Raw genomic sequence first — 144,179 nt, 5'->3', positions numbered from 1 at the left:
TGTTAAGTTTTTAGACAACAAGCTTCAGATTTCAAATTTTTGATATTACTGAATTTAAGTTCTGATGATGAAATGACTAAAGTCTAGGGTAAAGTTTCTATATTGAGGACTGTTGGAATTGTGAACTAACAATATTTCCCCTAAACCTAATATACAATTGAGGAAAGTACAAAACACAGGAAACAAGGTATTAATTTGCTGTAACTTTATTTTATTGAAAAAGATGCAGGGGATGGAAGATGTGGGGAAGTCCAGTAGATCATGAAAAATTGTTTTGTAAAGTAAGATCTCTTTTTTGCTTATAACCTTTTTCCTTTTCTTTCTGTAAAACTGCCTTTGTTGAATAACTGACGATGTATCTGACCTTGGAAAAAAGCAAATAAAAACATTATTATAAAAAAAAAAAAAAAACAAATCCCCACTCGGCCATGAGTGACTTTGGACTAGCTACTGCCTCTCAGCCTAATCTATTCAATGAAGATGGGGAAGAAGAAGAGTTTGGATTTGATATCCTGCTTTATCACTACCCTAAGGAGTGGGTTAACAATCTCCTTTCCCTTCCTCCCCCCACAACAAACACTCTGTGAGGTGAGTGGGGCTGAGAGACTTCAGAGAAGTGTGACTGGCCCAAGGTCACCCAGCACCTGCATGTGGAGGAGCGGAGACGCGAACCCGGTTCACCAGATTACGAGTCTACTGCTCTTAACCACTACACCACACTGGGTGGGAGGACCATATAGGGCTCTTTGGAGTATAAAATGCAACAACAACAACAATATAGTGCTCAGGGGAAAGCACCAATGGACGGGTGTTGAATAAGCAAGAGAAGGGGGGCGGGTACTGTGTCTTATCACACATTTTGCACTGAATAACGGAAAGGAGTCTGTTTATTGTGGTTTTCCTCTGCATATTTTGAAAACCCCTGAATTTAAAAATATTGATAAGGGGGTGTCATTTTTTTTAATTAAGAAAGGTGGAAAATAAGATTTTGTTAGTGTTTTGTAAAGTTATTTTTGGGCGACTGAAATAATCGGGGTCTAAATGGAAAGCTGTTACCTGGACAGTTGCTTTTAAGTAGTGTGCGCCGCCTTGAGTTCCTTTGAGAAAGGCAGGGTGTGAATTTAATAATGGCCTAATGGAAGAAAGGAACCCGCGGGATGAGAGAGTGATTCGCGCATATATACGGGATATTTTAACAAGTGATAAAATATGATTGCATGAAAGGAGTGAATTGCGAGCATATTCGAAGGCTCCGCTGACGGAATGCTTGGCTCACTCCAAGGCTGTGCTGCGCGGGGACAGGACAGGGATCTGTTGCTGCTGGCCAGCTGGATCGCGACTCCCTTGACGCAGGAGCAAGTCCCGCAGATCTCAACCCCGCTGACTTGCGAGTAAGTGGCCTGGGTCGAGAGGAAGGCCAGCGAGAAAGCATTGCAGGCTGCTCCTGATGGGCGCGTCGGGGGCCGAGAGAGAGAGGGAGAGAGACCCACCCGGGACAAGCCCTGGACTGGAGCCGGGCCGGGCCGGATCGCGGCTTGATTGGCAGGCGGGCCGGGCTGCAGGTCCTGGCGGGCCTTCCTGCGAGCTTCTCCCATGCCGTGTAGATTATAGGCTAATGGGGTGCAGGCGATGGCAAGCTCTGTTTATATAATCCATTTCTTCACACAAGTTCCCCGTGCCTTTGCTGTCTGTGGTGGTTCTCTGATCCCGCTGACCCCGGCCATGTGGTTTCACTTTTTCTTCTGATCTCAATTCCAGGACCAGCGGGGAATAAAACACAAATTGAATAGTAACCATTCACAGACCATTCTTTGCAAACGCCTCTTAAGCCTTCTTTGTCTTGTCGAGCAATTGAGAGATAAATGCCTCGCATTTGGCCCCGTTTCTCGATTTTGCTTTCTTTACCCTCCTCCTCCTCCGCCTCCTTTCGATGTGTGTGTGGTGTTCTCCCTTAAAAAAAAGAAACCTTTCCCCCAATAGACTCACACCCAGCCACACAGGCGCACTTTCCCCTACAGCACAACGGCGGGCGGCGGGCGGGGCGGGTTAGTGGATCCGGTACAAATCCCCAAAGCAAAAGATCTTCAACACTTGGATCAGTGAATTTCCTCTGTACACGGGTATTGCCGGCTTTCGGGCTGCGTTCACACGGCTCCCTCGCTCTCTTTCCCTTGAAAGCGAACCCTGGAGCGCTGGTGGGAACCGAAAACATAGCTGGCAGAAGAAACTCCCCATCCCCACTTGATCCTCCGGGTCAGCCTTGTCTTCTTTTGCTCCGCAGTCCTATTTTCTGCCGTGTCAGGTGAGGGCAGGAGCTGTTTATTCAGCTTTTCGAGAGAACGAAAAGCAGCCGAGAGACGCTGAAACCATCTGTCTTGTTTGTTATGGGGACAGGAGCGGGATCCGCGTGTTTGTCTTAGGCTAGTGCCCCAGGCTCTCCCGGCTGCAGCTTCGCTACCACATTGCTGAGCGGAGGAAAAGCCGCTCCGAGCGCTCAAGGGAGCCACGAAACCCATGTCCGATCCACAGTCTCTTCAGACGACCACAAAACACGACACTGCGGGAAAGACGGGATTTTTAAATAGCGGGTGGCGAATGGTGATGACGAGGCCGATCCTTCTTAAATTTTAGCTAGACTGATGTCATAACCACTTCTATTATTATTTTAAAAACCATTTGCCATCTGTTGTTCGCTGCCATCAGATAGTAAGAATTCATGATTACACGCGTGTTTCGTGGCTGTGCTAAACTGGGACGGGGATGCGGGGCAGGGGGACACACCACTTTGTACCCATCCAAGATAGCATTACTTGGTGAGTAAGTCCCACTGGGTTTAGGGGAATTGAGGGTCACAATCCGTTACTCTTCTTCCTCCTCGAATGGATCTACTGTACTTCGAAGTGACCCCAGTTTAACTTCCTCGGGGTGAGAACAACTGTCCATAATCCCAAATCAGGGCAAACTGGTGGTCTTTCCTGGCCCTGTAAATATCACTTCGGTTCGACGGATCAATTATTTCGCCGCTTCCCAGTTTGCATTCGCAACAAATTCGCGGTGCGGGCCGACTATTGGTCACTCGAGTCCGTGACAAAAAAAAACACCCTTGACGCGAGAGCCTCTGGACCGCAGCACTCTCCGGCAGCTGTAAGTTGCCCTGTCCCTCCCAACTCCCACCCACCCCCAAAAAAGGAGAAATTAAATAGGGATCGGGAAAGAAACTGGAGAACAAAGCCAAACAAAGATCGGTTCGTGCAGTTAAAGTCATTAACCGCAGAGTTGAAAAGGCATTTAATTGGCCGTGTTTGAAAAGGTTCCCCCTGAAAAGGAGCCAGCCCTGCCAGCTCATCAAAATATGTGTGTGCGGTTGTTGTTTTTTGTAATAACCCTCCTGCTTTCCTTATGGCTGTCCAACCAATAAGTTAAGCATCTGCCTAGCAACGGAACCAAATCCTGAGCGTGCAAGAAATACCGGTAGCTCTGCGCTTTTCTCCTGCGTTGAGATGAGCTCATGCGTCTCCCCGAAGCGTCGATGACACCAGTCTATGAAGTGGGGAAAAGAAAGGCCAAAGATTTGGCTCGGGGGTGGGGGGCTTGCACCCGAAAAGTGTTAGATCAGTGCAAGGTAAAAAAGAAAAGTCCGGGGGGGGGTTTAAAGGAGTCTGAGGATTGAACGAAGTTATAAAAGGACCCAGCGCCTGGGATTCCCAGGGCTTTTCGGGGATTTGTAGCGCAAACCACTGTTCATAGGTTTACTCCGAATTCAAATAGCCCCCAAAGTTCAGATCTTATCGTTCCCTAGGAAGCATGCGCAAAGGTGTGCAACCTCACGGTGGAACTTATTCGGCGCAACCTCATTGTCTTCAACACGTGTATTCAGCCTCGTGAAGAGTTTAAGATCGGGGCAAGGAGATAAAACTGAGTTGGGAAAACCGAGGGCCTGAGGCTGTTTAATGAGATCTGGAAGGTGCAAATCCGTAGGGGTGAACCGAACACAACCCGAATCAGACCAGTCTAGTCTACACACGGACTTGCAGCGGCTCTTCAAGGTGTTAAGTACGGCGTCCAGGAGTGCCAGCGACCGTGGATGCCCGGGGCCGTGGGTGCCATGCAGTGCGCATGGCCCTGGCACCGAAATTTGTGAATGCCCGGCCCCTTCATGGGGAATATGGTGGGTGCTCGGGCACCCAGGGCTCCAGGAAGTTGGCACCTATGATGGCGTCTTTCCAGACTGACTTACCTGAAGATGGCGGAGATCGAACCTGAGACTATCTCTCTGAGCAGACGCTCTGCCGCTGAGCTGCGGCCCGTCCCGGCTTGGAACAGGGGCAGCGTCCTAGGACGCCTTTTGGTCAGGCGTCACTGTGCAACCTGATGTGTGCTTTGCACAGAAGCACGTTTCTGCGTGCTTAGTGGGTCTTCCTGCCTAGGAAGCAGGCTTAGGATCGCCCCCCTGAAGCACAATGTTGAACCTATTACCACGTAAGTGAGATCCACTGGATTTCCCACGAGTAAAATGTGTTTAGAGTTGCTAATCCTATGCTTATTCAATTGTTGTTGTTGTTTTATTAAAAAATATATATCCTTTTGTGGCTGTTTCGATTCATGCTGCGAAGCGCCTTGGGTCCTGCGCTGGGAGAAAGGCGTAGTATTAAACAAAAAAACAAAATGCTCACTTAGCTGGGAGGGAACCCGCTGAAATCAATGGAACGTACCATTGTCGATTAGAATCTCTTCCCTGCGCTTTGAACGCCAGAACAGGAGAGCTACATCGCTTGCAAAGGGATTCTCCGGATTTAGGAAGGAGAAAGTGTGGACAGCAACAGCGGACTAGGAGGATTAAAGGAGGCACGAGGAATTCATAATCCACATTAAGCAGAGGTATGCACGGGCCCATAATATAGGATTGCGCTCTTAATCCGGATTGACAACAATGTGGGAAACGCATTGAAGATACTTTGCTCCACTCCCACAACTGAACGCATTCCTTTGGAAGTCCGACGCCAGAGGAGGATTCAAAAGGGAAAGAAACGAAGCAACGCTTTCAGATGCGAGTTAGGCAGCCTGAATGATCAATACAAGGCGGAGGAAGGAAGAGGGAGAATCAATAGCCTCTTGCTCACTGTTTATCCTGTTTCTGCCGACCGACTCCCATTCATCCAAGCCATTCCAAGCCACTAAAACTAAAAAATAAAATCCTGAGGGGGGGAAACGCCACGAATTTCAACAGAACGCTCTGGATGCGAATCTGTCGGAAGGGATGCGAATTCTATTTAAAGGCCGTTTACAGCAAGATATTTATTTTGCATGCAGAAAAAGGGGCTTAATTCGGAACAGACGGTGGGGGAAGCAGAGGTGGAAATTTTAACACAACCGCTGATCAGCCTCGCTTTTGGATCGGCTGGTGGCGGCGAAAACGCGGGTTCACGAAGAGGGAGCCCTTTGAAAAACGGGTTATTTTGAGGGATCCTTATCAGCTGGTCCAAACCGTATTAGTGAGCAACGAAGAGGACCGCCCCCAGAGTGTGTTGGCTACTCCGGATTAGCCGCTCCGGATTAAAGCGGCGGGGTGGTGCCCGAGGAGCGGAGCGGGGCCGCGCTTCTCCCCCCTCCCACCTGCTTCCCATTAACCTCGCCTGCGCGCTCCGGCCTCCTCCCGGCGGCTTCCTATAAACTTCCCGTCGTTTATTTAGCCTGGTTTTCATTGCGGCAGTCGTGCATGGGTTGCCGCTTTGTTTAGTTTATTAACCCACAGGGTTACTTTAACTAAATATTTGGGCGGAATACTTTCGGGTTGGATTTCAACGTTTTCTAACAAAATTACCCAGTTTTGCGAAGCCAAACAGAGAGCCCTCTGTTGACTTTATTAGTCGATTAGGCAGACTTATAAAGGAAAATAAAAATAAAGGGGGACCTTGCGGGGTGTCCCCCACGGAGAGCTGTTTCTAATCCCGCCACCTTCCCCCAAGGTATCTTCTCTGGCCCTCATATACAGTTCCTCCAAGCGCGCATCGACTCCGATGTCCAATTCGGCCAGGGCAGCAACGTAGAGGCTTTCAAGGCGCGCGATCCTATGCGCAAGTACCTTGGAGTACGTCCCATTACTTCTGAGTGGGCATGTGGAGCATTGCGCTGTAAACCATTCCCAGCTGGAATAAAAATGGCTTCTCTTTGATTGGATCCTGCTCAGGAATTGGAACAGGAAAACGCCCCAGTTTCTGATGTAAGGAAACTAGATTAGATTCTGCACCCACTTATCTTGCAGCATAAACCCGTCCTTGTCCAATGGAGCTTACTACTCACGGGTTTATAGGGTGATCAGAGCGAAGGGAGGCTCTTGGGAACACAGAGAAGGGATTAAATCGGTTAGCCTGCTCTAATTCAAAGACGTTGCCGCGGACCAAACGCGAGAGACGATTGTATGTGTCTGCACTATGAAAGCGAGATCAGCTAGGTCCATTAAACAGCTTTGCAGAAATCAAGTGGGGTTTCCTCGCACACTTAACATTATTTCTAGAATCTAGATAACGTGTTAGTATTAAGTACGATTGAAATCACGGGGACTTTAACCTTAATTAAACTTATTCCGGTGTAATTCAAAGCCGATTGTCTAAATGGTGCATTAATTTTTAACTTGGTTTTATTGTCTTCATTCGTGATATCTTACTTCGTATCCTTGTTGCGGTGTCATTGATGGCTTATGCTGTGTTGATCAGGCTCTTGCGTCATTTTGAGTTTTGTAAATCGGGTAATAAACTAGTTTTAGGATAGCGCGGGTACATAGTCGGCCCGAAAAGGCGCGTGAACGCGCCCGGAAATCAAACAGCAAACACACACCCGAGTCAGCAATTCTGAAATAACTTGTAAATAAATTTGATTCTTGCCAGTTGTTTAAATAAAAGTCGAAACGGCTTTGCAGCTCGCAAACGAGCTGAAACGGTAATGGGACAGAAAATCTATTTGGATTTTTCGCGAGATGGTTTGAATCCGGTGCAATTTAAAACTGGTGATTGCTACGGGTCCGAAACAGGCGATACTGCATAACCCAGTTAAGGCTGCAATCGTGCATCAATTTGTCCGTAAGTCCCATTGAAATAAATGGATCTTGATTCCTGTGTCTAGGATTTCACTGTGAGGTCCTGCATCTAAAGGGGTTTAATCCAAGCCCTCCTTCTCTAACGGGTCTGTCGGCTCTGGGTGTTTTGCGCAAGGGGCGCCTGGCGACGGTCTTGCGCAGAGGTAGGGGCTTACCAGATGACGTCACTGAACTTCAACTCCCATCATCCTTGACCATTGGTCATGCTGGTTGGGGCTGATGGGAGCAGAGAGCCCAGCAACGTTGCAAAGCGCTTCACTTCAATGATCCCCTGTTTTGTATGCACACATTGCTGTACACCACCCTGATATTTCACGAGATGACAGCATCTAAATACTTTTATAAACAAACAAACAAACATCTGGAGAGCCACAGGTCGTCCCCCCTCCACACCCTTTGACTGGTACAAACCAGTTCAGTCTCGCTCGATTTCTCTATCTTATTGGCTTCTATGAAATCAAATTGATCTCCAACCCCCGGGAGATGCAACACGGGCGCTCTGGACTGCTGGTTAATTCAATGGGCAGTTAAGTACCCCCAGGCTCCACCTTGCTAGATGCATCTTTGGAAGGGACCCACCCCCCTCCCACCTGGAAGGTACCTCTCAGATTCCTCCCCACACCCACTTTTCAGACTCTGTCCCTCTGCCCCATCCTCCCTCGCCCTCCGAAACTTGGGTGGTCGTCTCCTCCAGGGCTGCCTCCCTTCCGAAGGGAGTAAGAGCCCGCCCTCTGCGCCCTGCCCTGGGGAAGCACAAAAGCTCCAGGCAGCAGAAAGGGGGGCGGGGGTGTCAAGCAGGACAGGCTTGGTGGTTAAAAGAGGAACCTGAGATTTTGGGAGGAGGCTTGGCCATCACTGAGAGCCCTTGGTCATGGGGGGGGGGCGGGAGGAGACGGGGTCATGGAAATGGAGAGGCTAACCCAGAGTCTCCCAGCAAGCCAGGCAAGCTTACATCCCTCCATTCCTTTTTGGAAAGGATCGCTGGCTGGTCTGTGGGGGCGAATTGCAGGCTGCGTCAGCCAGCCCCACCTGCCTGCCTTGCAGGGGGCTGGACTAGGCCAGGGGTCAGCAAACGTTTTCAGCCGGGGGCCGGTCCACTGTTCCTCAGACCTTGTGGGGGGCCGGATTATATTTTGGAAAAAAATATATGAACGAATTCCTGTGCCCCACAAATAACCCAGAGATGCATTTTAAATAAAAATACACATGCTGGTTCCCGGACCGTCCGCGGGCCGGATTGAGAAGGCGATTGGGCCGCATCCGGCCCCCGAGCCTACCCATGGACTAGACAAAACTTGGGATGCCTTCCAACTCTACAATTCTATAATTCCTTAACCACCAGCCCAGGGGGCAGCGGCACTGGCTGTCACTGTCCTTTTCCCCTTATAGAACTCGGCAGGGAAGTAGAATGAGGGAGCCCTGCCTACTGTCATTGGCTCTGGCGCCACCTACTGTTGGGCTCTCGGCCTTCTGCCCTACGAGTCCCAATGAGACCAGTCACTCCTGTTCCGTGGTGTACAGAGCAGTGAAGAGCAATGAAGCTGGCTTCATCCCGCTTTCCCCCGACTTCCTCAGTGGGCACTCTTGTCCCTCCCCACCTTAGAAGTTGCCCTATGCCTGACTATTCTCTGGAGTTGGCCATCAGAGAAGTAAAGGTCAGGACGGGGGAGTAGAGAATGAAAAAGGGCAGATAGACACAGTGGCGTAGTGTGGGTTGTCAGCACCCGGGGCAAGGCAAATAATTTGCGCCCTCTAACCTGTGGATTTGCGCCCCTTAACCCTAACCCCCAGATGTTGCGCCCGGTGCGGCTGAAGGTGCCAGGCAAACCTCTCTGGGTGTAAAAATGCTAAAAATTTTGGTTACAAATACCAGACCTTTTTCCAGGTAGGGCTAATGGATACACAACTGGAAAAGGACTAGGGAAGAACATTTCCATATATAATCACAGCCATGAGATTGTTATATGCACAAAGACGGAAAGACGCAGCCCTACTTACTATGGATGACTGATAAAAATTATTGGACTTAGATGAGATTGCAAAGTTAACATGTTTAAGAAGACTTTTATTAAGGATTGGAAATGTCTTATGGACTTTTTGAGTGAGGGAGCAAATGAGCTTATAATATCTGGATTTGAAGACTGAAAAATATTGGCTTATAGAAAATAGAATAGTTAGATGTTATTGAGTGAATACTATACTTAGCTGCGGGACAGAGGTCTTTTTACATTTCCTTTTCTTTCTCTTCTCTCTCTCTCTCTCTCCTTCCTTCCTTCCTTCCTTCCTCCCTCTCTATTTCTCTTTTTTCCTTGTCCCTTCTTTTCCCTTCTGTTCCTTTTTAGATTGAATTTTGAAAGCATTCCTTTTATTCTAATGTATTGTAAAAAGATTCTAGCTACTAGTTTCTTAGCAGCCTAGGTTTTTTAAAGGTTTTTTTTTTTAAGCAGACTGGTTTAGGAGGAATGGTGCTGGTTTGCAGAGAAAGGAACTTTCAGCATTCCTTTCTAGTACTGCGAGGCTTAGCACCAGGGAAAGTAATGTATATGATTGCAAGCGTACCATGGTTGTGTACACACTTCTGCTTGCTCTGCATCCCATGTACTCCCACTGCTGGTGTGGAAAGCAGTGTGCACATGATGTTAGCCATAGTACATATCTATTCTCTCTCTCTATTGTCATTTCTTATAAAATACTATGTTTTAATGCACTTCCCACTAAACCAGCTTTAATCTGAATCGAGAAAAAGAACAACTGAGCTGTTATGGAAGTCTACAGTGTCTGGAGAAACTGGAAGCTCTGCTAAAAAGCCATGGTGGAAAATTCCATATGATAAAAGTCACAGTTAGTTATAAACGAAGATATTTTAAAGATGCAGGTACAATTGGATGTGCTGAGCTTTCCAGTCAAGGTGTGGAGCAGAGAGAGAGAGAGACCACACTTTTCAGCTAAACATACATGGAAGGACAGACAAGGAATAACAGAAGAGCCCATGATGGATTTGTACTTGCATTCCATGAAAAGAAAAGGCTCACCTTTCAGCTGTGCACTTCTTGATACTTCCTTAAGCATACAAGGATAAAGCACTGTACTCCCACTTCAGTCATTAATCAGTCCATCAACAGTTTAGCAGCAAAAACATATGTAATTCCATCCAACAGGAATGCACAAGCTAAACTTGGTTGTGTGATGTTGGGCAAAATGCATAAGATGTCAGCCGTCATGCCTAAGCAGTGTGAAGTTGATGAATAGTCAAGTTAAAGTGGGAAATTATATTTATAAGCTTGGAATAGGTTTTATCCTAGAACCACACGTTATTGATTTTTCATACACACACTTATAGACTGTTCTGTGAAATTGTGAAATACACAGGCTGGGAAGAGCTGAAAAACTGCACATCTTGTTCTGCATGACCAGCAGGATTTCCCCTCCCATGTGTTTCTAAAACTATTTCTAAAGCAGAGAAGATTTGCAAAAAGCACATATGCTATTATAACCATATTATAAATCATATACAGAGAAATTGGAGGGGGGTGGAAACAGGTTCCTCACAAGTGATGCAGAAAGAAGAGTCAAAATTACATTATCTTGGACCTTATCGTTTGAATACGTAGTAAATAAATGCCAAGTTTATAAATTTCCTTTTTTAAATTAGTGAAATCATGAAATTGCAAATATGCAGGTTTAGTAACTCCTTAGTGTACAAAGCCTCCCAAATTACTTACAGGCGGGTAGGTTCTGGGACTTTTGTGCTGGATACCAAGTTTGTTATTTTTTAATAGAAACCACTATAACATATAGATTGGGGTAGAAGTGGATGAAATTTGCAGGCAAAATAATTCCTTCTGTGTGCATGAATCTTGGGAAATTTCAGAAGCATCACTTCAGTGTTTTCCTGCAATGGCAGCTGTTATAGTTTGGGGGAGGGGATTTAAAAAAAGGAATCAACTAATCTCCCCCAGTGCTCTGCAGGCAATTGGTATGATCATGGTGGACATTAGAGAGGTGCTTCTGGGCAAGAAACCTGGCATATTGCAGATAAATAAGTCCAGGGGCTTTTGTGCAAGGCAGCTTTAAATTTGATTTGTCTGGAAATGCTAGAAGTAATTTGTTTCTTGGATAAAATTATTTTCTCAGAGTTTAATACCATTTACTATATTTTTTTAAATATACTGCTTTGCAACTAGAGGAGTAGCAACCTTGAGAGCATCAACCATCAGTCCCTATTTAATTATAAGGGTTTCACATTTTTGGCCCAGCTTTGTGCACATCTATTAGTAATTGCTCCAAATAACTTTTCTCAGGCAAACTTGCATCTGACATGTGTTGTAATTTCAACCAGTACAGAAGCAAGGCAGTGTGAATGCTGGACAGTATGGGGGAGGGAACCCAACCCCACATTTCATCGTGACAATGGGAGCGCCGTATGTGACATTCAAGGCTGACCTCACATATAAATTTTGGTTTGTTTCCAGTTTGACAGCATTTCCACAAGCCCACACCTCTGCACCATACACCGCTTCTGAGATCACCATTCCCTTAAAAACCTTAAGTATAGAGGGTACTAACTTACCAGCTTAGGGGCAAGTAAGGGTTAAGAAGGCCTTGGTTATTTATAGGGTTGAGAGCTTTGTGGATGCCAAATGCCCTGCCCCAAGTATTGTTCTGGTTGAGCTGGTTATTATTAAATAAATAAGTCAGCCAGCCAGCCAGTTTACTCACAAAAGTGACTCAAAGCAGCGTACAACACTGTATAAACACCAGTGCCAGTTACCAGTTACTGTAATCCTAGGCCCACCTACCTCGAGCTTACTTCTGAGTAGACAAAAGGAGGCTAATCATAGAAAATGCAAGCACATTTTATAACACTATTTTTTTTCATCCTCCAGAGATCCTGTTCACCTTAATTCTTCCCCTTTTTCAGCTGCCCATTAGCCAGAGCATTGTACTTAACCAATTGTGAAATCCTATACAAGCCTATTCAGAAATAAGCCCCATTCCCTGGACTTACTCCCAGGGAACTGTATAGGATTGCAGCCTAAGGAGCCCAGGGCGGCTCCCATGACCTTTCCTTTCGCTTAGAAGATCCCCGTGTGCAAAGTCCACAGCTACCACTTGGCGTTTTGAAGCACATTTCTTTACTTTTAAAATTTAGTTACTGTCCATTTCCCAAGCCAGACATATGCTAGTGATCAAAGAAGGATGGTGACATTAAAGTTTAAGCAGTTACATAAGGCAGCGTGCTGAATTAGACTCGAAGGGGAACATGTTTGGCTATAAAATAAAAGAATGTGCCATTATTAAACTCTTGTTTGTGGTCAGTCTTCATTTTCAAGGAAATTGGCTCCCAGAACCTTCTTTGTTGTGTGAAAATTACATATCCAAAGTAACAAAACTCAGGCTTCCTGTTATGAGTTATGGAACACAACATTGCTAGGACCAAGCATTTGTCGGCACCCTGCTTCTGAGCTCAGCCAGTCTGAATGCGGAAGAATCGGGGCAGAAATGGGTATGAAATGCTTCCTTGTGCTCCTGTGATCTTGCTGGCTGAGGGCATCCCACTGCTTCTCTCCTTGATCAACAGAGATGCCCTACAAAGGAATGGACATGACTTTACCCCAGGGATATCCTTTCTCAGGCGCTCAGGAATAGCAAAGCATGTGCAGTGGTATCATTAGGTCATTTTAGATTTTGGACTTAGTAGCCTCCAGCTGATAGATGAGAATATGCCTTACTTAAGTTACTGTGGCAAGCTCTTCTGTTTGGGAGACCTCATGTTTATCGTGCTGAGTGGGACCCTGTATGTCTGCCTCCAAGTCCTATTTGGATGGCGCCACTGGTTGCATGGTGCATGTTAAAAGGTAATGGGACCCTCGTGACCAACTCTGGGGTTGCAGCGCTCATCTCGCTTTATTGGTCAAGAGAGCTGGCATACAGCTTCCAGGTCATGTGGCCAGCATGACTAAGCCGCTTCTGGTGAACCAGAGCAGCGAACGGAAACGCCGTTTACCACCCCGCCGGAGCGGTACCTATTTATCTACTTGCACTTTGACATGCTTTCAAACTGCTAGGTTGGCAGAAGCAGGGACTGAGTGACGGGAGCTCACCCCATCACAGGGATTCGAACCGCCGACCTTCTGATCGGCAAGTCCTAGGCTCTGTGGTTTAACCCACAGCGCCACCCACGTCTCCATGGTGCACGTAGTTTGGTGCTATTAATCACGGTCATAGCTAGATGGAACTTCCATGGGTCATGTGGCTGTGAATTGACTTGCTCATCTGCTGGTGGTGGCTGGTATCTCCTTGTTGGACGCAATGGAGAAATCCCTCTTGCTCCCCCTTCAAAGAGTTTTATCCAGCTTGTGAGACATCTGGGGTGCCTTCTTGATGGTGCTCCAAGACATATTGAACCTGCCTGCTTGTGTATTGCCCTTTACCAGTGGTGAGATAGAGAGTATCAGCCAGTCCCTTGCCCAAGATGCTTCTGTGTGCGATGGGGCTTCTCTGCAGAAGGGAACCCAAAGAGGTGGATATTGCCTATGAGCCCATGGATCCTCCCTCCCTTCTACTTTCGTGTCATTGGCTCAGTTAATTAAAATTGCAGTAATAAGGGCGGCTGAACAGTTTAGCTGATTGGTAATAGGATATATAGCCTTTCACCTCCAGGTCACTGGTTTGATTGCAGCCCAAGTAGGTAGTGACTAAAAAATTATTACCATCCAATTGCTTTTCAGTGACCTCTGCGAAACCAGTTGGAGGCTTTCAGTTCCGTTGCTAAGTGGGTAGGTGTCCGCGTTGTCAAGGCCTCTAATGCAATTGGCACTAATTGGCACCTTGGTTGGCAGGCTTAGCAGAGGATGAGGATGGACTGGGCATGAGGAATGAACTGCACCTTCCACTTTCTGCTCTGCCATTGGAGATGGAGTGATTCACCAGTTTAGAACCTGGTTCTACAGGGAAAACAACTGTAAATAAACATATTGCTTGTGTACTGTGTATCACGGAACTTAATAAGAATGTATCGCTGGACAAGTTATTGCAGTTATGTGGTGTTCTTGGACTTACACAAGAAGCAGTAAAAATAATTGGGGAAATAATATTTTCAATTCTGGGGTATGTGTGTGGTGGGGGTAAGAGATGCATTTGTTTATGTGTCCAGGGGAAAGATCAAAATTAATCTGCTGGGTAACTTGGCTTTTGCACACAGATAGCTTCATTTGAGCAAATGATTAAAATGCTTATTCTTTCAGAATGGAATTCTTGGAAGTCAGTGCCACTTGAGTGAGTGGAACTTAATAGTAAATGAGCTTCCAATCAAAGGGTTAAATGTTCCTCTTCAATGTGCCCGTAAAAAAACCAGCATGGTATTTTCCTTCCATCTTCCCTCTACAGAATCAGTTTAAGTCCTTGACTCCTTTGATTCTCCACACTCCACCTGCTCGATCCTAAGGGCCAGCTGAAACTGCATCAGAAGAACTGGTGATTTGTGACACTGTGTGGCATAATCCTGTGTTGGTAAACCCCCCGGAAACTCCCATTTCCCTTGCTTCACTTAATGATAACTCCTAGGATGAAATGCAAGTTGAGTCCTGACCTGAAGTCTTGCATGGGCAGAGACTGAAGAAAGCTCCTTCAGTCTGGACAATGAGGTCCCAGTACAATGAGGTCCCATCAGGTAATGAGTTGTGGCTTGCAATGTGTGGTCCTTTCACCGATTCCTATAGGCTGCAGAAACATCTTGCAACACAAGTGACTGGAAATGACTCATATGAACTATGCCCATGTCATCAGATAATGCACCCTGCTTCATGTCTGCTACAGATTTGCTGTGATCTCTTCTCTTGACATCCCAAGAGACAAATCCCCGTCTCAGTTTTGATTATTTCATCTTGCCAAGCTCCAGTGGTTGGTTAATCTTAAATCCACTTTCATTAAAGTGTTTATTTTGGTGGCCAGAATTTAAGTGCTGCTTCCATTTCAGATTTGGTCTTTTATTCAGTTATTACTAATTTATATCTCTATAGCTATGTGTGCGCACGTTTCAGATGTTGTTTTAATAGGTATTGTTCTAAGACAGTGGTGTCGCTGCCCTCCTGTTTCTTTCAGAAAAAGCCCATAGCTTGTTTATAAAGCAGAAGGTCCCAGGTTCAAGTTCTGGCATCCCCTGGTAGGGCTGGGGAAGAAACAGCAGCAGGGGTGGGATGTGACTGTGGTGGCAGCAAGAGGGGCAAGTGGCAGGCTCCTCAGGCCCAGATCTGCTGCCTGAGGTGACCACTTCACCTCAGATCAGCTCACCTCATGGGTTGGCCAACTCCAGGTGGAGACAATGCTAAACTCATAGACCAATGGTCTATTATTGGTAAAAAGATCAGCCTCCTTTTGTTAAATGACACCTTAACCTCTGTTGAGTGGCAGCAAGATTCTAGAGGGTTCCAGGCACTCACCCAGGGTTGTGTTTCCACTGGAAAATCAAGGCACAGTGGAGTCTGCAGTGGCTTAGAAATATGGATTATTCACACACATTTCCACCTCAGTTCATGGCAAAAGGGGATTGTCCTTAGTGTATGTGTGGGGTTTTGTGTCAGCGTCACTTGTGTGGGTTTGCTTTAGCATTCACTTGTATTCCTTTGGTGGTGAGAGACGTTGGGGTTGGTCTAGGGCAGGGGTCTGCAACCTTTAAGACAAAAAGAGCCACTTGGACCCGTTTCCGAAGGGAAAAAAACTGGGAGCCGCAAAACCATTGCAACATTTAAAACAAATATATCTCCGGAGCCGCGATCTGACAGCGGGCGGGAAGGTGACATCGGGACGGTGCGTGACTAACACACGCACCGCCCCCATGCGACGTCACAGCCAGTACAGCACCCGCCACAGTGGGGAGTGTCGGGGCGCACAATGCGCCTCCTCCCCTCGCTAGTATCCACCCCGAAGCCGCAGCAAAGGTGTAAAAGAGCCACATGCGGCTCCAGAGCCGTGGGTTGCTGACCCCTGGTCTAGGGCGTGGTTCATTGTCTTCGATTGGCTGTATTGAAATTTGTTTTCATGTGTGTGGGGTGTGTGTGTGTGTGTGTGTGTTTAGATCAGGTTAGCCAGATTGATTCGAGTGCTGTTGGCGGGTTCTTGTTGTTGTCTTGTTGGGCTGTGTATGTGATAAAGGGTAACCATATCAGGGTGAAGGCATCTTCCTCTATCCAGAGGTCTTCTAAGTGCCATCCCCATGTCTCTCTGCTGCTCTTCAGTCCCCACGGGGAATTCTGCCCACTTCCTGCTCCGTTTTCCCAGAAACCCCTGCTCCCAAAACCTCAGCTGTAAAAGGACACTCTCTTTTCCTGCAGTGACATCACACTCCCTGTTACCCTGGCAGAGCCTTCTGCCTGGTTGATGACTTCCATTGCAAGGCTAATGGCTGGCCATCAGCACCACAGTTTCTTCAATGACCCACTATCACCACCATGAGGAAGTTAGCTGGTGTTTGCTCATGACCCTTCTCTGACTTTGAGCCTTCACTGAATGTAGAGATTATGGGGAGACTTCCCACACACAGACACCCAAATTCATAACACCATGTTCCTGTTTCTAAAGCTCTTCCTTACCCATTTGAGGACTCCTTCATGGTTTAATTTACCGGTACACACTATTTTGATTCCGCACATGAACATTTTGGCAGAGGGCTTATCAATGCCAGTTCTTTTCTTGGTTGGAACAAAAGGCTGTCACATCACTGACACTCTTTTCTGGCATGTCTTCAGCTTTCCCTTTCCTTTTGCTGTGATTCTCTCTCTCATTGCTTAATTTGGTGCATTAAGCTCAGAGTCTTGTGGCTTTCTGGAGAGACTGCTTGGATTCTACCCCTCCTTTCCCCCTCTTTTTTTGGCTGTTGTAGCTGTTGTGTTATTCTTTTTGCGTCCCGCTGACTTTTCTTAAGAAAATTGTTTTCCTTGAGTGTCACTTCTTTGTGCCTCAGTCACCATCAAGACACTTTTAGCTGAACTTCGCCCAAGATTTTGGACTCTCCAAACTGTTTGCTTGCTTAAGGGCATCGTTCACACCATCCAAATATCCATGGCTGCTGTTTTAATTAAGTCAGCGCCAAATTTGCTGCTATTGTTGCTGTTCTTGCCTCCATCAACCACATGTAGAAAAATGCACCTTTAATAAATAATATTCTGGCACCAGTGTGAACGATGCCTGGTGGTCCCTCTCCCAAGGTTCTCAGAAGACTTGCTGGCAACTTCCCAAGGCGCTGTTGATTAATGCTTTCCACTCTTCCTTTAAGGAGCTCCAGTCTGCGCACTGGGCTACAATCCATTGTCCATGTTGGGTTGTAGTTAATGCTAGTCCTAGTCACGAGTATAGCTATTGGAATGAATGGGCTTAAGTTAACAATGTACATTGATTTCAGTGGGTCTGCTCCAAGTAGGACTAGCACTGGCTAAAGTAAAGGTAAAGGGACCCCTGACCAGTAGGTCCAGTCGTGGATGTCTCTGCGGTTGTGGCACTCATCTCTATTTACTGGCTGAGGGAGCCAGCGTTTGTCCGCAGACAGCTTCCGGGTCATGTGACCAGCATGCCAAAGCCGCTTCTGGCAAACCAGAGCAGCACACGGAAACACCATGTACCTTCCTGCCGGAGTGGTACCTATTTATCTACTTGCATTTGATGTGCACTTTAATTTCCCCTGTGTGGAACCTACTGTAATAACGGTTAGTTTTCATCGAAGGAATGAGTCCTCATTGAGACAATAAGTCAAACCAGGTGAGGAATGTAGATGGGCTTCAGGTACAACTACCTTCTCTGCTGTTATTCTGAAGAAAAGCTCTCTTCTGACGCTGGTATTTGTAGTGGGGAAACGCTCCTCTGAAGCGAATTCCCACTTCAAGAAAGTGATTTTCCACAGGACCACAGCAGGAGAGGAAAGGGTTATATTCTCCCACCATGCTTTTTAATGACTACTAATGATTAGTTGTCCACCCTGCTGGTGCTATTTGGTCCTTGCACAATATATGAAAAGATGCATTTAACTTACACCAACCTTGGTCCTGAGGTATCACAAGGCCACCTGGTCACCTTCACAAATAAGGACTAAAACACATTACAATGCAAATATAAATAATTTCCCATCTCCTTTCTTTTGTAGATGGAAAAAACAGCCACAGGAGATTGTAGTTTTGAGTGGACAATTAATGTTAGGAAGTGTGACAGGAGGAGTTGTAGATGGAAGGACCACTTAACCCTTTCCAAGCCCATTATCTTAAACTCAGTACCATCATCTAGTCAGTGCTGTGTGCCACACGGGGCAGGGTGAGGGGGTGGGGGTGGCCAAATAGATTTGAACCTGAGGCCTCCTGATTCCCAGCTTGGCCTCTGTCTGAGCCACTATACCAGCTCTTTAAAAGTTCCTCTTTTATGTGGTGCAATTTAATAAAGTGTCAAGAATACGTCATTCAAGATAGCTGCAGATAGATTTCCCATTTGTGGCTCCCAGCTTTTAAAATATCACCTCTTTTGCCTGGTAACTTTCCAACAGTCTCCCCCACACAAATGCAAGATGGTTCATATCTCCCCCCACCCCTTACACCTATATATCCTGGCAAAATGGGGAGTAAGTCAAGCATTATTAGCCTGGCTGCCTGTAAGTCATGTCTTACATTCATGAAGCGGTTGATTTACAGTGTCTGGGTGGTTCTGTAAAGCACAAATGATCTAGGCAATAAAATAAAATCCTTTTATTAAGTTTGTACACTTGGTAGCTCAGTCGGCAGAGCATGTGACCCTTCATCTCAGGACTGTGGGTTTGAGTCCCATGCAGGGGGTTCGACTAGATGACCCTTGTGCTCCCTTCCAATTTTGCAATTCCATTATTCTATTTGTACAGTGAGAACTGGGAGCCAAACGCCCTTGAGAGCCTGGGCAAAGTATTCCGGAAGGTTGCCCTTGGCCTGGGGAAACTGTAGAGATTCAGATGTTATTAGACTACAACTAATAATTTCAACAACATCCTGGGTATCTGCTCTTTTCCATATATAAGTGTGGTGTGGTGGTTAGAGTGTCATACTAGGCCCTGGGAGACCAGGTTCAAATCCCCACTCATCCATGAAGCTCACTGGGCCACCTTGGGCCAGTCACTCACTTTCAGCCTAACCTACCTCAGAGGGGTTGTTATGAGGCTATAATGCAGCTCAGTTGGTTAGAGTGTGCCACGCTTGCAGGTTCAATCCTCATACGGGGCAGCTGCATAGTCCTGCATTGCAGAGGGTTGGACTAGATCAGGAGTCGGCAAGGTTTACCGGCCATGGGCCGGATCACTCCCACAGAGATCGTCCGTGGGCTGGACTGGTGCAGCGCAATGCTGGAAATTGTGTCTGCGCATGTCCGCGGTGCCGAAAATCGCTTCTGCGCATGCCCAGATGCCGGTTTAGCACAGCGTGCGGGGGACTCGCTGAGTGGGTGGCTTGGTTTGGGGGCGGCTCGTGGGCCAGTAAAACAGTCTTCGTGGGCCGCATCTGGCCCATGGGCCGCACGTTGCCGACCCCTGGACTAGATGATCCTCAGGGTCCCTTTCAGCTCTGTTATTCTATGATACAGTGGTACCTCAGGTTAAGTACTTAATTCATTCCGGAGGTCCATTCTTAACCTGAAACTGTTCTTAGCCTGAAGCACCACTTTAGCTAATGGGGCCTCCTGCTGCTGCCGCGCCGCCGGAGCCCAATTTCTGTTCTTATCCTGAAGCAAAGTTCTTAACCTGAAGCACTATTTCTGGGTTAGTGGAGTGTGTAACCTGAAGTGTATGTAACCTGAGGTACCACTGTACTACAATACTATGATACCTTGGTGGAGAGAAGGGATACAAATGCAAGGAATGTAAGAAAGAAAGAATGATGCTGTGTGCTTTGTGAAATTAGCATGCCATCGAGTAATTCAATATGTGTGGGATAAACTGCAGCACTTGTGACCATAAGACAGAGGATATCAACCTTTTTGAGTCTGCAGCTCCCTTGACCAACTACATTCTTTCTGTGGCATCCCTGTGGGGCTCAGGAACCCAGTTATGTCACCCCTTGCCTGCAGAGCGGGCAGCTCTCACCCTTTTTTGAACCCTCTCCCTTGGGCAGTGTTCCCTCAGCCTCCTCTCCCCTCCCCTCTCCTTGGGCGTCCTCTGAGCCGCTGCAGCTGCCATCCCTGGTCTCTGAGCTGAACCTACTGCCCCAAAGAGAGGTGCCTCCTCACACTGCCCCACAGGGGCCTGGGCAGAGGATGCACCCTGCCTTAGTGGCCCAACAGAAACTTCAGTAGCTCTTTTTCCCCTTCAGAAATGTGTGCTACAAGGCAGGCTGCATTTCAAATACAAGTGAGCTTTGGATACGGCTGGGTTGGGGGGGTGCTTTTAAAAAATAGGTCAATAATTCCACTTGGCTAGCATGAGCTCCCTGAATGAATTAAGCAGCTCTTTGGATCTAGGCTTCAATCCTGAGCAAGCTAACAAGGGCACACCTTTTCTTTCAGTCAAGTTTTTGAGCACCTGAGAATAAAGACCAAAATCAAATTAAATTAATGTTGTCCAATAGCACAAACCATGGCCGAATTAAGACCTTTAGAGGCCCTCACTGAAAACATTTTGGTGCCCCCATATATAGTCAATTCAAAATATGAACAATAATAAACCGTAAAATAAAATCTTCAAAATGAAACAAAACCTAAAGTAAGATGGAAAATAATCTTTATTTTTGTATACTTCCATTTTATTTATATTTGGATTTTTTTCTCCTGCTTTTTCTTTTATCAGATCCTCAAACCAATGTAACACGTCTGCTTCTGCACTTAGTAGAGATAAAGCGTCCAGCCTGCCTTGTTGCATAGTTGTTCTGTTGGGATTTTTAATATACTTCAGCTGAGAAAATGAAGGCTCCGCTGAGCAATTTGTGACCATTAATGGTAAAAATCCGGCAATGGAAAATGTCTGTGGTGCTTCCCTTCCCTTGATGCCCTAAGCATGTGCTTATTCTGCTTAATGGTTAATCCAGCCCTGGCACAAACTTTTTGAGATAGAGTACTTTGAGAAATATGTATAATTGTGGGCCAAAAAGTAGTATAATTCCTAGAATTAACACCTTAAAATAGATCTGATGGGGGAAATACTGCAGTATTGCAAAAGGACTTGTAGTTCTTATATTAGCAGCTGTGTGTTTAGCAGACACTGAAGAACAAGTAAAGAAATAACACTTGAACTGTGACACAAAGAATTGTGGTAGATAGTTGTGGCTGAATAATGCACTTCACAGTTGCAACATTTAAGAAATCAAAACAAATGCTTTTTTTTTTTTAGCAAGATGGCAAGCTTTATTCAGTATATAAAGACAAATGAAAGGAGAAAGTGTCCACTACAAACCTTTCTAAAACTTTCTAAACACACAGAGAACAAAATACAGATGTATGACAGTGTGACACTTTGAGAAGAATGTTGTGGCAATATCTCATGCTCTGTCTGCAAACTTGCAAAAAAAGAGAAATGTTTCATTTAGTAGAAGGATGCAGAAACTGTCCCCCCACCCCACCCCAATATTGCTGGACTCCAGTTCCCACCAACCATTGGTTATGCGGGTCTGATGGGAGCTGTGTAATAGTTCAACAACACCTGGAGGACCACAGCTTTCCCATCCCAGGTTTAGGAGACTGCGTGTTTATTAAATGTTTAATGAAAAGAAAAGTTGTCCTTAGTGTGGCATGACATAAGGGAGAAGTCAGGGGGAGGTACGTTCCTCTGATCTCCCAAAGTATTTATATGAGCTCCATGGCTCATCTGGGACAGTGATAATTAAGTGGGGTTTAGGGAGGTGCAAGATAAACACCACCCTCAGCCCATAAATCAATTTTCCTTGCAGCAGAAGGGGCAGAGATTTTGATAAAGGGCACCTGGAAGCCCTTCCAGCATCGACATGACTCTGGTTTGTGCCGTCTTGAGTTGATTTCTTTTCTACACTTGTTAAAAGTTGACACGGGAATGAAAAATGCTGCCAGATTCGGAGAGATCCACCTCCCACTGTCAGAACTGGTTCAGCTTGAAAGTCTTAAAATAATGATCTTTTGCCATGTGTTGGTTATAACTTGAGGTTATACAAAATGTGTCTTTGATTAAGTGTACAATATATTCCATGACAAACTGCCTGGGAGTTGCTCCTCTGGAGAGAAGAAGCTTCCCCCCTCCTTGCTGTTGTTATAGCTAGTGGGATTTCCCCCCTTTGGGCCTGCTCAGCAGACAACGGATGAGGAGTTGGCCCTTTCCATATGGCCGCTCTTCAGAATGGAAGGTGCAGAAAGATGAGACTGTGTAAGGCAGTGGTGTCCAAACTTTTTTCAAAGAGGGCCAGATTTGATGAAGTGAAGGGCTGTGAGGGCCAACCAAAGGGCCAACCAAAGTTGTTGAGCTTTTATTATGATTTTACCCCAAAGTTGTTGAGCTTTTTTAAGGGTTGGAGTTGTGAACGGCCACAGGGGCTACAATAAACCAACTGGCAGGCAGGATTAGGCCCCGAAAACGGACTTTGGACATGACTGGTGTATGGACATAAGAACAGGCCCTTCAACTGTTTTTCTAGTGACAGTCCTGGATTTTCAGGATCCATCCCGGAATTTGATCCCGGAATGTCCCGCTTTTCCTTAGGATGTCCCTATTTTCATTGGAAGATATGTCAGAAGGGCTCTGCTGGATCAGGCCAAAGGCCCATCTTGTCCAGTATTCTGTTCTCATAGTGGTCAATCTCAGATGTCCCTGGGAATCCTGCAAACAGAACCTAATCCTCACAACATTCTCCCCACTTGTGATTCCCAGCAACTGTGAAATGCAGAAGGACAGACTTCCACTAACAGGGGAGGCAGGGCACAGCCAGAAACCCATCAACAGCCTTTATCCGACATGAATTTCTCTAATCCTCCTTTAAAGCCATTCAAGTTGATAGCCATCCACCTCTTCTGAAAGTGACATCCAGTCAACGAATATTATTTTTAATCATTTGTTTTGGATAGAAAAAAAGACAACAGTGAAGCAGGAAGATGCAAACTAAATAAATATATGCATTCTATTGAATTCCAGCATATACAGTGGTACCTCAGGTTAAGTACTTAATTTGTTCCGGAGGTCCGTACTTAAGCTGAAACTGTTCTTAACCTGAAGCACCACTTTAGCTAATGGGGCCTCCTGCTGCCGCCGCACCCCCGGAGCCCGATTTCTGTTCTCATCCTGAAGCAAAGTTCTTAACCTGAAGCACTATTTCTGGGTTAATGGAGTCTGTAACCTGAAGTGTATGTAACCTGAAGCGTATGTAACCTGAGGTACCACTGTATATATCTCTACCCCTTTGGCCAGCTGAGATATTATTGCTTGTCATTCAGACTGGCTGTGCTCTGCAATCCACAGGCAGGTGGAGCAGGGCAAATCAAATGTAGCTTCTACATTCCTCTGAGGAAAGGCTCTGATGTAAAGGATGCTATTTTGCCCTACTTTATTCCCCTAACAGAACAAGTGTGATTTCTCAATATTCTCTAAGATTTTCAGGATCTGGAGCAATGCGGTTTATACCCCAGCAACCAGCAGCTGAAGTAATGGAGTGTGCTAGAACTCAGAGGCAGCTCTGGAGCAGTGGGTCTATGGAATTATTTGTTGGATGCATTAGTATATTGCGTGTAATGACCCAGGCGACATCAGGGGTCATTTGGAGAGCATGGAAAGAGGCTCATGGAACACTGAGCATTTCAGTCTTTATTTTCAGGGCAGCTCTGGAAACACAAAGCCCTTCCTCAGTGTGCAGAATATATGCAGCTATAGCTTGTTAACTAGTGAAAGGAAAGGGTCACGGTCAAATCCACACACACACATACGAATGTTTGTATTGTAGAGTTGTTCTCAGCATAAGTGATGAGCTGGATTTCATTTTTTTAAAATAATGTTTTATCATATCATACATAGAGAAAGACTATGAAACACTGGAAATATGACAGCATCTATTTGATGGTATTAATATAATGGGATTGCATTGAACCACGGTAAGTTCTATTCAGAATAGACACATGGGCATTAATACACCTCTGAGTAGGGCTAACATTGGATACAACTTGTGACATGAGTTCTTCTAATCTTTTGAATCAGTTCACATACTATGAAATCACAATACTGCAAAACAATTAATTTTATAACATGTCTAGTTCTCTAAAATGAATTAAAAGATGATTTTATAACTTCATTGTTTATCATTGCATATACTGGTAAATGAGAAGTACTCGAAATGTCTGCATATATTTTGCAGCCTAGACTGTTGTCATATTTAAGAATAAAAAATCATTGTAAATGGAGTCCCAAGAACAAGGGGGAAAGAAAAAATCTAGACGAAAAGCTAATAGCCACATCTGCCTATTTAAAATTTGCACAGGAAGTGTAAAAAATCTGTTTCATTTTTGTATGTATGTATGTTTTTCCCCAGTTAGGGAATTATAACGCATTTGAGATGATAAAATTATGTGTGGTTGCATTTATAAAAGCCTCCTGGTGTTTTCAGGCTATCTGAGGACATCAAACATCTCATCATGTGACAGTAAATAGGCTGACATGCAAGATGCCCTCATCACACCACAAAAAAGGCTTAAGGGCAAACCAGCTATTTTGAGTGGGAGAAAAAAGATGAGCTCCTCCAATGAGGCAGAATGAAACAGACCCTCTTTGCACGTCAAAACAACACCAATAAAAACAGAAAAATGAATGTAGAGCAAGGATTTTTTCCAGCAATGAAACAAAGCAGCAAAATGTTTTTAGACAGTATCAACATCTGGTACATGGAAGATTAGGAAGGATTTTTGCAAATTACAGCTAAAGCCTGCAAACGAAAAGCAAAACAGAACACAGAAACTCACAAGCAAAACTGAACTAGCACAGATGTGAGCTACTGCTTCGTCAACTAAAAATAAGAAGCTTTCGTGGTCGTGTCTTCTTGTTTTAAATGAAGCAATTGGCTGTGATGAGCTGGCACTACCCTGGACATGGTGAGCTGGTAACCTCAGGTAACGCCATGAAGATCTGGATACCAGTAACTATGTGGCAGGATGGGCACATAGGGCAGGTATGAGCCACTAGGCTGAATCCAGATCTTGCACAAGTCCCACTCATTTGGAAAGGATGCAGGTTGGGGCTTCCACTGGGCCATATGCCACTACTCAGAGTAGACCAGGCACGTCCAAAGTCCATTTCGGGATCCTAATCCGGCCTGCTGGTCTGGTAAAATCCTAAAAAAACCTCAACAACTTCAATCCTAAAACAACTTTGTTGGCCCTCATGGCCCTTCCCTTCATCAAATTGGGCCCTCTTTGGAAAACGTTTGGACACCACTGGAGTAGACCCATTTAAATAATTAACATAGTTAAGCTACATGCATTAATTTAAACAAGTCTACTCTGAATAAAAGGGACACTGGTGGTACTGTGGGTTAAACCACAGAGCCTAGGGCTTGCCGATCAGAAGGTTGGCGGGTTGAATCCCCGCAACAGGGTGAGCTCCTGTTGCTCGGTACCTGCTCCTGCCAACCTAGCAGTTCGAAAGCAGAAAGTGCAAGTAGATAAATAGGTACCACTCCGGTGGGAAGGTAAACTGTGTTTCCGTGTGCTGCTCTAGTTTGCCAGAAGCGGCTTAGTCATGCTGGCCACATGACCCGGAAGCTGTATGCCGACTCCCTCAGCCAATAAAGCGATATGAGCACCACAACCCCAGAGTCGGTCACAACTGGACCTAATGGTCAGGGGTCCCTTTACCTTTACTCTGAATAAATCTTAGCTGAATAGCATCCACTGGCTTTATTGTACTGTGCTGTTTATTCAGTTTGATAGTTGTCTTACACAGGGCAGCCTCGTGTTTAAAATCATCCATAATTGTGAAAAGCAACTGCCATCAGAAACATAATCAAAAGCTGATAATAGAACACATTTACACTTTTAACCCAACCCAGTACAGTTAACAGCTTATTCCTAACAAGCAAGTTCCAGCCCATCAGGATCTTTTCAGCTCTTCTTCATTCTCCTCGGTGCACAGTCTCTAGAGACAGTTATGTATCCCAAAGCAGCTTACCCAGTCCCACACATTTGACAGCCCCAAGATTGTGAGTTTGGGCACCCAAGGGGCAAAATCATGGTGGTGGTGGTAGTTTATCTCACCCAGTTCAGCAGTAGCCCACTGCTTCTCAGGGGCCTGCATACATGCCTCAAACATTTCCTGCACATCCTCTTGCACTGAGGAAAACACGGCCATTTCCTGAGCCACTGGCTACTCTTCTGGTGAGCTCACACACTTCTCCTCTTGACACCTCTGCAGGCACCATTTCCTCTTGCTCATGAACACACATCTCACAATCTCCCCCTGCGCTGCTGGCACACATGGAGTGAAGAGATCTATAAGCAGCAGAGCAGCTCTTCGCCACCGTTCTGCAGTTTGCCCTCCGCTGAGGCACTTTCCTCCTGCACCCCCCTTTTCCAAATCAGGCTCCCAGGGAGTAGAGAAATCAGTCATCATCAGCTGCTCAGCTCCAGCCAGCTTGCCTTTCTCTGAAGTGTTGTCTTCCCCTTGGCCTTCAGCTGTTGACTGGATCTCTTTGCAGTCCAAGCCCCTCAGCTGCCCATTCACAGACTGGACACCCCTTCCTCTTGGGTGCCTTGCAGCTGGGCTCCTGGGCCACTCTCAACCCCCTGTAGTAGCATCTCAAGCAGGATTCCCACTGGACATGGAATCACACTTTCCTCCCCATGGAGGCTTCTCAGCCACTCCGCCAGCAGCTGCTCCATTTTATCCAACTGCAAGCTTTGTGGCTGATCCTCTCTCTTCAGCCACTCAAGGAGTGTTGCTATTCTCTGTTTTGACTCAGGTATTCCTCTCTCTTGGTGCTGGAGGAGACACTCGAGAGTCCCACTGCAAGAAGATCAAACCTACCCATTCTTAAGGAAATCAGCCCTGAGTGCTCACTGGAAGGACAGATCCTGAAGCTGAGGCGCCAATACTTTGTCCACCTAATGAGAAGAGAAGACTCCCTGGAAAAGACCCTGATGTTGGGAAAGATGGAGGGCACAAGGAGAAGGGGACGACAGAGGATGAGATGGTTGGACAGTGTTCTCGAAGCTACAAACATGAGTTTGAATAAACTGCGGGAGGCAGTGGAAGGCAGAAGTGCCTCCATGGGGTCATGAAGAGTCGGACACAACTAAATGACTAAACAACAACAACAACATCCCTCTCTCACAGGCCCTCCTCCAGGAAACATGGATCCCAACTTCTGACACCAGTGTCGCACACCAGCCCAATCTCCAAGTGGTGTGAGATTCCATGGGTTGCAGGTGCTTAACCAGGATTTTTGTTTCCCTTCAGAAATAAGGCATAGTGGAGACTGTGGTATATTTATGAGATAGGATTTATTTACACATATATACAATCAACACCCCCCCCCGAAAGTGTTTTGCTTTGCTGATAGCTGCAGCCTAGGATTCAAACAAAAATCAAACATTGCTCTCTGACCCTCTGCTTGCTCTTTTGCTTCCAGGTCACATCCCAGCTCTAAACCTCACGTTTTGTCTTTCTAGCTACCTAAGAGTTGTCGGAGGCACCCCACTCATTTTCCATCTAACACAGAGCCCGCTGTCTTTTGTTCTCTTAATGACCCATCACCCAGGCTATCATCCCATGAGGAAGCTAGCCTGGTTTATATTTTAACACTTGCTGGATCCAAGGATTAAAGGGATCTGGAACCCACAAACTCATAACAATATCCTCCAGATGGAATAGAGGGTTTCTTTTGAAGCTACTTTCTAATTGAATCCACAATTACAAAATGGCAGCTACAGTCCCACACTTTCCCCTCCCTCAATCCAGATTTTCTCATGCTATCTCCTCCTCAGAGTATCTGTGGTATGAGAAAATCCAGAGGGAGGGAAGGGGAAAGGGTAGGAAGGTAGCGATTCAAAGAAGAACAGCTTATGGGCAACAGAGAATTAATGGAGGTGCTATCTATATTAAACAACAGTATGGATGAGTCCTGAATCTTTATGAGGGAAGAGCCTTTGCTAGGATGGAGTGACTGGCTGGCTTGAGACGTGTGTGTGTGTGTGTGTGTGTGTGTGTGTGTGTGGTGAAGGCATAGGAGGGGCTAAGGAAGAAAGATTGTTTCTGCTTTTGAATGACCTTTTAGGTGGAATTGGCCATGCTCAGCTCAGCAGGGACCAGGAAAGACTTGTCTTCCCCCTTCCATGTTGTTTGAAATAATAAGGATTTTTTTTTAAAATGGTTTAAAGTCAACACATGATGCAGAGCCATTTGGGACTATGTGAGGTGAGAGTGTAATAAATAAAATGTTATGCAGAATTGCCTTCGATGGTGCAGAAAATGATGATGACATAGATTTGTTACATCTGCATAGGGCACAGATATAGCCAATTATGGGCTCCTCCACACTTTCGCTCGACCCCTATTTTGATTGTGTTGTGTACTGATTAATTCCCCTGGGTTCCATGGCTGTGCCTTGTGAAAATCAGATCTCACCCGCTGAACTGGATCTCATCAAAGACATGGGAAATCCAAATAGAGATTTTGCTTAGTGAGTGTCTGATTCAGTGGGTAAGATTGGCATTTCCCCAAGGCACAGCCACCAAACAACAAGAAACCATTAATCAGTATACAATCCAATCAGAATTCAAGGCAAGCAAAAGTATGGATGAGCCCTATGACTCAGCGATGCAGTCTGCTGGGCGCAGCTGCCAATTGGGACTGAAGTGTCAACAGTCTTCAGTTTCACGGTTTGGCTCTGTGTCGTAACGGAGGGTGCTTTCTATATACTTTCTCAGCAAATGAAGTGTTCTTTCATTTATTTATTTGCAGATGTATAGACCACCTCACAACCTGTAGGAATGATTGCTGGGTGCGGAGCACACTCCTCGCCCACAGGCAGCCTCAGCTGTCTGCATGTGTGACCTTGGGGTGTGGGGCACACTCCCTCTCACAGATAAGGCCACAGCTGTCTGAACATCTTACCCTCTGTCTAACCTTTTGCGATCTCAGTAGTCTGCTGTGTCCTGTCTGTGACCTTTGTCTCTGAGACCTTTGTCTCCTTCATCATACACTGTGCAAGGGGAAAATGACGCGGTGGAAACAGGTGCCAAAAGAGCTTTGTCCCACCCCACGATCTTGGGATTGGAAGATGTGTAAAGGTCACAGCCCAAAATGTATCTGCCTGGGTTTGCATATTGTGTCAATAAAAGCAGCCTCCACAGAGCTGGCCGGCAGCTTGCTTGCAGCTCACCTGTGCGCAGCTGACCTGCATTATCAACTCCTGCCTCATGTCCTTCACTTCACAACCGAAAGCAGTGTGTACACTAATTTAAAATACTAAAGATCGCAGACTCAGGGCTAGTCCACATCAGTGCTTACTGTGTGTTTACAGCTGTTTGTGTGACCCCATTTAATTTGCAAGGTCCACATGCAGCAACCCTCTAACACCAGTCCTGATGTTCCCCCCCTGTAAATTCAGGTTTACCCAATAGGAGGATAATCCGATAAACCTGGGGTGGGGAACAAAGTTGCTCCTCATGTATAAATTCAAATATGTACGGGTGTGGATTACTGCAATTTGAATGGGAGGGAAATGGATTAACAGCTAAATAATGCTGAAATGTGAACATGCCCACAATAAACTGAAAGCAATAAAGTATTTCTACAACTGTACGATTAATATTACATAAAATGACTGGGTCACAGTTCAGGAAAAGCTATCTTAAACAAAAATGTATTCAGTAGCTACCCAAATAGCAAGATACTAGGCCCTTGTCTAATTCCATTGGGCCATCTAGCCCAGTATTGTTTACACTGATTGGCAGCACCCCTGCAGGGTGTCAGGCAGGGGAGGAAGAATTCCTACCTGGAGACAGGCCACTACCATGGGGGCCTGGGATGCTTCTGGCTTTTGAGGCCCTTAGCTATAATAAATGCAGCCACACGAAAAAATGCTGACACACGAAAACAAAATAAGGTACCCCCCTAAAAAATTTTTTAATAAAGGGGAATTTATACATTCTTTTTTATTTAACAAATGCTTTTGAACTTGAGACCCTGAAGCTAATGGCCTTCCTGCCCCCTCCTCCTGACTGGCAATGCTTGGAGATGCCACGATTCAAACCTGGCCAACTTCTGTGTGCAAGGCATTGCAGTCCTTGCCACCTTTCTGCAGGCTGCCAAATTCACTGGAATCCATGTGAAAGCACATAGCACGAAACAGGTATTTGCATTCATTTCCCCAGAGAAAACCAACCCAGATGGTTGCAGCAAGTCAACCATTAATTCTGCTTTCCACCTGACCAACACACCTTCGCAGGAAATGCATATCTTTCCGATTGCAAGTACTGCCCCTTTGCAGATATTCTTCATGGTGTTCCTGTTAAAGAAGAGAGAACCAGCAGCAAACACAGAGAGATTGTGTAACAGTGATCTCTTCTGCACACCACCACAACCAGGGCCGGCCCAAGACGTTTTGGCACCTGAGGTGAACCACAAATGGTCCTCCCCCTACTCTGCCGGTTGAGTTGTGAGGGGGGAGTGTAAATCTGCACCGGGATGAGTGAAGATCAGCCTCAGAATTAAAGTGGGGGTGAAGATCAGCCTCTGCATGGGAGGAGGAAGCGGTAGTGGAGGAGGAGGAGGAGGCAAAAGTAGAAGCAGCAGCAGGCAGATCTGCTGTCCCTCTTCTCGATCTGCCGCCTGAGGCAACTGCCTCACCCTGCTTCATGGGCCTGACCACAACCTCTACAAATGCATAAACACATTCTTTACTTGAGGCCACCCAAATGCACTCTGGCAGTCACTGAAGCAGGAAGCCCACCTACCCCTCTGACTTGATGGCAACCTCAAATGTGAAACACATTTGCACAAACGCTGTCACCAAATATCGAGATTCATGTCACGCCTCTGACATCTTCAGGCAATCTCGTCTGGCTGAGTCGGCTGCACGGTGCCAAAGCAGTACAGTCCCAGGCAGCTGAGTTCTCCAAAGTGGTTTACTCCAAAGTCTCTGGACTTGGAAGAAAACAACTGAGCTGCAGCTCTTGCATGTGGCATCTGCTCTCTTTGCCGTCGTTCAGAAAAGAGTGTTTCGGTTCTGTAATGCCATCATAACCTTCTCATTGTTAGGAGAGATCTATTCTCTTCTCTGAGTTACAGTAACCAGAGTGGTTTACCATTCAGTCCCTCTTCTCAGGGAACTCTAGGAACTCTGTAGCTCTGTAAGGAAAATAGGGTTCTCCTAACAGCTCCCAGCACCCTTAACAAACTACAGTCCCCATAATTCTTTGCAGGAAGCCATGACTGTTGAAAGTGGTATCATAGTGCTTTATTTCCCCCCGCAAAAAAATTATTGTTTTTCTCTTATAGAACATAAACACAAAAGAAAAATATTTTGTTGTGTTAAGGGTATCATAGTGCTTTAAATGTGGCTGTAGTCTGATCTAGCAGAGCTGTTCTAATGTTCTTATGACAACTGGCAATGCTGTGAAAGTACAAACATGGCATTTGTTTCCAAGTGCATCCACACAATATTGTTTGGGGGTACAGAAACTCTTCACATGGGGATGGGAAACCTGTGAGCTTCCAAAGATTGTTGAACTCCAACTGCTACCAGTCCTAGACAGCATGATCAATGTTCAAGAATGATGCAAAGTGTAATCCAAAAGTGTCCCCATTCCTGTCTTCTGTTCCTGACTTAGCACATCTACACTCCAACCCGTAGCATATGCAGACATCCTCATTAAAAAACCCAACCCAAACCAAATCCTATGACCAATTTACACACACAAACACACATTATTTTAACTAAATATTTAATCTATTATTTTAGGAGTCAAATACTGCTTCAATGTGTTTTACCTAAGTTTTATATTTAAAGAAAACAAAACTTTAAACTCTCTTTAAGAGAAGAATGGTGGGGTATATGGAATATGATCTAAGAAACTGACATAAAGACTAAGTTAAGTAGCAGTTCAGGAACAATATAGAATAAAGCCTACAGAAGGAAGAAAATACAACATTTTGTGTAATTTAGTATAGATTACTGATGTGTAGTCTGATCCGTTTTTTGAAAAAAAACCAAAAATCTGGGAAATAATTTCTATACCCAGAGCTAATATTCTGTTCACAGAGAAGCATATTTGAACTGGAATTCTTTTTCTTCAGTGTGGATCATGAACTCATTGGCAGAGACAACTGAGAAGCAGAGGAAGTAATTTAAGAGAGATAATTGGAACATCAGTAACTCATCAACTGCAGACCACATACCAGCAGACATAGCACCAGTGAGAGAAACCAGAGAAGTTCTGAGTATATGCACAAAATTATAGGTTCCAGGGACTCAACTTGGCTCTTACCTTTGGATTAGCTTTAAATTCATAGGTAGAAAATAAGCTTTGTCCAACCTGGTGCCCTCCAGGTGCTTTTGACTATGGCTATTACAGAAATGTAAAACCTGGAAAAAAATAAATAAATATGTATTTGCCTTCTGCCTAAACGACAACAGAAGGGGTGTCAGATGAGCTTCCCTGGAGATAGAATTCCATCACTGGGGAAAGCACTACTAGGAAGGCCCTTTCCTCAGTCACCACTCACATGAGATGCTAGAAATAGAGGAGGAACTCTGATGTGGATCATAGGACATATGCAGGTCAGCGTGGAGGAAGGCATTTCTTTAGGGATTCTGTGGCCTTCCAAATATTGCTGAACTCACTGGCTCTGCTCTGGTTGGGGCTGATGGGAATTGGGTGTCCAACGTCATCTAGAGGGCTACAGGTTCCTCACTCTGCTCTAGCCATTCCATCAGTTTCTACCACCCAAGTTACAAAGAGTGAGCTTTTGAAAATTCACTTGATTATGATTTATTTATTACTGCATTTATACCCCATGTTTCCTCCAGGGAGCTCAGGGTGGAGTACATGGTTCTCTCTCATCCGTATTCTCCTCACAAGATCCCCGTGAAATAGCTTAGGCTGAGTTCTGGTGAGAGCCCACAATCACTCAGTGAGCTTCCTAGCAGAGTGGGGATTTGAACGTTGGTCTCTCGGATCCTTGCCCAACACTCTCACCACTTTATCACACTGGCTCTTTAAACGAATTAATGAATGATATCTCCTTTATTGAAGTCAGCAGAGAGGAAGAAAGGCCGAAGAGTGACTCAAGAGGGATTGTTAAACATTGGGTTTCTATAAATGCAGGCAGTATGAAGCCTTTGGTTGAGAAAATCATTCCTAGTCAACAGAAGAGATCACACAGTCAATATTCTGAATCTCACAGCTCAAAGCCTGCCTCTCTAAGAATTGACAGTTAAACCACTGTGGGAATTGTAGCTCCTTGTGGGGAATAAGGGTCTACTCACTTTTAGCTTCCTTAAGTTCCTAGGATTCTTTAGGAGAAGCCATGCCTGTTTAAAGTGGGATGATGCTATGTTTATTGCAGGTGAGGCCTGAAGATTTGTCGCCAATCAGCATAGGTAATACTGAGCTAAAGCAAGTTCCTATCTTCTTATATGCCAACCAGTACAAGTGCGTCCTAAATGTTCAAATGTGAATCTATGTACAAATCTTTGTATATAGAATGCAACCTTTTCTGAAACAGCAAGATACTGCCAGAGACAAAATTACCTTGCCCCACTTTTTAACATTTCAGCGTACAAATAAGGATATTAAATAAAAAGATGGAAGGCTGACGATGGATGGTGTCATGAGGACACCAAGCTGGTTTTAAGGCTTGCTTGTGGATGCAAGTGCATGTTTGATTGAAACAATGGGCATTGCTATTTCTGGCTATTATTTCCCAAGTTTGTTCATAGTACTAAGTAGGGATGGTATCTGGGAACGGAAAGGGGTTGTGAAGGAGGAGCTGCCTCTCTGCCACCCCACCAGTAATTATACCCACCACTGAACTAGAGAAAAAGAGAAGGTCAGAGCAAAGGGACCTGCCCCAATTCAATAGCGCTTTGATTTAACAGCTCTGAGGCCTTTGAAAACATTTTGCCAAGAAAGGTTTGCCATCAACCCATATAATCTCTTATCAGAGGCCATTGAAAGTCCTGGCTCTGAGGTTAATTCCCCCATCGCAAAGCGTTTGAATCAGCCCTAAACTCACATTGAGATGAAAGCCCCCAAGTCCCCTGCTCCCCCCGCCCTCCGGCCGACTTGTCCTGCAAAACCCACTGAGATCAACCGACTGGGGAGGATTAGGGCATGTTCATCTGCTGGCTCTCCAGCAGGACGGGCAAGCTCAAAAGAAAAACAATAATTAGGGATAATTGCTTGTGTCCAAACACAGGCATTAAAGTCCCTTTCCCCTTTGGGACTTTGTGAGCTGGAATGAAAGAGACACCCCCTGTTTTGACAGCTGGGCAGGCGAACAGAATGGGTGACAGATGAAGTGAGACGTCTTCAGACATTAGGAGGAGGAGAGAAACAAGGGAGGTAGCCAGGCAGCAACAGGGCCCGCCTTCTTCAGGCTTGATACTGAAGGAGGATCTCACCCTCCCACACACACCGCCCCATCCAACAGCATCCTGCCCTGGACATTCCCAGCCACCCAGAAGGAAGCTTTGTTTTGTAAAAGCAGCCATTTCACTGAGGCAAGCCCACCCCCTGATGGCTGGGGCAGGGCACACGGGGGAACTATTTAGTTTTTTTTAAAAAAAGAGTGCTAGGATTTTGCCAATTTCTTGTGTGTGAAGTTTTTGGCCAATCGATTTTATTATTTCCATTTATAGATCACTTACTATCTGGAAATCTCCGAGCTGTTGACAGTAGTCTTTATGGCACACGTACAAAAGTACAATTAAACGATTAACATAAAAAGATGTACAATAAACCTGCAAGTTACATGGGGTTACAGTGTGGGGATGGTGCCTAAAGCCCAAATGGCATATAGTCATAAACCCATTGAGTTCAATAGTGGGTATGATGCAGGGGAAGGCATGTTACAACCTGGGGGGGAGCACAGAAAAGGCTGGGGAGTGCCTCAGGGTACCATCTTGGTCCTGAATGCTGGTTAATATCCACACTCTAGCTGACTGAGCTACCCAGCCCTTATTAAGCCATTGGGAGTACAGTGGTACCTCAGGTTAAGTACTTAATTCGTTCCGGAGGTCTGTACTTAACCTGAAACTGTTCTTAACCTGAAGCACCACTTTAGCTAATGGGGCCTCCTGCTGCTGCTGTGCCGCCGGAGCACAATTTCTGTTCTCATCCTGAAGCAAAGTTCTTAACCTGAAGCACTATTTATGGCTTAGCGGAGTCTGTAACCTGAAGTGTATGTAACCTGAGGTACCACTGTAAACATCACTGATGACACTTAGGGCTGGTCCACACTTCCGCCTGTGCCGTGAATGACTCCAAGCGGTTTCCCCCTAGATGACCCACATGGTCCCTTCCAACACTACAATTCTATGATTCTAACATTCCCTTCCAAGGGAAAACCTGCTCTTTAGTGACAGATCAGAACAAATGGCAATCTGGGGGGAAAGCTGAATTACTGCTTGCTCCGATTGAGCACTAAAGAGTGGCCTCCTCTGGTGAGGCAGTGGAAAGTGGCAGGTTAGGAGGTAGTTTGGATAAGCTCTCAGCTCTATTTCTCTAAAACATCTAGAAAAGAGAGTCCTTGTAAGCCCTGGTCTGGTGACTGTACCAGATAACTGGCCAATTGCTTGCTTTAAATGGAATTATACTCCCCCTGGAGGAGCAGGTTCATGGTCAGGAGGTGCTCCAGGATCCATCTCTGTTGTCTAGCACCTCAGTGACTAAAGTGCTTCTGACTGCTTCAGCTGGTAAGACAGCTTCAATCATTTCTAGATCGGGATCACGTGATCACTGTCTTCCATGCGCTGGAAACCTCCAGATTGTATTATGTGGGACTGCCCTTGAAGCTGACCCGGAGACTGCAGCTAATGCAAAATGTGGTGGCTTGACTTCTCATTGGGGTAGAATATTCTCTGCTGAAAGAATTGCATTCGCTGCCAATTAACTATCTGGCTGGTGCTGGTACTAGTAGTGTACAAAGACTTATACAGCTTCATAGCCAACTGACAAGCTATGGAGCTGACTTACTGAAGGTCAAACTACAATCTCGAAAGCACACTGTTCAGTTGTCCTTAAAGTAAGCAGTAAATAGCAAAATTTCCTCCATCCCCCTGCCCTACAGCAGAAGCTGAAAAGAGCAGGGGGACCTGCCCCTGCCATTAGGCGCCCCCCCAACCACCAACTCCAGGCGCCTCCTCCTGGGAGGGGAGGCGCCTTCAAGGGAGGATTGGGTCCACCGTTCTCCCACAGATGGGCGCCTGGTATCTTCATCAGACAGCTTTCAGTGACGGCTCACCCACATTTCTGCTTGGCCTGCAATTTCTTTTACATGCATTTGGGTTTTCTGCAGATTGATGCTTTGTTCCAATTCAGCAGCAAACAGCATGTTTTCCAAGGGAAAGTGAGTAAAAAATGGAGAGCCTCATGGACCTGTGACTAGAAATCAAGGGACAAATGGAAGTGCGGATTTATTGAAGTCAGCAGAGAGGAAGAAAGGCCGAAGAATGACTCAAGAGGGGATTGTTAAACATCGAGTTTCTATAAATGCTGGCAGTATGAAGCCTTTGGTTGAGAAAATCATTCCTAGTCAACAGAAGAGATCACACAGTCGATATTCTGAATCTCACAGCTCAAAACTGGCCTCTCTATGAACAACTGAAGGTTAAACCACTGTGGGAATTGTAGCTCCTTATTTTTCTGATTGTATTTTAATTGTTGTATCCCTCCCTGTGACCTTGGGGCAAGTTAATAATAATAATAATAATAATAATAATAATAATAATAATAATAATAATAATAATATCCCCAAGGGCCGCCTCTCTCGTCCACTCTAGGCGGCTTTTGCACAGCGGCCACGAAGGCGAGCTGCAGCAGGTGGCGAGGGCAACTCCAGCCCGCAAAGGCCTCGCCCTTCTTTCCTAGGCCGGACGTTTGCAAGCCAAGACCGGTGGGGCCGAGGGGGTCACCTCGCCGCTCAGGACAAGGAGGGGGACCAGGCCATTCTCCCCCAGCCCCGCTCCCACCCAGAAGCGCGCCCCACCCAGCCGCTGCCAAGATGCGTGCGCGCGCGCGCAAAGGGGACGCGTCAGCTCCCATCAGCGCGGCGGCCTCTGACGCCAGGATCGGGGGCAGCCCGTGGGAAAGCGAGCAGCCGGAGGCACGCAAGCGGGGAAGGGCTCGCGGACGCGAGGGAGGACCTTACTGGGAGGGGGGGGGAGAGACGTGTCCGGCCGGCCTCGGGAGGGAGGCGGGAGCCCTGCCTGCTCCTCATCCTTGATCCCGCGGGGACGGGGGGCTGGAGCGGGGAGGTCCGTGCGAAAAGCTGTCCCTTTTCCTCCGGCGGCCGCCCATCCTCGCGGCTGAGAAGATCGACTAGAAAGAGCTTTTCGACCAAAATTAATCCAGGGCTACGATTTCCGTGTAGACAAATGCAGATCAGATGGGGACCGTGAAATTCATCAAAACAACTGACTAAAATTACACTCTGGAGCTGTAATGTATACAAGGGCATGCGAGCTTCATTAGAGAAGCCACATCCGGGGGTGGGGAGAGAGATGAAGGCAGCTGGGACCCAGATTAATACATGCACAGTATCACAGCCCTCTCCCCCCCCCCCCATCCTATATTATTACGGCCCGGCAAATAGGATAATCTAAATGTGTTTACCAGAGCAATCCATCCGCAAATTGCATTTGTCCGTGGATAATTTAATAGAGGTGATATGTCTAAGGAGCTGGACATAGGATCTCTCCAGACTGAAGGTGGTGGTGGTGGGTTTGCTCAGGGCTGGTTGTTGTTCCATAACAGTTACGTAAATCAATGCCTTTCTTTTAAAACATGCTGGAGATGGAGAACAAAGTACAAGGAAAGTGATTGTTTCCCAAAGGATGACATGCCCATGATCTCTTTTGCAAACACGGTCTTTAATAGCGTGATCGTTAATGCAAAACCGATTCCCTTGTCGGTACAGTTTAGGATGCAGTTAAGAGAAAGGAGCTGTTTGGCCCAGGATGTGGTCTTAGGGAAGACTAAAAGCTGAGATGAAATTACACAGCAGATAGGAATATGAAACCTTAATGTCACCCACAGTAAAGATAAGTTCTCTGGCTTGTTTCCTAAGGTCACAGTCCTTTGCATAGTAAAGGTAAAGGTAAAGGTACCCCTGCCCGTACGGGCCAGTCTTGACAGACTCTGGGGTTGTGCGCCCATCTCGCTTAAGAGGCCAGGGGCCAGCGCTGTCCGGAGACACTTCCGGGTCACGTGGCCAGCATGACATCGCTGCTCTGGCAAGCCAGATCCGCACACGGAAACGCCGTTTACCTTCCCGCTGGTAAGCGGTCCCTATTTATCTACTTGCACCCGGAGGTGCTTTCGAACTGCTAGGTTGGCAGGCGCTGGGACCGAGCAGCGGGAGTGCACCCCGCCGCAGGGATTCGAACCGCCGACCTTTCGATCGGCAAGTCCTAGGCACTGAGGCTTTAACCCACAGCGCCACCTGCGTCCCTCCTTTGCATAGTACTTACATGGAAATAAGTCCCATTGAATTTAATGGGGCTTATTTCTGAGTAAACATGTTTGTAGGATGTGTGCTGCACATGCCTTTAAAAGGATGGAGAAGGAAGAGCCGGGGGGGAGGGGGGAGAGGAAATGTCTGACATGGATTCTACTCTGCACACTAGAGGCAACTCTGTCCATGGATATCAACCTATCACAGGTGTTTTATTATAAATGTATATCACAAAACAGGTACGATAAAACAATTTTCATTAGTATTGTAAGCTCAGTGCATCACAATTTCCTTTCTGCTTTGAACACACACACTGTTACAGCTACCTCCTTTGGACTTGGGCAGGTGTCAATCACTTGATGTCATTATGATGTCAGGTGATTGACAGTCGAGTGGTTCCTCACAATTGTCAAAATTATCCAATGGTAGGTGGGGGAATGAGGAGTTCCACACCTCTGATTTAATGCAATTTGCTTCTGTTCACACAAATGCAGCAGTGCAAGTACGGTATCTGTGCTCTGTGTACTGGGGTAATGTTTGCACTGGCATGATTTCATAGATCTTTATTTAAGGCTACAAAAGTTATAGAAGCTGAGGTGGTGCTTCCTGGTGGAGAACTGTACACACCTTCCAAATAATGGAGCAATAGAATAATGGAGCAGTAGAGTTAGAGGGATCCAAAGGATAATTTAATCTAGAAGAATCACAGCTACCCTCTGAATTCTCCTACTCCAGGGTCCCTATGTGTCTGAAGTATTCACATGTGCATTACACCTTTTGGGGAATCTTTCACTGGAGAAACAGTTCCTGCACAGAGGTGGGTGGTGGGAACAGGGGGAGGGCTGTGTTTCTCATTCTGTGGATCCAGCATGACTACAAACAGCAAAACTCTGCAGAACCAAAAACGTTTTGTTGTAATCTCCCCGCTACACAAGTACAACCCATATGTGACCAATCATGCTGATGATCTATTACTTGTCTAATCATTAACTTAAAATGCCATATAAGAATTTGTAATCCATAGTAAATCATTTCAGAGGAATGATTAAATGTACTACTGACTAATGTAAAACAGTCCAGTTTCCATAGCAGTGGGCTGCTGCCAAATATTGTTTAAAAGGATGGAACGCGATGAGCGGGGGCCAGGGGGAGGGAAGGAGAAAAGGAAAAAAAGGATTTGTGATCTACTATGACATAAATTATGGTAGCTGTAAATCTCTAATGCATCAGTCGCCGTTTGCAGATTATTGGGCTTAAAGTAGAGGAAGATGAAATTAACTATTTTAAGGACTGCCAGGAATCATGTGTGTTTTTCATGAGGCTGCTTTGCAGAGAGCGTCTTTGACTATTCTTTATATGCTCTGCCCTAAAAAATTCTGAGTGGCAGCAATTGTTGAGAATGTAGCATGACCTTGAAATACCACTGAATACAGAAGCCCCCGGAGAGGGGATTTCCCTAATCGGACTCCAGTGTGTTTCCTTGCAAACATGGGAAACTACTGTTAAAAATAATACCAAGCTGGTTTTATTTTTAAATTTGACTAAAAGTAAATTTGATTGAGTCAATTGTACGCCACGCTTCAGGGCAAATGGAAACAAAAGTCATTAGGACAAAAAGAAATCTCTGGTGACAATGTTGGCGGGAACGGGAGGCTGTGGGTTTCTTTTGTCCTTAAGGAGCTGTGGTAAAATTGGGGTGAGGAGGCAGCATGAGAGGCTCCACTTCACAGTTCCTCCATAGCAGAGGTTTTCAATCTTTTTGAGTCTATGGCTCCCTTGACCAACAACATTCTTTCTGCGGTTCCCCTGTGGGGAAAAGCGCTCTGAGCCTCAGAAGCCCAGTTGTGTCACCCTTTGTGTGACACAATCCTTTTTGAACACTCTCCCTTGTGGAGTGTTCCCTCGGACTCCTCTCCTCTCCCCTCTCCTTGGGGGTTCTCCGGACACCCTCGTCACCAGGGCTGCTGCAACAAACAGCCACACAAGCCCTTGGGAGGCAGAGACACAAGAGGGCATCAGAGGAGGGAGGGAAAGAAAGCGGGACAGAGGCCTGTGTTGCCCACGGCACCCCTGACCATCATTCGAGGCACCCGAGGGTGCCACGACACACTGGTTGAAAATCACTGCTCCATACAGTGCTTTGTTTCCTAAGCTGGCCTGGGTTTGAATGCCACCTTCTGATTTTCAAGCCTCTCCACCACTGCAATTCCTGGTGTGTGCTAAGGGTTTTGTTTTTTTTTAATGTTCAACCAGACTCAGAATAGTGTAGTCCCAGAAAATAACATCTTGTCCAAGAGAACGAGGGAAACCATTCCAAACTCCCAAGTCCTGAACCTGGTTGCGCATTAAAAGAAAAGAAAGTCCTGACACTCGTATTATGGAGTGATGAGGTCATTGTAGTCACTCTTCAGCTGTTCAAGGGCACTTTGTTCTGGTTTGATATGTTCTAAATCTGAGTCCTAGTAGTGAAACGAGATGTAGGGACCCTGGTACAGATTGAGTCCTGACTCCCATGTGGATTTGTATTTTACAGCAACTACAGATATGTGGTGGAGGGTCATGCTATGCAGGATTTGGGCTTGGAGAGCAGCTGAATTGTGTGTGCGGAGACCGCAGTGGCAAATTGTGACAAGAGAGTCAACTTTATGTACTGTCCCATTCTAAAATTTGAAGAGAAAGCTGTTTAGGGCAAGCAGAAACAGAGGTCACCTCCCTATTGGCTCAGCAGTTGTTAAGTGAAGAAGATAAGCAACTTATCTCAGTTATTGCCTACAAACTCCCAGCAACAGCCAGGGTTTGGTTCCTGCAGTTGCACCTCTCTCCTGCTCCCTGGTGTTCATTGGCAGTAATGCCAAAGAAGTCTGAGACCTAGAGCAGTTCCTCAATAGTTTCAAAGAATTCTCAAAACCCAAAGAATTCTCAGACACAAAAGGAAATTAAAGCTCTTCAGATTCAATATTCACAGATTTTAAATCAAGAAATAGAATGGAAATTAAGAAGGATGAGACAAAGGAACTTTGAATCTGCAAATGAATGTGGGAAACTTCTAGCCTGGCAATTAAAAAAAGGCAGAAGCAAAGTACCATCACAAATATTGCATTGTTCTTATGAGATAAGGAACAGTATGAATAGCCTGCTTGAGCTCATATTCCAAAACACACCTAAATGCATATTGCAACCAGCTCAGTCGTTCTTAGATAGCTCTCTTACAATCCTTGGGAAATGTGGCCCAACTCTGATACTCCTTAAGATTTCTCAGGGCAGAGAAGAAAGGGAAAGAGATGGGCAGCTAAGCACTTTTAACAGACCAACTCTCCTAGGTTCCCAATGTTATTATTTTTTAATCTAACAGACTTGTGTATGTGAAATCAAACTGCAGTCCCTTAGGGAAAACTGCAAGTAGAGAGCCACTTACTGTGGCTTTCCTTAACAGAATCATGTGTGTCCTATTCTAACCTCTGAAAGATCCTGCAATTGTGCCAACATCTCAGGGCTTGGATGTGACTCTAAGCCATAGTTTAGTGCTTTGGGAATCATCCTAAGGTTGCTGTGGGGCTGCATACTGTTCTATTCTGCTGGTTTCATGTAGAGATCATGGGGAACAGAAGCACAGGTAAGGAAAGCATGGTGGCATAGTGACATAGTCCAAATATATTCATTGGTGTGAATGAAATTTAGCATAACAGGCAGGTGTGTCAGTCAAAAAGCCGCAGTTTCATAACACAACAGGTACTGCAATATGACAGGAATATGAGAATATTATAACCAGGAAAACTAACAGAACATTTCCCATGTCTGAATGCACCTCAAGTCACTGCAGAAGGGCAATTACCCTCCCTCTCCTCCATGATTACCCTCCCTCTCCTCCATGTGTTTCCCCTTCATTCCCCCAAATTTGCTTTGGAAGGTTGAGGGAGTCCTAAGAGCAGATTTGGGGGGAGGCTGGAGGGGAGGGGATGGAGGAGAGGAAAAGTTCTATTGTGCAAGGAGAAGTTATCCTGCTCATGCAATTACTTCATCAGACACAACCCTAGGAATTTGAATTTGCCTTGCTTACTTCCTATGCTCTGTTGATTAGCACATAGACATTGAAAGCCTTGGCTTTTCTGTCCTCATGCCTCTCTCATGCTATTTTTATGTTCGGTAGGCACCTCCTCCACTCCTCCCATTTCTCCTATAGAAATTCATATAGCCTGACCTTTTCCAAAAGGTCTCAGGGCAGGTTTCATAAAATATTACAATTTAAAACAGTAGATCGACCGTTAAAAGGATTAAACGAAAACCATAGCACTAAATAAAATCACAGGAGCAGCAAAACAGGAGTGCAACGAGGCACACTTTGATAAAGCTGTCCTGGTGTAGAGGGCCTTCTTCACCAAGTGGTGGCAGCTGTCAACACCAAGCAAAACTGCTGGTGGACTTCTGACCTGGCCAGGAAAACAGGGAAGAGCCAATTATAGGACCTATTTGTCTGGTTATGACAGCTGGCCAAAGCCTGGCATCTGTATGTCACTGCGGGCAGACTGAAGCACTAGTTCATATTATTTGTTCCTCTGCACAAGCCCATCAGTGGCCTTGTGTACTCTCAGCTGCAAAGTGACAGCAATACTTTTGAACCACAGTTTTTAGGAATCCTAGGCAACTTTAATGTGCTTAATGTAAGTTAGGCTCTACATGTGACCTAGAATAAAATTCAGTACCCAAGAGTAACCACTCACGTACTCTTTGACTCCTGAGAATAAAGAAAATCAACAGCCCAGGAAAAACTAGGTGAGCAGGCCGACCAGCCAGGTGGTTTTAAAATATGGAGCCAAATGCAAAATGTTTCACATTTAGAAGGAACGCTCACTTGCCTTTGTCTCAGGTGCTCAGTAAATGAGCAACACCTGTTCTCAGCAAGACCTTATCACCAAGCCAAAACCTCAGTAGACAATCCTCAGTCTCTGTGGTTCCTATTTGTTCAAGTATATGTGGATGTTTTCAAGAAGCAGTCTCTGTTCCTTACATAGAAGTGTCAGGGATGCCCTTTTATTATATTTACGACCACTGTGGAAACAGTTTCTCATATGGTGGGGGAGATGTGTCACTGTAAAGGTCTTCATTCAGCATCTCTTTCTGTTCTTGGGAGACTTGTCACTTGACCTGGAAATGTGGTGAAGGGGAAGGAATAATTTTATAAACTGAAAAGCAAAAATTTAGGTGCCTAACAAAAGCAGGTATCTTATTTTTTAAAAAAACCCAAACTCCCCCCCCCCTTTAATGCAGGTTGCACAGCCTGCGTCTGCAGAGAATGATAGTCACAAAACACCAATGCATTCTTTGGGGACAGGTAAGTCCCAGTGTGAGAACAGCTGTGGAACTTATAAGGGCATGCAGTGCAGATCTGCTCTTCTAAACTAATTTCCAAGACCATAGGAAGGGGAGGGGATATACTTGCCCAGTGCTGAGGAAAGCATATTCTGAGTATGCTCAGAAACACCTTTCCCCCATACCATTACAGGTTTCTAGCATGAAAAATAGATTCTGGGGTAGAAATCTAGAGTCTATTAATCCACTCCTAATGCTACTTTGACTAAATGAAAATAATTCTGTATTGGAGGTTAACAGATACATTTAAAAAAGGGGGGGATTGTACTTAGTAGAGAAAAATAAAAACACATAGATTAAAATGCTCCATGAATGCCGCATGATTAATTAATTGGAACGGCAATATCTGTGAACCAGTTATGGCTGCTGCTTCAGGCAATGCTCTTATTTCAAGTCAGTAATTGAAATTCTGTCTGAGCAAAGACTACGCCAATGCTTCATTAACGCCACTAACCAGTGCATGTAAAAGACCTTGCAACTGAAATGCAGTGTGCACATAGTAACTTACCTTCCGATTCTCGTGTCTGCAGGAAGATAAGCAGAGTAATTCTCATCTGCAGAAAAAGCAGAGTTATCCAGGAGGTTGACATTATAGTAACAAGGAGGGCTCAAAGTGGGAATTAGTGGCCCGAAGAATGGAGGAACTCCAGGATGACTCAATACTTGATGAAAATTCATGCCAATACCTTCTTGGGCTGAATAAGGAGGGATGTACTGCACCACTGTAGCACCGTGGAAGTTTATAGCCTGGCTAATCCTAGTGAAAACAACAGATTGTCCAATAGGAGTCTGGCCTGTGTCAGATGCTCTTCCTTCATTTGGGCTGCATGATTTGCAAGCAGTCATTTTAAACATGCATACAGCAATCAGCAAAAAAATCACGCCTACTGAAAGCACAATAGGCCCGAGCAACAGAGTCCATTCGAAGCGAGTGACCCTTTCATATTTTGCCCATCCCAATATAATTCCTACTAGCCCCCAAAAAGAAAAAGGAGTGTGGCACCAGCTTTGTGGTTATCAGACACCATGAGCTCAGAACTGCTCGGCTGACAAGGAGTGAAGGAAAACACACAGGGGAAGGCATCTTGAACAGTGCTCAATTCCATTGCTGTGCAAACCTGTCCTGGAATGCCTAGGAAGGAGGATGTCCTTGGTAGGACGTACCAAGTAGAAAGTTTGCACTAGTTATACAAGAACTCTGTTCACAATAGTGCAAGTTGGGTAACATTAGACTCTGAACTTAATCATCTCACGGGGGATAGTAATGGAAGCTGTTTACTTATTTATAAATATATGTATACATACACACCACTATTTATAAATTATAGCAGAGCAGTTCACAATTGCACAACAAAACCTTACAACAAAAAACACATTTAAGAAGTCAAGATCAGAAACCGCTAGCTCTTGTGGAAAGATGTGCTCTTATTTCCCCTGCATAAGCCTGACAGAGTTGAAAGGTTTTCAGAAACAGCACATGCTGAATCTGTGTTGGCAGAGTATTCCACAATACTGACCCAATGACACTAAAGGCTCAGTTTCTTGTCAAAGGAGCTTTGCCAATTTGGGGAATGAACAACATTGTTCCTGCAGATGATCTCAGTGATTGAGCTGGGATATAAGGGTTCGGGCAGTCCCTGGAGTATCCTGGGCCTTAAGTTGTTCAGGGCTTTGTAAATGACGACAAGGACCTTGAACCTGGCTGGGTAGTAGATGGGCAGCCAGTGGAGATGGTTTCACATATTGTCAGCCAGATGCCCCCCTATCAGCAATCCGGTTACCACATTCTGCACCAGCTGACGTTTCCATTAGGGAAAAAGGGGCAGTGCCCCACCAACCGCAGTTTGCCCTGAGTCAGCCTGCACCTGCCTGCCTTTATACTTACACTCAGTCTAGGAGATGGTCCTGCCTATTAGCTTCGCCCTTCTCTTCAGCTACCCTTGTGTAACTTAGCAGGGAAGAAGAGGACAGAAGTAGAATTAGTTGGCTCTGCCTGCCATTGGCTCTGGCGCCACCTACTGTTGGGCTCTCTGCCTTCTGCCCTACCAGTGACAATGGGCAAGAACCACCACTGTGATAACTGGTATGTATTGCTCCCCAGATACCCACCAGCTTCCCAGATAAGCACAAGTGTAACCTGTTCAGAAGAAAGTCAAACTGTGCTCAACAGAGTTTAACCCAAGGTAAGCATAGATTACAACTAAGAAATCCGAAGCTTCCCAGAGAAAAAGATATGGAAGATCAGAAACCACAAGGAAAACAAACAAAGCCAGGAATGCAGACGCGCACCTCACTTCCTGCTCTGCCAACACCTGCACTTTACATTTTAAAACAAAAAGCTTGACATGGCAATCCAGATTTGGGCTTTAAAAAAAAGTAAAGAAATACGCAGATGACCTAGTTTTGACATTGCAGGAGCCAGAATCTAGTACGAAAAGAGTATTACAACTGATACATGATTTTGGTCAGGTTGCAGGATTTAAGTTAAATAAACAAAAAACGAAGGTGTTAGGGAAAAACATGACAGACACAGAGTCAGAACGGTTTCAGAGAGAAACAGAATTAACACTGGTGAAAAAGGTAAAATACCTAGGGGTTAATATAACAGCCAAAAATCTGAGTCTATTTAAAGATAATTATGAAAAATGTTGGTCTGAAATCAAGAGAGACTTGGAAAGCTGGGCAAAGTTGAAGCTTTCTTTGTTAGGCCGAATTGCTGCAATTAAGATGAATGTGCTGCCAAAGATGTTGTTCTTGTTTCAAACATTGCAAATTGTGGACAAAACAGAGTGTTTCCGGAGGTGGCAGAGAGATATTTCGAAATTTGTCTGGCAGGGCAAAAAGCCCAGAATCAAGTTTAAGATATTAACAGATGTAAAGGAAAGAGGGGGCTTTGCCCTGCCAGACTTAAGGTTGTATTATGAAGCCGCAGCTTTCTGCTGGCTAAAAGATTGGCTACTTCTTGAGGACACCGATGTGCTAGATCTGGAAGGTTATAACAATGCTTTTGGTTGGCATGCATATTTGTGGTATGATAAAGTTAAGATTAATAAGGCCTTTAAGAACCATATTGTCAGAAAAGCAGTGTTTAATGTCTGGACAAAATATAAAGACTTACTGGAAAACAAAACACCAAGGTGGCTTTCACCTTTGGAAGCTAAGGCCCGAAAAGGAACCAATATGGAAGCCTACTGGCCAAAATATTGGGAACTGTTAGAAAAAGATGGAGATAATTGGAAATTGCAGAGTATGGAGAAAATGAAGGATAAAGTGCGAGACTGGTTACACTACGCTCAGATTAAGGAAATCTTTAAAAGTGACAAAAAGTTAGGATTCCAGGTGGAGAAATCGAAGTTGGAAACAGAACTGTTAGAACCTAAGACTAAGGTACTTTCAAGAATGTATAACTTGCTGTTGAAATGGAATACACAAGACGAAATGGTTAAGTCGGCTATGATAAAATGGGCACAGGACATTGGGCATAACATCATGTTTGAGGACTGGGAAAGGTTGTGGACCACTGGGCTGAATTTTACTGCATGTAATGCTTTGAAAGAAAATGTAATGAAAATGATATACAGATGGTACATGACCCCAGTTAAACTTGCCAAAATACACCATTCGTCAGATAACAAATGCTGGAAATGTAAGGAAAATGAAGGAACATTCTACCACCTCTGGTGGACTTGCCCTAAGGTGAAGGCCTTCTGGGAAATGATATATAATGAGTTGAAAAAGGTATTTAAGTATACCTTCACCAAGAAACCAGAGGCCTTCCTCCTGGGCATTGTCGACCAGAAGGTGTTAAAGAAAGATAGAACATTTTTCATGTATGCGACAACAGCAGCAAGGATATTACTTGCTAAGAATTGGAAAACTCAAGATCTACCCACACTGGAAGAATGGCAGATGCAACTGATGGACTATATGCAATTGGCGGAGATGACTGGCAGAATCCGAGACCTGGGAGAAGAAAGGATGGAAGAAGATTGGAAGAAATTTAAGATTTACTTACAAAAATATTGTGATTTAATGGAATGTTAAGAAGGATGCTTGGTTATAAATAATTGGCCATCACTAAAATAGATCAGGAATTGATGATAAGAGAGATTAAGAGAAACAAATTTGTAGGAGAACCATTTTATTGTAATTAATTAAGCGGTCACAAAATTTGGAAATAAGATGATAATTTGCTTGACAAAAATTTATTAACGATGTAAATGGGAGTGGGAGGCGTGAGGAAGCTCAAGGACGATATGAAACTTTGTTAAAACGAAGCAATACTGTTTATTATTATTGTAATTTTCTTCTTTAAAAAACCTAATAAATATTTATATATATAAAAAAAGTAAAGAAATAGATTATCTGAACCTATGCCAAGTTTCACATTTTAAACCTACTCAACTTATAGTACCACCCTGACTACAGGATTTAAGTGGTTTTAAGTGCCCTAATGTTGAAAACATTTAGAGGCTGCAAAGTGCAGCATAGATAATTTCCCTGCCCTTTTCCTTGCATCAGCCAAGGCCACTGAATCTTTGCAAGACCTAGGTCTAGCATGGAATCCAAGGGCTAGACACTGGTCTTGGCAAACTAGGGTGGAGAGACGAAGACAACACAATTGGCAACACTACAGCACCCACTCAGAGCCTTTTATTCAGGGTTGGCTTCAGGCTTGAAGGGGCCGTCTGCAGACTTCCCTGGCAGTAGCAGGTGAAAAGCTATATCTGCCCTAACCGGATTCCTATCAGATTTCCACATCTTTCTGAATGGCTATTTCTTCTCTTGCAGCATGCAAAGGTGACCTTGCAAGAGTCTTCTCAGACCGCGTGGCCGAGCCCTTTATGAAGCGTGCCAAAAGGTGTTTATTCATTGCTGCATTTTACAATTACTGCTAAGAGGTACATTTGTTTCTCATAGGGATTATTTCCTCTTTTGGGTCAGAACTGTAATAGGAAGTTCAGTTCTATGATTTCATTTTATAGTTGCTGTTCCCTGGCTGGCACTGCAAGGTTAAGATTAGCACACCTTCTAAGTAGCTGCTCTTTATAGTGTCTCTCCTTGTAAAATCTCTAGGCAGAATGCTGCCATCAGCGTTTCTATGTTCAACATGCCTAACTACATTAGTACAGGCTTCAGAGAGTAACACCAGCTTCCTAACCCTTGTAGTATCTTTCAAAATACTCCCTTGCCTGCCTCTCAAATGCCCTGTGGGGAACATTCTCAGTCATTGGCTAGAGACAAAGGAAGACCTTTTTTTTGCCTGCTCATCTTATTTCCCTCTCCGTTTTGGAGTAGTTACTGTAATTATTTAACTTTATTTAAACTCCTAACTCATGACAGAATTGGGAGAATGTCTTTCTGCATAACTACTTGAATTGTCATCTAATGAAAGCTCTGCAAAAGCACTCTACCATGCTTCTAACTGAAATTGATTTTATTGGTGCTCACTCAGTCATGAGTAAGTTTATTTCGTATTGGAGGCTTGTAGAAACATACAATTCATAGCAAACTAGGAACCTGGCAAGTAGCATTATGAATATTTCACAATCGGGGCACTACTACTTCAGTTAAGCCTTCCTACTTTGAGAAAGTGTTTAGCATTTTCTGCAGAGGCTGGACTGCTTTGATTACTTGCTTTGTAGATTACAGTACATTATCACTGTAATAAGGTTTTTTATGTTTTATAAGAAATATGTGTATTAAATGAAAAATCTGTGTACTGTGGAAGTTCTTCGATGATAGCAAACATGTCAAAAATGTGCCCCAGCATTAAAGAAAGATAAAAATCTTTTTAAAGGCCTGCAATGACATCATGCAAAAACAAACCAACAAACCCAAGACACTCAGTATATCACAATAAATGCAGCATGTGTTTACTCAGAAGTAAGCCCCATTATGTTCAATGTGTTTTACTCTCTAGTAAGTTTGCCTGGGATTCATTAGAGCTCAACCTTCCTGTTGCAAACCTGCCAGTTCAAGGTACCTGCGGTGTCCTTTACGCTAAATCTTCTCTAGTAATTCCTGGTTTATAGATGAGCAAATAGCAGGTTTCAGTGAGAGAGGTCAAACTCACAGAAGAGGCCTAGTGAAAAATAAATGGGTCCAGTTGGTATAAGCCCTGCACTGTGATTTACACTAAGAGCAATTCGCATGAAATCAGTCATTACCACAGCTGAAGGGTTAGAGCATTAACTCTCTTCATCTCCGATGTTGTGCTCTTAACCACCAGCTAAAACTGATGTTCATGGGGATTATGACTTATGTAATGACTGGGAATGCTCTGAATTAGACACCAAAGCATTTGTTAGTAGGAATGCAAAAGACTTTTGCTTTCAGTCTCAATACATTTCAGACTCTGGGCCCAAATAATTCAGCAAGTGGTAGCTGTGCAGTTTCAACATTTTAAGAGGCAAAATATTTGTAGAACTCCTTTTAATTGACTCTTCGGTTGCAGCTTCGACACTTAGACAATGCAAATTAAAGTACATAAGAGGAAGAACAGCACGAGTCAGTTCCAATTTCTGCTGCTGGACTAAGTGGCAGATAGGTCCCAGAGCTAGGCTATAACAAGTGTTATGTAATTGTGTGTGGCCCACCTATTCTTCAGTTGTTTTAGCTGATTTTAGTATTTTGTCGTTGTCATAACCTGCCCTGGGACCTTATGGTGAAGGGTGGGGAAGAAATTCAGTAAAATAGTATCAATCCTGCTGCTCCAATGGGCAGCTCTTTGAGCAGACCAAGGCATACGGTTTCCAAAACTGGTGTGCCAAATATTTCTGGGATGCCCACAGGCAGGGTATGGATACAATAGTGACCCCCCCCCCCAATTCTGCTGTTGTCATTGAGTATCTGATCATGGAGGCAGAGGACCTATGCTCTGTCATTTGCCCAACCCTTTAAAAAAATCCATCTAAACAGGTGGCCATGACCACATCTTGTGACAGCGAAGCCCACAACTTAATTATGCACAGTGTGGAAAAGCACTTTCTGTCTTCAGCTATGTCCACTCCATGTTTCCCCAGAGTTCTAATATTTTGAGTTGGCGAAGAATTTCTCTCTCATTCTCTCGCCATCATTTATTATTTAATAACTCAGTTGGGCAGGTACCACAAGCATTACAGGGGAAGTGCAGCTAAAGCCGAACTGAGCCCCTCCCATGACACACTCCCCCAGTAAAATTAAATAAGAACCATGTGATACCATCATGTCCAGAGATTCCCTGCCTGCTGTATGCAGCAGCCAATGAGTGCAAGTGGGGAAACACCGAAGGTTTTATAACTACACATTGTACTACTCACAGCTGTCCATGGAGGTGCGGGTTAATTCTGTGTCCAGGGCAGCTGTCTACCAGCTCCATCTGGTATGCAGGCTGAGACCCTACCTGCCCGCGGACTGTCTCGCCAGAGTGGTGCATGCTCTAGTTATCTCCCGCTTGGACTACTGCAATGCGCTCTGTGTGGGGCTACCTTTGAAGGTGACCCGGAAACTACAACTAATCCAAAATGCGGCAGCTAGACTGCTGACTGGGGGCAGCCACCGAGACCACATAACACCGGTCTTGAAAGACCTACATTGGCTCCCAGTACGTTTCCGAGCACAATTCAAAGTGTTGGTGTTGACCTTTAAAGCCCTAAACGGCCTCGGCCCAGTATACCTGAAGGAGTGTCTCCACCCCCATCATTCTGCCCGGATGCTGAGGTCCAGTACTGAGGGCCTTCTGGCGGTTCCCTCACTACGAGAAACAGAGCTACAGGGAACCAGGCAGAGGGCCTTCTCGGTAGTGGTGCCTGCCCTGTGGAATGCCCTCCCGTCAGATGTTAAAGAGATATACTACTACCTGACATTTAGAAAACATCTGAAGGCAGCCCTGTTCAGGGAAGTTTTTAATGTGTGACATTTTGATGTATTTTTAATCTTTGTTGGAGGCTGCCCAGAGTGGGAGGCCCAGCCAGATGGGTGGGGTACAAATAATAAATTATTATTATTATTATTATTACAACTACTACTACTACTAGAGTAGCAGCCATGGAGCCCGCGTAACTTGCAGTTTTGGCTCTTATTTCTATAGGCTAAAACTTGCCATTGGTCACACCACTCAAGTGCTACAGTCACCACGTACATTGTGCCATAATGTTTAATCAACTGAAAATCTCACATGTACAATTTGTTAACATGAGGGTCAGCCCAAACACACACGCAACTGTGCTCTGAGGTCTCCAGTGTCTTTACTTTTGAGTTTGTCAACAGCCAAAAAAAGAAAAAGGAAACAGAAAGACAAAGCCACCAGATTTCCCCCTCCTTCTGCTTGATTTGTGCCACAGCACTATGTTCAGATGGTAGCTGACTTGACTTGAGACGTACATTGCTTTGGGTATCCCAGTTACATACATGGTGCCAAATGAAGAGGTGTTAAGGTGCTGGGTCCTTCGTGCCCCAAGTATTTCTCTGTAGATTGCCTTGGATTTGTTTTCCAGTAACAGAAGTCTTGGCTTGGCAGGCCTTCTACTTTCTTGCCCGTGGAGCTTGCTGCTCTCCTTGCTGGCTCAAAGCTCCTCCATCTCTCTTCCAGGCTATTTTCACCCTGTAATTTAACAGTCCTCTTTCTCTCCCCTTTTATACACCTTCCCTCTTGAGTATTTCTTACAGCTAGTTCAAAGCGGATGCCAATGGATCATCTGGGTGATGTAAGGAAAGGAAGAAAAGACACATTCATTATTTACAGCTGCTCGTTTGCCCTTATAATTTTGAGATGGCTCAGAGGGATGAGAGAGTGTGGATTAAGTTCTCAGAAGGTGAATCACGTCCTGACATTGTATACAGTAGCTCATTCTCTCTTCAAGCAACCAGGTTTGATGCATCAGCATTCTGTGCTCTGCAAAGAAATAATGAAAGGGTACACATGTTGGCATGTTTAATCTCTCTATATTTGTTATTTCAATTTATACCCCGCCTTTCTACATATAGTACCCAAGGTGCCTAAAAGCAATGATGAGAATGTTCTATTCACCAAAGTGGTAAAATTACATCTGGCATGGATACAGCCAGTTTAATTCTAACTGGTAGAGGCCAAGGAGTACTTTTCACATGGTGAACTGCTTCATATATATCCTTGCCTATGGACAATGTAGAAGTGCAAACTTCTGACAGGAAGCCAATCACGCAGTGTTATACTACAATGAAAAAGGACACAGGCACACCCTTCCCATGCCATGGTGTATGCAAATCAGTACGCAACAGCAGCACCTTTGAAAGATCTTATTTGTCAAGTAAGAAGAGGCCCCAATCATGCCATGGGATGCAAAGGCTTCTTGGATTCATTTCTGGTTGTTTCAGAAAAGATAGGATAAAGGCTCTGAAATGTAATGATGGAAATGATGTAATGTGAAGTGTACGTTCAGATGGAATGCCTGTGACTTGTTTAACTTGTTTATAAGATTTATATTCTTCCAGGGAGCTCACAGCAGCATAGCACTAGGGTCTGGCACCCAGGTGCTGGGAAAACCAAGAATCTGCTTATTTATTGATTAAAATATTTATAGGCCGCCCCCTCATATAAAATATCAGGTGGTATACAGCAAACTATGTAGGTGAATAAAACATAAAGTATAATTAAAAAATACAAAATCATAGAAATGACTAGCTCCTCTTGAAAAGGTTTACACAACGGAATAGGCCTGCCAGCATGAAAAGGCAAACCCAAGCAACATCACCATGTACCCACCCAACCTTCTCTCCTGCGTCCCCACCCCTCATGGCTGCTTTCTAATCTAAACAAAAAAGAAAGGAAGAAGGTATTTGGAGAGCCAATTGTTGGTCTTCCATGTAAAGTCCAGTTTTAAGCACATCCATTACCCATCTTCTCTGGTAATGGATGTGCCAGTCTTCTTTGACTAGTGGGCATTGTGGGGTGTGTGGCACAACTCAAAATGGCCGCCACGTTTAAAAGACCAGAGAAAGAGCCAAGACCTCAAAATGGAGTAGGAATTCCTCCAACCCCAAGAGGGGGAAAATACCTACATAAGCCAATGCAGTGCTTGCTCACTGTGAGAACCTCTTTGCACCTTCCTTCTATTCAGAATGAAAGTAAGGGTGGATGTCCAATCCTGGCATCCAGTGAAGTAAGGGTGGGTGTCCAATCCTGGCATCCAGTGAAGTAAGGGTGGATGTCCAATCCTGGCATCCAGTGAAATATGGGCCTTGTTAAGAGAGCCTGCCCAGTGTTGGCAGTGCAGCAAACAGGAACTGAGCAGGAGCAGCAAACAGTGTCTCATGTATTGTTGACTTCTGAAGAGATTTTTGCTGGGACCTTGTGTGGGTGCCACCTGAGGTACTGATATGCCCACTGGTGCCCACTTTGGCAACCTCTGCATTAGCCCATGTGCAAAATGCTCAAAATGCTCAATTTTTTTAAAAAAATGATCTTACCAATTAATAAAAGTGCTGTGGTACGGTGGAGGATTTTCACTTAAAGGCAAATCACTTGTTACCACGCTAGGAGTTATTGTTTGCAGTGGACAGTCAGCGAAATAAGGTGGTGGCGGTGGTGGGAATACCATTACAGTATCACCTACAAAAGAAAAATCCAACACTTTAAGGTCAAATTTATCTGCAGTTCTCTTTGGAGCAACACACAAGATAGCCCTACTTGTGATGTGCATTTCATTAAGAATCATCACTCCCAGGCATTAGGGCATCTTCAAAGCATTTGATTAAACTCTTATCAGTCTTTCCCTACTACACTTTGTTGGAAAACAATTGCACTTTTATTAGCATGCAGAATATTGTTATTATTTATTAAATTTCCACACTGCCCTTCATCAAAGGATCACAGGGCAACTTAAAATATTTTGAAAATGCTTGGAGATTAAAGCTTCAAGATCTGCATTCGTCTAGACACACAAATGGTGTAACACCATAAACTGGAAGGTCTAAAATGCTGTTGTAGGGGCTATTGAGACAAGGGCTCTCAACACAATGTGAAGCAGTATTGCTATTATACTTTGTAAAATAGAATCCAGTTCTCTCATTAATTTCTCCACTGTTTTGAGGAGTGTACTGTACTTTAAAAGCAGTCCTTGCAACTATACTTTCAGTGTCAGATTCTGGAGTTTATCTTCTTCTACCATTCCCACATTCCAGTTCCAAAATTCTTCCCTCCCCTCCTAATCCACCCCTCAAGTGCTGGGGAGGAATGGGGCATCCTTGCAAGTGTCTCTTGTTGTTGACATCTAGGGACCGCCCACTTCGAAGACTTCTTGGCTGTGTCATTCACTTACCCACTGTAACTTGAAATGCTTCAGGATCCAGCTGTTCTTCTTCATTGACAGAAGACTCCTGGACGAAATTTATGTTTTGTTTCTTTTTAATGTGAGCTATCACAAAGAAACACAATCCAATGAGCACAATCAAAGGTCCCATGGTCTGAACAGAATGAAATCCACAATCCTGGAGTTCAACATTAGAAGTATTGCTATGGTTAAACTGCTGGTAGCGCCAACCTGGGCTACAGCCCGGAATCCAAATGCCAAGGACGCTGATTAGCATCCCACTAGTTAAAAATAAAAAACCAAAGACAAGGAACTGAGCAAACTGGCAGTTTCCTCGACAAAAAACAAACCCGTACACCTGGTCATCTTGCAATTGCACCTCTCTGAGGTAGCCTTTAGCTCTCGATTGCGCCAGAATTATACAAACTAGTCCAGTAACAGCAAGCAGAGGCCCAATGATTTTGAGGGCTCCTTTACAGTCACCAAAGGCACCACTTGGGCACGTCTGCAACACAAACATCGAAAGCAGAAATCCAGCACATAACAACGTAATGCCAAAAACGAAAAGGAAAGAGATAAGTTTCCTAGGATGTCCATTATCTCCTTCATGCATGGAACCAGGAACTGGATACATTATTATTATTATTTTAAAATCCCTCTTCAAACCAAGGAATAACAAGTTTTCTTCTATGGAGATCAGAATGACATTACCACTTCAGTAGGCCTGAGAACGAAAACGAAAAGAGGACTATGATTATTAAGCCAAGGGCAACAACAGATAATTCACATATTGAATCTGTCCCTTATTTACACCTGCTGGGTGGGAAACAGATTGCTCCCGGGCAGAGTTGGGGATATGACATGGGAGAAGAGGAAGTTAGCTGAATCCTCTGCTTGCTCAGGGGGTGGTCTTGCCTATGAGAATGCCATGTTACATCAGAATAAGAGGCAGCTCAATCTGAAAATACTTTCACTGAAGTCAGGGTAAACCTCAAGATACGAGCCCCACCTTCCCCCTCTTTGTTACCACCTCCCCACCACATACAATGGATGGCAGGAGAGTCTGACCAACTCTGCAACCAGCTGTGGCATTAACCCCAGGAGTACATAAACCAGAATATAGTTCACATACATCAACATGTGTGGCATAGGGCCATAGCCTTCTGCCTCCATGGCTGGAGAGTCTGGAACACAACAAGTGGGAATTGTTCCCTACTAGGAACTGTGGTGAAGGAGGACACTTGCACAAACAACAAATGATGAATAAGGCTAGTCTTCTCAGATCTTTTACAGATGCAAATAACTACCAGGAACCTCAAGCATAGGCTGCAAAGACAAGGCACCTCACACAGATAAACAAGGGGGCAATGACTCACCAGAGAAAGAGAGCTCATGTCCAGAGTTTGAACCTTTTCCATTTCTAATGCCCCAAAGGAAGTAAAAAAAAAAGAAAAGTGTGTGTCTTGAGCAACACAGTGTCTCTCAACCCTCTATGTGTCCTTCCTCAGCATCTCTCACTTGGAGGTCCCTGAGTCAGTATGCAATTTGCAGTGAAGGGCTCTCAACTGTTTACAATAGAACAAGCAAGCTCCTACCAGGCCTTCACAACCTTTCCCAGCCCCAAAGGTAGGTTCTCAGGGGATCAGATTGGAAAAGCGTGTTGGCTGCAAGCAATGATGGACATGTATCAGTGTTTATCACTAGCACTGAGGCAGGGCTGCTCACTTTTGTAGGTACCCCTGCTCAGATATTCACATGGCTCTCTCTTGCCGCACTTGAGGTTTGTTTCAATGAAGCTAGTAAATGTTGTAAACTTAATTCAGTAGAATTGAATAAACTCTCAGGGTGGCTGAAATGTAGATAGATCAACAAGCTGTGGTGCATGGCTAGAGCAGCAGCCTACCTCAAATCTGGTGCCCTCCAGATGTTTTAGACTACAACTCCCATCCACTGGTCTTTGGCCATGCTGGAGTTGGAGTCCTAAACATCTGGAAGGAAGCAGCTTGGGGGAAGGTAGGGCTGGAGTGCTGACTCTGACTGAGGGAAACCTGAGTTCAGATATCAATAGCTAACAAGCTCTGGGAGGCTTTATGCAATCCTTCTTAGACTAGTGTACCTCACAGGGGTGCTGTGGGGGATAAAATGGGCCAACTCCATGTAAGATGCATTGAGCATCTTGGGATATAAATGTGATAGACAAATAAAGACCATGGCAGGCAGGTAGGAAGAGGCAAGGATTTGTATGCACTTAGAAGGACAGAAGTCCAAAGTCCATTTGCAACTATTAAAACAGAAAGCAAACACTCATTTGTGTGGCTGGTCACAACACAAGTTAAATTGCAAACCTTCACACCTGTAAAAATGTAGTTATGATTGCAAGGATTCCTTGTAAGGAAATAAAGGACTGCAGAGAGACCATGAAGAAAAATGCAGTTTGCTTCCTAGCCCCAAACCCACGTGCACAAAACAGGCCAGGACTTTACTCCTCAATGTGATATACATGATCCAGAGGGGATGAAATAGCAGGTCCCCATCTTCCCCAGCACTTTATCCTAGCAGGATTGCATAAGAGGGTTTATTCCATGTGATCAGCTTCAGCTCATAAGGCAACAACTTCAACCCTGCTCTTACCTCTAGACACCTGCCCTCAATAAAGGAGGAAAATGACAGCACCCTGGTATCATGCAAGACATGTTGAATTATAAACCAAATGGTTCTACCTATCTGAGACATATTGGGGAACAGCACAGACTAGCCAAAATATCCCAGTCCACTGTGTGGATACAAGTAAAAGACTCCTTCCAGGAACACCAACATTGGGGGGGGGGGGGGAGCTTAACAAGTCACATGATGCTTTGTTTAAGAATGCTGGGAATTGCAGCTCTGTAAGGGGTAACCTACGGTTTCCAGGATTCCCTGCGGGAACTAATGTTTTTTACATGTATGGTGTGTATGAAGCCTTTGCTACAGCTCAACAGGTCTGGATCTGTCCAGTGTTCATATGAGAAACTGTCCAATAAGCCCCTTGTAGGCTAATATAAGCTTCTTGAAGTGATAAATTAGGTGATAAAAGAAAAGTGATAAATTAGGCAATGAACATTGCTGTAGGGTAAGGTAAATAATGCTGTGTACACATTCCTGTTTGGTCTGTATCCAGTGCATCCCCACTGCAGCCTAGGAAGCAATGTACAGCCAATGTTAACGCACATCTTTCCTGTAATTTCTTAGGAAATGCTGTGCTTTGATCATGTGTATTTTCTCCAAACCAGCTGCAATCCAAATGGGAAAAAGAACAACTTAGCTGTCTTTTAAGCCCATAATGCATAAAACACCTAAAAGCTATACACTGTGAAGAATTTACATCTTGCCCCTTGCAAGGGGCTCTGTAAGATTTTCATAACGCAACGACAACTCTTTTACTCCATCACAAGGGAACAGCATCCCTGGTCTCTATTGTGGGGATATTGAAAAGAATGGAACAATTAGAGGAGTATGAGCTTTTATGTATTTAAGAGAATTCGTATGCCACTTAATTGTAAATAGAACCTCTAAGCGGTTTGCAGAGGTTTTACACATGTAGAATAATTGTGTTCAGGATGGGATACAGGAATGTGCCTGAACTCTCTGATTATCCGTGTGCAGAATGCAGTGGGCAGAGAGAGAGAAAGCAACATACACATCCTGTGCAGTTTAGTTTGGCACTGCAGATCCTCAGGTGTGCCAAAGGGCAGCATGGCCTTTAAGTCCCTAAAGACACTGCAACGAAATGCGCCCCACTCACAGATAGGGTGCTTGTGCATGGAGGTTTTTCCAGAAGTGATTTCTTTCTACATTTGGTAAATTTATAGCATCAAACTGGAAGCAGAGTAAAGCCTTCCATAAACAAAGCTTCGTATTTCCCTTCTAAAACATTATAGTCATAAGACTAGGACAAATGGAAATAATTTGAAATGATATAAAGTCTACATAAAAGAAAAATATGGACGTCTTTATTGCTGTTTTAGAGAAAGTGTCCTTTCCTCACCAATCTTGTAGCAATGTAATTTAGCAGACACAAATATATATAAAAGGGAAGTTGGGCATATTTTTTTAATTCTTTCAATACCACAAAAGAATGAACACAAAGAACTTTATGTTGTGGGTTTCACATTGGGAAATCTAGAGCCTATGCTAGAAAATTTATATAGTTTCATTTTCAATTAACTTTAATCTGTAAAACTAAGGAGGTTCTACCATAACACATTAAGAGTGCCTATTTGGTTTTTGATGAAGTCATCAAAGCTTGCCATCCCCACAACCCCCACATTGTCTCATCGTAGAATGTGCCAACTGTACAATTTGAAGATCTGGCATTTATGTGCTACCCAAATTTACCCATGAACTGCAGCAAAGGAGAGAGGAAACTAGGATTCGAAGTATTAGTGAACCTAAGGTCATATGCCATGGGAATTATGAAGTCAAACAGTAGTAAAGATCATGATGTACACTGTGGCTCCAACCCAATGTGTACAGTATTTACTCAAGAATAACTCCGTGAGACTTTGGAGTAAACATGAACAGGATTCAGTAGAAACCTCTGAATTAATTAATTAATCTATCTGAATTAAATTCCTGACACTTAACAGACACTAACACAGAATCAGCTAAAATGTGTTGTGATTAAATCCTGTTTAAAGCCAACTCAACAGCTGTAATGACTGACCAGAACTCCAAGGGATTTCACCGTCACTTAACAGTGAGCTTTGCTCCCATACATTTCAGAAGTAAGAGGCTTGCTCTCAAGTAATTGGGTACAGGACAGCAACCGAAGTGTAGCTGGATCTGGGTTAGAATACGAGATACCTGCCACCCGCAGACTCCCACTGAAAACTAAGGAAACTAAAACTTTATTGAATTAGGAGCTTTAACTGGATAACTCATAATAATCTTGTATGTGTTTATAAAGTGGAGTTTTTAGTTTGTTAAAACTTGCTGAAGCTTTAGGGTTGCTGCCCCTTTGTAAACCAAAACCAAAACCAAAACACAACACCCTGTTGAGAAAGAATCATAGTTCAGTGGAAGAGCACATGCTGTGCATGCAGATAGTCTCAGGTTCACCCCCTGGCATCTCCCAATACAGTGGAGGAAAGACTCCTGCCTAAAACCCTTGAGAGCCACTACTAGTCAGAGTAAACAATACTGAGCTAGAGGGACAGGTAGTCTGACTCAACACACAGCAACTTCCTCTGTTCCTAACAATACAGTGAGATGTGAGGTCCTCATTGCATCACAAAATAAGGACAAAGAAATGAATAATGGGCTTCTAACTACAACACAAGCAGGAGATGGCATATGACATGTACTGCGTGGCTTCCAATATATGTAGTTATCTATGCTAAAGGCTGATAGCATTAAAAGCTAGAAATTATTCAAAATCAAGAGTAGCTCTGGATGTTAATAGATTGCTGCCAGACAGATGCACAAGTTACTTTTTTCATTCAATATAGATGTTTATTGATAATGACTGAAGAAAAGATAAACACATGAGGAACACGTAGCTCATAGACAAGGGGTGAAGAGTCTTCAGCCTTCCAGTTGTTGTTGGACTTTGACTCCCTTCTGCCCCAGCGAGCACAGCCAAGGGCAAAGGATGATGGGAGTTGCTGTCCAATAACATCAGGAGAGTCACTGGTTGCCTGCCAGAGATGCATATAAAAGTATGCCTTAGCAAGCAGCCATGCACAAGTGCACCTTTGAAACTTATAAGAAAAGATTAGGGTACATATGGCTGGAAGCACTTCTGCAGTTAAATCTGAAGCTATTTTTTTGTAATCAAATAGGCACATTTGTTAAAGTATTGAATTGCATTTGGGAGACCTGGTTCAAATATCTGCTCAGCTGTGACCTTCGGCCAGTCACTGAGTCTCAGCCTAACCAACTTGCAAGGTTGTTGTGCAAATAAAATGCAGAAGTGGGTCTCCTTGGAGGAAAGGCAGGAGATAAATGAAATATTATTCTTTTTTTTAATGCTGAGTCAACAGGAGAAAACACCCCTAAAGGATCTGTTGACATGCCCCTACTGAAGAATGAGTTCAGCAATGACTTTGAAACATTCTTTTCTGCAAGTATGCATATTTCCCCATTTAGATCTCTAAACTTTTTTACACAGTTTGCATGCATCCCCTTTCCCCATAACAAAACATTAAGAATGCCAAAACTCACTGTGTGCAGTGTTTGTGAAAGGAGGGAAATCAGTTTGCTAGTAAGACAATAAATGTTGTGTCATCCAACTACAGTTAGCAGGTAAGGAAGGGAATATACTAATCCGATCTGGCACCGGCAACCTGTACACACAGACATGGTTGCTCCTGGGTGTTGTTGGTTCAGCATTAAAGGTAAGGGCAGAGAGCATGACCTGTAAAAAGGAGACAGCATGGGGGCATAGGAAGTTGCCTGATACAGAGGCAGAGCACTGGTCCATCGCTACTGACTGACCGGCAGCTGCTCTCTACGGTTTGAGACAGGGCATGACTTTCCCAGACCAGCAGATGCTCTACCACGAAGCTGCGACCACACTACATGGGGCAAGAGCGCCCATTCCTCCGCGTGAAGATCGGGGACCCCTTGCACCCAACGAGGACACCCTGCAACCCAGGCCTGAGAAATGAAACGAGTCAAAAGCGCGGCCTTTTCCCAAGGACACACCTGGCGGGCAAGCGCCCAGCCCGAGACACACAAGCGCTTTTACGCACGCCATGTCCACCCCCGTGATGGTCGGCACGTACCAACCCCCCACCACCACCACCTTAAACGCCACCCAGAGGAGTGCGGTAGCATGACAGGAAGCTGTGAGGGGGGAGAGAGAAAAGCTGCAATGCCCTGAGGATGGGGAAAGCGTCGGCCCTCGCCTAATGCACCCGGAGGAAGGCGGGCGGGCTGTTGTTTTCCTCCCCCGAGGCGGCAAAGCTCCAGCCTCTCATTGGCGCTCTGGGGGAAAGGGAGCCTCTCTTTCGCCTCCTGCACCTCGGCCCCAGCCGCCATTCCTGCCAGGATAGGCTCCCCCCCCCCTTCGCCTCTCTCCCCCCCCCTCCGCCTCTTGACCCGAGAGAGGTTGCTGGCGGCACAAGAAGCGCGGCGAATACCTCCAAGCAGAGCGGCTCGAGGAGCGCCGCTTTCTCTTCGCTGGGGCGCGCGGAGTGAGGCGCTGCGCCGCTGGCCGACCGCCGGGCCGCCTCCCTTCGGCGTCGGGGGTTGACGTCGCTGGGTTGGGGCCTCCCGGAGTGACCTTGAGCGGGAGCCGCGCGGTGATTTTTTCCCTCTTTCCCTTCGGTCTCCGCTTCTGAAGGGAAAGAGAGGATTCTTTACCCGGCCAGCGCGCCGTCCTGTGCGAGGCAAGCGCGCCCTCTGGGGTGGAGAAGAAGCCCCCTCAGCAGCGGGCGGGGAGGCGCGCCTGCGTCCGCCAAGCGGAGGGCGGCGACTGGGCAGGGAAAGTGCCTGAGGGCTGGGAGAGCAGGAATGGGGGGACTCTGTGGCTGCCCGGAGGGGTCCCTCATGCTAGGCGCCCCCTTCGTTGAGGGCAAGGGAAGAAAGTGGGCTTTTAAGTGGTCTTAGCAGGACGCTCAAGGAACAGAAACCCCTCTAGTCCGCAGGTGCAAGCCGACTATTTCATTGGCAGGGAGAATAAAGCTGCCACCTTAATAAATAAAAAATACACCCCAAGTCTTTTAGATAATTTTGGATATATTCAATGCAATAAGAAAGGGCCATGCAGGAAGAAGCCAGGCTTCAACTTGCCGTTTTCCGTCTTGGGTTCTCTGTGGCAAACAGGCACATTTCATACTGTCACATTTTAAACGGCTGCAGGTTCACCAGAAAATGTGTAGTGGAAAACACAGTGGCACTGGAGCTCTAGAAAATTAATTACCGTATACGAGTTTATTGTGGAATCGGTATTGCTCCCACCTCAAGTCAAGCACATCCTGGTCAAAATTCCAGCTCCTACTTTTTTAACAGCAGGAAGTTTGTGATCTACAACCACTCCTTAGTGCCTTCTGTCTTTTGTCATGTGTGATTACGTTTTGGTGGGTGATAGTTATCTTTGCGCCCCTTTCCATTTGCTCTGCATCAGAGTACAACTCAGCCATTTGGTTCTACAGACCCCAACACCAAAGGAAACCTCCAGTATAACCACCATGAAACGTTACCTGGGTGTTTAAGGCAGATAATATTTCCTTTTGCACACTTCTTGGTAATTAATTTTTAAAAGTATGCACCCTCTGGTTCAGAACTACATGCATGCCCAGCATGGGAAAAGGTAGCAAAAGTCAAGGGAGGAGTGTGAGAGAGGAAGGACAGAAAAACAGGGCAGGTACATTCTATCAAGCTCTGCTTGCTGGTATGGATGGCAGAACAGCAATGAATGTTGAATGAAAAATAAATGCACGGAAGCTAATGTATCAGATTGCAGAGAAAAATCAAATCAGAATGACACATTTGCAATATGAAGTTCTTCTGTGGAAGCATCCTAAGTATAATAATAATAATAATAATAATAATAATAATAATAATAATAATTATTATTATTATTATTATTATTATTATTATTATTATTATTATTATTTTAGTCTAATACCACCTCTGAATCTTTTCAGGATTGTTTCTGTTTGTTGACCCACATCCAGCTTCTAAACACAGGCCCAGCACCTCAGCTGCCTTTCCTGATTCAGATGGAACAGAGTTAGTTGTCCTTCACATACTGATGACACTTCACTTCAAATGACAGTTCCCATGGGCTTCAAATAGATGTAAAATAGCATGGGGAACAAGATGGAACCCTGCAGGAGACCACAGGAAAACTGTCATTGCCTTGAACAGTGCCCCCCCACTTCCTGGAAATAATTGTGGAGGTAGGAGTAGAACAATTTAAGTACAGTACCCCTAGTTCTCATGTTGAGCCCCTCCAGAAGGATATCATAGTATTTAATGGTATCAAAAGCCTCTGCAAAATCAAGAAGAATGAGCAAGGCTACATGCCCTCCTTCCATCTCTATCCTGACAAATGTAATTAACCAGGGTGACAGACCTGCTATGGGTGCTACATAGGGTGCTATGACCTGTCCTGAAGCTAGACAGAGATGGATCCAGACATTACGACTCCTCCACGTATCCCTGAAGCTGGACTGCCATCATCCTTTCCAACACCTTTCACTTAATGGGTGTATTTGTCATTGGGTGGTAATTCTTTAACAGTTCATGGTCAAAGGGTGTCCTCTTAAGATGGCAGTCCACTCTCCAGTAATTGTACATTTAGATGGTCTACATTTGCCAGCTTGCAACTAAGGGTTCATTCTTACATTGTAGTGATAGTATAGCTGCCACTGAGATCACAAAGGGCTCCTAACCAAATGGGCAACTATTTTAAGAAGCGGTACATCGACCCAGTCTACTGTGGTAGGATCCAGCCAAGTGTACGATTTTTACTACAGTAATTTATGATGGGTTCAATGAAATGGTTATCCTGTTTTGCAGGCGATTTTAACCAAGCTAGGAAGATCTGAATTCGGAACACTTTGCTAGTATGGTTGAACTCATTCTAGCAAATAAATAAAATGTTTCACACAAAAAGTATTTTAGATTAGAAACTTGCACTCTCACGTTCATGGAGGTAGCCAAGCCAGAATAGTTGGCATAGCTAACCTGTGGCACTCCAAATGCTGCTAGACTACAGCTCCCATAATTTCTGGCCTTTTGCCAAGCTGCCTGGAGTTGATGGGAGCTAGAGTCCAACAGGGTTTGGAGGACCTCAGGTTAGCAACTGCTGCCATGTAAAATTGGCTCCTCATTGCATAAAAAACATAATATACAGGTGATGTAGACAACAAAGATATAAGTTCCCAGTTTAACCAGAGCAGGTCTTCCACTTCTAAGTCGCTTTGGAAACAAAGTTTTATACATTGTATAAACAGGCCCTGCCACATATTCTTTTGATGACAGTTTAGCTAACTGGCCAGGTGACCTTGACCATGAAATGAGATATGCCTATCCTATGCAAATACAGTTGAACCTCTGGTTACGTAAACTTCAGGATGTGAGCGCGGCAAACCCAGAAGTATTTTACCAGCTTTCGCCGCATGCGCAAAAGCGGTCCTCAGGTTGCAGAAAACTCTGGATCCGACCGGACCTCTGGAACAGATCCTGTCGGCAACCAGAGGTACCACTGTACCGTCCCCATTGCTTGAGCAAACACCGAATAACTAAAATAAACCTGGATGGTGAAAGTATGTTGCCTCAGTGAGGTTACTTCTGGTTTATCACCAGAGACACAAAAAGAACTTGACACTTTAACATGGCAGGAATACAAACTGCAGTAACAGAGTATTTGGCACTGGAATAGATTTAGACAAGAAAATACAGACTTTGAAATTCTTGAGTGAAGCCTGTTGGCTCTTGCTCTCAAATAATGTATACTGTATACACTATCACAGCTAAAAGACAAGGTGGGACACTTAACAGAGTACTTCAACTCTGGCGTCACAAACTTTGAATCAAAATAATTTATAATAAAGCTAGTAATGCAGAAAAGCAAAACAAAGTCCATTTGTGATGGTAGTTGTTATGGTGCCCTTATGGTAGTTGTTGCAGCTGATATGGATGTTTAAGAGGATATATTATCTAATAGTTATCTGTGTTGCCCTAAAATGTGGATATATTTTTGCATTAGATTTTTATTGGTGATATTCTTAGGTTGTAAAATGTTTAGATATTTTCTTTGAAATGTGAAGTGATATATAAACTACATAGCCCAAGGATACTGAAGGAAAAAACTTGCTTTCTAGATCCAGTCAATCGTAAGTCTTGCTGGTTCAATGGACTTCCTCCAAAAAAATCTGCAGAATGGCAGTCTTACTGCCTCTTTGGGAATTACTCAGTTTGATGGCTTGTCATAGCAGTGGAGCAGATAAATCATCCTTCTTCCTGCCTGACTTCTCCAAGTGGTGAGCACCAGTAATGGTGCTGGCCTGTGAAAGCACACAAAGTTTCCATTTAATTCCTCCCCTTACTAACAGGAAGGGGAAGGAAATAGCAGGCACCCATTTTAAAGAAGGCATTCCTCTTCCTTCTCCTAAATCAAGGCACATTTAAAACTGATAATGGGATCTTTGATTAATTACTGTAGCTCTGCTTGTTATGTTTCCAAACACACCCTCTTTTTTGGTTCTAGCAAAGCACCTGGCCTCCTGAAAATGGGGGCATAAGTGCAAGAGTGTATGTGTGTGGGGCATGTGTGTGTGTGTCTAAGAATGCACACCCATATCATCCTATTGTGCCTGAATTTTCCGATACAGGATACACTGTGCAATGTTATGTCATATACCTTACCCTCCATTCCCACAACTTTCTTGTATGGGAGGAAAGGAAGTAGAAAACCAAACCATTTTCTGTTAAGTGGAAAGACAGACTACTTTTGGCATAGGACCTACTCTAAACCCGTTGCTTCCTTTTGCCAAATCCCTTGAGTTTTTAAAAACAAAAATGGTACAAAGATCCCATGAAGTTCTTCTGTCCAATGAGCTCCTACAGAAAAATAGAACCATCTGCCCATAGGAGGCTGCTAGGTAGCATTTAAGTATCATTTAAAATGAAAGGAAAAAAACCTATTGTACCACATGCTTTAATAAAATACAAACATGTTAAAAGTGAGAAGACTGTCCTTGACCTGAGATAGCATATAAACAGCAGAGTCAATTTATAAGTTATATATTATATGTTTATTATGGGGTGCAATATTTTTTACATTTTGTGAAAGATCAGATGTATTTACAATTTTTCTAGGAGATTTATATTGCTCTAATTTACAGTTCATACAAACCTAAAACCCTTTAGAGTTGTGTTTACAAATTCTCTCAAGAGGCAGCTATAAAACAGATCACTTTTATAAAGAAGCAAGAGCCAGCTTGCTACATGCAGTTTTTCAGATATTTGTGGTTTTATAAAATTTCTAGAGTTCTTTACAAATATGCTAATAAACTTGTATGGCTTCAAAATTGTAACCTGCACTCTTTGCGAATGTATGTTTGAGAACACTTGGTATTAAGGCTAGATTAAAAGTGCTGAAACTTAGCTTTTGCACGAATTTAGAAATAATACATGATTAAAAATGAAAAACAAAATAAACTGAATTTCAATAGTAAGGATTAAACTGTTCAAGCAGTTTTGATTGCATTAGCAGATTACAATTAAGATTCTGGTAAAAGACTGTACCTTTTGAAATGCCAATTTATGCCAATTTTAGTTTAAAAATTCTAGTAATAATTGAGTAAAGACTAACATTTTTAAATATGAAAATCCAATATATATTGCTGCAATGAAATCCCAGTTAAGATTTGATAAAACAATCAAAACATTTAAAAAGCAAACTAATTCACTATAAAACTTTTGACTGCAACCCTACACTTAGTTATGAATGTATAAAATATGACTAGGCTAAAATATTCAGCCCAGAGTTTTTTCAGCATTTGGGAGGCAGGGCAGTGGGAGAAGACTCCCACCCAAGATTAATCTGGTCTTCAGAGAATGGGTGAAATCAAAGAATCTTGGGTATGTGGTGTGGGATTACCGTTAAGGAGAAGGTGGCATTTTTATTTTTATTTTAAAGGGGGGAAGCTTTGCTGTCGGTTCAAGAGGCAAGTGGGTTGCCTTCAGCAGCTTGGCAGCCTTCCCTTTGAAATTAGGGACAGAACACCCTATGGAAACTCTACTATGTCATTGACCAATGGTGACAGACACCTCTTTTCCTTCCAAGAGTGCTGCTGGGAACAACACTATGTCATAACAGTGTGTCATTCTTACAGGACATTCTGTTTCTAATTTCAAAAGAAACACTGCTCAGGGCAACACCACTTGGAATGGCAGTAAAGAGTTTATTTTTCTGTTTGTTAAAAATGAAAACAACCTTCAGCTGCTTTGTAACGCAAGCCCATTCTCCAGCCAGAAGTTCCTAATTTTGTTCCTGGTTCCCCAAAATCTCTGATATTCTGTCTCCTTTTGCAGGAGATTAAAGTGGGGGAGAGGGGAGGACAGGATACTCAGCTTGAATATAAATTCATTTGAAATCTATGTAACACGTGCATTAACATATGCACTTGCCACTAGTTGCAGCCTTTATAGTGTGTTCCCATTCTCCAAAATTTGTGGCTAAAAGCATTATATAATCTACATTTTATATATAAAGCTGACTGGTCAATCCAATACTGATTTTATAAGCATTTTTATATTTAATTATTTTCCCCCTAGACACTGCAATTCAGAAGTGCACAGAATTCCATATCCCTTTAACTTTTTATTTCAGGATTTAACAAGTTCTTAACAACACAATACATAGCAAGCTTTAAAAGTTTGAATTTGTGCTAAAAATGATCCCACTAGATCACTTCTGTTGATGTTTAGAGCCACTGTGTTTAAAAAGTGATGAATCCAAACATTCAAATGCTAAGTTTATCAATTTTTAAGTTTATCAATTTTGTTGAAATTAGCATGAATGACAATTTTTGTTCTGCTCAAAATAAACATTGAAAAATATTACTTCTCTAAAGCTACTACATTTACATTCATGTCACCTTTGAAAGCACTTGAAACTTCAAAACTTTTTAGTTAGCAAAAGGGAATGCTATAAATATTCTTGTATAAATTGTTTTAAACTTATTTAACACACCTTCAGGATTTTACACATCTTTGGTGATACTGAAGTTGAATTTTGATATCAAGTTGTTTTTCTGTGAATATATAAAAGTCAAGCAGTTCCCTTTACAGTGGCTGCATTTATTGCATTCAACCCACAAGGAAGCAATGTAATATTTTAGCGGCTGTTTTAGAGTTATTTGAAGTTTCCCTTCCAAATCCCTGCTTTAGGGAATTATGTAGTTGTACATATTACACAGAAAAACATCAGCTTTTCTGTATGGAAGATCTAGACATAGAAAAAAAGATATAAGGGGCATATAGACATTTTGATAGGCACAGTTTTAAAAAGGCACAAATGTTATACATTCCATATAAAAATAAATTAATCTACAGCATTAATTAAAAATTACAACTCCCATAACGTTAACTAATGGCAGAAGTAAATATCTGTTGTCTGTTGCAATTTTTTAAAAAAACATTGCACTTTACATTTTTAAAACCATCTTTTATAAAATAATATACACTTAATTATATATGGTATATGAAAATCAAGTTATTTTGTATACGCATCTCTAACCAGATATGGCACATGAATATACAAGAATGAAACAAAAATTACTTTGCCACTTTTTTAAATGAAATGGCAATATTGAAACTGAAAAAAGTATACTTCAGTAATATTTATAGAAAGCTAAAATAATGTGGTTGCCTTTGGTATCACAAAGCACCACACCTTTTAAATACCAGAAATGACTGCTATTTTGGCTTTGAGGCTACATAAGTATTAAGCATTTGTGTAATCTTGTTTCCCAGTATTTCAGATGACCACCTACAGATAGTGTTGGAGTTCACTTCAGTGCTAATAAAATAGATAGTTTGTTTTAAATGACTTATTTTGGAAAGTGCATTTCTGTTGGATATAAGACTCAAAAACTAAGCAACACATTTTTAAAAAAATAAATGCATGTTAAAATAGTGTTGGAAAGGTAGTAAAATAGTGAATTTCTGTTCATTGAGAGAACTCATCTGCCCCCACACTGGCTCATCAGCAATCTGCCATATATCGACCTGAAAGACAGAAAAAGCTTCTGTAGTTAATACCTTTTCAATAAAGTGAAAAACAGTTATACTAATTACTTAAAAAGAATTTTCTTCTATTTAAAGATAACAACTAAGATCCACTTGTCACATACAAAACAGCCCTATTTGCTAAAACTGCTAAAATATGCTAGCCATATAAAAGACATTGCTGTAGACTGTGCAGGCGATTCATTAATGTGACTTATTGTAAATTGATGTATATCTCTGTATTTCTTTTAACAGGTTTTAATTGACTTGTGGATCTATAATTGAATTTGTAATGGCTTTTAGTCAAACACAATAAATGATTTATTGATTCTTGAACTAAGGCAATATTTTAAAATTACCGTATTTTGCCGCGTAATGGTCACATTTTTTGTGCCAATTTTTCCCTTCCAAAAAAGGGGGGTGCGTCCATTACAAGGTGAATTATGGTAAGAAGCAACAACATGCTATGGACTCCGGTTTTCTTAACAGAGCACTGTTGCAATACAAAGCAAAAGGCACAGACTTCACCCTTTCCGCTGGATTTTGCCTTCTCCCAGCGCAAAGCTCTGTTGGGAGAGGTGGCGGCTTCAGTCATTGTTAAGAGTTCTTTCTTCCTGGGTTTCTCAAGGCTATTTGCTCATGCAGAGGAGGAGGAAGGTGGTGGATGGGCAGTGGAGACATTTGCCCGCCTGCTGCTTCCCCTTCTTTGCAAGTCCAAGGTGGCGACAGTAGTGGCAGTGGCAACAGTAACAGCCCAGGCCTGGCTTTGCCTTGTCTTGTCTCCTCCAGCTGGCAAGCCAGTGAGGGCCTGGACTCTGGCCCTCACTGCCTCAGGAGCCCCCTGTGCCTACTCCCAGCTTGCCTCAGATTTACCTCTGCAACTATTACGCAGGGAATGCTCTGGAACCAATTTTGGGGTCTGAGAAAAGGGTGCATGACTATTACATGGTGGCGACTAGTATGAAGTGAAATACGGTATGCTTCCACATTTCCACTGGCCATAGCAAATAGGTTCCTGTGCTCTGGTGACACAAGTTCCACTCTTCTCCCCAAACCTAGAACTTCAACCAAAGCAGCAAGTCTTTTCCCAGCCTTACTTACAGGAAAGGCAGGGAGGGAGCGAGCCAACAAGGGGAGAGACAGGGACAGGCAATCATAATTTTTGGTTGGCTAACACAGCCAGCCAAAAATGGTGGCGCTGTTTTCAATGTTTGAATTGTATATGTTAGAGCACTCAGTTGCTTATATTCCATGATGTCAAGTGAATACAGAACATAGGTTTTCCCCACACACTTTTCTCAACAGATATGTTTGTAGAACATACACTGGGTATTTGCCATTGTAAATGTTGAAAAATGTGAAGGGGAGATTCATGTCAAAGCACTGTGACTGACACGGGAAACTCTCCTGAGTCTACTACATTACAGAAAAATGTTTTCCCTTTGCACTCATGGTTCTGAGTATAGCAGAACCACAGTGAGTCACAGTGTACTTTCAGGAGGTATGTTTGACTTCCATGCAAGGGCAAACTGGTACTGCATTAACCACATCCCACTGATGATTTAAAAAAGTAAGAAATGTATGTCCTATTATGATTATGCTTCTTACCAGTGGCAAATCTCTTCTTAAGTAGGGAAAGCCGATAGCCAGTGCCTACTAGTTCAACGTCTACTCCTGAAAGTGTGCTTCCTTCACTGATAAATTGCACTGCAAGTGTTGCTGGCTTACTGGGTCCTTCTGAAAGGTCAAATTTGGCTCTGAGGGAGCCAGAGCCTATTCAGGGGGAAAACACAAACAAAGTGAATAATAATTAAGGATTTGGTTTGTAATGCACCATCTAGCTGGATGGGAAATAATTTGGAGAATACCTTGATAAGTCAATAATACAGGCAATAATACATTTCAGCACATAAAAAGTCAACATCTGCAGTGGGGAACCTTCAGTCCATGGACCTATTTAGGCCCAGTAGGACTTCTAATGTGGCTTGCAATGGCATTTCTCTCAAACCACATCCACTTGCTCTAAACGTGATGTAATGTGATGTCAAATGTGGGGTGGTTAAGACACAGCTGCAAAGGAGCAACTGGGAACTTAAGCTTCCAGTTGGCACTTGGGGCTCACTGACTGCACTGATCAGCTGACCTAGCTCCAGGTAGTGTGGTAGAAGGACTAGAGGAGGTGGTGACCACATTTTCACAGCCTGTGCTTGCACACTCACTCATTTAAACTTATCCATGGTTTCCTTTCATTGAGTTTAGGATAAATAGGCAAAACCACTATTTCTCATTGCTATTTTGATGACCAAAGCGACAGCCTATAATATCCAAGGCCAACTTTAAAACTGCAAATATATAGTTGAATTTATTTTTGAAGGTAAGGTAAATCATAAAAGTGCCTTTCGAACAAAAGAGACCTAGATATACATTAAAAGGTAAATGGACCCCTGACCGTTAAGTCCAGTCGCCGACGCCTCTAGGGTTGCAGCGCTCATCTCACTCTATAGGCTGAGGGAGCCGGCGTTTGTCCACAGACAGCTTTCTGGGTCATGTGGCCAGCATGACTAAGCCGCTTCTGGTGAACCAGAGCAGCACACGGAAATGCTATTTACCTTCCCACCGGAGCAGCACCTATTTATCTACTTATCTACTTTGATGTGCTTTCGAACTGCTAGGTTGGCAGGAGCTGGGACCGAGTACCAGGAGCTCACCCCGTCATGGGGATTTAAACCGCCAACCTTCTGAGCCAAGAGGCTCAGTGGTTTAGACCACAACGCCACCCGCATCCCAGAAATACATTAGTAGGCATCTTTTTCCACTTGAAAGTGTTATTCTAAAGCACCAAAGCTGCAGCAAACAAAGGCAGCACAGTCTGCTGCTTGTGGCTGGAAAGCCAAACAGGAAGTTTGTGACTGTTGCCATGGGAACAAAGGGGCAGTCCATTCTGTACTGAGCACCGGATGTTAGCTCAGTGGGTTTGTCATATGACCTGTACAGGATGTACATGGGTTGAGTTTCTCTCTGTATGTTGAAGAGAGCAGACATGTTTTCTGGATGACTGCTAAAAGACACAAATAAAAGGACATGTAGATACGTTACTGTCTGTGTCTGATTCCCCTCCCTGGGGATATGCAGGGAGGAGGAGAGGAGGAGAAGCAGTTGGTGTGTTTTCCTCACAGCCTGAGGAAAATCGCCGGAACGGACCTCGTGTTTATCCTGCCGGGAGTCGCCCGAGGGAGGTCTAAGGAATTCAGCCGGTGCCTGATCAGATAGGCACATACCGATGACCGGGTAGCAGAATTCCAACAGAAAGGCCCCCCCCCAAGACATGTAAATACACTGATATAAATACATAATACATATAAAAAGGTGGAAAATGTATAAAATTATCTATATACCAAACACACCATTAAGTGTGCATCAGTTTTCCACTGCTTACTTGTTAAATTTGAAATAGAAAATAAACAAGAAATATATACTGGTTAACTTTAATTTTTTAAAAAATACTTTCTTACCTCCATTTTCTGATTTTTCTGAAATACTAGATAATTTCCATAAAGCTTTCATCTGCTCTGAATTCCTGTTAAGAAGTAAAGTCTGGTTATTGGACTGCAGCCTAATGGCAAATTTTTATAGAACTCCCTTCCAGGTAAAGGTCATATAGGCTGGCTTCCTTTTGAAAGTTCAGTGCCTATGATGACTTCTCTTTTTAATTCCAGCAGGCACTTTAATTGAAGTTTGATTTTATAGTTTAAATTGATTTGTACTTTTTTTTGGTATTGTATGCCTGTAAACTGATAAGAGACAATCGTAGCAGGATATAAAGGTAAAGGTAAAGGTACCCCTGCCCGTACGGGCCAGTCTTGACAGACTCTGGGGTTGTGCGCCCATCTCACTTAAGAGGCCAGGGGCCAGCGCTGTCCGGAGACACTTCCGGGTCACGTGGCCAGCATGACATCGCTGCTCTGGCGAGCCAGAGCCGCACACGGAAACGCCGTTTACCTTCCCGCTGGTAAGCGGTCCCTATTTATCTACTTGCACCCGGAAGTGCTTTCGAACTGCTAGGTTGGCAGGCGCTGGGACCGAGCAGCGGGAGCGCACCCCGCCGCAGGGATTCGAACCACCGACCTTTCGATCGGCAAGTCCTAGGCGCTGAGGCTTTAACCCACAGCGCCACCTGTGTCCCAGCAGGATATATATTGCTTAAATAAATAAATATTTTCATTAATTTTATTTTTTTATTTTTACTTAACAAGAATATGCTAGATGCTGGGCAGAACAAGGAAATTAACTTTGTAGTCTAAAATATCCTGAAAAAGTCATTGTCTTGTTGAAGGTTTGTAGTAAAGCAGAAAACCTAGTTTTCTGTGTATTATCTTTCAGGAGATGTACAGCACTCCTAATATCAGTACCATGGTGTGAAAAATTTAAAAATAAAAGGATTGCTTTTCACAATGTTTTAGATGTAAAACAGTAGCAGCATAGTGGAATGAATTCCATGTAGTATCAGCAGTAAAATAATAATAATATTTTTTAAAAAAATTACCATTTTGCTGGAGGAAGTGACTGCATATTCATTACACCTCCATCAACTGGTACCATGACCTGTATATTAGAAAGCATAGTTGGCACTGCCATAGAGGCCGGGTTGTATTTGTAATCGACTCTTACATCAGTAGTGTTACTATTGCACTTCCAGTACGTAGCAAGATTCAGAGGTGCAGATTGGATGCCATTTGAAGATACCTTTGAAAATAATCAAATAATGACTTTTAGGTCCAATAATGAAAACTATAAAGTTTCAATTTTGTGCTGTGTTCTGCAATATACTTAATCAGAAGCTTTACACTTAATATGTATACATTAACCACATTACTATAAAAATTCCTGAAAATGGCTACGTTGCCAGGAAATACTTTTAGATGATAAAGGCACAGACTGAAGTTATGAACTCTTGGCTCCAAGATGTGTCTTTCAGTACTGCAAAGTATTCGTCCTGATCTTTGAACCCATCTGGGCAAAAAAGGCAACAAACAGCATGTTGTAGCTAGGACAACAGCCAAGATCAGAAGTATTAGGCTATCATATATGAGCCTTAAAAAGAAAATACCAGAATGTTTCTATAAATACTGTGAGGAAAAACAGTCTGAACAAATTAATCAAGGGAGAGTCAATTACTTTTTTTGCAGTCGGATGCAAGGCCAAGCGAGTGTGGTGTAAGTAAAGTAAAAAATAAAAAGTTACCTGATATTTTAGAACATCTACATTATAGTAAGAAGCTGAAGGATTCTGTTCCGATAGCTTCTTGAGGTAGACTGTAACAGCTTGCATGTCCATCCAAAAATCTCTTACATTGGAATCGCTTTGTGATGGATCACTGTGCACAAAAAGTTGGTGAAAACACAGGTTTTAGATTTCTTACATATAGGAAATGTTTTGTAAAAGAAGGAATACAAAGTTTTTAACCATCTTTTAAAACTACTTCTATGGATGGGGGTTGGATCCAAAGGGTCCGCAGCACACACAGAAGAACTGTTTTATACCTTTGCAGAAGATCAAACAGACAAATAGGAGCTGCTATGGAACCCACCGATTAAAACTAAATGAACTCTTGCATATTTGCAGAACAGTGACTTTGTCTCTGCTCATGATGTTTTGCTGTAGCAGAGAGGCTAAATTACAACCTGGAAGTTTCTGGTTTCACTTCCCACTGCCCATATATAACTAGAAGGACTTGGCATTTCACACATTCTCTGCCTCAGCACCCTATATGTAAATTATTTGGCTTCTGTAGTTGCTGAAATTATATGACTATCTGGAAAGTTCAACTGTTATTTCTTTATGCATATTGTGAACTGATTTATGATGTATAAATAAAAAGCAGTATGTAAGTAAATGAATAAAGTATGATGGTAAAAATGTTGCAATACACTACCTCTACAATTTTATACTCAATTTTGCATTTTTACAGAGTGGGTGCTATATGAAGTAGCTAGAAGTCTACTTCCACTGTAACACAGAGACAGGAGCAGCCCAGGATGAATTTAATTTACTTCATAATAAATGTTGCACAAATTATATTTATGTATAACCCTGTAGAAGAAAGCATGCTAGTTTTAAACACACAAACAGCATATCCTGGGGGAAATTCATGTTGTCCAGTAAGAGAGACAGCTGGTCTAAGACCGTAGCCTTAATCACTCTCATATGTGTCGATTACACAGCAGTTTCTGTCCAGCTTGAGCAGCTGCCCACAGTGAACACGTTCTGTACTGAGTAAAGAAATCAACTTTTTATTCAGTGGCTCAAAACATAATTAGGTAACTGCGATTAAGAGACCAGTGTAATCCATATGTAAACCCAAAATGAAGGCTGTAGTTTCACAGGAATGAATGAGGTACTCTGTGTGTCGTGTACGGCCAATTGTTTAAAAAGGAATCCTGAAGATATATGGCATATCCTGAGCCTGCAGAAAGCTAGTAAATTCAGAGCAACCCTCAGATTTCCTGGGAATCAAAGAATTCTGATAAGAGAATGTATTGCCATACTTTCAACCTGCAAGCCAAACACCTATGGGGACTCGTGACACATATCCTTATGATGGCACACAGGCACAAATCAACAACAAGTTAAGATTGTACCTAAACGTTTACAAGTGATACAATTTTTGTTTTCCGGTTTGATGTGATGAGTGATGTCTGAACTATTCTCTAACACATGTTTCAAAACTGGATTAAATCCTTCCTCAAATGAAGGAGCTTAATATGTTTTGAAAAATAATGTAAATAAAATAAAATAAAATCACAAAAAGCATTAGATGCTTGCCTTGAGGAAACGAAGCATGCTATGTAATCTGTTTGTAATATCAAACCATATGAGGAAATGCAACTAGCTTCATGGGGTAAGGAATACCAGCATAGTTAGGAGGTGGGAAGACATCTATGTTACCCATGAAACAGTGCACTACTGCTGTGGACATTATGGTTAATTAACACTGCCGCTATGCATTTCTTTAGCACCACCATTTATTTAGCATTCATCCAGTTCTCAGACACCATGGACCCACTACTGCTCTATGAATTACCCCTCTGGGAATTGTTTCTACATCTTGTGTGTGCATGCAATGTGGACTCTGCGTGGTGAACCTGGCGGGGGGTGGGGGAGCTTTTTAAGGAGCTGTGAATCATGGTACTACGAAAAATGTTTATGGTTTAAAATTAGGTTATTTCAGTAATTTGTTCTAAGTGAGCTCTAATGGAAACTTGCAAGTTTATTAAATCTCTAAAAGTAACACTAGAATTGGAATGAAGCATAAAATATACAATGCAATTTACCAAAGCATATTTGCAGGGTGAACAGGGTTTCAGCATGAGAGAATGTATAAAAAGATAATAATGCAACAAAGCACATTTATAAATTAGATAGTTTACTATTAGATAAAAAAATACAAAACCTGTATACAAGTTGTGCATTTGGAAGAACCTGCTCTAGTTTGCTTGTGTTTTTTACCCTGAAGCAGAGCACAGCTGGAGATGGATTGCTGGTGAAGACTTTAATAATTCCACTTGGGAATGAGACTGTCATATCACCAGTGATTTTCACAATACATCTAAAAAAAAAGATGTCAAATTACAAGCATTACTTTTACAACAAACTATAGGATGCATGCTACATTTAGTCAAAACATGTCTGTTGTTATAACAATCTAACTGGAAAAAAGTATTACTGTAGTTAGCATACAAATTTACTAAGATTGCTCATTTATAATGCAATTTTAGAACTAGGAGAGATTTCAGCAGAAAGTTCTAAACATATGGCACAAGTTTTGAGTACCTTTGGAATGCCTCATGACTCCCATTATGGTCAACCAGTGAAATATTGCTTGAGGTCTTTTTGGATGCTAGACCATCTCCAGTTGGGAGCTGGACAATTCCCTCCCTCAAGAGGACAACTTGCCTAACTTGTTGCCTTTTGGAAACAGGTAATAAATGCTATGTATAGGCTCTGAAATGGCTTCTTATGTGCTCTTATACATTGTTAGCTTTTATGCCTTTTTATGTAGAAAAGTGGTATATAAATATGGTACTGGGTAGACTTTGTTCCCAGGAACAGCGAGATCCAATGCCACAGCAGTAGATGTGATACTTTTCATCTCCTCTAGGGAGCTACCTGTCTCCTCATCTATTCCCCAGCTACTCCAGAAGGTCCCCCAACCTTATGGAGTCCCCCAACCTATGGAGCAAATTTTGGGGGCTACAGAGGGAAAGAGACAAAAGGGAGACCTGTTTGCATAAGCAGAAGTCTGATGTACAAGTTGGAAGTCACAGCTTAATATTACCCTAAGAATCATTCATAAATAAAAATGAAAACCAAGTCTGATGCAGGCATTGAATGACATTCAATAGTTATCTAACAACATAATCCATACTTTCATCAGCAGTGTATTTATCCAAATAGACACTGAACAATATACATTAGAATTTCATTTCTGAAGTTCCATTATTTTTTCCAAAGTAAAAAACAAAACAAAAACCTTAATCTTTTTTTAATGCAAGATATAAAATTCAAAACAAATGTTTTACTAACTTTGTGGGATCTGCTCCTTTGAAGTAGGCATTAACAGACTCAGTAAGGGCCACTGCAACAGGCAAAGTGTCCTGGTTTCCAAGGCTGACAGGGCTAGGGCCACGTGAAATACCTAGAATGCATAGAGTTTATTGATGTCATTTCCTATCATGTTAGCAACTTCAAAGATGGATTACTTCAGCTATGAATTTCAAAAGACATTAATTATTAATGTAAGACTAAATACTAAAGTACAAATATTAGATGATGCAGATTTTAAGATATTGCACTAGGATTTTTGCATGCATATATGTATGTATAACATCATATCAACAATTTAATATAGATAACAAGTCTATATTTAACAAAGGACTCCACCAGTTAATGTCGATTATTTCCATTTCCTCTATAATGACTGCAGAAAAGTAACTTTTCCTTGCCCACTTTAAAGTAAGATAATCACATCATTTTTTCCACTTTGGAAAGAACAAGAAACCATGTAGTTCTACAGCAACAAAAAGTTTCAGAGTAATGCAGGTGACATAATATCTATGTGTGGTGGAAGACTGAAACAACACCTACTGGCCCTCTTTGCTCCTTGGAAATAAGGCTATGTAGGCCCAATCTGCAGAACATTCTTCCCTCACACAGATGGCTTTGAGGGGTAGAGACCATGTACACAGGGCCCATATGCTGATAGGCCTGGCACAAGCACAGCAGGGGACAAAGCCAGCTGGGCACTGGAATCCCCACACTGTGAATACGGCTTTATTTTTGAACGTTTCTTACAATAATGTATAAAACAAAATAAATGCCAAGTAATTCTGTATGTTCTGTAACTTTTAAAAAGATTACTTAGGAAGATGGTGATGAAAAAGAAGAAGGAATTTCTTTAAATATGTTACTTAAAATAACACATTACAAAAATAATTTGGGATATTATTATTATTATTATTGTTATTATTATTGTTATTATTATTATTTAATTAAATCTTGCCAAAGGCAATCCAAAGCGACTTATAACCAACCAACAGAAGGAGGGAAAGAAGGAAGCTGCGTAAGTTCCTTTCTCTTGGCCTGAAGGATGAGGCAGAAGTTATAAGACAGCTAACATGACCCCCAGACAACAGCTGAACATTCTACATACTGCTGGTGAACACATTAAAAATGTTTTCCATTCAGCTGATACAATGATTTTTAAGAGAGCAAGGCCAGATTTGTCAAATGCTGCATCTTAAATCTTTGAAAATCAATCCAGATAAATCTGTTTGGATAATTGCTTGTTATCATGAACAGAACCAGACAACCAATTTAATAATTCAGTATTTTTTAAAAAGCTTTTTCGCAAAGGGAGAAAAACGTCACCTATGAAAATAAGTATTCTCTCCAAAAGAAACTTATCAGTACCTTATAGGCTTTATCATGCAGATGTCCCACTTGTAGAAAAATACAGATCACCTATGTTTAAAGTCTAAAATCCTGTTAAAATGAATCCTGTCACTGCATGTTTGCAATGTGTGTGTGTGGTGTGTGTGTGCATGCATTCATGCCCTTTCTGGAGCAGCTCCTTTATTCCTAAACAAATTATTTCACATCTCATCTAAAGGATTTATAAATAGCTTTTATATCCATTTTTCAAAGGCTAAAAAAGTTTTAGAATTAGATACTACACAGGGAATCACTGATAGACTTACTTACCAACTGTAGGTGTATTTGCTGCACTTAATGAAGCAGAAGATGATATTGAGGAGGAACTCTCTGCACGTGCCAAAGGAGCTGAAGGAGGTGGGCTGGAATTGGAGGTCAAAGGAGGGCTGAATGGCCTTGGCTTGAAAACAAAATGCAAAAGCATGAATACATACAAAAGTTAAGTAGGAAAAGCTACACTGAGAGATAAATATAACTTAAGGCAAGTTGTATTGCTCTTACAATTTCATTAATTCCACTGAGTTTCCCTGCAGTCAACTTTGGTCTAGAAGCTGGTCTTGGAGGAGGCACTAAGGTACCCACAGAAAGAGGGGTAGTTGGTCTTGCTGGAAGGCAACAGTAAAGATTAATATATTTCTATAAAATTTACATTTACGAACAGCAATAAAATATTCTAGTACACTAATTATTGGAATAGAAAACCAATTTAAACAGAGAAACTACTGGACTAAACAGTTCAACAGTACTGACCACAACATTGGTGGTCAAGTGGTAACAATAGGATGAATACAACTCTAAAAAGTAGCACTAGAAAGTACCGTATTTTTCGCTCTATAGGACACACTTTCCCTCCTCCAAAAATTAAGGGGAAATGTGTGTGCATCCTATGGAGCGAATGCAGGCTCCTTGGCTTCAGCAATAGCAACGCAAAGCCTCCAAAGCGCAGAGGGAGCGCTCCCTCCACGCTTCTTGGCTTCGCATTACTTTCGCTGAAGCCTGGAGAGCGAGAGGGGTCGGTGCACACCGACCCCTCTCGCTCTCCAGGCTTCAGGAATAGCCGCCTGAAGCCTCTGGAGCGCAGCAGGAGGACCCGCTGTGCTCTGGAGGCTTCGAGTTCCTTTTGCTGAAGCCAGGAGAGCAAGACTCAATCAAGAAGCAGCATCTTCATTACTGTCTGTAATAAAACCAGGCTGATCCATGATCTGATCATGAATGAATGGGGTGACCTGGTGTGTATCACTGGTACTTGAGGGGTGGGGAGTTGGAACCATTTTCAGGCAGAAACCATGCACGGAGGGAAAGAAGATTGGACAAATCAGGGGAGGAATGATTGGACAAATCATTTTTTTTTCTGTTTGGCTACAATCATTAAAAAAATAATAATTGAAAAAGTGGTGAGATCAGAAAAATCCCAGATTAAAAATGTTCCCCTAGGAATCAATGGAAAGCATGGACTTGTTATGCAAATACTTTCCAGGGAACAAATTGTGTTCAGTAAGTGGGATCTGCGTGTTCTTTATCAGCATTTTCTTTTTTAGAAATCATATGTAAGTTGACATTACTGTGACTACGTTTGAAAATCCTATTTACATTGCACGCTTGTCATTAAAGTTTTCCAATGGAAAAAGAGGCACTTCCACGGGCTTTTCTCTGTTAATAATAAACCTACCTGATGAAGATGAAGACATTGTTGAAGTCAGGGAGGATGAATCACCAGAATTCCTAAAGAGTGGATCCCATGCCAGGAGGTCATTATTCCCCTTCCTATAAGTCATCATAAAATGAGTATAACTCATACCAGGTATGTTTTTAGAACTGAACTAACAGTTGAAGCTGCATATGCATATTAAAACAATAATAATGCATACTTAAATATTTTACACCAGAAACTATTCCCTTACAAATGTTGAAAGGGAGAATACTAGTGGTTTTTTAAATCAATATAAAGTATTACAATTCTTATAGCTTTTAATCCATTATTGCCATTTTTGAGAACTTGGCTAATTAATAATGCAATCCTAACTATTTCTACTCATAAATAAGCCCTACTGAATTCAATGGGGTTTACTGCCAGCTTAGTCGGGTGAATACTGTAGCTTTAATCTAATTTTACATCTGTGCACTCCTACAGCTGCTTTGAGCTGCCGAGTTACTTTTTAATGGTCTATTGAATTATCATAGACATTGTCCCTGAAACTGTCAATTGTTTGACATGCCAATGTTACTTTTGCTATTGATGTTTCTATTTTATGTGCCATAAACCACTTTGGGAACTTGTGTGTTTGTAAAATAAGATCAAACAACTGCTGACCAAACAATTATTAAATTATTTTTTTAAAGTAAAGAAAAACATGGTACGTGATGAGGACATACTGAAATTTGCTATACCATATTTTTTTATTTGGAAAAGGCGGATGGAATGAAACCCCTTCTGCAAGCATCTGAATCAAATTCTGTCACAAATCTGTTTGATTTGACTTAAAAAAACCTTATGATTCAGATAGAACAAAATACATTTTACACACAATAACTATGGGCCAGGTTTACTCAGGAGGGGCAGAGGAACTCCTGAAACAATGCATGGGGGGAGGAGAGGGCAGTTCATTCCCTCAGACAAGCAGAAAAGCTTGCACTGACAAAGCAATCTGTTTAGCACTCCACTGAAGAACTTCCTATATAATGGCAGCTTCTAAGAGCGGCACTTCAGGGTGGGGATGGAATCATGCATGGCTAGCAAGTTAATTGATTCTTTTTGGCCTTGGTCTGCAACGATGCTATTATTTTTTCCAATATGGCTTTGTAGAATTTAGGTTGACTTTAAGGCACTGACAGCAAGAAAGTGATTTATATTCTTCTGGCAGAACAAATATAAATTTTCAGATGCAAAGCTATGTACATTGTAATGTATCACATGATATGAGCACAAATTAAAAGGGGGGTCAGGTAAGCATCCAAAGTGAAGGATGAAAAAATATATAAATAAATGCTGAAATTCATCTTTTGGAGTCCCAAGCAGCCCACACCTAAACTGTCACATCAGAACTGAACACTGAACACAGGAATCTGGGGGGCGGGGAGAAAGCCCTTCAAACCTAATATTCAGTGACTCTTCAAATAAAAATAAATGTCTAATGTGAAACTTACTCATTAGATGAAGCAGAAAGCTTTGATTTTGTTAATTCTTCACCTAAAAGATATTATGACAATTGAAAGCCATGACATTTAATTAACAAAATCAGCCAGCTTTATAAAAGTAATGTTTTAAATGGCAAAGATGTAATACAAAACAACTCAAACACTGACATGAAGTGGAAATGCATCACAGTATGAATCTTCTGCTTTTGCCAAAAGTGTTTATAACAAAAATTGCTGTATGAGAAGGAATCCAGGAAGGACATGGGTGTGGAAGGACATCAAATGCCTGCTTAAACGGAATCAGTTTGTTAGTTTTTAAGATGTAAAGTTTTTAATGTTTCCAATGCATTTTATAAATGTTGAGAGCCTCTTTGAAGACTCCAATTAAAAAAAAACCCAGGATATGAATAGAAAAATAAATAGGAAGTGAGTTTTGCAAGATACTGATCTCAAAATAGTTTTACTGTAAAACACAGGCATTACAATATCCTTCTCAAACTATGGCTTGGATTCTAATTTGCTCTTCTAATGTAAGAAGATGGTTGATTTTTGCAACAATTTCTCTCCATCTATAGCCCCCTGCACTATTCTCAAGAGACTTCCAGTTCTCAAAAACAGATTTTCAGAGGTGCATTGGTAACAGGCCTGTGGGAAAACCCTGATTTCTTAACATGCTCATAAGAAAATTTGGGGTACAAGCCTGTCTTTGCAGTTAAAGGTTAATAACTTGTATTAAATCACTAAGTATTTAATAGGTATTTAAACCCTTAAGCAAATCTAGAAAGAGACACGTTTTTACAATTAAGCACATATGTACACAGTGCTGACAAAGTAACTTTTAGTATTCAAGTAACTAATACCTGACAAATTCCTATATGGAAGTCACTTCTATATGGGAACGTGTAGATCACTCTGTCATGTAGCACCCTGCCAACTGCAAAGGTTCCCTAGCTCTTAAAGGTAAAGGGACCCCTGACCATTAGGTCCAGTCGCAGACGACTCTGGGGTTGCGGCGCTCATCTCGCTTTATTGGCCGAGGGAGCCGGCGTACAGCTTCTGGGTCATGTGGCCAGCATGACTAAGCCGCTTCTGGTGAACCAGAGCAGTGCACAGAAACGCTGTTTACCTTCCCGCTGGAGCGGAACCTATTTATCTATTTGCACTCTGACATGCTTTTGAACTGCTAGATTGGCAGGAGCAGGGACCAAGCAACGGGAGCTCACCCTATTGCGGGGATTCAAACTGCCGACCTTCCCTAGGCTCTGTGATTTAGACCACAGCGCCACCCGTGTCCTTCCCTAGCTCCTACTCACCCCTTTAAGGAACTACTGTAGTGTACTTGTATGATTGCCCTAACAGGGAAATAGCAGCTGAAAATAGCATGGGGGGTTAACCTGTAGTTCCTCAGGCTTCAGTCCTGATTCTGAATGCCCCGCTCCAAAATAAAAAAGCTGGGAGATCACAACTCTCTAATGTTTTTCCTTTTAGGGCCAAGCTAGATAAGTCTTCTTTGAGCACCACCAGCACACAAGAGAAGAGCTTTGTCACATATTTTATACACATTGCTCCAATGAAGGCTGGTTCTTTTAACATCGTGTACAAACTGTCACCATATCCTATAAGGGTTTAGAAAAGTTTAACAGGACAAATATATTATTCCTTTTTGAAAGTTGGAAGTGCTTAGAAATAGCTTACAGGACAATCCAAATGCTGGTTGAGCAGCAGCGGGGCATGGTGGAGTAAGAGAGCCATCACCACAGCTCCATCACTTGTGCTGCCTGGGAGAGAAGGCAAAGGAGCAGCAACTAAGCCTATATTGGGTCAGATGCCATCAAGTGACATCAGTGAGGCTAAGGATCAAGCAGATCCCAGCATGGGCCAGCCCCACCTTGGAACACCCTTGTTTTGGAGCTGTGAGGTACTGCCCCAGGGGATCCCACAGTACTTCTGTCCGTCCAGCAAATGGAATGAAGAGCTCCATGCCAGCAGTTACTCTGTGGGTGGAGGCTGGCAGGGGTGCCTGAAGGAATATCTCCACCAAATCCATTTTCTCCACAAGCCTGGCACCAAGGGGAGTTGGACTGCAACCTAAAGCTGACCCTAAAGCCAGGATGCAAGCACTAAGCTTTAATGTGTGGTTCTACTGTCGGATTCTTTAAGAGTTCCATTAAAACCATCTAATATCACACAGTCATTTTATTAATCAATTTTATTATGGACATATATATCTGTTTTGGACAATTACCAAATGTAGGCAGACTTTTGCATTCTGTGGGTGAGGGCAGGGGAGTGAATTGTCATTAAAGTCATTAACATGGCAGCAGAAAAAAAACAAACCTTGATTTAGGACTCCCTGATATCCTACCACATACAACTTTTCATTTACAAGAAACAATTTATACAGGCATGATTTCATGAACAGGAAGTTGAAGTCTAATATAAACATAAGAAAAACCAGATGATGGTCAGCAGTTCATACACACTTACTGGATGAATTCCGGTTCATTTGTGCCTAGATGAAAAATAACAAAAATGAACAATGCTTAGTGAACAAATATTTTCTTCTTAAACTAAAGAGTTGGCAGTTGGAGATAAATTCCAAGCCTAAGCTATTAGGCTTAGTACCTCTAACAGGCAAAGTAACTGGTAGAGACAGGTAGTGAAATATTGGGTAGATCTTCTGGAGATTAAGTTTGCAATCTGTGGTAAAATTAACCGATGGTGGCTTTTCACGATATGGCCATCCCATTCCATGCAGACTGCCCAAAACTGCTGCAATGTGCTGACTGCTCTCTATTGCAAGCCAATACTTTACGCCACTTAAGTTGGTCCTCTTCCTTTTTTTCTTCATGACCAAGGCTGAATACTGTTGGCAGGTGTTTTTAAAGCCAAGCAGCTGCTACTCCGCATTTTCTTGAAATAACCTGTGTGCACATTAGTAGCCATGTGGGAGCAGCTTCAAATGGCTTCTGCTTAAGCGTCAAATTGTGAAGCCACCCTGAGAAATCTGTGCTGGGCTGATATGAAAGTAAGTTACTGATCAAAAGCAGCTAAGGAAGCAAAATGCAGTTTTTTTGTTTTTGTTTTTTAAAAAGCTGCTCATATGAAATTGACATAGTGCCCCAATTCAGATGATTGTCATGGGGACCACACTGCTCCACAAGAGGCAGCCTCTTGTCCCCTTGCCCCTGACCTCACACAGTATAAGGTCAGGGGCCAATTGCCTCTAACGCTTCAAAGTGTCTTGGAAGTGCAGCAAAAAAGCAAGCTTGAAGTTCACCACCATGAAACACATGTATGCACACACTCAAAACAATCACCAGCCCACACGGCTAAGTTTTAATTAGAAGTAAACTATGGTAAATATAATGTAATACTTACAGGACTATGTCTCTGATGTCAGCATACAAAATAAAATAGGGAAAACATAATTACATATGATTTGGTGCAAGTTAAATGTACTACTGTATTCCCCTCCCCACAACTTTAAATCTTGAAGCATCAAGCCATAATGTTAATGTAATAAAAAAGCCTAACTGTAAAATATAATTTTAACATTTTAAAGAAAAAGGCAAGAATCCTGATGGTGTGGTCTGAATGGTAAAAAAAGGTAAAGGTACCCCTGCCCGTATGGGCCAGTCTTGACAGACTCTAGGGTTGTGTGCTCATTTCACTCTAGAGGCCGGGAGCCAGCGCTGTCTGCAGACACTTCCGGGTCACGTGGCCAGCGTGACGAAGCTGCTCTGGCGAGCCAGCGCAGCACACGGAACGCCATTTACCTTCCCACTGGTAAGCGGTACCTATTTATCTACTTGCACTTAAGGGTGCTTTCGAACTGCTAGGTGGGCAGGAGCTGGGACCGAACGACGGGAGCTCACCCCGCCGCAGGGATTCAAACCGCCGACCATGCGATCGGCAAGTCCTAGGCGCTGAGGTTTTACCCACAGCGCCACCCCCGTCCCTGGTCTGAATGGTATCAACTGTTTATTGGAGATCTCAAATACCAAAATACTGAATCACTAGTTGTATATTTGTATCCATCTTTATCTAGAGCTGGGTGTGTGTGCTAACTTATGGCCCTCTGATGATGTTGGACTACAAGTCCCAGCACCCAACCAGTAGCCATGCTGATAGGTATTAGAGCCCAACCGTTGATCTAGAACAGGGGTAGTCAACTTTTTTATACCTACTGCCCACTAATGCATCTTTCTTGATGGTAAAATTTCCTTACTGCCCACCAGTGCTCAATGGAAGGAGGATTCAGCTTGTGCCGTAGAACCCCCTGCCGCCCACCTAGAATCCTGAAATGCCCACTGGTGGGAGTAGGGAACAGGCTGACAACCCCTGATCTAGAATGACCTTTACACAAAGAAAACAACACAAAAAATAGAAAAAGCTCAGATTTGACACACAAATAGTTAAAATGGATGTGTACTGGATTATATAGAAATGTTTTATTTTAAACCAGTGTTTCTCAAATTTGGTTCCCTACGGTTGTGGGACTACAGCTTCTATCATCCCTGATCATTGGTTCCGCTACCTAGGGATGATGGGAATTGTAGGCCAACAACAGCTGGGGGCCCAAGTTAGAGAAACACTGTTTTAAACCCTTCTCCCTAGCCTTTTGAGAAACAGACTCCATCTCATAATAGCAGCAGACACTCCAGTACAGAAAAAGCCAAAGCACAGATGAAATAGTTTGTTGGATTCATACACCCGAGGCAGATATAGTCTGGGGAAGATAAATTTGTAGAGTCAGCCAGGGACATATTTATCCATGTAAAATGCAAACTGTAGTTACGAATAATGTTATGTGACAGGTTGCACTATAGGATGGAACCTGATCGTTTCTCACTTTTCTAAAGACAGTTAAGATGGAATATAGGAATCCAATAAAATGTATTCGCCTGCCTTGACTGGCATGGGGTAGGACCATGCCAAAAATATTGTAATTCTAACACGCACAAAGAACTCTCTCTAAACTAAAAATCTGACTTCAGCATATGTGATTACAATTAGAAAATAACATAATATGTTCAGAATATAGCTTCAAAAGCTCTGCTGGGGTGTTTGTTTCTGAATAATGAGGCTCTTGCTAATAAAAAAGTGGCTCTGTGTTAACCTCATATGTACTCCCTTAACTCCATATATACACAGGCAGCATCTCTGCTCTTGCTCCAAAGACCTGGTATACCACATTCCAAAATTCATCCTTTTATCATTTGAAATCCACAACTTATTAAAAATAGGCAATTGAGATATTCTACATTTGTGCTAAAATGGTTAGTTTTAAAGTACTATTTACCGACTGTGCCTGATATACTAAATATTGTGCTCAGTTTACTTACAGATATAGCTGGTGAAAGTGTGATGTTCCCTATTGATTCTTTTAATTCATCCAGTGAAGGCATTGTATAATGAGAACTACTATTTGCCTGTACAGGCTTAATTTCCACATGGAACTTCCTTGGTTCATCATCTTCAGAGTCAGAATCACTTGAAGAATAGAAGTGGTTCTCTTTGGTATGTTATTTGCAGTTAAGGTGAACGTCATGAAGTTAATCACATAATGACTAATAGCACTGCTCTATGCATACACACAAACACAGAACAACTGCAAGTTAATAAGTTGCCAAACAGGGTTTTTAAGACCCACAAAAATAACTGATATTAGTCCTTTACATATTCATAAAGCTTTGTGAAGAGATTGTACACAGCCAAGGCAACCAAAATTATGCAGAGGCTGGAGCAACTTCCCTATGAGGAAAGGTTACAACATTTGTGGCTTTCTAGTTTAGAAAACAAGATAACATGCAGATTGTGGAAAAAGCAGGGTTATTCAATGAACCATAATGGTGGGATACACAGGAAACTGTGATGGATTTAACAGATTAGATAAATTTATGGAAGATAAGGTTATCAGTGGCCACTAGTCACAATGGCTGCAGTATCAAGTAGCAGGGTGCCTTGAGTAGCAGTTGCTTCAGATCACAAGCAAGAGAATGCTATCAAGCATTCTCTTGCTTGTGATCTGAAGCATCTCTTAGGCATCTGGTTAGCTACTACATGAACAAAATGCTGGACTAGACTAGCCTTTGACATGGATCCAGCAGGGCTCATGCTCTAGGTTAATAATTAAGCATTACAATAAAAGGATATTCTGACTAGCTTCTGGTTTAATGCTATAACCTTCATCATCAACATCCGGAATGTTCTGGAAAGAAAACAGGTAACTTATTAGATGACCATCACTATCAAAATATTTTTTCCAATAGATGTCAAAGCAAGCATAATGTAGTGTTGATTATCTTTAAACCTGTTTATGAAAGCAGCAGTGCTTATGTCATCAGAACTTCAAGCCACGAGTTCAGAGGAATCAGGTTACAGCACTCATAATACAAGTCCTTTAACATTCACAGATCATTTTGTACAATTGGGGAATCAAAATTGGGAGATAAACGTAGCCAGAGAGTCTGGAGAAAAAAGATACTATTGAAATCTATGTCCAAAACACTGTCCACTGAACTAGATACAATATACCACATTAGTGAAGCTATTTCCCCCTTATAACACTTAAAACAAGAGATAGCTGACCAATCAAGCATAGGAATTACATACTCCAGAAAGAATTTATGACCTATTATTCCTGCTTTCATAACCTTGACAGACTACATTGCAGCCTTTGATTATTGTTCCAATATTGTACCTGGTATAGACTACCGCCAGCTGCCAGAAACCTACAACTCTGTTGCAAGATCAGCACTGGTTTGTTACAACCTACCAGGAACAGTTACGGCATTTTCATATGTTGCTCTTAACAGCAATGCTAAATCAAGGTGTGCACCAGGAACACATGGCTTCTCTATGGGATTCATTCCCAATTAAGTGCACATGATAGCAGCACAAATGGCATTTTCAATTACTTTTCTTTCATCTTGACAATCAGGAAGCCCTGACCCCTTTTAGACGTAATGTAGTATTTGCTATTTTACACTACTTTACTATTTTTATGCATGCTATTCAACCTTCTGAAGGAAATTTTAAATACATTTTAAAAACTTCATTTAGGGTTTAGAATGGGTGAAATTAAGCTAATATAGAATTAAGCTAATATAGAGTAATACAGAGTAAGATAACCTGTAACCCCCAAAGCCTCTCAATTTAGGTTTGAGTATGTACAGATGGACCTGGGCCTGTTCACGCCTGCGGAGATCGCTCTGTGGGCTGGATCACGTGATTTCCGGTGCCTGCGTCTGTGCAGATGCAATTTTCAGCTTCTGCACACGCGATTTCCAGTGCCATGGAAGTGAGTCCCTGCTCCGTGCTGCGCCGGTTTAGTGCAGCACAGGGCGGCTCGCTGAGTGGGCGGCTCGGTTGGGGGACAGCTCATGGGCCGTTTAAATGACCCCCATGGACCACTTGTGGCACATGGGCTGCAGGTTGCCGACCCCCTGGATGTGAGGCTCTCATAATGAAAATGCCAATGCACCATCACAACGCCCTGAAATTTTACAGATGTAATAAACTCTGGGTACATTGGCAGGTTCAGAGAAGCAATCAGATTCTGATTCTGATTCAGAGAAGCAACAAAATGTGGATGCAAGTTATACCTATTTCACATTATCCCAGAAAAGCAGAAGCAAGAATCACTCTTGCATCTACTGCTTGTAGAACCTCAATGTGAAAAGCAGTTTCTTCTACTGCATCGTAATAGTAATTTTTGGTCAAGAACAGACAGAGCTATGCCAACTGACATTAGTTTACACAGAATGTTTAATGGGTAAGGCAATCACATGACAGCTTTATTATAGACCCATTAATTATGCTTATGTCCTTTCCCTGAAGATTAGCTTTTTATACACTTTTTATACATTGCAAAACAAGTTCTCTCTCTTAGGATTACAAATTTCTCAACAAATACCAATTTCATAATAGAAACCAGAAAAATGCATCAGAAAATATTCATCCAGATTCTTTAGACAGTTTCTCTTTCAAGAACTTGCACATTTTGCTTTTATAAAGCAACATGATTTAAAAAGAGTGGCATCACACGGTTCAATACCTTAGTACTAGTTGTTTAGAATCACGAAGCTTTTGTTATGCTTGACCTCAAGCTAACCATGTTAAATGTCCTAACGAGACTTGACAACAAAGTAAACCGAACAAATACAAATAGCTAGAGGCCATGTGTACATTCTAATACAACCAAAGAACTTCTGAAGTTATATCGTTAAAGTTGGAAAGCTATTACGTTACCTATCATAGCTAAATGCAACAAAGACCATTAAACAAAGACTCTGGATAGCTTGTGACATAAACTGAAGAACAAGGATGCAATACCAAAGCAGCAGCAGGCAAACTGGCTTTTTATGCGAGCATAAAATGTGGGAAAGGTGGTGGTCCAAAAGCAAAGATATGGAGCAGCTGGTTTACAGTGCTCTACTGTTGCTATATTCATACTTATGAAATATTGTTATTTAGCTAAAGAATAGTAACTACAAAATAATAATTTTAAATTATATTTCAGCTTACAAATATCTGCCTTGGTAAGTCCTCTTCAATGTGACCTAAAACCTTTACTTGCCTATCCAGTGGTAGCCTAGGGGGTTCTTAACACATTCCCCAGCCTCCTAGGAGCAATACACCCTGCCCACCTGTCAAATTTGGCCTCTAAGACTGATCCTGATAAGGATCTGGTTCCCAGAGTCAAGGAGGTTCCCCACCCCTGATCTATTTCATTATATATTGGGATCTATGTTTCAAAGGACCAAGTGAACACCACAATAGGCTACACTGGTAGCAACACAATCACTATTATACCATCTCTACTAAGGCATTTAAATCGCCTTGGCTAAAGGCATTGGATTCAAGTGCATTAGAGCAGTGATCAATATTTTAAGACCAGCTTTTTGTTTCCTTCTGCTTCTACACAAGAAAGTCACTATCAACTACAAGTTCAATGCTACATTTTTAAAAATGGATACATTTTGAAGATATTTAAAATGAGTTATGCCAGCCAGTTCAAACAATACTGAAAACATTTTCAATTTGATGACAGAAAATTGATGGTGGGAAATACTCTACTTAGTGCTTTTCACATATTTGTTATATTTGCATAACTTTCGTTATAAAGTGAAGTTTGAAGAATGTTGCCTCTTAGTAAAACTGGCATTAAAAGAGACTGAGTATATGTGTAACACTTTGAAAATGCTACAGAAAGGAAATAAAATTTATGTTTTGAAAACTATGAAACCGAGTTATTCTTCTGGGGCAGGGGAGAGTGAGCGATCACGCTTGGAGTAGCTTGAAAGGAATATGCCAGACACATTTACACTTGGATTTGTTTCATTAATTATTAAACAATGAGCAACAAAACAAACAAGTCAAAGAGTAAACATTGTAAGTCAACCCGACTTATGTTTCACTCTGTGAATGGCCTAATTCCTGGAATAAACGTATCAGTTTGAGCAACACAAAATCACACACAAACTTGATCTGCTCGGGCTTCTTGCAACAATTCAGAAAAAAGCAACTTCAGAGTAGGTTTACAAGAGAAAATGTTTATTTGACAGATATACATTTTATATCTGTTTATTTTGTGCTTTTTATTATGAGACATTCTCATTTCACAAAATTGTTTAAACAAAAGAAACCAAACCCATGAATTTCTAGAATATTGGAGGCCTAATACATGGGTTGATAGCTGCCGTTTCTACAGGAAAAATTTCAGATTGTTCTGGAAATCCATTCTTTCATTTCAGCCACAGGGAGTTCCACCTGTCTGTCATCTCAAATTAAACACTGATAATATGGCCAAGAGGAACTAGAAATACAAATGATGAAAGGAACACACTATACATAACTTGTTTGAAACTAAAGAGACTGTGAACCGCCAAGACCCTTGGGTATAGGGCGGTATATAAATTCAATTAACAACAACAACAACAAATCTCTTGAATAACTTTAATCAATATAAGAATACTTACAACTGAATCAGCATCTGGACATTCCCTGTTTAAAAAAATAAATAGTGAATTGTTATAATAGCTATGGCTTTTATTTACCAAAAACTCTTTTGGTTTTCTAGTTAACACCTCACCAGATACATAGCTGCTTTAGAACACCTTTAAAATCAGGCTATAGACAGTTATTTAAATTTTTCAGGATTCATATATCACTTCTCCATTTTCCATTTCCATATATCACTTTTCAGGTAAAAAAAATGCCCAAGGCAACAAAAATAACAGCAGCAGCAGCAGCTAACATTAATAAAAGCACACATATATAACTACACATAAATTCTGGGATGCTAGAATAACAATGTATTTAGCTGCCTATGGAAAATTAGGGAAGTGACCAGGAGGATTTCCTGGGGGAAGTAGACACAGGGGCAAAGGTCTTGACAGGAGCTGCCATTGATCACACCTCAAAAAATGGTGGGATGCACAGCCTGTGAAACTACCATAACAAAGGAGTCACATCCTCAAAATCCTGGCTCCAGTCAGAAGTCTTACTGATGATAATTCAGGGTGCTACAGTAATGGGTGATAGTAATCCAACCCTAAGAAATAGCCATGATCCTCCAAAAATTTGATGCAGCTTGTGCCCTAACCTGACTTAGGGAAAAGCACTCCTAGCCACAGTTGCTACCTAGAATCCATAAAGATTCCCAAACTGTGACCCCCACACTTAAAAATTGGGGAAGGTTTTTTTGGGGGGGCTATATGGGAATTTATTGGAGCATTATCTCTTACATAATAAAATTTAAAAAGATAGAAATATTTATGCTTCTATTTTTTTTTAAAAAACCATACATTAAACGATTTACTAACAAGTTTGAAACATACTTACACAGATTCTGCATCTTTTCCCTTTCTACTAATTGGTAACCCAAAATGCTTTCTTTTTCTAGGCTTTATCCCTGCAAAGCAGACAATGTGTTGTTAGATGGAAATTAAGATTAAATATTAGTTAACAGAATAGGTATATGAATCTCCAGCAAATAGCTCGAGTTTGTAAATATGGAAATGATCTGTATGCAGAGTAATCCTTGCACCCTTATGTACAGAAAATGATACTTGACTCAGGCATATCCAGAATGAGATACACTATTGCAGTAAATAACATGAAGATATTATGTATCATTTTATGTTGCACATAAGAGAACTACCAATACCCACATTTTGTCCTGCCTGGATTGAGTTTTAGTCTTGTCATCCTCAAGTAGTTTATCACTCAAAATATCTGTTCAATGCTTCCAGAACTTAGTACTATCCCTTTTCATCAGAACCAGCTTAAATGTTATTGGTATATTATTCCAATATGTCATACGTTTTCTCCCCTTTGTTTTATAGAGGTTTCCAAAGTATGGAGGACAAAAATGAAACGCGGTGCATCCTAGAGGACAAATTCCATTGTGTGAAGCCATCTTTTCAGACTTTTCTCACAAAAAGAATGGAACTACTTCAAAATATCAACTCCAATCTTTAGCTCTGCCATTAGAGCAACAGAAAGCATCCAAGACACCCTGGCTTAGTTTCCACTAAGGTGCTAATAATTGGTTTGGGCACCAAGAAGCAACACCACAGTATTGAGCAGTAGATCTATGGGATACTTGGAAATGGCATGCTTTAGATACAGGGACATTCATATATGACGACATATATATGAATGTCACTCACATGTATATGAATTTCACTCACATGCATGCATGTGAGTGAAATTTGCCACTCCCTCACTAATAGCCAACTTCACTAATAGCCAACTTCTCTCTAGCATCTGTGATGGGACCACACTGAGCAAGTTCTGACTCTTAATTGAGACAAAACATAAGGCTGCTGATCATTTCCTGTTATATCAGAAATATATTAACTTCATTTCATCTTAATTAGAGCAAACGACTTCACTTCTTACTTTTAAGCCTTATTTTTTTTAACCCTTTCCCCAATGTTCACTAGAAATGATGTAAGACGTACATTTTGAATGATAAACAATACAAGAAATACTCACCTTCAACTGCACTGGCTGTATTACACTCTTCAAATTCAATAAGTCCTTTAAATGATGGAAAATCAATGTTATTCTAATGCTGTTTCTTGTTTTAATTTATGGAGAAACATTATGCATCAAGACTAGGGCGGCAGTATTTACTAAATCAATTTGTTTGATCAGTGGGTTCCAAACAAGTCAATGGACTAAAATAATAATGTATGAGAAATAAAAGAGGCAATTGAAATGCAATTTAAAAATATGCAGCATCTAGCACAGTTCATTTCAATTGCTGTTTCTTGGCAATTTTAAAGGTTTTTGGGGGGTGGGGGGTCAGACTGTAATATAATAAAATACATACATTAGAAGAAAAAAACCCCAATAAAAATGCAATTTAGAAAATCATACAGCACTGATGCACTGTTATTGTGTCAATTATATGTTGCAGAAGACATATGCAAAAACACCACCAGTCTGGAGGAGCCTTTAGCCTAAGGTTGGAAAGAACCCCCACCCTTCTCCCAAGGCTGGAGAAGGGCAGAGTCTCATCCCTAAGACTGCACTAAGCTTTGGCAACAGTGAAAAAACAGTGACAATGATCACTACTTTTCACATGACAGAGGCTTTTTCACCATGATGAATGAGAATCTATTTTCTCCTAAGAATAGGATTAATGAGAAGCACAAATTTTGGCTGCCTACTGAGACCAGTCAAACCCTAATGTGATTTCATCTTCTTGAATTTGTAGCTGCTGGACTTTAACTCCCCTCGGTCCCAGCCATCAGACCAAATGGTCAAGGTTTATTATGAAGTGCATTCCAAAAATTGTTTTTTGATAATTTGATTTTAAGTGGCATTCTTTTTCATACCAAGAACTAGGACAGTGTTTTAACTACAAAAAGAGGCTACTTGTTACTGCACAAGTAGAGACTATATAGATGTTTTTTGTAATACTAACAGAAACTTTTTAGACTATTCTGAAAATTAAAGTGCAGCTGAGCAATTTTACAAACTGTAAATAAGAAAGTTTTGTATCTAAACTCAGGAAGTTACATTTTGTAACCCCTTCACAGTTTAAGGATAAAATAACACAGTTTAGGCCATTCAAAAGACAACCAAATCTACCGGTACTTCTATGCAATAGGTATCTCAATGAGATTTAAGGGGGGAAATGCCTTCAGGATATAAAATGCTTGTGCCACACATAATGCCTGGACTGTGCATGCATGTTAGTTTTAGCTGCTTCTCTTTCAAATAAATGTGTGAACAGTGATTATGAAAGAACTGAAATGATGCCTCTTTGTAACATAAAGATGTTAAGATGCATGTAAATATTACTGAATACAATGTGCAGCATATGTATTTTTACTCTGGAATAAAACCCAGTTGTATACACCTTTCTCTTGATTTTTGTCTTAACTGCTTTAACCGATGAGCAGCTCCTGGACTTCACTAGATTTTGAATTCAGAAAGATCATAAAACCTATCAATGAGTATTATAAGACAAAAATGTCTTACTATACACATATTGCATTTGGCAGAATTATATAGATATACCACACATGAACCTGTTTGTTTGTTTGTTTGTTAGACAGGATTGCAGGTAGTTTTTAGATAGAGTTCTTGTAGACCACTTATCCAGCCTTTAATGGGACAGCTTTTAAAGCACAAGTACCTACAGACTTACACCCCTACCAAAATGATTTCTGAGTTAAGATCCACACACAAAGTAAACTTAATCAATAAATTATGTATTTATTTACAAACCGCCACCCTCGGAAACAACCCACAGTGATGTACAAACGTATGAACAGAATAAAACAAAACAGCACTAATAACATATATACACTAAAAAATGTAGGAGATCAATTAAAGTACAAATATATTACAACTAAGGAGACATCATTCCAGAATTACAATCCAACCACAGAGGCAGCACTTCTATGTGTATTGCCTCACTTGAATCCTGGCAGAGACTGGGAAAAGAGTATACACTCAGACACAGAGCGCACCAATCTCAAGAAATGAATTAGCTGGTATTAGATGAAGCGCTCCTCCAGATAATTGGGCCCCAAGACACATAGGGCTTTTTAAACCATCACTAACACCCTGAATTGATCCTGGCAGCATTCAGGCAGCCAGTGCAGAGCTTTTTGGATAGGTGTTACGTGATTCCATCTGGATATTGCAGTTAACAACCTGGCAGCTGCATTCTGCATTAATTGCAATTTCTGGACCATTTTCAAGGGCAGTTTCATGTAGAGCTCATAGCAATAATCCAATTGCAAGGTCACTACAACATAGGTTACTGATAGCAAGCTATCTCGGTCCAGGAAAGGTTGTAGCTGTTGAATGAACTAGAGCTGGTTACCTCGGGTTACAGACGCTTCGGGTTGCACGATTTCGGATTGTGCACCATGCTGAACCTGGAAATACTGGAACGCCGAATCACAACCCGCATGTGCGCAGACGCAGCGCTGCGGGTTGTGAACGTGCTTCCCACATGTATCACGTTCACAACCCGAGCGTTCACTGTATACTGTATGCAGTCCTTTGCTACAGAGGTCACCTGTGCCTCTAATGATAGCTATGGCTCAAATACATACAAGCTATGTACCTGCTACACTGGGGGTGGGTGGGTGCTACCCTATCCTAAATACTCCACCTCCTCAATTCCTAGACTTCATAACTGCTTATCCATAGTACCTCCATCTTACTGGGGTTAAATAATAGTTTATTAACCCTCATCTAATTCATCACTGCCTCCAAGCATTAGTCTACCATACTACAGATGGAATGGACAGTTGGAGCTGGGCATCTTCCTGCTCACTAAACCCTGTTTCCTCTTCAGCATCTGACACCTCCTCCTCGCAGTCTGCTCCCTCTTCTCCCTCTGACCACTCACTGTCATCCCACCACCAATCCCCTGGCTCTAACCCAGCGGTTCTCAACCAGTGGGTCCCCAGATGTTGTTGGACTACAACTCCCATCATCCCTGAGCTCTGGCCTTGCTAGCTAGGGGTGATGGGAGTTGTGGTCCAACATCTGGGGACCCACAGGTTGAGAAAAGCTGCTCTAAGCCTTACTTCCTTGGGGGTTCTCCAACTGGTGCCCCCACCCACTCCTCTGAATCCAGCCAGTCCACAACAGCGGCCTAAAAGAGGCTTCCTGCCACTGATTTAGTTATACTGATCCACAGGAAGCCAGAAGAAGTTACATGATCTTAAACATATGGTATTATGTTATAAGAAATATACATATAAATGCAAATCATATCTTCCATTACCATATAAGGCATATAGTATCAGGAGTCTGATATTGTGCTGTTAACACAATTATTTAAGAAGGATAAACAAACATAGCTGACACCACTTTGACAAATTCAGCTGAACTGGAAACTACATTGATGAAGTAATAGTAGTAAATATAGTATTACATCCAATTCTATTTTGATCTTTTGCATGCTAGACAAATAGTTACCAGTGATGCACTTCATCTCTCAAGAGAGATTAATGAGACAGTAAAACAAAAAACAAAAAACCCCAGTCATGTCACAGTGTCACCTGCCACCTAATTAATCTGTGAAGTGGCACTAATGGCCTTGAAAACAGTTAAATGCTTTGTCAACCAGTTAGAGAAAAGTGTCATGATCGGTCAACTAGTGTGTATTCTGCAGAAATGGATAAGCCAAGCTTGAAGAAGACAGCAGCTACACACTCATGGGTCTGAAGGAACTCTTTAAAAAAGGGGAAAAAATGAATGAAGTGGAAAATACTGTATGCTGGCTATTTAAATAGGAAAGGAGGAAAAAAGGATGTGTGTTGAAAATTCTTGCTTTATAAGAGATAAACAGTACACATGCATTCTCAAAATATTTTAGTAGCTTTACAATGGAAATTAAAACAAAAAAGAGAGTATCTTAGGAACATATTTTGTGGAGCATAAAGGAATGCTATCCAACTAATACTTCAACAAACTGGTTTTTACATATTGCTAAAATGTCACATTGAATAATAAAAAGTAGCCTCTTATATAAAAGTGACATAAGCTTAAAAAGCTACTTGTAGTTGCAAATATAACTGCAGACAATATGCTTGGTTTTAGATGAAAACAAAAGGGTTTTTCCCCTCTGGCATTAAATCATGCATGAAAGGAGGACAATTTTTAAAAAAACTGCATATGCCTCACATGCTGCTTCAAAATGGCAAAGCTTTGCGTGTCTGGCTCAGTGCCAGTTGACAGCTCAGCTGGATATCAATGCACATTCTGACCCCCCTTGCAGCGTGTCACTTCTGAATTGTTTCCGCAGTAGAAAGTTTATTCAACCTCTTTCTCAAATGCAGTGGACCGACCATCATTCTGCTATTTAATCATAGCAGAACAGGTTATTTTTCTGACAGCACTAAAGCCAGAGAGCAATTCCTAATGAACAGCTTGATACAAGTGGAATTTCGACTGTTTTAGCCTCAATTAATTCTGCTGTCAAAACAAATGGTTGCTCTTAGTACTTAGATGTTAAGCTGGATCACAAAGGTCAATTTTGTATGTACAAACACACAAGCAATCTTTTCCTTGCTAACATCTGATGCCATTTCATATTTAGCACCAACAAATTTTCAAATTGAAAATGAGAGATATATAAACTGTCAGTCAATAATATTCTCCAACAGTAGCTTTTTCTGACTGATAAATAAAAACCAAACCACTCTCTAGATAACTCTGTGGCTATATTTAGACTTGGAAAGACAAGATGCATTTTTATCTCTTCCACATCATTACAACAAAACAAAGTCACTAAAGATGTTAATCAAAAAATCTAGCATGTGAAAAGAAATGCAATACATATTGTTTACAAATATTTACTATGATTGGCAACTGGCCTTAACTGCAGAGATACTAAAGAATCAAAGCACTTCAATTACTTAGGGGTTTCCCCTTTAGAACAACAATAGGCCAGTAGTACCTGTGTCACTGAAGGTAAATACATGTCAAATTCACAAAATTCCATTTCATATTCTTTACACCTGAAAGGTTCTATCAAGACAAGTCCAGTGAAAATGAATTTTAATAATTTAACACAATGCCAAGTTATATTCCCTGGGTTGCAGTGATCACAATGCAATCAGCACACTCAAACAATATCCATGATATTAATTCATGGTACTAAAATGAAAATTAAGAAACCAAGAACAAAAAAGGAAACACAATAAAGATAAATCTCAAAACATTTTTGTGAGCTACAAAGTATGACAGGTCAGACCTAGACATATCTTTGTAGGATTTTAACCTGCTGTGAAAGGTTAGTTTTATGCTTATTAATTAATGTCCTAACAAAAATTCACCAAGATGCTATGTTAAAGGGGAAGACCATGTATCAGATTATTTAACCATACACCACTATGATCATACCTAGATTACAACTCAGCTAGTCATGACCCAATCACATTGCAACAGAACAGTTCAATCATGACTAATGTAAATCCAATTACTGACTTTCATCACACAACTAACTTTAACCAGAGTGGATCCAGATCAATTTCCCCATGAAATAAAGAACTAGTGCTGGAGCTCTGTCTTGTCCGTGATCAGCGGAGAAAACAAGATGCATTATATCTTGTTATTCTAACAATATATGAACAAGAAAATGAAACAATGAGGTTCAGGATAATTTTGAATATTATGGGTTGTATCAAAAGTTGTCCATATGCATATGTAATGTAATTCCATCCACACGATGGGAATTCACATTACTCTTTGCAGTCCCTTGCACAACCTCAAAATCTGCTTTAACATTGGAGGACCCTCTGGACCAGGTTTTTTAAAATGAAGGGAGGGCAAGAGGAAGTTAAAAGCCAGTGGAATGAGTAGAAGTCCACTCACACAATGCAGAATGAAAATAATGGTTCTGTATAACTTGGGCCTTAACTGTACTGCATGTCTTTTAAAACCCACAAATGTATTGGATGTTTTAGTATACGACATTATGCCATTGTTACCCAGAAGATTAAGACTCAAAATATACAAATCTTGTGTATGTTTTCTACTTTCTATTCCTCCAAGCAAACAATCTAAGGGTTCATCCTGTTGAAGTCCAAGCTGTATCTTAGTACAGTGGATGTTTGGGCTGCAAACGTGATCAGTGCGGGAGGCACGTTTGCAACCCGCAGCGTTCGCAACCTGCAGTGCTGAGTCTGAGCATGCACGGATCGCACTTCTGCGCATGCGCAAAGTGCAATTTAGCGCTTCTGCACAAGCGCCGAAACCCAGAAGTAACCTGTTTTGGTACCGTATGTTCTGGCGTATTAGGCAACTGGGCGTATAAGATGACATCCAACTTTTGCTGTTAAATTATAGAGTTTGGCCTCCACAGCCCTCACCTGTGGGGATGCCCAGCTCTTTAGAGCCCTGGCCGAAGCCGTGCGCCACCTCGCTGTGGCAGGCTCTTCATGGCATCTGTGAGCTGAGCGAAGCCCCGTGCGACCACAACGGAGGCCGGCTCCGGCTCCCATGACGGCAGCAGCAGGCATGCGGGTGAGCACCACACTTGGAAGGACTTTCCGTGGTGAGGAGAGAGCAGCGGCCAATGAACACGCGCTGTGCCGGTATGGAAGAGGCGGGGCCACGCACTGCGTCACAGGAGGCTGCGTCCCCTTCCATGGGGAGGGAGGAGGAGCAATGGCAGAAGGGGAACCTCTGCTCACTGGCTCCCTCTCCTCCTTCCCAACAGGTGGCTCCGCATATACCCAGCGTATAAGATGGCCCCCAACCTTTGGGGTGGTTTTCCTGGGTTAAAAAGTCATCTTATATGCCGGAACATACGGTACTCCTGGGTTCAGCATAGTGCGCAACCTGAACACACGCAACCTGAAGAGTCTGTAACCCGAGGTATGACTGTAGTCTTATATACCCATTTTTTATCTCTTCCACACTTTATCAGAAGAAGTGTTAACCAGTTGAACTACCAGAACAGTCTAACCTTCCCAGCATTTTAGAATGTGTTTTAAATACATGCATAAGAGCAAATGCAGATGAGTTCAAGGTTCTTGTACCTTTAAGAGTTGTGTACAGGTGAGGAACCATAACAGGTTTTACCTCCTTGAATATTAGCTGGGGCAGGCCATGGGTTTTGTAAATCATTTATGTATACTACTAGATCACAACTTTTTACTGCGTCATGCACACTGCCAGTTAATTAAAAAAGAAATAGTAAAACTGATTTCCTCCAACTCTATCAACCTGAGATTCTCTCCTTTTCCTATTTACACTACTCATCTGCTCAGTCAAATAATGCCCTATTGTAACTTCAGTCTGCCAAAATAAAAAAGCAATACTTATTTTTAAAAACTGAAGCAGCACTGCAGAAAGTTGCACAAGCAATTCATCAATAAAAAACAGAAACCTAGAGGCTATACCGTTTCTGTCCTTTAATATACACTGTGGGGATATCTATGTTCAAGCAAAATATGGAAGCTGAGAAGGCAAAGTGTATTCAAGTAATACCCTTAAAGTAAGGGAGAACTAATTGGGTCTGGTACAGCTGCCAATGTGGTCTGTAAATTCCTGGTTGGAATTTCTACAGGGGTTGTAAAAATCAATTGTAATGTATTTGTTTTGCATTCATTTAAGCTCTAATTAAGTTGTCAATGCTTAACTTTTTTTTGCATCTTATTGTAATTCAACATCAACTTTGCTGTGTGCATGCACTTATGTATGGTGTCTACAGGTATTGTGTTCTGCTTTGAATACAATGATGTTCAATTAAAATGAGGGTTAGCTAACATTCTCTTGGCCCTCCTAACTCTCCTGATCTGCAGCATACACTCCAGTTGGACTTCTAACATGGTGCTTTTAAACAACTCTCAAGTATCTGATTTTACCTTTTTGACTTTGCCTTTCAAATTCCTTTTTACAAATCCCTTCATTTTGGACAAGTTTCTTGTTTTGAAATCAAACCTGACCGTGTTGGATTTTCTTAGCAATCAGTCATTTACATGTATATTTAATAGCACTGTGGTCACTGCTCCCAACTGACTTAACAACACATATTTGATGCCTGGTCATGGATACTACTAAAGATTACTAAAGATTAAGTCCAAGGTCACTGCCCCTCTGGTCAGTTCCATGACCAACCACTTTAAGATACAGTAATTTGGGGTATCTAGAATTTTACCTCTTTGGAACATATATGTAGTCAGTCTACATCAGGGTAGTTGAAATCAGCCATTTCTACAACATTTCCTCTTTTGTAATTTATGTTCATTTAATGATCCCGGAAAAAATAAAAATAAAAAAGGTTTCTATTTTTAGAATGAGGACAGCTGGAAGCTGATTTACAATCCTATACATGTTTATTCAGAAGTAAGCCTCACTGCCAAGGTACATGGGTACAAAACTGCAGCCCTTGAAGTCTTGTCTCTACTGGGATTTTCCAATACTACATCAAATAAGATAATGCTAAGTAATATATGCACATTAGTCATAGAAATTAATGCCTTGGATACATGTAACCGATCTGCAGAACATCAGAATGCTAGCCTAGAAACAAATGTGACAAGGTTTAAAAATATTGTGCAACAAGTTCAGAACAATTATGGTAAACTTGGCAGCTGTTTGCAGAACACAGCTATTAATTTTTATGGACTATTTTAAGCATAACACAATTAGGTAATAAAAAATACAGCTGAAGACAGGAAAGAATATGATTGGAGAATCAATAATTTAATTTGTTTGAATGTCACATGGAAGGAATTTAACCTTTGTTTGACTGGAAATAAAAGATTTCAAAACTATTTTTATATTGTAAGAATGTAAGAAGAGCCTGCTGAATGAGGCCAATGGCCAACCAGATGCCCATGGGAAGCCTGCAAACAGGACTTGAGCAAAACAGAATTCTTCCCTTCTTCCATTTTCAGCGACTGGTATTCAGTGTTATATTAGCCACCATGACTTGCAGCAGTTGATAACCTCATCCTGGATGAATTTGTCTAATCCTCTTAGACATCCTTAAAGCCATCCAAGTTGATGACCATTATTACTTATTGTGGGAGCAGGTGCCATAGTTAAACTATGCACCAACTGAAGAAGTACTTTCTTTTGTCAGTCCTGTTCTAACATTCAGTTACTGGATGTCCACAAGTTCTAGGTTTATGGGGGGGGGGGAGGAAATCCCTGAACACTTTCCCTACACCATATATACCCTTATGATGTCTCCACTTACTCTATCTCTAAACCAAAAAGCACCCAAAACTATAACCTTGCTTTATAGGGGAGTTGCTCTATCCCCTTGATAATTTTGGTTAACCTTTTCCAGCTCCACAATATCCATTTTGAAGTGCGGTGACCAGAACTATACACTGTAATCAAAGTATTTTTGCACCCTAGATTTCTATGGCATTATCATGTTGGCTGTTTTATTTTCAATTCCTTTCCTAACGATACCCAGCATGGAATTCACCTTTTCACAGTTGTCCCACCCCCAGCATTTTTTTTCTTTGAACTGGCATTATCCAAAGAAAAAAAGAATCATGATAGTGAACTAAATATCTGCATTCATTACTACCAGTAAATTACAGTTCTATATGCATAGTATCAATTATTCAAGAGGAGCATAGATGGAGGTGTGTGTGTGTGTGTGTGTGTGTGTGTGTGTGTGTGTACGTGTGTGTGTGTGTGTGTGCGTGCGTGCATTGAACACTGCAAGATAATATCAAGCAATCTTTTATTCAAAAAAATAAAAAAAATCAATTATTTTGTATCTCTTACCAGGTCGCTCTTTGCCTGTGCCTTTCGACTCAGCAAATTTTTGTATCAAACTTTCAACTGTTGTGTTTGCCATGTTATTTATAAATTCTTCATGTACCTTTGAGAAAAACAACACTAGTAAATATAACTTTGTGGGCTTCAGCAATTTGCACACTAACGGATTGCTCAATTATTACACTTCCCATCTTGCTCTTATAAGTAAAAAGTGTCAAGCTACGACTCAAAAAACCATGAAACTAGTTCTGTAAGCCTTAGGGTGGTTTTCCTCAAGCATTCCCTATGGTGACTGGCAAACTGCTTTTAGTTTCAAAAGCAATTTGTAATATGATGGGGGGGTGTCAGATGTTTGAAGTAAATATTATCACAGAGCTAGCACAATATTTTTGACTATGTCTTGGCCACCCTTTGGATTTTAGACACTGTACTGTTAATATAATAAGCTAGGACTACTATGCCCTTCTGAGATCCTGAAATGTGTGTCTTATATGAACAACTTAGTTTCTTTAAAAAAGTTGTTTGGGTCAAAATCTGTCTGCAAATGGCATACTGAGGTTCTCTTTCATTTCCAAACATACAGTGGTGCCTCGCAAGACGAAATTAATTCGTTCCGCAAGTCTTTTCGTCTTGCGAGTTTTTCGTCTTGCGAAGCACGGTTTCCCATAGGAATGCATTAAAAATCAATTAATGCATTCCTATGGAAACCGCCTTCAGACCAGGTCCGGGGACAGTCTGTCCCCCGACCTCTTCTGAAGGCTGGCGGGGGGCAAAAGTCTTTGCTCCCCCCTGCCTGCCTAACCGGGGGCTTTTAAATCGCCCCGGGACTGTCCGGGGCGATTTAAAAGCCCCCGGACGGCTTTTGAAGGCAGGCGGGGGGGAGCAAAGACTTTTGCCCCCCGCCAGCCTTCAGAGGAGGTCCAGGACCTCTTCCGAAGGCGGGCGGGGGGCAAAGGTCTTTGTCCCCCCTGCCTGCCTAACCGGGGGCTTTTAAATCACCCCGGGACTGTCCGGGGCGATTTAAAAGCCCCCGGACGGCTTTTGAAGGCAGGCGGGGGGGGAGCAAAGACTTTGGCCCCCCGCACGCCTTCGGAAGAGGTCCTGGACCTCTTCCGAAGGTGGGTGGGGGCCCCCCTGCCTGCCTTTCCGGGAGAGCGGGAAGGCAGCGCTGCCTTTTCCGCTCTCCCGGGAAGGCAGGCAGGGGGGAGCAAAGACTTTTGCCCCCCGCCAGCCTTCAGAAGAGGTCCTGGACCTCTTCTGAAGGCTGGCGGGGGGCAAAAGTCTTTGCTCCCCCCCCCCGCCTGCCTTCAAAAGCCGTCCGGGCGCTTTTAAATCGCCCCGGACAGTCCCGGGGCGATTTAAAAGCCCCCGGTTAGGCAGGCAGGGGGGCAAAAGTCTTTGCTCCCCCCCCCCCGCCTGCCTTCAAAAGCCGTCCGGGATAGCGGGAAGCGCTTCCCTGCTATCCCGGACCGCTTTTAAAATGCTGGCGGTGGGGAGTAAAGCCTTTCGCCCCCGCCGGCCTTCCTGGACCTCTTCTGAAGTCCGGAGGGGGGTGAAAGGCTTTGCTCCCCACCGCCAGCATTTAAAAGAGGTCCCCGGAGATTTCCCTATGGGCTTTCGTCTTGCGAAGCAAGCCCATAGGGAAAATCGTCTAGCGAAGCGTCGCAAAAACCGAAAAACCCTTTCGTCTTGCGGGTTTTTCGTCTTGCGAGGCATTCGTCTTGCGGGGCACCACTGTATTAGGATTACTCAGAATATCTGAATGATAGAAATACATTCTGTCTCCCTCAAGGGCACTTTCATTTTTAGTATAAGCATGATATATATGTTTATAATTGATATAAACATGCAATGATATAAATTAAACCATACCCATGTCTCCATCTAAGTTAAATCCTAATAAGAATTTGGCCAAAACAAAAAAAAAGTGTAAAGAAACAATTTCAAAATCATAAACACCATACCTTTGATCTCAAATATTTGTATTTTTAGCTCAAACTAATGATTTGGGGAATAAAAAATAAGTTTTGCTTAGCGTTACTTTTTAACCATATGCAAAAATGCTATATCAACATTCTAATAGTATAATGAATACTGCACAACTATAAAAATACTAGAACACAAGGTACAATAGATATAAACTGTTATGGTAGGTTGTTTTTAGATCCTAGATGGGCAAACTGATCTCTTGAATTACATGAAGAAAAAAATTAAAGTTTTAGAATTCAAACAGTCAAGAGAACGATAAAAGCATTCAGTATGGAAATTCAGCAGTCAAAGTTTTACTCCTGGAAATGAGCTATGAGACAAGATTCATTTATGCTAAATGCCAATAGAGATATATTTTCCACTTTGTGCCTAGCGAAGAGTTTTCTTCATTTAGATTCAGGGGGCATCCTTTTTATAGTAAATAAAAGTCAAGGGGACCAACTTCCAAGTAAATTTGTTTGGCAACAGCAAAATAATTATGCCCCATGCCAGATACACCAGAATGGAGCTTGTCAATGTGGTGCACTTCAGATGTTGTTGAACTGTAACTCCCATCAGTGCCTATCAATATCAACAATGCTGAAGAAAGACAGGAGTTGTCCTCAAACAACATCTGGAGGGCACTACATTCATTGACTGAAGTGCCCACAAAGATCAACAACCTTAGTCACATACATTTGTTTTCTCATGCTACCACCAGATTTCTGGATCGGGGTGTTCAGAGTTGTGAATATATTAGTTCCCTGTCTGGGCCAATTATAAGTTATACTCAAACCACACTAAAATTTGGACCCATTTAGAAACTGTTTTGACTCAGTGCCATTCCGCAAGCCCTCCCCACTACCAGCCCACCCTTTTCCCAATCTAACCCTTGCACTGGGGAAGGGTGAATGTTTTAAGGAACATCAAAGCAGCAGAAGATATCCAGTTCTGAGGCATCTAAAGATACTGGGAAACAAGGGAACTATAGCAGATTGTAGTTTCCAATGCTTCCCAGTACCGGAGGTCTCAAGACAAAGACCACTGCTGCATTGAGGTTAACCTCCATCATCTCAAGTGAAGCTCCTCACAACTAGACTTTTGTAAAGCTGTCTTTTCTCTCTTTACAACCGTGAGTATGAAAAGTGTGGGTCTGATGGTGGGGCGTTCCCACAGACTTAAGCTCTATGGGCCGAAATATGTTTTTTATTTCTTCATATCCTAGAAATACATAATCACCAAAATTATTTTTACATCTCGATACAGGTACTGGAGGAACAATCTATAAAATTTGATTGAAAGTTTATCACACACCCATATCTTCCTCCACACCTACAGCAGCAGATTAAATACAACTCCTGCTAAATTTGGATACCTACAAACTTCAGTGAAGATAAAACACATCTTAATTTATAGCCTGAATAATAAGACTATAAAAAACTCACCTCGCCAATTTGTAAGTGAACTTCTTTGACTGTATTTGAAAAACATTCTATAATCTCTTTCATATGGAACAGATGCATTTCTTCAATGTCTTGAAATTTCTGCAGAACAAATAAGTGTTGTGTTTAGGGCTTATTTAAGAGTTAAAACAGCTTAAGTCAAAACTGGATTTCAAATACTGATATACTGAACTGTCCACTGAGCTCCCATAATTAGCTTGCTTTCACATTTGGAATTATGGAAGATATTCATCAGTTAAGCTGTATCTAGTCTTGGTTCTAACTCATCCTTCAGCTGCTTAATATTGCAAAGACTCTACCAATCATGTGACAAAGTAAGGCCCTATCCACAGTAACTGAAAATTCACTTATACATAGTACAGCTTCTTCTGTTTTTCAAAATTCCACTGGACGCTTATTTCGCCGTTTGAATCCCTGACATGTCCAGGAAATTCCAGACGTATGGGAACCCTACCTAAAGTCTATACATCTCAGCCACATGTAACATTTCAGTAAATGAACATTAAAGGTAAAGGTAAAGGAACCCCTGACCATTAGGTCCAGTCATGACCGACTCTGGGGTTGCGGCGCTCATCTCGCTTTATTGACCGATGGAGCAGGCGTACAGCTTCCGGGTCATGTGGCCAGCATGACTAAGCCGCTTCTGGCGAACCAGAGCAGCGCACGGAAACACTGTTTACCTTCCTGCCGGAGCGGTACCTATTCATCTACTTGCACTTTGACATGCTTTTGAACTGCTAGGTTGGCAGGAGCAGGGACCGAGCAACAGGAGCTCACCCCGTCGCGGGGATTCAAACCGCCGACCTTCTGAGCGGCAAGTCCTAGGCACTGTGGTTTAACCCACAGCGTCACCCGCGTCCCAAATGAAATTACTACTGCAGAAAGTTAAAGTCTTAATATGATGAGTAGAAAAAAGTCTCCCCCCCCCCCTTATACAATCATGTTTGAAACAGAGCCATTTTTGTGGGTTTTAAGAGTTTAGACAGCACACTTAAAAAACTGAAAAATATGAGACTAAAAAAAGGCCCGTGTGAGGTTTAGCCTTCATTGACTACAGCTGAAACTTCTGCTTTATTAACTTAAATCCTGGCATATATATTTTATATTCAAAATTTTGAACTTAATTTGATCAAGGAAATTATATCAATCTTTTTTGTTTATTTGTTTTACTTTTTTACTCTGCCCTTCTGTTGCAGTCACCAACAACTCCAATGGACCAAGTTATATTGATATTCAGTTCAATCCTATAAATGCCATTGTACTTTAAAAAATTGATATGCCAAATCTAATCAAAATAAAGAGATGTGCATTAAGAATCTTCCAACAAGTATGAAATGTGAAGCTTCTGTTCTAGTGCAACACAAAGAACTAACTTAAAATACACAAACTCAAACACAGTACAGTTTGTTTGCTTTGCAAATACGACATTCTTTGCCAAGGAAGCTCTCAGCTTGCCTTAAATGGCAGGCATACTTCACATATTTTTCATGTTTATGTTATTTCTCTATTTATTAACAACAGTTTTAGGACCAAAAGTTAAGTGTTTAATATCAAAACTAAAATGGCAATATTCAAATAGCACAACAAATTCCACAATAAATTTGATCCAGGTGAAAGAAGCAAATCATTATGTAAGAAGAAATTAACCAGGGGGAGTATAATGTTGTTTCTCTATCCCATGCACTTAAAACTTATCCAAAAGTATTTCCTGACACAAAAGTTCAAATTCTGAACCCAGAACTTAAAGCCAACTGTGCAGATTAGAAACACTTTTATTTATTTTGCTGACTGTATTCTCTTTTTCCAGACTCCTTGGAAAATTGTAAGTGAGAAGAGCAGAGACTGTGCAAATTATAGTGTTTGCCTTGCAGATACTGAAAAGAAGGTTTACCTGTGCAGTTTCTGTCATTTTTTGTTCAAAATCAGATTTTGCTGCAGCATATTTTTCAACATAGAGTTTATATGTATCGGTAGCCTTCTTGGATTTTGCTGCTGCCTAAAATAAAATAATAATAATAATAATGATTGTAGGGAAGGAAGAAATAACAAGGCATACTTTTTACAATCAATTTAGCTGACTTACAATTTCATGTTTTGCTCCCTCACAGTAATTTCCAGTTCTTACCACATGAGGGCTCATGCAAACAACATACCACATGAAATTAAGTTGCTATATCACCTTGCAATGTTAAAACACAGTTGTTAGTAATTTCTAACACATTTTAAAATAACTTTGAGTTTGTTGAAACTCGAAGGGGAAAACATAGAACAAGATGGCAGGAAGAATGTTCTGACAGTAAGAGCTGTTCAACAATGGAACAGACTCCCACGAGAGGTGGTGGACTCTCCTTCCTTGGATGTTTTAAAGCAGAGGTTGGATAGCCATCTGTCATGTGTGATCTAGTTGACATTCTTGCACTGCAGGGGGTTGGACTAGATGACCCTTGGGATCCGTTTCCAATTCTACAATTCTATGATCCTATGATTCTATTTTAATATCTTTTCTCTACTAATCCTTTCAAATATTTCTTTAATTATATATAAACAAGTAGTGAAAACTATGGTGTTAATCTTTCCTGAATCTCACTACATATATTAGATTTTCCATTAAAATCAAGTTTATTGGCTCAGTTACACTGCACAGTATCAGTGTAGCACTATGCTTGTTTTAAAGACAAATGCCAACTAGACCCAAAGTTGAATTTACCATAATCATTTTCTCCTTTGCACTTCAACGGTGGAAAACTGAATTGTTCAGAGGAGTCAAATACTTTATGTATTCAAATGCCGCTACACTTTTCAAGCTGAAAGTAATCATGCTTGCTTGTGGCATCAGAGTCTATTGCATGCTGACCATGTTAAGACATCTATTTAGATGGATGGTAACTATTTTTTAGTAGTCTGAGACATATTACATAGCCTAATAGAAGGTGCTTTGGGGAAAATGTGTTTTCCTCACAGTAAATTCAGCAGGGGTTACACATAACTGAACACATGAACAAAACTGAGCAGGGCAATCCTAACACAGGTCAAAGACTGGATGCTACTGTGGTTCCACAGTCCAAAATGCCTGCTCCTGCCAGTCAGGGTGGAAGATGCAGCTTTTTTGTATTTTTGCTGGGCCAGTTGTAGGGCTGGCAAGTTAAGGAGCCAAAGGATCAAGCTCCTCAGGGATCTACAGTGGCATGGATCCCAGTGGATCCCACCAGAACATGCTGTTTCCCAAGGGCTTGCTTTTGGCTACCACTGGTGGGAGACTTTGCCCACTCAGGCAGTGTTCGGGCATTTGTCACAGCAAAGTTAACTCAGTGACACTACTCTCTGCTGGCAGAGAGGAGCCCATGCTGCATCCTGGCCCACCCTCATCATCTACATCAGGTGATTAGGATTACAGCCTCCGTGAATCTCAAAATGTTGCACCTGTGCAGACACAAGCTAATGCAATAAGCAAACAGAACCTTACTTTATACTATTATATAACATACTATTGTTTGTTTTACGCAGAAGACATCCTTTGATTATCCTTATTTTTTATGCTGAAAAACACTAAAAGCAGCAATGCCGTATGGATGTTTTCTATTTGTGCAGTTAGACTATTAAACTATAAAGAAAGGCAGCTAAACCTTTAAAACATTACCTTGTCTATTTCTCTCTGTGTTGCACCTTCCTTTTTCAAACGTTCCTGTTCCACACACTTTGAATTGTAGTTTTCTTTTGCTTTTTGAAGGGCCTGAGTAATATTCTGAATATTTTGCATTGCTTCCAAAGTTCCTGAAACTTCTTCTTTAGTCTGTTAAATATGACATGTTTGTTAAACACTAACAATTTAATATTTTCATCTGAAGTTATTAAAATGCATTAAAATGACTACACACAACCTTTTTATGAGCTTTTAGTTGTTCATCTCCATACTTCTGCACTTCTTTTATTAGTTCTTGCAACTTCCGAACAAGTTCTAAGTGACAGCTTGCTAATTTTTCTGATGAAGATTTAAAAACATCCCAGACTGGTGCAAATGTCCTACAAATAAGAGAGAGAAAATGGGGGTTTTAGTGCTGAAATAGCTTGAAAGCAAAAAAAAAGAAAAAAGCACAGTGAATAACAAATGTTTACAAATGTTTAGATGAAGAACTCATCAATGTTTTAGGTTTTTTAACATTCAAATGGAGCACTTATTAAAGTATTACTCCTCTAGGAAGTTAAATGTCAAATTTCCACTAAAGAGAGAGTCCCATATGGGTTAAACTTGTAAGCTACTAAGGGCTGCCCAAATTCAATTCAGTAAAGGAAGTAGCTTTGCATCCACATATTTCCTTCTACTGAATGAATGTGGCAGCTACCAGGCTAATAGTTACATACTTTATCTTATATCTTTACATACTTTATCCTATAGTAATTGCTATTGCCTTGTAAGGTAGGACAGATTCTTTTCATTCCCATATTCAACACGTAATTACCCAAGTTCTACCATACATAGAGTATATCATGCTTCAGCAAATTCATGCAAAATACACAAACATTTTGCATATTCTTTAAATGCAAAGGTTTTTGTTTTTATTCAGAAAACACACACAAGAGAAAGAAGAAGAAGAAGAAAAAGAGTTTGGATTTGATATCCCGCCTTTCACTCCCTTTAAGGATTCTCAAAGCGGCTAACATTCTCCTTTCCCTTCCTTCCCAGCAACAAACACTCTGTGAGGTGAGTGGGGCTGAGAGACTTCAAAGAAGTATTACTGGCCCAAGGTCACCCAGCAGCTGCATGTGGAGGAGCGGAGACGTGAACCCGGTTCCCCAGATTACAAAACTACCGCTTTCAACCACTACACCACACTGGCTCTCAAAGCCATATACACACATACAGAGCTCAGTTTTAAGTGTTGTATACATCCACACACATTCCAGATAATTCTGTAATATAATTAAGTATTAATATTATATTATACAGAGAAAGGCAGAAAAGCTCCTCCAACAGCCTCCAAGAACCTGCACAAAATTATTTTGTTTTTAATCATCATAACTTACCCAAGCTGTGAATAATTGCTTGCTGATTTGGCTAGCTTTGTCATTGATCTTGAATATGCCTCTTCTATTGTAGCTCTATCAACGGAAGAAGACAATCAGCAATCAGCAGTCCAAAAGTGAAATACATACAAATCTTAGAGCACATGAACAAATGCACTGTTTGTTAACAAACCGCTACCTAAGTTAGTCTAAAGCTAGCCTAAAATCATGTATTTTAACTCAATCTGCTAAGGTGTGCTTTTTTTCTAAGAGTCACATAAACCAGTAGGTAGAAGAATAGCTGAGTGTGGGTCATTAGGGAGACAAAGACGGGTTGTGACTCATCAACAGCTGAGCCATCAGGGCATTTTCAATGCCTGCTATCAAGAGGAATGGAGCCCCTCCTCCAGTGTGTGTTAGTGGGCAGAGATAAAAGGGGTTTAGGTTTTCAGTTTGGATAATGTAGGCTCAGGGAAATCCTTTTCAGTCTGTTAGAGGCAACAAGGAAGAAGAAGGGGATCCGGCGACAGCATGTAGGCTGAAACTACAGAGAGAGAGAGAGAGAGAGAGAGAGAGAGAGAGAGAGAGAGAGAGAGAGAGAAGAGAAAGAATATGGCTGGTTTCTGTGTTTTGGACCCAAATGCTCTTGTTCTGATGGGAGAAGCAAGAGAACCTCTTTGAGTATAATGGTTTGAACCCCTCTATATTGACCAGGGTGGTCCAACACGTGGCCATCAGCAGCATTGGATGCCCCTACCCTTCACAATCCTCATGCTCACTTCCCAAAGCCAGGTAAGTGAAGTGCTGGGCTTTGGGAAGAAAGTGTGAGGGCTCTGACAGGGTGCTAGAGTCCTTCTATCCCCTTTCCAAAGCCTAGTTAGGGCTTTCCCAGCTTTGGGAAGGAGGTGGGAGGGTATTAGGTCCTGCCAGAAGCTTAAATCTCCTTCGCAAAGCCTGGTGCCTTCCTTAGCCAGCTTTAGGAAGGCAGCATGAGGGCTGGGGGGTCGTCAACCCCCCCCATGTGTGTGTGACAAGGTGGTGTGCAGCCCATGGGTTCTATGTCACAGTTCTCTTGAGGCCCACTTGGTATGAAAAGTTGGATGGCCTTATCTAAATTCAGGTTGTATATACAGTGGTACCTTGGTTTACGAACTTAATCCATTCTGAAAGTCCGTTCTTAAACCGAAACCATCCTTAAATCGAGGCATGCTTTCCTTAATGAGGCCTCCCGCTACCGGTCCCCTTCCACCATTCGGCTTCCATTCCTAGACCGAGGTAAAGTTTGCAAACTGGGACACTACTTCCGGTTTTGCAGAGTTTGTAAACCTAATCTTCGTAAACAGGGCTGTTCTTAAACCGAGATACCACTGTATGTGTAAATAAACCATATATCATCAAGACACCATAGCCTCTACTGTGCCGCATTGTCCAAAAGGAAACACAGACCTTGGGTAAAGTGTGCCTGCAACCCCTGAAATTTCACACTACTCATGAAGATATGGATGGTGTCTAACAATATTATGTGATTTCTTATTAAGCCTTTGTAAACTGATATTGACTGCTGCACAAAATTGCCTCTCTATACAATCTAATCCCAGATATACCTAGCAGATACATTCCTTGAGACGGTAACTAATTTGGATTTGTTACATGATTAATTCCTCTAACGTTAGATCCCTAGGTCAAGGCAGTTACACTGATGTTTCAATGCAACTTTATTCCAAATATTGGAGAAGTTTGTTTGAAAGATTACTTTTAAAGCACTATAACAGGGGTAGGCAACCTAAGGACCGTGGGCCGGATACCGCCCAATAGCCTTCTCAATCTGGCCCTTGGACAGTCTGGGAATCAGTGTGTTTTTACATGAGTGGAATGTCCTTTTATTTAAAATGAATCTCTGGGTTATTTGTGGGGCCTGCCTGATGTTTTTACATGAGTGGAATGTGTCCTTTTATTTAAAATGCATCTCTGGGTCATTTGTGGGGCATAGGAATTCATTCATATTCCCCCCCCCCAATATAGTCCGGCCCCCCACAAGGTCTGAGGGATGGTGGACAGGCCCACGGCTGAAAAAGGTTGCTGACCCCTGCACTAGATTCTACTTAATGTATTTGAAGGGCTAAAAAGTGTCCTACAGTGGCAATATAAAGGGTTTTTTTGGACAATTTCAGAACACAGCAGAAAGTGTCTTATATGAGGGGGTAAAGGTGAAGGACCGCTGGACAGTTAAGTCCAGCTGAATTCGACTATGGGGAGCTCATCTCCGCTTTCAGGCTGAGGGAACCAGCGTATGTCTGCAGACAGCAGGTCATGTGACCAGCATGACTAAACCACTTCAGATGCAACAGGGCACTGTGATGGAACCCAGAGCACACAGAAATGCCATTTACCTTCCTGCTGCAGCGGTACCTATTTATCTACTTGTGCTGGTATGCTTTTGAACTGCTAGGTTGGCAGAAGCCGGGACAGAGCAATGGGAGCTTACCCCATTGCGCAGATTCAAACTGTCAACATTGTGATCAGCAAGCCCAAGAGGCTCAGTGGTTTTTAGACCACAGTGCCACCACATCTCTTCCACATGAGGGGTAAAGTGATATGGCTGTAATATATCTTTAACTGTACTAATGAGAGCAAAGCTTGGGACTCAAATTACAGTTTACATCAAGTTTTGTGTTAGCAGCCAAAGGGCAAACACACAACACCAGATAATATTCTCTGCCTAATATTTCTTTTTTTAATCTAAAGAAGTTTATAAATGATTTTAAATAATAAATAAATAAAAACATTCTAACACAAGACCAAAGGGCTTGCAACAGTACAAGTCTTTAAGTAACCATGGAAAGAGATTTCGTACTCTTAAGAGTTACAAATTAGAATATTTTAAAGAAACGGATGACAATGAACTAAATTATGGGACAGAGGATCAAGGGTATGAACGATGCACAGCTAACCCTATTTGAAACTTTGCAGCTTTATTTATTAGAAGGATTTCCCCCCACGTTCCATTAAAATACTCAAGCCCCTTAGTACACTTCAAGCTTCTGCTTTTTAAATTCCTCTGTCTGCTTACTGGAAACTGGTTCATACTTCTATAGATATCTCTCTACAACATTTAACTTTGACCACAGAAATACATTGTTTCCCTTTTTTATAATACTGCTCTATACCGAATTCTGTTTAATTTTTGAACTGATTGTATCAAATTCATATTTTAAACTACAAACAGATGTTCTCCAAATAGCTCATTTTCCTACTTTGCACACTAGTCTATAATTACACTTGCTGTAAACCCAAATAGCATGTGAAAAATAAGCTATGTAAGGACAATGTATTGCTGCAAAATCAACTTAGGTGGGATCCAAGATTCTCCCTCTGTTGAAGGGAAGGAACATTTGTATTAACTCACTGATATGAGCACTAATTTTCATGACTAGAATGCAGAATTTGCATTTCCTAGTGAAAATGCCTAATTTCTTGGATCAAAAAATAGACATGCATAATTCTAGAAGAGAAAATTTTGATTATGTAGTGTTCTCAGAAAGACAAAACTTTCAGTGTTCTTTTTTCTTTAATATTAATGAATTAAATCTGATACAAAACATAAGTATCAAAACATAAACAAATTAAAGCATCTACTTTATATTAAAAACATTTCTATAAGATCCTTACAACAGGGAGACTATTATCCACTCTATGGAGTTTCACCATTCTAAATGGTCATAACCCAGTGACAAAATTCTTTATAAAAACTACAGCTCTGTATTTCATTAACAATTTTGAATGCATTTTAAGATTTACAGAATGCTGTCAATCAACCTAAATAAAGAGTCCCAAACCATCTCCCATTCTTTCTTGTTTTGAAGGGCCTCCTTGCATTTCCAACAGCAAGCATAAACCAGTTTAGCAACCAGTAGCGCATGTTTTGGAAACAAGTGACTAAGAGATTGAGTTCTGATGTCCTCACTATGCTACCACCAGCCAGGTCTATTTCATTGCTAAATCTGAATCAAAAGAGACCATGACTGTTCTGAACCAATGTAGGCTGGTTGAGTGTCAGTACACTGAGAAAGAATCCTGGCAGAATTAATTCTCAGGTTCAGGAGGTCTCTGCTGGCGGAGGCAATAATGGCGCACAGACTGGAGGCTCCCCAAGCTATCTTGATTTATTAGGGCTGCAGTCCAATGCACACAGACCTGGAAATTAAGCATCACTAAATTCAGTGGGGCTTATGTCTAAGTATACATGCATAGAATTATGACGTAAAACCATTAAACTGTAATATAGTAGTTGACTAGTATTCAGAAAGATGTCTTCAGTGGTTTATGTAAGTATGCCAGAATAAGTAGCTAATAAACACACATACCTTTCTCTTATGAAATCTGCTAGTTCTTTTGTAGATACATGTCCATGTTTCATATTATGATAGAGAACATCAAAGCCATTGTTCCTTTCCCCCTATGATTAAAAAAAAATTAAATGGTTTAGCTGAAGTTATGAATAATAGAATTAACAACAGAAGAAGTTCACTCATTAGCGCCACTCCACAACCAGTTGCACAAGCACTAGAAGCAAACTCTGTGAAACAAAGTATCTGGAAGTAAATCACAGTAGGACTATTAATATAATGTGGTTTATTTAGAAATGTGGAGCAACAATAGTAGGGACCACAAACAGCACCCTCATATGGGGATTACATCACTCTTGTGTAGTCCACACCTTCTACTCGCCTTCTCTTACACTAAAAGATGAAGCGCAAAAAATTAATTGCTCCAGTTTTAATATTTTGCATACTTATTACTTCCAACAGAGGTTTGTCCCATTCTAAAATGCTTCAAGAAGGGCTGTTTCCTTTTTAGCTATATTGAGAAGTAAGCAATTACTGTCTTGTTCAACATGGTACACCAAGAGTAACAAGAGGGCCATGGCGTTGTTCTTCCCTGCTCCAAATTAGATAAATGTTCCTTCTGACAATAGTGACTGGTGGCATTAAACCACCACATCAAACCATTGTCAAAAGCTAACAATGATATAATGTGAACGTGCAACATGCCTATGTGTGCTGCTGAAAAATTGCTGCTCTGCTCCTTCCTCACTCCTTCTGTTGATACACCACCAGGAAAAAGCCTGTTTGTGGCTTGTTGTGACATCCGAACTAAGGCTTGTGGTTTGTTTCCCCCCCCAAATCAACCATGAATGGTAAACAAAACAAACATTGGTTATCACTTGTAGTTTGGAGAGAAACAAACCAAAGCCCAGGTTTAGACATCATGACTCCAGTTTACTTCCTGGTGGTGCATAAGCAGGCGTGCAGGAAGAGCACAGAGAGAACTTTTGAGCTATGTACAAAAGCATGCTGCTCATCCATATTAAACCATAGTTTGTTTCTGACTATGGCTTTTAACTAACATTTAAAAATGAAAATCTGTTAAGAAAGCATTTGTAATATATCTAGATTACAATGAATCAGTTAGGATTGCCACAAAGTAATCTTTCCATTCTAAGCCAAATTACTCTGTTAAGGTTCTAAATGATATGTCACCCAATAATACTTGTGTTCCTGATTCAACACTTTATCACACAACAAATTCAGAAAATGCAATGCAAGGCAGGATGCTGCAAACATGGAGCTATTTGCCTTCTGTGAAGGCGTACGGCCCAATGTCCCTCATATGCCCTTTGGGAAGCATGTGTCGTACATGACCTTAAGTTCATAAAGAACCCTGTACAAACTGTTAGTGTTAATGAACAAGAATCCAATAGCAATTCTTTAAGTCCAAGGCTATAAAGTAAAACAAATAAATGTTTGTACTACATTTGACTATTCTCTTCATCAACTAAGTAAAACAACTTCTAATGCTAACATGGAAATGAAAGTAGCTGTGCAAGCACTATCAAATGACCAGAGCATTTCCAAAAAACCAGTTCATAACAGGAAACACATTACAGGAACTCCTTGTTTTGTTAACTATCCTAGTGCCATATGAAAATTCTGCAGAAAAGATAGAAGGCATCACCCTTGTCTATCCAAGCAGCATATTTGAACTTTAAAACTCCTGTTTAGCAGTGCAGCAACTTTTCAACAGCATTCTTGTTTCTACAATATGTAACTAAGCAAGGAATAGCTTCCTTCCATTATTCTATTGGTAAATACAGCAACTTAAGCTGCTGCAGTTTCTACATTAACATTAGCAAATCTGATAACACAGTATTTTTTTAGGTAAAAGGTAAAGGGACCCCTGACCATTAGGTCCAGTCATGACTGACTCTGGGGTTTCGGCACTCATCTCGCTTTATTGGTTGAGGGAGCCGAAGTACATCTTCTGGGTCATGTGGCCAGCATGACTAAGCCGCTTCTGGCGAACCAGAAACGCCGTTTACCTTCCCACCGGAGCGGTACCTATTTATCTACTTGCACTTTGACATGCTTTTGAACTGCTAGGTTGACAGGAGCAGGGACCGAGCAACGAAAGCTCACCCTGTCGCGGGGATTCGAACTGCCGACCTTCTGATCAGCAAGTCCTAGGCTCTGTGGTTTAACCCACAGCACCACCCGCATCCCTAGTATTTTTATACTTGAAGTATAAACTACAAGAAGGCAGTACTGATTACTTACTTATTTCTCTGTAAATCACCCTATCTATAAATCCTACTTCCTTGAAAACCTAAAAAGATATATACAGCAAGAAATTGATAGCAAACCATTAAAATAGAAGTACATAAGTTGTTAATGAAGAGTACACATCCTATCTGTCAAACTGCAAATGCTTGAGTGAATAAAAATGTTTTAACTGGAGTCTCAAACACAACAATGTAAGAGACAGCAGCACCTTTAAGGAGTGATCATGCCAGGGTCTGGAGCCTACTACAGAGAACACCCTTCTAGATAACCCCTCTTAGGCCTTTTTAAAAATTGGTGTTTCATAGGTTGCTTTTCAGTTCTCAGGGGTGGAAACATGGGGCAAGTTACCAGTTTTTGATAGCTGCCCAGCAATTTCACATTTGATTTCTTTCAGAACACATGGGTGGATGCCATTCAGACCTGACAATTTGTCAGTGTTTATTTTGTCTATTAGGCCAATAACTTCATCTCTTGTTCCTTCCTTCCTGCAAAAGTTCAGGCATTGGGATCTGCTCTACAGATGCAAAGAATTTAGCTTCTCTGCAAGCTTATGCTCCTTAAACACATCTTTGACTTGCTTGACATCCAAGGGTGCAACTGCTTCCCTAATAGTTTCCAATAGTTATTAATGGATTTAAAGAACTTCTTGGACTTAAGGCTTTTAGCAATATGTCCCTCCAATTCTTTTTTATCTTTTTAGTATTCTTTACTATATGCTTGCACATTTTTTGGCTTAAGTTAGTGTTGAATTTTATCCTCTTTATCTGTACAAGACTTCCATTTTTTGATGGATGCCTTCTTGCCAGTAATACTTTCTTTTCTTTGATTCTGCTTGTTAAGAGTGCCAGCATTTTCTTGGCCCTTATGCTTCCTTTCCTGATCTGCAGTATACACTCCAGCTGAGCATCTAACATTGCGTTTTTAAAGAGCTCCCAAGCATTTTTGAGTGATTTTGCCCACTTGACTTTGCCTTTCAGCTTCCTTTTTACAAATGTCCTCATTTTGGGGAAGTATCCTCTTTTAAAATCAAATGTGACTGTTCTGGGCTTTCTTTAAAATTGGCCATCTACATGTATGTTTAATTTAACAGAACTATGACCAGTGCTCCCAACTGACTTGCCAACACTTACACATCATACCTGGTCCTGGAAACCACTTAAGATTAAGTTCAGGGTTGATGCCCCTCTAGTCAGTTCCATGACCAACTGTTCTAGGACACAGCCATTTAGGGTATCCAGAAATTTCACCTTTCTGTCATGGAATATACATGACAGAAGTGGGGGAAATTTAAGTTACCCATTACAACATTTACTCTTTTCAATGCTTCATTTGGATTTGAATTTCATTCTTCATCTCAAGACCACTCTGAGCATTTTGATCATGGGGACATAGCATGTCCACCAGATTAAATTACTCTTAGGACCCACAACTTGTCCCAGAATATTCCCTAGTGGCTAACAATAGCTACTTGCCACAATGGCAAGTACCTATGTTGTTAAAGGCAGCATGCCTCTGCATACCAATTGCTGGGAATCACAGGAGAGAAGAATGCTGTTGCACTCAAGTCCTGCTTTCAGGCTTCTCATAGGCATACACCTGGCCACTGAATGAACAGGATGGAATTGTCAGCAAGGCAAGTGAGGAATTTGTTGGACCTTTTATTATTGGCATATTTTGAGTTCCAATATATATCAGGGAAGTTGAAGTCTCCCATAACTATTCTCTCTCTCCTTCTTGAATGATTGGTAAACTGCTCTAGTATCATCCAAGTCTTCAGTCTGGCTTGGAAGAAGAAGAAGAAGAAGAAGAAGAAGAAGAAGAAGAAGAAGAAGAAGAAGAAGAAGAAGAATAGTAGTAGTAGTTTGGATTTGATATCCCGCTTTATCACTACCCGAAGGAGTCTCAAAGCGGCTAACATTCTCCTTTCCCTTCCTCCCCCACAACAAACACTCTGTGAGGTGAGTGGGGCTGAGAGACTTCAGAGAAGTGTGACTGGCCTAAGGTCACCCAGCAGCTGCATGTGGAGGAGCGGAGACGCGAACCCGGTTCCCCAGATTACGAGTCCACTGCTCTTAACCACTACACCACACTGGCTACACGTCCATATATTTTTACCCATAGACTCTCAATCTGCCTTCCATGTTCCAAGTCACGGATCTTTTTACAAGTATACACATTATTTACATATAATGGTACTCCACCTCCCTTCCGGTTTGATATATTATTTTAGAGCAGGTTGCACCCCTCAATTTCGACATTCCAGTCAAGAGTTTCATCCCACCAGGTTTCTGAAATGCTATTAGATCATATTTGCCATTCTGTATTAAGAGATCAAATTGGGCTTGCTTGTTTGCCATACTCTGTCCATTGGTATAAAATATTTACAAGCATTCCCAAGATTGAACATATTTAGTATTTAAACCACACTAAGTGCACTTTAATTATTTGCTTGCTTAATCAAATATTAAAATTACAGAAGTATACACATTATAGCCAGGTTTAGAAGCCATGCATTACTATCTAGTAACAAGCTGTGAAGTCCAGTCCTGCCATGATACACATATTGTATAATGATGTAACTTGAGTTTTATGTATACTTAATTCCTCCACCACAACCACTTTCAACATGAAATTTGCTCTACAGGTTTTTTCTTCTCCTTTCATATTTTTAACTGCCCCAGGTTTACATGTGGTATTCAACTAGGTTTTACTCAGAAGAGACCCAATGAAATTAATGGACCTAACTTAGTTATGTATAATAATTTCAGTGGATCTTTTCCAAGTAAAACTCAGTTGAATACTACCCTATGTTTTATATCAGTTTAGTTACAAAATAGTTACATTGCTGTTTCCTGGTAGAACCACAAAATACAGGGAACGAGCAGAATTTGGCTAATAAAATTATTTGAATTTTCTACGACTATTTATTCACAAAAATGAAGAACTACTAGTTTTTCATGAAAGTGTTCATGTGGAATCTTAAAAGGCTAAACTCATTTGCAATCTACTCAAAACAAGCCAGGATATGAACCCAGAGAATGCCTTATATCCTAGCTTGCTTTGAAGCTATTAACCAGAATTTCTGAATTTGCACACAATTGAATGTTATGGATAAGAGTTAAATGCTAGGTGTTCGCATAAAGGAAGGGGAGAAATGGCTGCAAAGAGGCTGCATGGTAGGCAACTCATGGCTTAGTAAACTCAAATTATTGGCTTTCTGTTATATGCAAATGCAACGATTTATGTAATGCATTCCAAGACAGCAATGTTATGCATAACTATCTGGGAGTAAGCGCCACTGAACCCCATGGTACTTCCTTTGAGTAAAACAGCATTGATTCAAACACACTGAACATTTGTTTAACAAAGTTTGAGTCAGCCAAATACCACCTTTTGATTTTAATCATAAATGAAAATATTATGAAAACATTTTACTATTTAAAGTGCTAGGCCAAAACAGGAAGCACATCAAAGAAAAAGAGTATCCGGGTTCTACTTGATTATTTTCTTCGCTGTCCCCTACCCTATTTCCATTTCTTTATTTTTGGTATGTACTAATTTGAATTGCAAGTTGACTACTTTGAATGTGAAAACTGAGTAACCTGGTTTACATGACATGCTAAACCATTGTTTAGCATGACATGCACAAGCAGAAAGAAGCTGCAGCAATACTTGGGCTCAGGTGCTCTCTCTCTACTTCTCTGGCATAGCCAAGAAGCATCTGAATATTCCACTTTTCATTACCTACAGCTTGCCATGTGGTCCAAACCTAGATTTGTATTTAATCTTAAATTATGGTGAAACTGAACAAAGCAATTTCAGAAATAATGATCTGAAGTTGGCTTGTTTTAAACCAGGGGTGCAAGGATCCCTGGCCTATGGGCTGGATGCAGAACATAGTGTTCAACAGGGAGCACCCAGAGGGAAAAGGCTTTTGATATTGTCTGATGTTGCTGTGCAACTACAGCACCTTCCGCTGCAAAAAGATCTGGAGCAAGAAAATCAGAGCAGAGAAGAAAGTGTGTTCTCTCTGTGTGTGATAATGGTGTGTGGTTGTATGTGACACATGAATTTTTGAGTCTGACCCTGTCCCTTACTGGAATGTAGCCTACTACTTTGCAACAGGATGTTTGCCCCATTTCAAAAACGTTCCCCATTTTAAACTAACCACAATGATAAAGCAAACTCTAATTACCAAAAAAGCAAAATATTCTGTACTCCCAGCTGTGTGGGAGAAGGGAGGCAGCACATGAACCTGAATCTCTGTTGGACTGGATCCTCCATGAAGCGGTGCCGCCCACCCCTAACTCAAGACAGCCGCTCCAGGAGGATACCATGGTTGATGGTATCAAAAGCTGCTGAGAGGTCAAGGAGAATTAACAAGGACAGATTTTCCCATCTCTCTCCTGACAAAGGTCATCATACAGGGCGACCAAAGTAGTTTCAGTGCCAAAACAGGGCCTAAACAATGATTGAAATAGATCTAGAAAATCTGTTTCCTTCAAGAGCACCTGGATGTGGTCCACAACCACCTGTTCAAGTACCTTACCCAATAAGGGTAGATTAGCAACCAGCTGGTGGTTACTTTCTGAAACCAAGAAGGGTTTCCTGAGGAGTGGTTTTGGCACTGCGTCCTTTAAGCAGGCAGGGAACACCCCTTCTCGCATTAATCTCCTTCCTGGCGCAGTCAGCTGTCCCTTCCCTGCAAGTTATTATCAGCTAAGAGGAGAAAGGGTCCAGAGTGCAAATAGTCGCTGTGACTGATCCAAGCCTTATTAACTGAATCTCATCCAAAACAGTGCTCTGGACATCCCTTGAGATTCATCTGCTGTAACAGCAGAGATAAGATCCAGGTGGATTGAAGCGATTTTATTCTCAAAATGCTTTGCAAGCAAGTCACAGCGAGCTACCATTGGTTCTACCACCTCCTTCAAGCCAGACTGTAAGAGGCCCCGCCCCACACAGTCCAGAAAAGCTCTGCTGGATGGCAAGAAGAGAATGCAATGAAGGCAGCTAAGTATGCCTTCACTGCTACTAGGTAGACTAGGTGATGAACCCTCAGAAGTGTTTGAATGCATTCCACAACTCCTGCTTGTTTCCTCGCCTGGGAGGGGGCTTGACTGTGACACAGCCAGTGATTGCAAAAAGGTTACTAACCTAATGAGAGAATCAAGCTTCACCCTCCATTCCCTCTACTTTGTTTTTAAGCTGTAATTCCTGTTTACTGCAACAGATTAGCATAAATAAGTAAACCTTTCCTCCTACAGAGAGATTGGCTCTGTTTCCTGAATTTCCATACCTTTTTGAATTTGATCTAATCATCACAAACAGAAGCAAAACTTAAAAGCCTCCCTGAGCCTAGTCATTATCACCTCAATCACTTTCCAGAGCAAGGAAGACTAGTCACCATAATTAAGCTGGAGAGTAGATTTGCTGGAGCCTGTTATGTTCAACTACCTTTCTCGACAAGAAAACTTCTGGAAATCCATACAGCTAATAAGATGACATACTTTCAGTTTTGTTTTCTGGCAATAATAATATAAACACACAAAATCAGATACAACCAATTTAGGGTAGTGGAAAGGTTTCTGAAAACCCTCTTCACAACTTATAGGGCAGAAGGCACAGAAATGAGAAAATACCAGAGTAACTCATTTTATTGCCTGAAGATGGAACTTTCAAGTTCATGCTAGGTCCTCAGACAGTGTGCGGCTCAAACAAGGAGCCCTGTAAGATAGGCACCAATTCCCTGCTTTCTGTACCACCAGAACATGTCTTCTGTATCTATAGCACTGTACCTATCTTCTCTAGCTACTACAGGAACTACTGTCTTTTCTGACACTTTTCCTTGGAAGGAGCAATTATGCTAAATTCCTCAATTTCTGCATTTTCTGTTAGTAGTTCTCAACACTCACCTGGGGAACTTTGTTAGCTGTGGGAATCTATTGGTTTAATGGCTGAGAGTTTCAATTGCAAAAGAGAAAAGGAAAATGGAAGGCAGAGGAAGAGGGAGAATTGGCTCATACAAGTGACTACCAGTTTATACTGAGCATTCTGTAGCAAGAGGGTATTAGGATTGCGGAGTGATTGTCACAGGTTTGACAACAGTAATGTACCATGGAAAGTTTTGCAAAGTGGGAAAACTGCTTAATTTTTTCTGCAGAAAATGTCCCATTAAAATTTTGTTTCATAAAAGTAGTAATAATTAGTGGATACAAATACGATTACAAGCTGCAAGCTTGGCAGTTTCAGAGTTGTAATTAATGTTTCTCAGGAAATGTTAAATAATGTACTTCTATATATTTTCCTGATTTGTCATTGAGGATAAAATAAAACTGCAAATACACATGAATGTTACCTGATTGTCTGTGCAGGTCAAGTAAAAAAATGAAGCTAAAATTCTTATTTCATCTCAGACTGCATAATGTAAAAGAAGTTCGTGCAACAGTATTTACATTTTTGCAAGTACTTAAAAATAATTTACATATAAAGCTTTGAATGTGTTGGAATAGAACATTTAACAGTGCAATCCTAAACATTTCGATTCAGAAGTAAGTCACAAATTCACAGGCAATATTTCACTGCTTAGATTAGCCTTCTCTAACCCAATGCCCTTCAGGTGTTTGGGACTACAACTCCAATCAGCCCCAACAAGCACTGTAAGCATTCTAGTCCAAAACGTCTGGAAGTTGAAGGCTGGTTTCATACTCCATGGCATGAGCCATATTATACTGACTACTAGCATCCAAGGGCTAAACAAGTCAATAATTTCTCTTCAGTAAATGCATATATAGATAAACTTCCCAGAATCTTGAAAACACCAACTTAAGTTATCAAATATTGCAAACACTGAACAACCATGAGGTTTCACATGATAGACAGTCATACTAAGCCACATCCTCCATTCTATTTTCATAAAATTTGCAGTAAGTGTCCTCTAAAATCACTTGGATGAAATCACCCACTCCAGCACCAAAATCTCCAAAATTGGAAACTGGAAACTAGGAAGTAAGTACGCTATTTGTTGGGTTCAAATACAGCTTCTTTACCAGAGTGGCTGGGGTAGAAATAATAAATTATTATTATTATACCACTGCCTCCTTAAGAACTGTGGGAACTAATCTTTCAGAGTTGTCCACATGACCAACCCAGTTCTAGCTGATCTGAACTGTCAGGATGGGAAAGACCCTATAGAACACATATGTCTCAGCCTTCCAAGCAACTTGTCCACATACTCATGCAATACAAGCTTAAAAGGATCCATAACAACCTGACTAAACAATGTCCAAGCCCCATTCCTCTCAGAAGCCAGTGCGGATACAAGCAATTTTATCTGAAAAATGTCTAGTCATTTGGTCACAGCAAGCTTTTTGAGTGTTCCACTATCTGATCTCCTGATCCTATATGAAGATGGCTATTACCCTTCTCCTGTACTTAAAAATGCAGTGTACATACTAATAGGCTGTTACAGGGAAACAGCAGCAACTGTCAAACGGTCTTAAAGCACCAAACCAGATGTGAGTTTACAGTACCACAAATGATCAGTTATAAATAAGTTATCCTGTAATGGGGCAAGGAACTTAAACTAAAAAGCAAAGTACCTCTCTATACAAACATGAACCCACTTTTAGAAGTCTCAGTGCTTAACAGTGCCTTACTACTTTCAGCCTATAAAACTAGAAGAATTATGAATTAAAATACCTCTTCCAATGGAACAATAATTGCATGTTCATTGTATATGTTCATTATAATCAATCAAAATGTTTATTCGGCTTTACGCCCATCATGAAACTATGTTCATTATATCTGCACTGCAAATAAGCCCACAAAAGTTACTAGCCTACAAAAATATTTGCTAGTCTGCTGGAGCTGGCAGAGTAAGACTAGAGAGCTTTAACCCTTATCCAGTATGTCCAGAAGAATGCAACCTAAATAGTGTAGAATCTGGAAACCAAGAGCTATCAGCAATGGTGGAAAGAGAGGGGTATACTCAGGACCGAGAAGAGAAGATCAAAAAGTAACATTATAACTGCCTTCAATTATCTAAAGGGTTGCAATGTGGAAGATGGAGCAGACTTGTTCACTGTTACTCCAGAAGGCAGGACTAGACACAGTAAGTGGAAATTGCAAGGAAGCAAATTTTGATTAAACATGCAGAGAAACCTCCTAACAGCAAGAGATGTTCAACATTAGACTAGCCTGTCTTGGCAAGCTCTTCTTTGCTCGATGGCTGGATGGTTTTCTCTCTCAGGGATGCTTTTGAGCAGTGGGCTAGACTTAGCAATGAACATATCAACCTATTTTCTTTTTGTGCCAGTACTGATGTGCTCAAGTCAGGGCTTTCTATGCAGTTTTTTTAAAGGTCCCTTTCCAATTTATAAACTGTATTATAGAATTTGGTATTTGGATTTTGCCTTAACTAGTTTATATACACACGACACCTATACACTGTAAGCAAACAGCAAAAATCAACCAAGTCACAAAATCTACGTGCATTGGGATTTGCTGCCCATTAAATCCACATCACAGTCTGGCATATTTCCTTCATTGTATTAGGAATGATGTATTGGTTGGGCTGATAGCGGGTTACCTACGTAAAAACAAGAATCACTAAAAACAAAACTAAAAGCTATAATTAAAAAACAATTAAACATTAATAGAAGTAAAACTATATACACATATAAAATCTGTTTAAAACATACAAATAATTACAATAAAAACAGCACAGCACCAGCCCTTTCATCAAAAGCAGTCAGTTCCCAAAAACTTGTTGGAACAAGAATGTCTTTACCTGCCAGCAGAAGGACAAGGAGAAAGCCAGTGTAGTTTCTCCAGGGAGGAAGTTTCAGAGTAATGCATATATATCTCAAAGACATATAATTGTCCAAAGTATCAGACCTGACATATTTTATTATGAAAAGTAATTAACAGAATAATTGCAGTCAGTTCTGCAAATTTTGGGATTATTTATATTAGCCCTGTTACCTTCTACCCTCACTGACAAATCAAGTGTCAGAGTGAGTGAAAAATCATATACATTGTATGTGTGTCCCTATATACATTTCAGGCAAAGTCACTGGGATAACAGTTAATTATAACTTTGAAACCATTTTATAGAATAGAATTGTAGAGTTGGAAGGGGCCCCAAAAGTCATCTAGTCCAACTCCCTGCAATGCAGGAATGTTCTATCATTGTTCCATCACTAATGAGTTTCAAAAACAAGAGGGACCTGCAGCACAATGTTGCAGTATATTCCGAGAACCCAGAATAGGAGCCTTTAAATGCTTTTCAGGCCTTGCGGCAAAATGAATTTCAGGAGTTTCTGTCCCTGCTGGCCTTCTACAGCTGTGTTACATAGCACTAGAGAGTTGCCAGTGTCAAACTCAATAATCTCTTAGCTATGAAGTGGAGGAGGGCACTCAGCTGAGGAGGTGGGGTGCTGAATAGGTCAATTCCCTCTCCTCCTCTGCCCTTCATTTGCTTTTTGCTTTCTTTTACAACTGACAGGAAATATTGTATTCTAGTGATTAGATGAGCTTTTCTCAACCTTAGGTCCCCTCATGTTGTTGGACTACAACTCCCATCATTTCTAGCTAGCAGGGTCAGTAGTCAGGGATGCTGGGAGTTGTAGTCCAAAAACAACTGCGGACCCAAGGTTGAGAAAGGCTGTGTTGGACTAGGACTTGGAAAAGCAGAGCTCAAAACCACACTCAACCATGAAGCTCACCTTAGGCCAGCCACTCTCTCTAAGCCTAACTGACTTTACAGTGTTGTTGTGAGGATAAATGGACTGGGAGAGAACCATGTATTGCAGCTTGAGCTCCTTGGAGGAAAGGTGAGCTCTAAATATTATAATTGATTAAGTAAAATGGAAATTCCATATCTTAAACTGTTCTCAGACATTGACTTGACTGATAGATTCACAGTCTACCAATTTATTTATTTAGATCCTCCCCCACCCATCTCTTTGTAAGCTAAACTCTTACCAATGTTCTGTAAATTCCCAGGTTCTTGTTAGCAGTTTTACTTTTCTTTTCATTAATAAATTTATAAAATTCTGTATATCTAGGGCACTCCTCAAGGAAGCAGAAAAAACTAGCTTATTGTGGGGTGGCTCCATTTTGTTTTGAAACTAATAAGCACTCAACCACTTGGTGTACCCTAGAGTTTAGAGCAGAGTTTCTGTTTTTAGAAATGTTTCTAGGGAAAATATAGTGAAGGTAGATTTCATCTATAAGAAACAAATATTTTCACTCAACATCATGGCCACAACACCTCATACAGAATGCTTTTCTATGGAGTCAGTTCCCACGTTCTGTTACAAAGTAGTATTCATGATCTACTTTTAAATAGGCCTTTAGTCTCATCAAAATTAGAAACATTCATTTGCCAGTGTTTTTCCCTTGAAATTGACACCAGCTAAACCTGGATTCAGTTAAACCTTTATTTGTTAAACCTAATAATTAAGTTATTAGCATTATCTGTTCCTGACACCAAGAAGGTAACTGTTCCTGACACCAAGAAGGTATGTAGGTTTTCAGTAATGGCAGTATATTCTTCTCCAGCAATGATCAACAATTGCCACATATTTCACACTCTTAAAAAAAAACCCAGTCACCACCACCACCCAACTGTAAAATACAGGAACAGAAAATACAGGCAATAAGTATGAGGAAACAATAGGTTATATATTCTGACTTTTATATCATAAAAGGACTATATCATGGATATAATGAACGTACAGATATCTGTAGAACTGCCACCCCAAATATACTACCAATATCTGTAACAGATACTTCTTTCAAAAGATGTCATTTGAAATACATTCAGCCATATATAAACATTTATAAAGCCATAATCAACATTTCAGTTGATTCTGAAACAGTTGGTCACATTACTTGTCTCAAAATGCCCCAATATATCTAAGGTTGAAATCCTGTGCACACTTACTACGGTGTACACCACAATGAATTCAGGTGAACTTCCTCTTGAGTAAGCATGTAAGGATTCTGTCACTTCTGCTGCAAATCCATACATGTCTACTCAGAAGTAAGTCCCAAAAGGTAAATGGCAGACAGCAACTACAATTGGGTACTAATTCACAAAATTCCTAAGCAGCAATTCACTGGGACTCTGAGCTTTCAGAGAAAAGCAAATCCAATTTAAGGAAATCAAAGCTGAATGAGCATTCTTAGAAACTTTAAATGGACAAAAATTTAGTGACACTTTTAAGATAGCAGATATTCCAAGGCAACATCTAATTATTTTATTAGTAACCTATCCATGCTATTTAAATCATTACATGAAGCTACTAGCTTGCTGTTCTTCTGAATCATGAAGTGCAGAAGAGGCAGAGAAAAAGAGCACAAGCTGTATGTTCTTGTATACAGTTTCATTCCTGGAAAGCACAGGTACACTAACACAGTGTCTCTGAAAGAAAGCACGTATAGAGGATATTTTTTTAAAACCCAAAGCAGGTGTGCTCTGTAGTTAGGTGATTATGTTGATTCTACTACATACTGTTAAAAACCTCTAACCGCTTAACTCAAAAGTCATGTAATAAGCACATAAAAAATCAATGTCCAGACAGTGACTTGAGGTTCCTATCATTACTTCATCTCTTTGGTTCCTTTGCTAAGAAGTTTTATATATAATGGATTGGTAAGACCGCCTTGTTAAGTCATAAATAAAGACCTCGTCTTGCTTTTTTTTAATAAAAAAAACATAAACAAGACTTTTTAAAAAAGCAGCACTACAATGGAGTAGTTTCGGATTCCACAAGACACTGAAGATTCACCAGCGGCATTTAGTAGAAGAGTCAAGGGAAGGAGGATCCCGAGTAAACTTCCACTGAGCGAAGAAGCCTCAGTTTCTAGGGTTTTGTCAGCGAGAGTGAAGAAGAGGAAAAGTAAACAACCTCACCCAGAAGCCTGGCCCCGTCCCGCCGCCGCCGCCTCGAGAGACGCCCCTCGGGGACAGGAGGGCACATTTTAAGCCGCCCCCCCCCCGCACAGTCACCCTCCTCTCGGGGCAAAGCAACAGGTGCCCTGGTCTTCCTTCCCACCCAGGGAGAGAGAGAGCCGGGGAAGGCTGGCACCCTCAGCACAGGAGCCACACAAGGGCACTGGCCTGGGATAAGCCCCCGCCACACAAGCCAGTCGTCCCCTCATGCCGGCCTCGCTCGCTCGCCCCCCCCCCCCGCTGGCACTGGCCCCGGAGCGGCCCGTGAGGTAAAAGCCGAGGCCGCCGCACTTCGCAGCGCCCCCCGTATCCCAACCCGTCGCCACGACAGGCCCGAACCCTGCCCCGAAGGTGGCGCAAGAGCCGGGAAGGAGAAGAGGCAGAGGCGCCGCCGCCAACGCCGGGCTCCGGGTCGCCGTCCGGGTCCCCTCTTCTCCCTCCCCGCGCTTCTTTTCCATTGTGCGTGACACGGTCCGGCCCCTGAGGAAAGGAGAGCGGTGAGGGGGGGGGGGAGGGAAGGGAAGCCAAAAAAAACCCCCCACAGATCCTCACCCAGAAACTCTCCACAAAGTACGCCATGACCATCTCGCTGACTCGGCCCGGCCCCGTCCGACACAGCCACCGGGAATTGCGGGTGGGGAGAAAGAGGGAACCGCCGCCGCGCGCCGCCCTTCCCTTCAACGGCACAACAACTCCTCCTCCTCGTCGTCGTCGTCCTGCTCTAACTCTGTCCCCTCTGCTTCGCCCTCTCTCCACAGGGGCGAGCTCAGCCAGCCAGCTCCAAGGGGCGCATGCGCCAGGTTGCCGGCCAAGGCGCGCGCACCGCGGCTCGGCACAACACGGGCGGCGCAGGAACGGCCGACTTCCCTGGAGAAGGGAGTGAGCAGGCGCGGAGAGGCGGATGTGCAGGATTCGAGAGGGGCGGGGCGGTGCGGAGGAGCGAGCGAGCGAGGGAGGGAGGCCCAGCTTATGGGGCAGCGGCCGGCGCCGAGGCTCGGAGGGTGGGCGGGCGAGTCGAGGAATGCTGTGGGTCTGAGGGGTGGGGGGCGTGTAGAAGGGGGTATCCCCCCTCCCACTGCACCCAGGGATATCTTAATATAATCAGTGGCGTAGCGTGGGTTGTCAGCACCCGGGGCAAGGCAAGTAATTTGCACCCCCTAACCCGTGGATTTGCGCCCCCAAACCCTAACCCCCAGATGTTGCGCCCGGCACCCCTTGCACACCCCACGCTACGCCACTGATTATAATGCGCCCTGGGGAGCCTTCCGGATGGAAAGGCATCAACAAAGCAGGTTTTAAGAAGGCGACTTTTTCCAACAGGTGTGGAGGGAAGCCGCGGGGGGGGGGGGAATAAAACAACAGAGGAGGCTGAGCCACTGGTCAGAGTTCAAGCGATTCTGGTCCACGCTGAGGCTTTTTTGGTTGGCTTCGGCAGTGGTGTGATGGTAGAGAAGACCCCAAGCCCACCTGTTTATGCTCCAGCATCATGTTCTCACACTGGCCCATCATCAGTGGCCCATGGGAAGGACGCAAACAGAGCATGACATGTTCCCTGCCCAGTTGCCATTCCCACAAAGGCTGGGGACATAGTAAAAAGGGACCCCTGACCATTTGGTCCAGTCGTGGCTGACTCAGGGGTTGCGGAGCTCATCTTGCTTTATTGGCCAAGGGAGCCGGCGTAAAGCTTCCAGGTTATGTGGCCAGCATGACTAAGCCGCTTCTGGCGAACCAGAGCAGTACCTATTTATCTACTTGCACTTTGATGTGCTTTCGAAGTGCTAGGTTGGCAGGAGCAGGGACAGAGCAATGGGAGCTCACCCCGTCGCGGGGATTCGAACCACTGCCCTTCTGATCAGCAAGTCCTAGGTTCTGTGGTTTAACCCACAGCGCCACCCGCATCCCTGGCTGGGGACATACCATACATTTAAAGCACATCCACTGCCGGCTGCAAAGAGAACTGCAGTTTACCCCCTTCAGAGCTACTATTCCCAGCACCCTTAAACAAGGGCTCCCAGGATCTGCGTTGTGGGTGGGTGTGCTTTAAATGGAATGTGCACCAGCCAAATCCATATAACAACAAATAACACTATCACAGTAAGCATTTTTTGACTAATGATGGCGGTGCCAAGCCAGGTTTTTTCTCAGCCCTGCTCCCACTTTGCATGCACTGAAGAGGACTGGAGGACTGAGATGGTTGCTTGCTATTTTTTGTCATTTTAGTGGGTCATAATAAATAATTGCTTTTGATGGCAGTTGAACCCTTAGCCAAGTATGTTAATCTAATCAACCACTTACAGGCTGGTTAGCTTAAAGACTGTTCCATACAAACTAGTAGAAAGCATTGTTAAAGACAAAGTTGCCATGCATATAGAAGAACAAGTCTTGCTGAAGGAGAATCAGCATGGCTTCCGAAAGGGTAAATCCTATTACACTATTTGAGTGCCAACAAGCTCCTTGGGGAGTAAGGGCAGTATATTAATAGAATAAATAAATAAAATAGATGTGGAGATCCAACCAACAATGCTGAGAGTAAGAGAAAAGATGACAGAGGTGTATAAGATTATGTATGGTGTGGGGAAAAATAGAGAGGGAAAGCTTTTCTACTGCTCTCATACAATTAGAATCAAGGTCCATCCAATGAAGTGGAATGTTTGAAAATTCAGGACAGAAAAAAGAAACAACTTATTTGCACAGTACATACAGTGGTACCTCGGGTTACAGACTCCGCTAACCCAGAAATATTACCTCAGGTTAAGAACTTTGCTTCAGGATGAGAACAGAAATCGTGCTCTGGCGACGCGGCGGCAGCAGGAGGCCCCATTAGCTAAAGTGGTGCTTCAGGTTAAGAACAGTTTCGGGTTAAGTACGGACCTCTGGGACGAATTAAGTACTTAACCTGAGGTACCACTATACTCAACTATAAAATTTGCTCCCATAAGATTTAGTGACAGCCAGCAACTTGGATGGCTTTAAATGAGGTTTGGCCAAATTTGGGGACAGGGCTATCAACTGTTACCAACCATTGTGGCAGTGTTTGACCTCTGTTGTTGGCGACAGTATGCCTCTTGTGCTACTTACAGGCTTCCCCTAGACATCAGGCTGGCCACTGTTAGAATGAAATGTCGAACTATTTTTGTTTAGGCAAGCCTATCCAGATGCATAGGTGTTGAAATGTTTTAATATCTTATGCTGTAAAGTTTTATTCTTTGGATTGGCAAATAGCAATCCTGGAGATGACATCATTGTCCCTGCCATGAAATAAGTGCCAGTGCCTTGTTGGCACCTGCTCCTGCTCCACTACACCACTGTTTTTGTAGGAACAGACAAAACATGGCAAACCCTCCGGTAGTGAGTAGGCTTGATCTAGGTCCAACCTAGTGAAGTCGGCATGTGCATTGTCTCAGTACAGTATATCTTTTTCTAACAGAACTGAGTTGTGATACTTGGATTTTATGTTGCTGCTCTGTGGATAAGGACACCAAATGTGTCTGGGAAGCTCTTGATGTCTGGAAGATGTTACCCAGACTGAACATGAACTGAACAGGAGAAAAATAGCCACTTATGCTAAGCAGGTGAATTTCTATAATGAAAGCTGGAAGTGCCTTATTTTCAATTTTTTGCTGCTGGCATAGGCTTCTTGCAGCTTGATGATCAAGGGCTTGCAGCTTAATGATCTTCTACCCATCTTTAACAGCAATGCTTTTTTAAACCTTGAAGTTCTTATGCACAGCTATTAAACGTACAGGAAGACTGGTCCTGCATTTCCCTATTTTTTCCTCTGTCTTTTATACAGTTCCACACAATTCTTCATATATGTGTCTTTGCAGAGCACTTTTGGGTGCAGTTTCTAGAGCTCTCTGGTCACAGAACTGTTCTTTCCATTTTTCTCTTGACACTTTTGAATTATTTTATTATTTATTAATTTGCATACTGCCCATAAATCTCAGGACAGTTCACAAGATAAAACTTATGTGCATCTCTCATTTTTCTTCTGTCATGGCAACAGGGAATGTAATCTGAAATTTTCTGTAGAATTTGGAATTTTGTGGCATTTCTATTTCACTATGTATTTCATTCAGTTCAATTGATACCCCACCCTTCCTCCCTAATGAGCCCAGGGATTGTAACACTCAAATAATGTTATTGAGAAAGTACTTGCCCTTTCAGGAACTCTGTGAATTTTTCTCTAGAGATTTATTCTATCCCCCCCCCCATTCCCTTTTCCTCATTTAGTTTAAGCAGGCACTGTCCTCATTTTTAGTTTGTGCAAGTTCTTCTCGGTCTTCAAATTCTGGAGTCCTTTAAAATATGCTTTTCCAATGGCAAATTCACCACCACTGCTCATAATCAATGCCCACATTATTAAAACCCACTAAGTATGCACACCACAATTGTTCCTTGAGGCTTTGGGTGTCATGATGGGAAAGGGTTTGGCTGCCCTGATTTCAGACTGACCTGCAAAACCCCAGGCACCGCCTCCATGGCTGCTTGAAAACTAACTCAACTTCTGCCTTCATAATACCTGCTGTCAAAGGTTCAGTTTTAAGCTCGTCCCCAAGAATGACAGAGAACACAGGACTGTTTAACTAACATTATGTATTACACTGCTCTATAAGAATAAGAATAATAAACTGGTACTCACTATGAAGTTGTTACAGTAAGCGACACACTTCTAACATTTTGGGGACCCTTTATTATCCCCAGAAAAAAGCACTGTTTTAGCTTCAAGATCACCTCAAATGTGTTCTTTATTGACTTCTTGATATGCCCAATATATGTACCATTTTTCAGACATGCATTCTGATTTTAATCAGCCTCTGCCAGAAATTCCTTCTTAATCAGAACTGAGGAGCCTGTGGCCTCCCATAGGTTTAATTCCAACTTCCATAAACCCTGGCCAGCATGGTGAGTAGTCAGGAATTATGCAAGTCCAGCATTCTTAGGAGGGCCTCAGCCTCCCCATTCAGGTTCTAGATACTAAAACATGGTTGTTAGCTGTACAAACTGCTCATACCCCCCGTTCACCCAATGGCACCTCCAGCACTGCAGCTTCAGTGGTACAAACATCCTGTAGCCCCAGTATATCTGATTTTGGGGCCACAATGGTATCTGTAGTCACTCAAATGGCTGTTTATGATGCCTTCTTTGGCACTGGTCTCATAACTACCAAACCACCTCACACTGGTTAGCATGTCACTTTAGTAATGTCCTAGATATCAACCCTGGGCATGAAGAGGATAAATTTTCAAGACATCTGATGATGTGGACTCCAGTTCACAAAAGCTTTTGTCATAATACATCTTTAAAGTGCCCCAAGAGAGTTTCGCTTTCAGCTATTATCCAAAAGCCTAAAACTGGGCTCAAGCTTTATAAAAACAAATGAGTTAATGCATGTAATTTCTGCTCCTTCCTACAGTGTAGAAAAGTCCAACAAAATCACCAACTGAAATTGGTGAGAAACCATACCACACCAAAGAGAAAAAATCAACTGGGTGAGAAGGGGGGGGCTGGTTGCAAGGGGGGGGATTCTTTGGCCAGTTTTGCTAATTGAGTTTTTAAAAGAAAGAATACTGGTCTTTTTACATTCCTGAGATTAAAATCCAATATAAAAGGCATGCTTATTTTGAAAAGTGATTATATGGTTGAGTGGTTTATTCTAGATTTAATAAATTGTTCTCAGCCAGGCTGAAAATCTTGTTCGTTAAGCTGCATTCCTTACATACCATATTAAAAGTGAAATGCATAATGAACTGTACACCTTGAGAATGTTCTCCTCTTTTGAATCCTTGTTCAAATGACTTATGTTCAGAGATGTGGAAGCGTTTATGTCTCATGTCCTCTCATTTTTATTGCTCGTTTTACAAAATGAACAAGCTCTCCCCTCACTTTCAAGATTCTGGATTCATTCACCAGCCCCTTTGCTCACAATGCTAACGCTGCCCGGGATCTCATTTGTACAAATTTCAATCTTCCTTCCTTCACTCAGCTCCTTTTGTTAGTTGTCTTGGTCATCCATGCATTTTTTTAATTTTTATTTTTTTTACTTTAGTCTTACCTGCTCCCCGGTTCCCATCTGGTATCTCCAATTTCTATCCGTGTTATCTGCTATCATCACCTTCCTGCTCTCCTTTCTCTTGTGCCTGATCTCCTGCTCCTTCACTGAGAAAGCAGTTGCTTTTCTTTCTCCTTCCCTTCCTTTAGCATCTTGCTCTCATTGAAATCTGACATTCCCCTCTGATGGCACTGCTGCCATTTGCCAGTCTTTTTCTCCCACACATCTCAGGCCAACACCCAGAGTAGTATACTTGGTCTTCTTGTTAAAACCTGCCAGACAGTTCTAATCTCTGAAGGTTTTCTCAGAAGCTGTTCCCTTCTATCTCTCCATTTGCTTTGTTGTTTCTAATTCCCATCCCACTCCTTTAAATGCAAAGTCAGATCTTGATATTTTTTTTTCTTGCTTTTGACATTTCCAATCCTGCTGACTTTCTTACCCAATATTCTCACCTCCAGTTCTGGACCATCTCCTCCCTCTGCCACCCTTTCCTCTTACCCTCTTCCAACTTAACACACTCTGTATATTTCCTTCTTTCACCAGAACGTAATTTATTTCAACATTTCAGTTATGGATTAATTTTATACCCACTTCTTCAGTGTTGCTACAGCCATGGCAGTGCACACTGACTCAGTCCTTCTTGTAACCCGAGGTCTATTTTGCTTCTCAAAAGCATTGTTCCACCCCACCTCATCTTACTTGCCATTACCACCTTAATTTCACTACCTTATACCTATTAACAAATAAAAACTTTGAACAACTCAGTGCTTCTCATCAGCATTAATCCTCCTACGCCACTGAAGTTTCTTCTGCTCCCCAGCTCAGGATTCAGTGTGCATTAGTGAACTGTGGAAACCATTCTGGCATTGGCAATCTTCTAAATTTTTTGCCACGGAATGGTTTTAATAGCACTCTGTCGGCCTGTAGCTATCAGGCTACAATATATGCAGATGCAGTCTCCTCAAAAAACCTTGCACATCATAATTACACACAAGCACACACACACATCTATTTAACTTCCCCAATAACATGTTCATACTACATGTCCTAGTTCTCTTCAAATTCCGTTGCAATCCACCTAGACCCTGAACACCTTCTAGCCAACAACTTTTTAAATTGTAAGGTAAAGGTACCCCTGCCCGTATGGGCCAGTCGTGTCCGACTCTAGGGTTGTGCGACCATCTCACTTAAGAGGCCGGGGGCCAGCGCTGTCCGGAGACACTTCCGGGTCACGTGGCCAGTGTGACGAAGCTGCTCTGGCGAGCCAGCACAGCACACGGAAACGCCGTTTACCTTCCTGCTATAAAGCAGTACCTATTTATCTACTTGCACTTAGGGGTGCTTTCGAACTGCTAGGTGGGCAGGAGCTGGGACCAAAAGACGGGAGCTCACCGCGCCGCGGGGATTTGAACCGCCGACCATATGATCGGCAAGTCCTAGGCGCTGAGGTTTTACCCACAGCGCCACCCGCGTCTTTTAAATTGTAACATCTAGTATAGTTTAGCTTCCACAAAATATTATCTATGATTGGCTAATACAAAAATTAAAAATTCAGGTCTTAAAATAGTTTATGCTTTTATATGTCCATTTTAGACTTCAGTTTTGGTGGGTTTTACTGACAAAAGCCTGATAATTCTACAAGCACTTCATTCTTTCCCGGTGCACATCCATTTAGTACCTTCCCTTCTGCAGCAATAGCACTGTCATTCCAACCTTCTTCTGCTAATTATAACTAGGATGCTTCCACCGTTTTACAGCTATCTTCCAGTGTTTTATTACATTTTTGTAAGAAATGTATTTTATTAAAATATTACTTTATAGGTGAAAACCAGTATGCATGTTTTATAAATATAAATGACATTCGGTCAGGCTATTTGGTCAGGCTAATCATCACCTGCACCGCTTCACTTTAGGATGGAACACGACATAAAGGTATTTCCCCCAGTGCTCCAAGTTCCAAGACTTTGTTGCTATGAAGTTACAGTGCTCCCTTGCTTCATGTTACTAAGTCCACTTTTCCAAGTGCCACGCTGAATGCAGCTGCTCAAGTATCTCAAGCACAAAGTGACTGGTGTCCTTGACGTTACTTCTGATATGCGATTCCCCACTTGTATGCAGTTCAAGCCCTGGTGGTTGGAATAGCTGGCACCTTTATTTACTGTTCTTAGAAGGCTACCAGTTTAAACATAGGATAGAGAGCCTTGTGGATTTCTTTAAGAGGCCCAATACCATTTCTCCATAATAGCTCAAGCATTAGTATGCCAGTTTTGGGCCCTTTTAAAAACCATGGGAGCAAACCAATAAACCTTTCAGGAAGAAAAATACTGCAGCAAACACTAAAAAGACAATGGAACACCCTTTTGCAAGCTTTTCTAAACCCCGGACACAGATTCCTTCCCCCTTTTTTGTTTGAAAGGAAAAAGGCAAACTGTCCCCAAACATCATGCAATCTTCTCCACAATTCATTTTACATTAGGACAGTTCATGCTGTCAGTGCACTTGCCTTCAAGTTCTCTGATGATCTTAGACAAGCCACAATCTCTCACTTTACTGAAAACATGTTAATAAAGTTTAAATACCAGCTTAACATTCAACTGGCTAAATATGTTCCTGTTCTGAATGTGAAGTCTGGTTTCAAATAAATGTCAATGTGACATCTTCAAATCTCACTGCTTTCGTCTGTTTGCTGCTGCTACAAAGACAAAAAAAAACCCCAAAGCAAACTGAAATAAGAAACAGTACTACTGTACTAAGTCTACACACTGGCTGTGTTCACAAATCATGCTAAATCATGCTTTAGTGAAATAAGCATGGAGTAGGAAGAAGCCACAGCAAGCCTTGGGCTCACACACTCCCCCATCTCTTTCTTCCTTCTGCGTGGCTAGGTTCACAACTTTGGCAAAGCTTACTTTCAGTTTCCTCGAACCCCAGCATGTCATGCTACCTAGACCACAAATGATGGTTAGTTTGAACAAGCTACCTTAATAACCCACAGTTCTAAGTTGGCTTGTTCAAAAACTGACCATATGCAGCAGGAATAAATAATAATGCATGACCAGCACAACACAATAAGCAGTTGTTTAGGGAAACTGAAAGATTTGTGGAGTGAGGAGGCAATGATGAAAAGGAGAACATGTGAACAAGGCTCAATGCGACACTATCCTGTCCCTTTGCATCTCAAAAAAACGTGATGTATCATTATGTGTGAATGCAAATGTTTTTAGCTATCACCCAACTGCTTCCTAATTTCAAAAGAAACTGAAAGCAACACAAGCATGTAATTCAGTTTAGAGCAAACCAATGATCTTGAATGAAGTCCTCCTCTTTCCATTAAGAATCAAGAGTGCAGCATCTATATTTAAACAAATTTTATTAACATCGTCAAGCAGTGATTAACATTCACATCTATTGTCACATCATACAAATGTAAATACAAAATTACTACATTACAATATATATTCTCTGCATGATCCAAAATATTTGGTGGCCCCAAAAAACTCTTTAGAATTCAGCAGCTTATCAAAAATCAAAACCATATTCTATTTAGAATGAAGTTGTGTTAGCAGAGGCAGACAGGAAAAATCAACTCAATACAGCTTTAGAGGTTGTGGAAGGATATGTTTGAAGGGAATATTCTAACATACAGAAAACACATTCAATTTAAAGCTTTCAAGCATAACTCATACAACCTAAGTTGTCAGCAGAAAGATCTGGCTACTTCAACTATTGTTAGTACATCCAACTCTTTAACAATTAATTTTAGGACAGGTAGGAGTTAACTGAGAGAACTTTTGATTATGGTTTTTTTTCCAGAGGGGGGGGGCATGGAGAAGATAGAGTGCCCTTAAGTTTTGGAAAGAGTGCCCTCAAAAATTAGCCAAGGATTTGTAGCTTTCTTGCACATCCAAGAGACCTCCATTCTTAAATGAACTGACATGTAAAGGTGTGGCATGCGTGGCAGGTAACATACCGTGAGTCCTGAAACAGATTTGCAAAGTAACGGTTTTGTGTAAGAAGTGCATTTGTCCAGCAAAACTAAACTAAACTAAACTAACCATTAGTTTCCCTGTCATGCACACACAGATCTAAGTATCTTTTCGTTTATTCTCTTAGTGAATAAAAGCTGCAATGTATGCCCTTATTAAAGTTTTATTCAGGACAGTCCAACCCTCATTTGCTCTGACAAGTAGAAAGAGCAAAACTGGGCTATGGACATAGTTCTGAAATGAAGAGTTATCTGAAACTGAGTGCAGTGTTGAGTAGAACTGTATTAATATGTAAAGATTATTTATATTTTCATTTCAACATTAAAGTATCCCAGACAGCCAAATGCTTACACAGTACATAATAAACTCATATGCAAACAGCAACATTATCTTACAAGATTACTGCTTGGTATTCAGTAGCTCACAACAGCAGTCTGATCTCTGCTGAAGTTAACTGCTTAGTACTGCATTAAGAAGTGTTATTCTTTTGACTCTATATACTACGCTAAAAAGATCTAGGCATCTACACAAGAAAAATATATCAGAAGGATTTATGCCAAGTTATAATTAATTTTAAAAATCAGGAACTTAACCTTTGCACTGCACAATATGAAGCACACTTTATGCTGATTTTTAGGTGCTATTCTGCGCAGGTGCATTCTTCTCTTAAGAAGAATGTTACAAATCTCCGTTAATACATTCAATATGAATAAAATAGGTGACTTATATTGAAGCACAGTCATTGCTGTTCCACAGTAAGTTAATTTAGATACGAGAGTTTAAGACATTAGGCAGTTCCTATATGAAAGACAAACTGGAACACTTAAGACACATTAGAAGCCTCTAGTTGAACAAAATGGGTAGAAGAGTATTTTACCTGAGATAAAACTAGTATGAATATTTCTTATCCAAACAGCAACATAAGTTTCAGCTTTGGAAATCCTCTTACAAGTAGTATAAATCTAAATTACACAATATTTATGTAGCTTAAGTAATTCATGCTAATGCTAAATAAAAATTCAGAATTATCACAGTGTGTATCAATAGTGTTTGTTACAAAACTAAAATTACTTTATGTTTCTTTTAAAAAAATCCCATTGGCTATGTATTTGAAAACATTATTCTATGCATGTTGCCATGACTGCACCCTTTTATGGCTGCTATCCTCAGCATACTTACCTGGAAGCAAGTCCCATTTAAAGGAATAGAATTTGCTTCACTGTAAACATGCCGAAGCATCAGGGTGCAACAGATAGGATCTACATCTTATAACTGATGTCTACACACCAATTTAGAAAACAAATCAAGCTTAAAAAAACTTACAAAATGTATCCATTCCCCTTAGATTTAAAGAAATGAAATGAACATTAAGATACTTCTTTCCCTTAATAGTTAAAGTGTACCACTAGAAAACCCTATAATATTAGACAAGTTTAACTGCAAAAGAGATGCATTTAAAATGTTTTAAAATACACTTTCTGTTACCAACTTAGGTTGATCAGCAGCTTTATTCACTGTTAGAATCCTTCAAAGCAAGGGGGCCTTAGACATGAAAACAAAGGCATATATAAAAACAGTAAACACTGACCTCCTGAGGTTCCTACAACAAAAATATTCAAGTAGAAAATCTACATCACTTAGCAGCGGCTATTTCTGTAGTTTCGCACACTAAGCACTTTATTCACTGTGTAAGGAGCAGATTTAGTAAGCCGTGCTTGTAGCATGCCAAGAGGCAGAGAACACTGGAATGTAACAAAGACAAACTCACAAGTCTACCAGTATCAACATTCAGTCAACATTCAAATAACTGTCAAGACTACATGAAAAGATGCTTTATATATCCCATGATGCAATATAGTTGAATTACAATTGTTAGTGTTGTATCAGAGCTCTCCTCATCTCAAATTCTAACCCAAGTGGTTTCTGCAAATATGCTATACTTTACTCAGAATGAATATGTTTTGGTTTGCTATGAACTTAATAACAATAATTATCATTTTAACCACAATATTGCTTTCTTGTTTGTTACTTTTCTGCCTGATCAACTAAGTCACAGTAGAACAGTCACTTCCTTCTACATTAACCCATGTAATAAAATTATATATATATATATGTATATATATTTATGTAAGTGGCTACTTAACAGTTCAACTTCACAAGGGTAAAACAAATAAGTTTTGTTTTAGAGAATT

At 42.0% G+C, this 144,179-nt stretch overlaps 3 protein-coding genes across 3 annotated transcripts; all 3 read right to left on the bottom strand.

Annotated features, from left to right (window-relative positions):
• Positions 1-44,368: 44,368 nt before the first annotated feature.
• TMEM174 (transmembrane protein 174) lies at positions 44,369-46,400 on the bottom strand. The gene is given in 2 exon segments (XM_081929482.1): positions 44,369-45,049; positions 45,052-46,400. Coding segments are annotated over 2 exon segments (600 nt in total). The 5' UTR covers positions 45,176-46,400; the 3' UTR covers positions 44,369-44,573.
• A 5,788-nt stretch (positions 46,401-52,188) lies between these two features.
• Positions 52,189-62,589, bottom strand: TMEM171 (transmembrane protein 171). Its single transcript, XM_081930260.1, has 4 exons — positions 62,461-62,589; positions 55,349-56,063; positions 54,498-54,639; positions 52,189-52,944 (listed from the first exon to the last, which is right to left on the bottom strand). Coding segments are annotated over exons 2-4 (768 nt in total). The 5' UTR covers positions 55,974-56,063; positions 62,461-62,589; the 3' UTR covers positions 52,189-52,943.
• Positions 62,590-68,637: 6,048 nt separating this feature from the next.
• Positions 68,638-132,794, bottom strand: FCHO2 (FCH and mu domain containing endocytic adaptor 2). Its single transcript, XM_081929360.1, has 26 exons — positions 132,502-132,794; positions 117,732-117,823; positions 113,389-113,463; positions 112,245-112,386; positions 112,004-112,156; positions 110,258-110,362; positions 108,349-108,447; positions 104,942-105,038; positions 95,201-95,245; positions 94,043-94,112; positions 93,178-93,202; positions 89,351-89,405; positions 88,540-88,718; positions 86,573-86,584; positions 85,679-85,703; positions 83,201-83,243; positions 81,726-81,820; positions 80,558-80,661; positions 80,327-80,456; positions 78,650-78,761; positions 77,517-77,672; positions 75,308-75,440; positions 74,610-74,809; positions 73,579-73,643; positions 71,675-71,839; positions 68,638-70,066 (listed from the first exon to the last, which is right to left on the bottom strand). Exons 1-26 carry the CDS (start codon positions 132,532-132,534, stop codon positions 70,044-70,046), a joined length of 2,433 nt encoding a protein of 810 aa, XP_081785486.1. The 5' UTR covers positions 132,535-132,794; the 3' UTR covers positions 68,638-70,043.
• Between the last annotated feature and the right edge of the window lie 11,385 nt (positions 132,795-144,179).

The sequence above is a fragment of the Podarcis melisellensis genome (genome assembly GCF_964234715.1).
Source record: "Podarcis melisellensis genome assembly, chromosome: 11".
In the NCBI taxonomy this organism is placed as follows: Eukaryota; Metazoa; Chordata; class Lepidosauria; order Squamata; family Lacertidae; genus Podarcis; species Podarcis melisellensis.
Note: the sequence above shows the minus strand (reverse complement) of the source record. Positions and strands in the feature narration are given on the sequence as shown.

Bases quoted from the DNA above. Each gene is read 5' to 3' on its own strand.
- TMEM171 (XM_081930260.1), bottom strand. From the start codon at position 55,973: ATGTATCCAGTTCCTGGTTCCATGCATGAAGGAGATAATGGACATCCT. The intron at 54,640-55,348 runs GTAAGTGAATGA...TTTCTTTTGTAG, and splicing joins AGCATTTCAAGTTACAGTGG to GTGATACTGTAATGGTATTC.
- FCHO2 (XM_081929360.1), bottom strand. From the start codon at position 132,534: ATGGTCATGGCGTACTTTGTGGAGAGTTTCTGG. The intron at 83,244-85,678 runs GTAAGTGTGTAT...AATATCTTTTAG, and splicing joins AATGAACCGGAATTCATCCA to GTGAAGAATTAACAAAATCA. The intron at 73,644-74,609 runs GTAATTTTTTTA...ACTTCTTAACAG, and splicing joins TCACTTCCTCCAGCAAAATG to GAATTCAGAGCAGATGAAAG.